General features: G+C 38.2%; 1 protein-coding gene and 1 long non-coding RNA gene across 4 annotated transcripts in view; one reads left to right on the forward strand and one right to left on the reverse strand.

Moving 5' to 3' along the window:
* Positions 1 to 22,152, reverse strand: part of enox2 (ecto-NOX disulfide-thiol exchanger 2) — a 191,027-nt gene extending 168,875 nt beyond the window's left edge. Inside the window, exons 1-3 of one of the 2 annotated variants that reach the window (XM_084951687.1) lie at positions 21,989 to 22,152; positions 17,296 to 17,392; positions 5,092 to 5,186 (exon numbers count right to left, since the gene is read on the reverse strand). The gene's annotated coding sequence lies outside the window, so the exon portion shown is untranslated. The remainder of the gene's footprint in view (positions 1 to 5,091; positions 5,187 to 17,295; positions 17,393 to 21,988) is intronic. The other variant, XM_084951705.1, reaches the window with a different exon arrangement.
* Positions 22,153 to 42,091: 19,939 nt separating this feature from the next.
* On the forward strand, positions 42,092 to 109,805 carry LOC146392663 (uncharacterized). Of its 2 annotated transcripts, XR_014802287.1 has the most exons (4): positions 42,092 to 42,342; positions 54,627 to 54,687; positions 77,815 to 82,842; positions 109,259 to 109,805. It is a non-coding gene; the product is annotated as an uncharacterized LOC146392663 (long non-coding RNA). The 2 variants fall into 2 exon arrangements; XR_014802286.1 differs by lacking the exon at positions 109,259 to 109,805 and having other exon boundaries at positions 77,815 to 88,625.
* Positions 109,806 to 144,179: the final 34,374 nt, after the last annotated feature.

Raw genomic sequence — 144,179 nt, forward strand, 5'->3', positions numbered from 1 at the left:
AGTTTTTGTGTTGGATGTAAAAAGCAGGCTAGGATAGAATCAGGTGTGGGATTTCTCTCGTGGAAATGTGCACATTATTTTTTCCTTTCTATTGGTAGGTGGCACAGTGCACTTGTGGCAAGTAAGCAAGCTAGAAGACTGGCAGTCTTGCTGGGTATCCAGTTACGGAAGCAACACATTAACAAGAGAATTCTGAGTAAAACCAAAGTTACTTTCCCTAGTAACTAGTTACTCTGAAAGTAACGAGTAACTTGAAGTAACTGAGTTACTTTTGATAGAAGTAACTAGTAATGTAACTAAGTTACTAATTTAAAGTAACTTACTCAACACTGATGGTCAACATACTATAGATGTTGTACCACAGAGCGCTAGTTAACAGAGCTATCGCAGTCTTACGCCTCAGTTTACTTATTTAGAGGTTCCCATCACAGAGATGGGAGTAAAAGGTCTGCTGGGCCTGTGTCAGTGCTGGGTGGCAATAAATCAGTTAGAGGTCAACTTTTACAAAAATCTTCTAAATGCGATAATTTGAGAACAATGTGATGTAGGTGGTGTTTTGAAATTGATACCATAGATTTATCTGCTAAGAGGGTGATGGGTACCACTCACCACAGACAGTATTTTATAAGTTGCTATTGGTGCATAAAGGTTAAAGAGGGGTCATTTTAGCCCATTTGGTGCATGACTGCCAGGCAACATGATGATCTCATGATATCTGAAAAAACTCCAGGGGCCTAAGATGTGCAGAGATGTGCCAAGTTTTTCTTTTGCTGAACTCCTGATTGTAGAGGAGGAATTTGTGGACAAACAGATAGAGATTAGGTGTATTTTAGTAAGATAAGATTAATATCTGCAGCAACATTTCAAAGTCACTTGACTAGTAGCACATATGCCTTTTTGTCAAGCTACAAATTGTGACCACCATTAAGGTGTGTGAGCAGTATGATACATGTAAAAACAGATGTTCTTAGTGTTAAAATAAACATAAATGGGAATGTTTTGCTTTGTTAGTGAAATCATTACAAAAGAAAAGCAACCTGTATTGTTCTCCCCCACTGTTGCAAGTCCCAGATAACAGCATAAAGAAATCATAGGGGATTTATCGGTCGCTTTTATTTAAAAGGAAGTGTTATTGTGTCACATATTTATGGATTGACACAGCAGTAATCCTCAGGATGTTACATTACAAATTTCCAGTAATTTGGCCTGGTCTATAAAATTTCTGCACTAGTAACTCAATACCAGGTAATATCCTCTCCATTTCAAACACACAGCAGCATCTGGGATGCTCTCTATGTCAAATAGCTGTTTAGAGTAATCACCGGCAAGAGGCTGACGAACATTCCTAGGCAAGCATCACTGGCACTGAGTGTATGCGGTCATGTGGAGGCTACTCTCAGCAAAAAAATTTGGGACAACAGTTTCAGTATATTGGAGATGACTCAGATGAAAAAGCTCTTACCGCATCTTACAGCTGGCTCAAGTGGGAGTTTTTAGAGACAAGATGACCAGAAATCCAAAAATATCTTGCAGTGACAAAATGATCCCTGGTATGATGCAAAACTACCAAGAAGCAGCATGAAGAAAGTGCTGCTCTCATAGAATCTTTCACCTTGAAAGTTTTTCCCAAAGGCCGGAGTGACGGACATTCCTCTGTGCCCAGTTAAAAACAGGAGCTTTGACCCATTTGCTTCCACTTTGGGTATTAAAGTAGGACACTATATTGCCTACTGAGTATCCCATGAAAATATAGTATGTGTAAAATTAGAATGAGGGCTTAAACAGCATCTAGCTAATAATGGAGTTCAGGATCCAATTGCCTTTCTTGGGGGAATGAATAATTCTGAAGCTCTGGTAGAGGCAGCTCTGTGGGAGATAATGGCAATGTTTGGCTTGGTTGAAAACTCTCTGAAAACTCTTATGTCTCTCTGGACTCAGAAGGCATTACTGATCCACAGATCAAGAGAGAGAGGTACTGTATGGGCTCAAAATGTGGTCATAAATATTTTGTACTTGTAAAAAAGATTTGTATGTGTAAAAAAGATTTGTGTGTGCGTAAAAAAGATTTGTATGTGTAAAAAAGATTTGTGTGTGCGTAAAAAAGATTTGTATGTGTAAAAAAGATTTGTATGTGTAAAAAAGATTTGTGTGTGTAAAAAAGATTTGTGTGTGTAAAAAAGATTTGTGTGTGCGTAAAAACGATTTGTGTGTGGACTTAGAAAAAAAACCCCTGCAAGTTACAAGTACGAATTTTGACCCTATTTTTCTTCCTTTCATCTGATTGGTCAATGTCATGTCAATCACAAATGTAACAATCCAATCAGAGAACAGATGGGTTTGGCTGTCGGAGGGGCGCTTTTTTGAACTGCAGGTCCTTGAAGGGAATAAATGCCCTTTTACATGTAATACAGTTTGAAGCTGGAGGATCTCTATATAAATATCCGATAGCAGCTAGGTCCCCTAACTTTCAGCAGCTGTTGAAAGGAAAAAGTTGTGGTATATCAGTGGTTAGAAATACCATTATTACTTTAGGATTAGTTTAACACAAAGTCAGGGCTGACCCAGGACCATTGCTGTGAGTCACAGTGCGCAGCATAAAAGTCCTTTCACATCAGACGCAGGATGTGCTGCTAATGCTAACTGCTAACTAAAAGCAAAGGATCCAGAATTTGTTGCGCTGGCTGCTGGGCTCTGTGGGTTTTTGCAGCAGCTCTACCTGTACTAGATGCACCTGCTCCTTGTCTTTTCTATCTCTGACTTTATGTCCTCTACAAGAGTTTCTGGTTTTTTTTGCTGGTTCTTCAAATGTTCAATAAAAACATGTATGCTAATTCATAACGAAGAAAGCTTTGTAATGAAGACTGTCATTTCCAAAACACTGCCCGCCCCCACCCCGCGGTCCGCAGCGCTGTTGAAAAGGCTGTGGAAGTCCCTGTATTAAACACGTAGACCTGTGACACAAAAATCCCCAAACTCGGACGACCACAGACTGTTTTCCTTCGTGGTGATGAAGGAAAACGCTGGGTTGGCATGTAAAAGGGCATTTATTCCCTTCAAAGACCTGCAGTTCAAAAAAGCGCCCCTCCAACAGCCAAACCCATCTGTTCTCTGATTGGATTGTTACATTTGTGATTGACATGACATTGACCAATCAGATGAAAGGAAGAAAAATAGGGTCAAAATTCGTACTTGTAACTTGCAGGGTTTTTTTTTCTAAGTCCACACACAAATCTTTTTTACGCACACACAAATCTTTTTTACAAGTACAAAATATTTATGACCACATTTTGAGCCCATAGTACTGGACCTTATTCTGGTTGCTAACTTATTCAGTTTGTAGGGAAATACTGCAACTAATAAATCAATACTTTTTGAACATACATTATTTAATTACGATAACCTATAAGCAGCCAACACAAACTATAACAAAATGCAATTGTCGCTCCTCCTTTTAGCATCTAGTGGCACTCAGCATAATTATTAATGACAGTAACAGATCATGTTAATGAGTCATGCTTGAAACAGGTAGCTACAAGCATTGTTCAATCCTCTGCAAATGAGTTTGATTGTGTGTGTGCTGGATGAGAATTGGCATCCGATGCATGGTCATTAACTGCGCAGTAGTGCAACGATCTTTAATTTCCTTCAAATCTCTTGTGAGTTTGGTGATTTCATTGCCAGAGACAAGACTTTTTGAACATTACAGGCAATGTTTGTGCAATTTTCAAATATATAGATAAACTATTATGATTTAAATTTTTTGGAACTGAATGGAAAGGAGCCAAAGACCACAACAAAACAATCAACAGAAACCAGAGAAAGTTTCACATTTTACACAATCAACTTAACTGGAGCCCCTGTTGCATATTTTATGTAGTCCAAATACATACACCCAACCTAACAACATGCTTTTCAACTGCAACGCAAACGACGCTGACTGGTTGAAATAAAGCTCAGATGTATTTCAAACTGCACTGATGACTATACAAGAAAGCAGAATATAATCGAGGTTAGATAATTATTCCATGGCCAGAAAAGAAAAAAAATACACTGCAGTATATTCAAATGAGTGAGGCTCTAATTGCATGTGCCCAAATGCACACACAGAATCTAGTTCGGGAAAACTGTTTTACATTCAGCCCACATCTTCAGTAGTTAGGAGTTCTTAGGCAACAGGCAATTAGAGGAGATACCACTGCTCTTATCTGCTGCTGAATCTGAAGGCAGATTCCAGTAGTAATAGCCTGAGAGACAAGCAGCACCTGAGCCTCTGAGAAAGCAATGAACAGTATACATCCTGCAAGCAAAAAAACGCCAATACCTTTTTAACCGCCAACACCTCATTACAACTAAATTACTAAAAACTAATTTACTGCTTCATATCTACTATGAAACATAAAGGAAGCCAATACATAAGTACACAACAGGTGTTTGTGTAGGCAGGCTTGGCCAACATCCGTTTACAGTTGCCATGATGTTGAAACTACACCACAAAAAAGTTAACCAAACTGAAATAAAAACAGGATGATTTTATGAGAATTTAAGATAGAGACATAACTGTTTGTCCAATCCATCCACAACTGGTTTAAGGTGTTAGTTATAAAGTTTAACACTATTTCTAGACACTAGAAATTAGAGAAGTTAGAGAAAAATAAGATGAGAGGAAGAATTCAAGAGCTTTTTCCCCCCAAATGTTAAACTGTTAAATTGTATTGAATTAAATATTTTAAACTGACTGATTTACAGGAACATCTACAAGAGAAACATAATGATAAAATTCAAGGCTAGTTCACATTAACAGTTCTTTTAATAATTTGGTTCATTTCAAAAGTGAAGATGATAAATTAAGAAGTCGAAATAGAAAAAAGAAGAAAAAAACTTTGCATCTAGGGCTAAGTATTGAAGTGGAAGTCAGAGGTTGCGGGCTCTGTGGACTAAACAAAACTAAGTGCTCAGCTATAGTGGGAAAAAATCCATGTTAATATATTTCACATATTACCAGACAGGGCTTATAACATAAGTACACCAGTGGTGAATTGCTTTCTTAGTCAGTTTGATTGGCATGAGCTCTGCATGCCATGGAGAAAATACCTGCATGCTGCAGCCATTGAACAGCTTCTCTCAAGCACCAGGCTACTTTACCCTGGCCATTAGAATGCTGGAGCAGTTTGGATTCATCTTGTAGTCTGCAAACGATAGAAAAAAACAGTATTAGGCTTACACTGCTAAAATACTTGTATTATCATCTTACTACATGGCTCTAAATCAGTTTTAGAGCTAGGAAACTAAAACAGAAACCACACAGTCCATTCTGATTTAGAGCATTTTACTTTTAGAGTCTAACCTGCAGCCTAAGGCACCTTTCACTGTAATGATGCTGCATAAAAGCCCAAGCTCATTTCAGTGAGCCACTAGGCCAAAACACAGCAATGTGAAGTCATCTACTTTTCCAGAATGCAGTGTCAAATGTGCGCAAACACATATCACGTAGAATAAGTTGAAGCATGGACCTTGAAGCACTGTACTAATTTGCTGTCTACCTGGTGAGCACCAACAAAGAAGAGAAAGCTATTTCTTTGATTAACTTTCCAGAGGTGTACATTCAGACCTCAAAGGAGTACGAGGACATAAACCACTGTCTTCGCATTTTAAGCCTTCACCCTGGGCTTGTTTATTTGTATTTCATATTTTTTACCTGCACCCTGTGGCAAAATACCTGCACTTACAAAACCCCTTTTATTGTTTTTCCATAGTGCTATTGTCAGTGTCAAGGCCTCCAGTGGAGCACTAAACACTAAATGATTAGCAGACAATGTTGCTGCAATCCCTGAACTTTGGAGTGAGAAAAAAACACCTCACAAAGAATATAGTACTGTGAAAAAGTATTTGTCCTTTCCTGATTTATTTTCTGCATATTTGTCACACTTATATGCTTCAGATCATCAAACAGCGCCCAAGGATACCACAAGCAGTAGAGTAGCCAGGGATGGTTCTCCTGAACCATAGCCTCCTGACTAAGAGGTGAACTTCCTGGTGTGTTTCTGATCACTGTCCTGCTGCATAATCCAAACAAACTTGAGAATCAGGGCACAAATTGATGGCCAAACATTCGACTTCAGAATTTTGTGTTAGAGAGCAGAAATCATGGATCCATCAATTATGGCAAGTTGTTGTAGGTCATGAAGCAGCACCAGTAGTCCCAATACCACCACTATGTTGACTCTTGGTAAGACATTCTTTTTAAGAAATGTTGTGTTAGTTTCACACCAAATATAACACAATGTAAACTTTCCAAAAAGTTCAACTTTTTGGCTCGTCAGCCAACAAAACATTTTCTCAAAAGTCTTGGAGCTCATCAAGATGTGTATTGGCAAATGTGAAACAAACTTTTGAGTTCTTTTTGGTCAAGGGTACTTCAGCTTCAGGGTTCTGGGTGTTATAGATGTCACTGACTTTGTTTCTCTTGAGGTTCTATAGATCATGGCATTAGCCATAGTATTTTATATTTTTAGCCTATTCCACTTTGTTAGACAGGTTCTATATAACTGATTTTTTTGATTCAACAGGTATGGTAGTAATCAAACCTGGGTGTGGCTAATGAAATTGAACCCAGCGTCAAACACGTGTGATTAATTACAGTTAATTTGTGATTTTACAAAGGGAAACAAGTACTTTTTGACATAGGGCCAGACAGATTTGGGTAATTTATCCATTAACAAAAATATCCTCATATAAAAATACTGGGGGCTGCCAGTGCTACCCTTCAGTCACCTAGTAACTGCACCCATGATATAAATTTGAAAATCCTTGGTGACTTCCTTCATGAGTTATCGCATTTCCGAGGTTTTCAGAAAATTTGACCTCTGAACTCCACTCTCAGTTCAAGGTCACCAAGATTCAGAACTCATTCAAGATTTTTAGCAATACAAAAACTTTCAGTAGATGCGCCTGTGGTATGAATGTGAAAGTCATAGGTGACTTCCGTCTTGAATTGTTGCATTCACAAGGTTTTCAGAAAACTCGACCTCTGAACTTGACCTCTAAGTCAAAGTCACTGAGATTTAAACTTGTCCGAGATTTTTAGTAGCCGTCTCATCTATGGTATCGATTTTAAACTCCTATGTTGCCTAGTTCTCAAGTTTTTGCCCAGTTGGGTAAAAGCAATACCCAAGTTAAAAAAGGGAAATAAGGAGGGGGGAAATACTTTTCACTGCACTGTAGATTTCTTAAGATAAATAAGAATCTGATCAAATCAAGGTTGTTTAAAAATATAGGCAAATAATTACTACAATGTATACAGCAGCTCTGCAGGTCACTGAAATATATAGGTATTTCCAGTAGTTTGAAAGTAGGAAAATAAAAGCACCACATACTATTTTGACATGTCTTTTTCATGTCCCCAACTTGCAGTCTCATTACAGTCATGACATCTCCAGACTAAACTACTGAGTTGATGTATAACCACAAATGCTAAGCAGCTCCTACAGTAGACTGAATCAAACTAGGGTGTCTTTTGGCTGTTTTGTACGTAAACACAACAAATGTGTGGATGCTGGTGTGTCTGTTCTGCTGAGAGAAACCGCATTTGGATTTTGTTTTGACCAATTACATCAGTAGGCTGGTTTAAGAGTAAATCTATGACCCTGTTAGCATTTACACTGCAACAGGAAAACAGTGCCACCATGACCATGAATGTGACAGCAGAAGGCAAAGATTTGGACAGCAGCTCACACGTGTTGAATAAAGGTGAATATAATCGTAAAAATGTTTTTTTTGACCATGAATCGCCTGTACTTCCAGCGAAGCTTAGGAGCTAATCATGACTTAACTCATTGTATTACAAGGAGCCAACACACTTTCTCAGTACTGCTATAATATGATGACTCTGGCCCTTACCAAATCTTCAACTACACCCAAGTCCACCCACACCCTCTCAACATCCGACTCACACTAGCAAAGAAACCATTAACAGTAATGAGAATCAATGGGGGTGTTAAAAGTATTGGCAGGCTACCCTAGGAGCTGCTCTCTGTGCCATCTTTATTAGTCTGAAAAGAGACCCAGCCTCTAGCCTGCCAGTTCTAAATAGGAGTGCATTGATCAGAAGGTCAGGCCAGGCTGAATCCAACCCTTTAATTGTCTGCGCCACTCCTCATTCTCATTCCAACAGCTGTCAGTCGACTCCCAGGTAAACCAAGGCCAGCATCACACGTGGTAGTTCTTACAGAAGTCGGCCTTTAAGGCTCAGACAGAATGTAAGCCATAGGTAACAGGAAGAAGAAATGAAAAGTTATTTCTCATGACATATTCATCTTAATCAGGTGAGAGAAGAGAAAACCACCACTGATCCCACAACATACACAAACATACACAGTATTACACTTACTCTCAGCAGATGAAAGCTACCTTTTAATTCACTTACTTAATGCATTTCTCAAATTCAGCTCAAGAAAGGCTTCCCATCACGCTGTACTTTCCTTTAACACCTTTTTACAAGACATATTATGTTCTTCTTCAAGTGATATAATCTCCTTTACGGACACCGTAACATTAAACCACTTTGTAAGACTGCTATGCCAGGCCCCCACCTCTACATAAACCACACTACAAGTTGCAAATATAGCTTACAACAGGCTTATAAGGTCATAACCTCCGAGGGATGACGATCTAGTATTAAAGAATCTATGCTATATTCTTTGAATTAACTGTTAGCTAGTTAAAGGAACACTTGACACATCTTCCAAAATACAAAACAAATACAAGCACCCAGTCAGTGCCGAAAAAGAGATTCTGTGTCTCTCTATGCATTTACATATTTGTGAAGCAGATAAAGTCACTTCCTCATTAAGTTTAATTACCGTTTTAAAATATGGATATGGACTCATCAGCTCCTCCCTGCTAACCTCTATTTATATATTTTTAGATGAAATATATATACAAGTCTGACTCAGAAAATTCCTTTTAAGTTTTAAATATATTTTCATATATTTATAAGATGGATAAAGAAAATGAAAACATGACCACAAACTATCTCCCAAGAAAAAGTTAAAACGCTAACATTAGAAAGTTTATATATCAGATTCTAGCACTTGCTCCGACTGAAAAAAAAGCTAGTCAAATCCTTTTGCACCTTAATCCAGATGTCTGGCTGCTTCAGACAGCGCTTTGTCAGAATTGTTTCCTGGCTTTAGAGCTGGAGTCATTTCAGATGTCTTGGCGACTAATCAGATGCCATCACTCATCAAAAAGTTGCAGTGACAGGGCCAAGCCTGTCTTTACAAAATCTAGCAGGGTAAGATTGCATTGCAGTTGTACAATGATTTGAAGCTCTAGTGTGTGTTGAATATGTCTGGCTGTCAGCCTCCTACATATATTTTATTACAGGATGGTAGCAGAGGTAAATAAATAGGTTTATTTAATATGTTGCACTCCATAAATCCCACAAAAAAGCTCAGATAAAACTGAAAACATTAAGACAAAACCAAGAACACAGGCAAGGCAAGGGCTTGGAAATCTAGTTTTCATAGCGTGAAATATGTAGACGTCATTCATACTGCACGGCAGCCCAGATAAAGTATGCAATGATGTTGTGACCACTTTTTTGCTATAATCAAAGTCCTCACAGCTCATCACTACAACTGAAAATTTAGTGCAATCAGTAAGATTATTGCCTATCATCAGCAGTGGCTGATTAAAAGTGTGGCTTTCATCTTTATGAAAAACATGGCATTTGTGCAAGTAATTGGTCTGCCCAGAAGGATGGCCCACTCTGAGGTCATACATGATCAGGTAATCGGTGCAAAACAAAAAGTGTTCAGCTCATAAATTACAAAAGTAATGCACGTCTGATATCTGAAAATATATAAACTATATGGAGATATAATAAACACATGACTATTTCCTGTGCTGGATTAACTGTGAAGTACATCCAGCACCTCTCTACTTGTCAATGTCATTGCAGCTTCCAGACTTACTCGGGTATGAAATTAATTTACTTCACACCTTTTGGAGACTTCACATAAGATCAGTATCCATTGAGATGTGATGAGAAGATTTAGCCTAAAGCCGGAATCCATATAGCCTAAATGACTAACCACGGGGAGTGATAAAGTGCATTGTCCTGAGATGGTTAGACCAATTTCAACAGCAATGCAGTGTGCCGGAGGAAAGAGGTATTGGCTGTGTACAGCAGGTCTGTGAACTCAGTGGAACCAGTTATCAAGCCATAAGCAATGCAGTGAAAGTAATACCAAAGCATACATTTAACCTGTGCCTGCATTGTATTCCCATTGCTAAATTTGCATTTATCTCCTATGCTACATACCTGTGTAGACCTACAGCATATCCCAGGTGGCAGATGGAGTATGGCTAAGGTCACTGCTCTATTTTCAAATCCTCCTGGGAAGCTTACAGCATATGCTCCCATACTGTCATTTAAGCTAGTTTATTTTAGCAGTGAAAAAGTAGGTGATGTTTGAAGTTAAGAAACAGATTTATTTTTAACAGCAATTTGAATGAAGTAGAGCAGACAGCAACACAAGATTGCTACAAGGGAGGTGACTATAATTAAAGTTACTATGCCAACTAAATGTCTTCATCTTTGCCCTCATCATATCCCTGCAGTGCACACAAACTTAAAATCAGAAACAGAACGTCAGTGACGTAGTAGTTCATCCACCTCAATTCAAATGTTTTGTAAAGGTTTTTTAACCTGTCCCATCCTCACAATGCTTTCACAACTGCTAATGATCTTCTTGTGTATCTGATGTTTTCTCATTTTAATTGTTTATTCATTACTTGGGTGTCAAATGCTTCCGTGCTGTCACAGCGTCTGGCACCTTGTAGATAAGTCGATATACATATATGTATATATCAGGGGTGCAACGATACATAAAATTCACGGTTCGGTTTACATATATACATACAGACAGACAGAAAGACAGACATATTATATATAAGATAATATGTTAATTATGACCACAGGACCATTTTGCAGTTTGCCTTAGCCCATCTGGTTTTTAACATTACACAAAGTGTTCTTTGCACATAAGTTAAAATTAAAAAAACAAACAAACTTTGCTCTCTGCATTAAAATATAGGGTTTCAAGGATTTGTCAGCAACTCCATTTCATTTCAGTTTAGAAGACAAAAAGAGTCTTTATTTTAGATAACTAGCATGTGCTACATATTAAAAATGCACATGGCTAAAGTACATAAATATTTAAATGTGAACTCTGCAGTTCTGTTACATAAGAAAACACAAATAAGTATTTCCCAAGTTCCGTTAAACAGAGCAATAAATTTTTTAGCACCTCTTTTCTAAATGTCTTAACTTTATTTCTGATGCTTGACATTATTTTACTTTGCATACAGAAAAAACAATTATTTCACAAAAAACAAACAAAAAAACCCCCATGATTCTAACAGTCAATTGTGTATCCTTTTTGCTGGATAACAGCCCGCAGTCATTTGTTGTAGTTTTCAACAATTCTTGCACACATCTCCTGATCAATCCCAGCCCAAATCTCTCAACCTCCTATAGATTTAAAAGTCTTCTGGTATAGACTTTGGTCTTGAGTTAACCCCACAAATTTTAAACAAGATTCACATCAGGGTGTCGTATGTTTTGGGTCGTTGTCATGCTGGAAGACAAAGTGACGACTCACATCCAGTTTTGCTGTTTACAGAGATGGGCAGTAACGTGTTACTTGTAACGCGTTATTGTAATCCGATTACTTTTTCAAGTAACGAGTAAAGTAAGGGATTACTATTGCAAAAACGGTAATTAGATTACTGTTACTTTCCCGTAGGAACGCTGCGTTACTGCGTTACTAAAACCGTAAGTTTTTTGCGAGAACGTCTCATGACAGTGACGTAAGCGAGTGCGACGTTCGTGACAACAGCTGTGTGCAGATCAATATATCATCATCATCATAATATATCGAGTGCGGGACAGAGTATGAGCGTGCAGCGTTTAAAGCGTGGAAGTACTGACCTTACTTTGAGTTTGATTCCATAAAAAGTGACAAAAACATTAGTGTCCGTTGCGCGTGGGAAGAAAACTTCTTTTTATAGCGAAAAAACCTCCCTAAACTTCCAAGCAAGCACCGAGTGCGCTACCACGGAATGGGAAATTCACAGAGAAACTCACGGATTCTTCCACTGACCGCTGCGGCACACCTGCACCAGGGTAAACCTCCGCCTACCTCACTCCTGCTTTACAGGTGAAAATAGAGCAACAGGACCGCTAGTCTTTGACTTTATTTTTTTTCTGCTGTGTTTTACTTGCATCTATTTGAAAGACTGAGTGTAAACACAAAAAAATATTTTATTTTATGTGCTGGAATGTGCAGAAAATAGGTTTAAATATTAAACAAATTTCTTCTAGTCAGTGAATGTTGCATATAATTAAATTTTTGCTTGATGCATAAAGTTAAAAGATTAAAACTAATAAAACAAGTTTTAAAAAGAGACTTTGCCATTTGATTACATTTTGTATGATGGATTATGTAGAAAAAGTAGAATTGGGCTGAAAGATCTATCGCCTTATCACCTATTCAGGTTGTAAATCGTTTTTTTAAAAAGTAACTAAGTAACTAATTACTTCTGAAAATAAGTAATCAGTAAAGTAACGGGATTACTTTTTGGGGGAAGTAATGAGTAATTAGTTACTGATTACTTTTTTCAAGTAACTTGACCAACACTGGCTGTTTACTTCTTGAAAAATCTTCACATATTCTTCTTTCGTCGTGTTTTTTTCCCTTCATCCCCTCAGCATAATACTCCTACCACCGTGTTTCACTATGGGGACAATCAGTTGTTTGCCTCTGCCTGCTTTCTCCAAACATCCACTGCCAAAAGTATTCACTCACCCATTCAATTCATCCAGATTTCAATTACTTCCATGGCCACAGGTTTATAAAATAAAGAAAGTAGCTATGCAAACTGCTTCTACAAAAAAAACAAAACATGGAGCTTCATGGAATGGGTTTCCATAACCAAGCAGCTACATTCAAGCCTTGCATCACCAAGCGCAATACAAAGTCAGATGGTGCTGGTAAAGCACACTGCTAATGGACTCCAACACAGTCGAGACATGTTCTCTTGATTGATGAATAATGCTTCTCTGTCCGTTTTTGGCAGTTGCCAGGAGAAGATTAGTTGTCTGACAAGTAGTGTAAACTTTGGAAGAGGGGAGGATTTGGTGTGGGGCTGTTTTTCAGAAGTTGGCTTCTGATCCTTCGTTTGAGTAAAAGGAACTTGTAATGGTTCAGCATACCAAGCCATTTTGGACAATTTCATGCTCCCAACTTTGTGGGAACATTTTGGGGATGGCGCCTTCCTGTTCCAACATAACTGCACACCAGTGGACAAAGCAAGATCCATAAAGAATGGCTAACTGAGTGTGATGAGGAAGAACCTGACTGGCCTGCACAGATTCTTGACCCGACCGAATACCTCTGGGATGAATAGGAGCGAGGACTGAGAGCCAGGCTTTCTTGTCCAATGCGTCTGACCTCACAAGACGATACTGTGAGGAAGGACCGTTTATTTCCCATAAACACACTCTTAAACCTTAAGCCTTTCCAGCAGAGTTAACGTTGAGAACATTTTGATAAAAACTTCAAATTTTATTTGGAGGCAATTAATTTTGTCCTCATCTGTAAATCTCATTCAAGCTTGACAAGAGAAAGACATACACTACCTATACTATGCAAGATATGTACATAGTTAAATTAAACAGTAGTTTAATTTATTATCGTGCTCTTCTATTACCAGTTTTCACTATTTACTCACTTTAGGTATTTCACAACAGACTAGTACTTTATGCACAGACCCAAAACGCACACAGGTTTATTGATTCGCTGAGATGACGCCTCGTCATCGCCTGCCTCTTCTTATCCAGCTGCCAAATTCCCTTGAGGCTAAATTAAAGATCTCATAATGAGAAATGTCACCTTTTCTCACCCCAAGTGGGACAAAAACAATTTGCTTCAAAACATGGAAAATATTCTCAACATGGTGAGCTAAGTTTAGTATTATGGCTTTGGGCAGAAAAGACTAGTCAGACAGATTTTGCAGATGGAATCAAAATAGTGCTGGGGCACATGGGAGGCTATAAAACAGTGAGGGCACAGTCTTAAATTCTAATAAATAACTAATACCAAATGAAGGCATGCAACACTAGTAAGCATCATTTAAGTAACGTAAGCAGCATTTATGACACCTCTAAGGATATAACGGGAAGATCTGCTGATGTTAGTCAGATGCACAATAGCAAAAATGTTAGCTCATGAGGTAAGCAAAAGTATTACATAAGTATTATATATAAGTATTGCATGGATATGCAAATAAACTCTTAAACAGTGAATTAATTTACTGGATGTGTAAAAACAAGTGAATCAAAGATATTCATGGTTAAAAGCAGTACACAGCATTTTGCTTCATTGGATATCTAGTCTGCATACAGTTAGAGTCACTGTTAGTTTTTTTTTTTTAAACAGATGACCAAAGATGCTATTAAATAATGTTTAAATGAATTAACATGGTTGTTTCCCTATGAGTAAGGTTAAAACCTTTTTGCTGGGTGCCACAGTGGTTGTTTCTATGCAAAAAAAAAAAAAAAAAGGTGTTTGTGTTAGTCTGGAATTGCAGAGATGTTTGGACAGAATTTCTGACAGCCTCTTTTCTCAGCTTGAACAAAATACTGAAGCTCATTTTCATGTTTTACAACAGCAGAGCTGTGGTGCACTTGTACTGTCTGGTTAGTTTGTGACTGACAGTTGGCTACAAAGCACTCAGACATTTTTTTTTCTACAGTTTTACATTTAATCAAATCGCCTGAGGCCATCTAAACCTGTATACCTCATTAATATTCCTAAACAAGCTTTCAGCGACAACGCCGCACACTGATAATCAAGGACATGACACACAGCTCATACGTGGGCTCTGAAAACAGAGGGACTGCCCACCACTCACAGTAATTTCAAGTAATGAAAATATTGACCATATGGTGGAAAGTGGGTGCGCTGTTATGGTAACGTATTTTAATAAAATGAATTAGTGCTGTGGACGGAAATTGCAGACATGTTTTTTTCCATGTGTTCGAAAAGATGGGACATGTAAAACAAGGGTTATTTTCTTAACCTTCTTGCTATAGGCTGCGGTGTCAAAAAAAAAAAAAAGAGGAAATAAACATCAATATTTTATCCAAGCAAAGTAGAGAGGCTGTCAGAAATCCTGCCTAAATCTCTCTGCTACAGCAGTTTTAGACAAACACTCCTGTCTTCACAGATATTATACAAGATATGTTTTTATTTTATTTTTTATATAAGATATCTAATGTTAGACACTGGATGTCATGTAGACATGGTTTTAACTTGTGTGCCAGTTAAATAACCCCACTGTTTAACCTTTATCAGCACAAACACAAATGTGCACTGTCTAGAACAATATAAATGAAATAGTGCCTGGCAAGAATATAGATATCAACACATTGAATACTACTGAATTTTATTATTAGATATTTCCCTAAATTGAATGAATGGATGCAAAGTTATGACTCTTTTTAAAAAGAGGTAGCTCTAAATCCAAAAGCGGCTCCTGAAAAAAGACCTGGTTTCTGTGCTTCTGTGTGGCCTACCTAAACAGAGCACAAAACACAACACAAAGCACCATTTTTAATCTCTTTTGAAAGTACAAGATCATATTATGAACTGGCAAAGCTTAATCCGCAACTGGAAAACTAACCTACATTTGCATGCAGAACAGACTCCTGACTTCAAAAGTAAGGTTACAGCATTTTTATTCAAGCTTGCCTCTGTTCCAAGCAGCCAGGGTCACCTTACCTAACATCCAAACATCCAACTTTAACTGAGCTGACAGATCTGAAATGTAGTGCAGACAAAAGCACATTCAGTAAAAAAAGATGACTGTTAGCTTTTTACTTCATTTGTATATATAAAGAAAAAGACCTCGCAAAAACACAGTCAAATGAAATGCTCCTAGAATATACAGTCACTAAATACATACATCTTGAAATACTGTCTGTATCTGAGACCTTATAATACGAGCTAAAGCAGTGAGTGGCAGGATTTGTTAGATAAGTGTAAGGGAGTTGTAGATGTAATGTTATTATTAGCAAATCTTGCCCTACGTTTTAAAAACACTGATGTTTCAGTTTAGGTTAAGACCAAAACTTCACCTGCCTCTCCACAACCCTTCCCCAAACTTTTGTGTCTGTTTCACTTGCACATAAACAAAAAATGGTGAAGCAGAGAGCAGAGGGGAAACAAAAAAATAACATTTTTGCAATCACAATTATGTATAATTTAAAACTAACTTACATCCTGTTTTAGCCAGTATCCAGCAATCAGTCATTGCAAATTGTGTACTAAGTTTGTCACAATACTACAATGTAAAACTCAATCCTGACATCATTTTTTGAACCACAGGGAAGATTTTGACACCCTCCTGCAAACAACGGCAAAGAAGTCATATTTCAAAAAAGTTAACTTGTTCATTTTCAACAAATTTTCCTACTTATAGGTTATGTTTACCAAAATAATTATTTAAGCTTAAGTGTAGTGGTTTTATTTGTTTTAGAAATTATTTAGATAATTTCATTACAGATTGTGAAGGTAAAATATATTTTGCTGCCTACTAATAATAGAGATTACAACAATAAATGTTTAATAAACTCCATTTTTTAGACAGCTTTTTTGTTGACAGTGCGGTTAAGATAACAGAAATCGGAAATACTGGAAAATCCAGTGGGCTCAGCTGTTTTTGTGTGTAGCTGGGATTCTGAGCCTGCATCTTTCGCTGGCTTTTCTAATGCTGCATCACATATATCAATGGGAAAGTATGGCACAGTGCAGCGACACCACACTGTTTATACTATCTTCATAATAGACAGCATAAAATTGGAATTCAGTGAATGAATCTAAATCATGAGCTTAAATGCAAACTCATCTCTGCTACACTTGATGTAACCCAAATCTGACCATGGGTACCACAGCACAGTACCCTGCGCACCAGTCCAACACAGTGGTTTACTGTGAATTCACCACAAACTAACCTGATTATCCTGCACGTAACTGCCCAGTATTTTCATGCAGCATGTGAATAAAACTAGTTTGTATTTATTTATTTGTTTTGCAGGAAGTTTCACAAAATGAAAATACATAATTTATCAAAACACATGATATACAGATCAAATATGTGATTAAAATGATGACATTGCATGTGATCTTTAAATTTGCAGTTTATCAAGCATCACTGAGCGATCCTTACCTTTAAATATAACCCCTCTTCTTCCTCTTTTGTCCTGTCTGTCTTCCTACACCATGCTCCATCTCTGAGTGAAGTTAACTCTCATTCTTTTCCCTCCCTGGGAAATAGAGCAGCTCGACTTTAGCTAGAAACACACTGTGTGACAATCTGCACATAAACACATTTGTTGATGTTTGTTGAGCTGATAGAAATGTTGAATTTGAAATTACCTCACACTAAAATAAATAAATAAATAATGCCCCCTTAATGCTTCCTCCTGTTCTGTAGCGGTAGATAGATTCTGAAGTGCTGCGAACAAAGCATATGGACACCTGCACTCGCTCCAGCCAACTTTAACACCTGAATATAAACGGTATAAATGATACTGTTTAGCCTAAAGTAATGAGCCTGTTTTGAAAATGTAAGAAGTCGAAAGTACAGATATTGGTTCAAAAATGTAGAGAGCAAAAGTAAAATGTTTTCAGAAAAATAAATGTTCAAGTACAGATACCTGAAAATTCTACTTAAGTACAGTAACAAAGTATGTGTATGTTGTGACTTCTCTACTAAGAGAAGCCCACCTGGAACATCTAAAATATTTTTAAAGCAAAAATAATTTAGCATGCTGTATGAGTCCAGTCTGGCTAACACTTAATTCCATTCATTGAGTCACAGCACTTATATCGATCCACCAAATCAACTGTGTATCTCCAAGGAATGAGTTAGGAAGGGATTAGCTCCTGGCCCTTGATTAGCATTTTTGCTTACACAGCATGACACCATCCATCTCATAGCAGCTGCATTTATACCTATTTAACCTCTAAGAGATGTCTCCTACGACCAACCCCCTTGACCTCATCTAAGGTCAAATTTCTCCACAGTCCCCAAGTATTTTCTCAGTTCTTCAACCTTCATTAGTTCGAACAAGTCTATTAGGTCCATCCTGCTGCTACAGTCATATGATATCATGAAATGTAACAAAAGGCCTCCTCCTCAGCTTGGAGAGTTCCCATCACTCTCGTGGACTTGGTGTCCACATAAGTCTCTGTCCTGTTCTTTCAATAACTCACGCAGAAGCCTATCAGCAGAGCGGTAGATCAGGTAACACCAGCGAGGGTGCAGTTCTTATTTGTGCAAACCAAGGTCACTGAACCACATGGATGCTGGATCAATCAGACAGATTAATGAAGCACAACTTGCTGACATGACGAATATTGACACCCTTATTACATCTTGGTCCTGCAGTCCACAACAGTGCTTATATAAATCTGGCCCAAGTAGAAGGAGATGGGTAAACTCCTGAACCTAATCCTTCACATGGTAAACACACTACAAGAAGAGCTTAAATAAGGAAATGTGTCTCTCCCTGTAATTTACTAAATCCAAAAATGTCACAGAATTAAAGCTCATGGTGTAAACAGAGGTTGCAAGCAGTTTGAGCTACAGTATCCTCAAAAACTGATCAATATTTATAAGATGATAAAACAAAAGTGGATTATCAGGAGCAAGGCCTAAACATTTAAATACCTAATGACTTTATTTATTGATTATTCAGTCATACTGAACCTAGTTTTTTGGTTATTCCTCAGTCACACCAGACTTGGGAATAACCAGTCAGCTACACACCCTTGCAACCACCAAATTTCCATAAAAACACTCCTAAACCTTGTGGAAAGCCTTTCCAGATGAACTGAAGCTGTCATACTTGCAAAGGGTGGATCGACATCATATTAAATCCTATGGATTAAGAATGGGATGTCAAGCTCACGTGCGTCTGAAGGCAGACAAACAAATACCTTTGGCAATATTGTGACAAAAAATCCAGTAAAACTTGTTTGTAGAAAACACAAAATCACAAAGGTCATTTTTCACTGTTTTCCAGTATTTAATACTTCAAATAGATAACTAAAAAAAACACCTGAAATAATAAGCTAAAAATAAACAGTAGTTATAACCCTGCAGCATTTTCAGCACATCAGATTGTGTTTTTGTTTAAACGTGTGCTATCACTCTTGATTACTAATTTTCCTTTTCATGAAAGAATTACCTAGTTAGTTACTAACTAGTCACTTGGTTTAAGGAATCACCCATTTTCATTTGAAAAGTCCACACAGTATAACAGGAAGTGCATAACGTTCAAAAACAGAATTAAACCTCTGCAGTAGGTCTAAATCCCATGTCACCTTGCTTTTACCTAAATTAACTGGTTTTCTTAAATGCTTAAAGCACCTCAAACGTCACATCTCTTGCCCAGATTCTGGTTGTATTTCTGACAACGGGGCCAGAACAAATGGCATCCTCCACTTTTAATCAAAGGGAGGATTAACCTTTTCTATCAGCGGTGCCTCTCTTAGCAAAATAGGGAGTCGAGATTTAGGATTATACCTGTGAAGCCATACTTTAGCTCATTATTGGACTTGGATGTTCAGACCTGTATGACACCCCTTATATCACTGGCATTAGGTTACCATTAATGACTCAGTAATCCTTCAAATCTCTCTAAAGAAATGCACCTCAACATGAACCTCTGGAAATTAATGTATTTGTAGAGCCTTCTCAGGTAATGATCCTCCATATTTTTAGAGATAACCTCAACACTTACGAGCAATACCTGTATTTGTAGAGCCTTCTCAGGTAATGATCCTCCATATTTTTAGAGATAACCTCAACACTTACGAGCAATACCTGGCCACTTAAGATAAATACCACAACGTTGATTCTGATTTTCCATTTCAATCACACAGCAGACATAAAGCTGTTTTGCTGCATAGTGCCCATACTAGTTTCCTTAATTTCTACTAACAAAGAGCAGCTGTTTGCTTTCCACCCATTTTCTATAAGTTCCCTTATAGATCAGTTGCCAAGTTAAACTGTTATTATCCCAAGGCTTTACAGCACAGAGCAACAGCAAAGGAATATAAGGAAATAATACAAAATTTAAAGAGACCATAAGGACTAGTTATGGTCAGAATATAGCCTTTTATAGAAATTTGGCTGCATCACAATTACTGATTATGGATAACCATGGCAATAACACATCTGTAATTCTTCTTTCTGTACAGTTTCATTGGTACAGTTATGGCTACACTCTTTTACCACCTGCTTGCAATGAATGTATTCAATGTATTGCAGAGAGAATACTAACTAGGACTGAAAAGAGAGACCATATATTTCCCATATTAGCTTCTCTTCATTGGCTCTCTGTTAAATCCAGAACTGAATTTAAAATCTTTCTCCTCACATTCAAAATCTTGATTAATCAGGCCCTACCATACCTCAAAGACTTCACAGTACCTTATTATTCTAAGAGAGCACTTCACTTTCAGACTGCAGGCTTACTTTTGGTTCATAGTTTTTAAAGGTAGAACGAGAAACAGAGCAGTCAGCCACCCGGCCCCTCTCATGTAAAACCCAGTTTGAATTCAGGAGACAAACACTTTCCTTTATGATAAATCTTATAGCCAGGGCTGGATCAGTTGACCCTGAACCCTCCCTGAGTTATGCTGCATTAGAGTGCTGGAGTGCCTCCCATAATGTATTGAACATTTCTTTAGTCTTCTTTTTTGTTTCACATTTCACTTTCTATGTGTTTATACATCACTGCTGCATTTAATCATTGCTAATTACTAACCTCTGGCCCTCTCTTTGTTTTTTGTCCTGTCTTTCTCTGCTCTCTCATCTTTCTCCTCAACCCCAAAACACCCAAAGCAAAATGGCTGCCTCACCCTCTGTCTGGTTCTGCTGAAGGTTTCTTCCTGTTAAAAGGACCCAACTTTAACTGTTCTTCATTTTTTTTCCCTTCTCACTGTCACCAAGTGTGTGCTCATAGGGGGGCGTCTGATTAGGGTTTCTTACACATATTTACCCTACAATATAAAGCACCTTGAGTGACTGTTCAGAACTGGTGCTATAGAAATAACACGTAATTGAAACGAATAAAGAACCAAGCAACGTTGGTTCATTTTAGGGCCAAACAAGGATCAGACAAATCTTAATGAAACCTTACTCAAGCAACATGCCAATCAAACTTCCCATGTTTTTCCAAAATTAAAGTTGCTTTAGCAATGGTGGCATTTAACACAAAAACACTTCAATCTAAGTACTTACTATCGTAATGAAGTATGCCCAGTATTTTATTGTGGGACAGTTTTGCTTTAATTTACGGAGACAAAAGATGAGGTGGAAAACCAGTTTATTGCAGCACTGGCTGCTGCAATAAACTGTTCTCTGCACCCAAAATAACTTCCTGAGCACCGCTGCAAATCACAGTAAATGGTTTTGACTATTACAAGACTATTATTCGCTCCGCTTCTAGCGTTTATTTGGCGAGGAGAGGAACATTTTTACGGCACACGCTTTGCGTTCAGAACTCAGCAGCTGTATGACTGACTCGTATTTCACCGTGAAACAGACTTAGCGGTTGGACTTCCCGTGCTGATGCTCCAAAGACGCTTTAAAACATTACGCTTCCACACAGCTCGAATAAATACCAAGTCAACCCAGTTCATAAGTGGCAAAGTCAGCCAACTTAACGAGTTTACTCTACCAGTTTGAAACAAAAGCGTGGCTTCAGATAATAAAGTGCTCTGTGCGTTTCAAAACACATTATGTGCTTCGCTGTGAACTTCCAAAACAGAAGCTAACACGAACTACTGATGTCGGAAGTTAGCACCGGTGGAGTGAAAGAGAAAATGAGGGAGAAAGTATAAAGTACCTGTCTAAGGCGTTTGTCCTCTTCCATGCTTTCTGTGTTGTCGAAAAGCTTTCTATAAAGCCATGGAAGGCTTGTAAGTTTCTTTCTTTTGGTGTTGTTGAGTTGGTAACCAGGAAAGCCTCTGGTTAGCAACGAGACCTGTCAAACAATGGCGGAGCCAAGTACGGCAAGCGGGAGGTCGACACGTGCTTTTCGTTGACGTTTAGTGTTTTGGAAGGTTTCGTTTTGCAGCTGAGCGTCAGGGGAGAGTGTCCCGTCAAAATAAGAGCACACCAAAGACTTTAAACTGTTAAAAGGTACCTGCATTGTTATATAATGTTCTTTTGGCGAGTTAAGCTTTCCTTCAAAACTGTTTTTAAAAGTAAAGACGTATTTAGCCTAGATTGTCCTGCAACTGAAGGACAATTTAGGTTTAAAACAAACAAACAAACAAACAAACAAACAAACAAACAAACAAACAAATCAATCAATAAATACTTTTTTTAATCCTTTAAAAATCAGAATTGAGCTTAATAAGTTCCTGACCATTAAGTTAATGATAATCACTCTCATTCTAAATAGTTATATTAATTTAAACAACTTTGGAAATCTACTTATATCAACTTTCAGTAGTCATACGTATTTTTAATTTCAGTATTTATTGTCAGATGTTTACTCAGATACAATATTCATATGAAAATTTTAAAATAATACCAATAACATTATAGGGCTGCACAAGGCTATGACATAAATGTGTAATATATAATAATATAATAAGATTAATAATATTCCATATGTTCTCAACATGTGTTTGTAATTATTGCTTACTCCATATACATACATACATAATAACAAAACCAACCAAAACGTAGATTCATAACGTATTTTAATTTGAAATGCATTTACTCAAGAATTTGGAACAAGAGAAAAACTGCACTTTTTTTTCTTTTTTAAAAAATGTATTTATTTGAAATGATATTTTGTAACCACGTTTTCAGCAACTAGGTTTCCATCTTGTTCCATCTTGTCCTATGATAAGTGCAATTTATCTTAGTATTTTGTGCACAGATTACTTTTCAGATTTATGGGGGGGGAGACGACGACGCCGACAGAAAATGTACTGAAGCTGTAGAATGGGCCTTAGATTTTCACTAACATGGCCTGCATTTTCTAATTATATTTGCTTGGGAGTTTAACCACGCGAAGAGGAGTTCACATAAACGGAATTAGAATGCAATCATATGGCTTTGAATATACATTTATAAAAGCATTAATTGTTGTCTAACAGAATTACACCTGGCAGATTAGAAAATGCTTTAAAGCAACATTTTGACAACAATAGGACAATCGTTTGTCGTTGCAGACTTTTTTGTTCTTGACTTAATTGTTAAATATGCAAATGAATTATGTAAAAGTACTCATCAAGTGGATTATAATCTTGTTTGTTATTAGATGACAATTCTATTTGTGCTTTAGTTATGTTTTTTGTATTTGTTCAGTAATAGGGGATAAGAATATGCAAATAGCTGGATTCTTATCAATAGGTTATGCCTATTGCATATTGTGCTGTGATCCAGGATGCATTGACATGCGTGCTATAAATTATTTCAAGGCAGAATTTCAAGAATCCCATACAGCTTTTTCTTTGTTATATAGAGCTTCAAGCTATCAAAGTCTATATTTATTATATATTTATTATTCAGGCAGTGTTCCCAGAACCTCCAGAAAAGGATTGATGGACTGAATTTTTGTCTTCGTTTTATGTCTTGGATGGATTTTCTTTTAATTAGGCAAAAATATGTATAATTCTAAGCTCCTAAAGTTGGGTCCACAAATCTTTTTTATCTTTTCCTTTTTATTTTAAAGACAGATCTGTCCATCTGGTGCATTTATCAGAAGTCGTTATCATCTCCTTAAGCTGCTGTTATTCATTTGTGGCTACTTAATAGATCCACTTTAAATTCCAATTCAAATTAATACCCAACCATTATGCAGATGGGTTTGATGAAATTTAAAGTTGAATGAGTTATCCTTGCAGAGGCCAGTTATTCTCTGGAATTAGAATGAATATGTGTAGCCACCTCTGCCACATTTACTTATTCAAAAAATCCTGAAGCATACATAAAAGTCTGTTTTTGCAAAAACAAAAACTGGAAGTGAAGTGGTCAAAAGCAAGCACATTTACTGAGTTATGTGGTACATTAGTTGAGTAACTGCATTTTATTTTTTTCTATTCTACTTTTATAATCAAGCATTTTTAATACAATAAACAAACTTTAGTAATTTGAGTTATACCCGTGCTTCACAGTTTCTAAGGGTTGTCGGGGACTCCTTGTGATGTTTAGGATGTCTTTATGTTTTCATGATTTCTTCCATGTGATTTCACCTTTAAAATTTCTATTGTGCAAAGAGGTAACACTGTAAATAAATAAATAACTCATTAGTCCACACACAGAATACAAATGGTGTTTAGCAGAACTTTATTGTAATCAGTTATATCATCTTATGACCCTTTAGAGAAACTAAACCCTTTGGCTGTGCCACTGGATTAAACTGGACCCAATACAGGTGTACATTGTTTTTCACAGGACTGCAAGAGGTCATGAAAACATTTTTTTTTTCATATGACAGCAGTATGCGTCTCAAACTGAACACTTTGATGTTAAATAGAGTATTTCTACATAGATGTATTGGCCCTTTTAAGTAAGTCACATCACTATTTTCTCCACCAAATCAAAACTTTCCTCTCTAAGCTACTGTGAATGACAAGCTGGACTCTAAGCATTCTGGTTTGTCACAGGTTTATTTGCTGTCATCATTCATCATTTTGTCCTTGTGGTATCTGAGCCTGGGATTTGCAAGGCTTACTTTGTCTTCATCCTAATCTTTAACAACAAAAAAGCTCAAACCTGATTCTTGTCACTTGCACACCACTTAAAGTGCACCCTCATTGAAAGATGACAGAATTATCTGCTAAATGTCTCGATTTTATCTTCAGAAAGCAGAGAAATGGACGAGTCACTTTAAAGTCTGTAATACCACCTTTCTTTTGATTAAGCAAATAATTTCATTTTGTGTGCAATTTCACTTTGCTCTGAGCTGTATTTCATGCCATCTCCTACTCCACAGCTTATTGTTACTATTCTAGTGGCTAAGCTCTTTCAGAGATGCTGGGGCATGAACAAAGCCAATGATATCTAGTGAATTCTCATTACAAGGGGATTATTATATGTGCCAGCATGCATTTCACTCCCACATCATTACGTGTTTTGGACAATTTAATGCCAATTACTCCATTGCTAATGCTTTTTTGCACCCACCCTTTCCCCTTAGGCTCATGGTGAAATTTGACATGTTTTGACAACTTAGTATGAATTTATCTTGCTTGGTTTCTTTGCATGAGATTGCACTACCTGGTAATCACTATTTGCTCTCCATCTGATGTCTGTTGCTCCAGTGTGATGTGGCATGAATACTTATCATAGCTCTCTATGTCACATATGCGCCAGTTAAAGGGGGGAGTACAGCAAAGTGCAAATACTGATCTGAGGGACCTATTAATGTTTAATGATCCATTAATATTCCCAAATGAGGAATACTCCCTGTTAACATGTCACTCCCAGCTGGAGAGAGGGGCTGTTACCTGGTTCCCAGTAGGTTGGTTCAATTAGACACTACAGCACAGCGTCAGCTGCACAACATAAGGCTGTACTTCCTGTGCATTACACATATAGCTTAGTTTGTTTTCACTGTACTTTGTGCAGTCACTATTGTAAGTTTGTTGTCTTATTCGTAGACATTTGGGGAATTGTCCCAAGAGTTTCTTCAGATTTTGTTATATATATATATATATATATATATAAAAAAAACACCCATCTCGCCCCTGCAGGCGGTTTATCCTTCAAGCTCGGGTCCTCTACCAGAGGCCTGGGAGCTTGAGGGTCCTGCGCAGTATCTTAGCTGTTCCTAGGACTGCGCTCTTCTGGACAGAGATCTCCGATGTTGTTCCCGGGATCTGCTGGAGCCACTCGCCTAGCTTGGGAGTCACCGCACCTAGTGCTCCGATTACCACGGGGACCACCGTCACCTTCACCCTCCACATCCTCTCGAGCTCTTCTCTGAGCCCTTGGTATTTCTCCAGCTTCTCGTGTTCCTTCTTCCTGATATTGCTGTCATTCGGAACCGCTACATTGATCACTACGGCCGTCTTCTTCTGTTTGTCTACCACCACTATGTCCGGTTGGTTAGCCACCACCATTTTGTCCGTCTGTATCTGGAAGTCCCACAGGATCTTAGCTCTGTCATTCTCCACCACCCTTGGGGGCATCTCCCATTTTGACCTCGGGACTTCCAGGTTATACTCGGCACAGATGTTCCTGTACACTATGCCGGCCACTTGGTTCCATGTATGCCCTGCCTGCTAGCATCTTGCACCCTGCTGTTATGTGCTGGATTGTCTCTGGAGCATCTTTACACAGCCTGCACCTGGGGTCTTGCCTGGTGTGATAGACCAAAGCCTCTATGGATCTTGTACTCAGAGCTTGTTCTTGTGCTGCCATGATTAGTGTGTGTATGTATATATATATATATATACATACATATATATATATATATATACACATACATATATATATATATATACATACATATATATATATATACATATATATAGTCAAGGATGCCTTACATGAGTTTTTTCTCCTTTTGTTTAGTATTTATTTGACCACATTCATTCATCAGGTCTTGGTGGATTTCAGATTTTGTTAAAAGGTTATAATGCTTTTTGCAGCTTAAGCTACTGAATTTTCATCATTAATCAATATTTTTTTCCTTACACGACAGAAAAAAATGACTCGGTACACAAATTGGCTTTGCTGCTGTCGATTTCAACATGATACACATGGAAATACATTCTCCTTAACACTTTCAGAGGTGAAAGTGGAGGGAGGAAAATGAGTTTATCGTAAATGCTGGAATATTCAGGATCCTGTGAATATTCTAAGCTTCACATCAGCCGTGCTACAGCTCTGTGATGGTAAAACATCCCGGCACAAACATGAAAAAAGAGATTACCTCCACAATATAAGCTGCTGTTGACCAAAGAAAACATGTCTTTCTCATCAACAGTATATGTGAGAACTTTCAGTATCAGCCCTCCTGCAGGCATCCAATCTCCTTCCAAGCTGCTGTCTGTCGTCCTTCCGCTAGTCTCTTCAGCTTTTCTCATTAGATTTCCTGCTCTTATGCATTCCAAGTATTTTTGAAGTGCATAGTGTGTGGAATGATGCAATGAATTCAAGTGGCAAGCCTGCACAAATCTCATCATGTCCAGGGTAATTCACATATGGAAAATTTGGTATCCTAGCAACAGCCAATAAAGTCGGGCTTTGATTGGCTATTGCGTATGGCCGTCAAAACTTAAGAGTCAACGGGGCAGTCTTTTTATGAACTGATGAGAATTTGTTTACAAGAAATCAGAGGTTGTTTTGCTCATTCACACCTGCTTGTCGTAAACCAAAGAAATAATGGGTTTCTTGAATGAGAGCTGAAGTGCATGAAATCTGCTGTACAGAACTGAAAGTTTTTACAGGAGTGAAGACAAAATGGATCTAATCAGTTATTTGGGCTGGGTGGTGATTGCTGAATTAAACCATCTGACTGTCTTTCATACTGGAGGGTCACATTCATGGATAGGTTTCATCATGTGCCACTGCAGCTGATTGAGACTTGATTGCCAGTGTTCAGTGTGAGAATGATTTCATGGCAAATGTGAGCCCTCTGTGGATTTATCACACTCTCCACACCGAGACAGTGAAATCTTTCAGCTTGGAATATCGAGAGAACTAAATTCATATCGCACCACTCCAGTTTTCATCTGTATCATGTTTACACATGACAGGATATGATGAGGCTGTAACGTTTGCAGGTAAAAGCCATAAGGAAGATTCTTCTAGCAGCAGTTCTGGCAGAGAGAGAGAGAGAGAGAGAGAAAGTAAGCATTATTTTTTGTACAGTCAGTTCAGGCTCTGAAGCGTCTGCTGCTTTCTACCTCAAAGGTACTAAAATACATTCCTTATTTTCCATATAAAATTAAACTTGTCTTCTCCGTGTGCTCCTATAGCATCATTGCCAGAGAGAAGAGTGTCCCATGAAGTTTAACTCAAAGTCCCAAGGCCAAGCTTACCATGTTTGCTCAAATTAAGCTCTGTTGTTAGAGTCATACGAGAACTCACAAATTTAAAAAGTTTAATTCCAGCCCACTCCTACAGAAGAGCAACTGAGCAACCATGAAAAAGTTTGACTTGCCAATTAAAGCTTTTCCAGCTCCTATCCCCGTGGTATCCTCTGGTAAAAAGCAATCGCAGACCGGCTGGGCTGGTAAACATGTGCTTTGTGGATTTCACACTGAACTGAATTTCAGCTTTTTTAGAGTTAGCTCTCACTGTCTGCTGGAGCTGCCACTATGCAATATTGCTCCAGTGAGCCAAGATATTTTTTTCAAATTGACTGCATTTCATATAGCAGTCCAAATACCATACTTTCACTATGCACCATCACTTATTTTTATGTAAAGTGTTAAGGAAAATAGGAAATGTCTTTGACAGACTTTTTTGAAATGTTATTGTTTTAATTTGGTGCAACTTAACCTAACATCAGTTTTCACAACAGAGCTAAAACTTGCAATTCACAAATGTTCCTACTAACCTTAAATTTCTTATTTTTTGCCATTATGTCACTTTACAAGAAAATATGTACACATCACCACTGTCCAGTATAAGAGTGTGGTCAAATATACGTAATTAAACAAACACCTTAACGACATTTTTAGTAACTTGCTGGTGGTTTAATCACTTTTCACATTTGCATAGCAATTTTACAGTAAATATTTAAATGAGGTTTTAACAGCTGACTACGAAAAACACCAACAGATGTAGTTTGCTTTCATTTTGCAATAAAAGGAAGGGTTTTTTTTAAATTTTAGTTTCACCATTATTTCCCTACTGTAAAAACATCCTCTCTGATAAGCCCCATGCTCTCTCCCATTCCTGATCTAAACCACTGAGAAGGGAATCCCTGGCAATGCATTTCTCAGACAGCTTAGCCAACAAACCTTTGTAAAGCATGTGCAGAAGGACCGGCATGGCACAGTGCACATTAATGAGTTGCTATTGCTACGTATTAACACATTATCAAAGAAGCTGTTGCACTTTGTTTTAGAAATAATTGGCGTAACACAATTGGTTCAAAACACCATCAAATATTCTATAAAAAGTTATAAACGCCTATATTGTAAAGTAACAGGTAAAGGTAAGTACAAGCATCAAATTTTTACTCACTTCCCATCATTTACTTGTTTGAAGGTCAATAACAGCTGGAAAGAAAACTGTAAAGTCAATGATGAAATTCTTAGAATAACATATTACAATATTTAGCAACCACCTTATTTTCTTACAGTTTAAATTTGAATCAGTACTTTGAAGAACAAACAAAACACAACGCTATGTAAAGAGCTAACTCAGTTTGTTCTGTTTTGTGTTCATGAAAGAGAATTATTTAAGAGTATAACATGAAAGTTCACAGCAGCCTCTATTAAGGTCTCTCAGAGATTCAACTCTCAGCAGACTGCGTGCTCTACTTTGCTCTACAGACTCGACATATTAGAAGAATGCCTGTTCCGGTGAAATTTATGAACCAGATCAGTAATCTGCCACCATGAATAGAATGACCCATCGCATAATTACATCATTTGCAATTGGGCAAAATGAATTAATTACACAATGTATCAGGACAAACAAACATTTCTCTGTGCATTTGTTAGGCATAATGTGTGTTTAATTTGAACAAACTAATCATATAAATGGATATGAAAAAAGATCTGTTAGTGTGTCAGATAAAATATTTAATTTTAGAACATAAGAGAATAAACATTTAATGCAAATCAGCACTTGATTTAGCTTATATCTGAAACTCATTCTTGGCCATGCTGATTTTATCATCAACTGATTGGAAATGGTGCAACTGCAGTTCAAAGCTTACACAACTGAATTTAAATAAACTGATAAAAATCAATAGCAGATTTTGTAGTGTATGTATTATTTTGCGGCATGTTCGAAGCAGTGAGTATTTACCATGACAGATTAGATAGTAGCTTGGCAGATATAGTGATACTGTTAAATATGTGATACGAAAAAAATTATAGAGGACTGAATTGTAGAATCAATTTAACTCCTTAAGCAGTGTGGCAAACTGTGAATAATGCGCTGATTCTGAGTGAGGGGCTGTAAGTTTCTGAGAATAAAAAAGCTTTTCAAGATGGAACTTCCCCCAATGCCTGAAAGACAAGGCTTTGATGAGGACACCAAGTTGAGAGCTCCTACCTTGACAAAAACATGAGAGATCATTATTTTAATTCAATTATCTGCAAGTGGGCTCTCGTTCCACCTACGCTTTGAAAAGACTTGAGGTTTTACTGGTTTATTAAAACTTAAGCCGGTGAAATAATAAATGGCACGCAGATGTGTAACAATCCAGTGCAGTAATATAATATGTTTTCTCAGGTTAAAATGTACATCGCAACAGTCATTATCATTGTTAAGGAATATGACGAGATTAAGCTGGAACAGCTGCTGCTGTGAAAAGTACGGAAGCAACCAAAATAAGATTCAGATACGTAAAAATCAGAAATAATTCTTTGACAGAGCAGCTTGAAGATGTTTCAGTTGGTTTTAGCATGACGGAAAAGGAGGGATTTTATTGTAATTTCTGAATTTGAACAAACTATTTAACAATTTTAAAGGGATGTACTATCAGCCAAAGCTTTTTGTAAATGTGAATCAAAAATAATTTACTGTAAGTGAAAAAAATTAGGTAAGAGATTTAATTTTAAACATATAAAAACCTACTTCTTTGCAGTGGTGGTGGGGATTATTGACATCAAAATTGTACCCAAATTTGGGGTCATAGGGTAGATGGGTGGGAGAGCTAATGCATACAATAACCTAAAAAATAGCAAAGGCAGTTAATTTGTTTGATGATCAAGTTTAAAATGTGAACATTTTCACCATTGATTCCCTGATATTCACTCCCAGACATGTTTTTTTGAATCACCCATTTTTTCAAGTAACTTCAAGTACTGGAAAAAAAATGTTTTCAACTAAATTAAAGTTAATTCCTTTGTTGAGCTGGCTATGTTTTTTGGATCATTGTCTTTCTGCAGAATTAAGTTCTTCCGAATGAGTTTGGATGCATTTCTACATAAACTGGCAGTCAGTATGTTTTCGTAAATGTATGTGTTCATTATGCTACCACCACTGTGAATTACATCTCAATAAAAATGAATTGAACCTGTTCCACAAGCAGCCACGGAGCCCAGTCTATGACAGCTCATCCAACATGCTTCAAAGATGTTTAGAATCACAAGCAGATTCCTTCTTTCTCTAATTTTTTTGTCTTAGAGCTTAATCACTCTGAAAAACTATTGTGAGTCAAGTTTGTACTTTTGCTTTTCAGATTCAAGATTCTTGATTTCTGATATTTACTGCTGATGAGTGATTTGCATCTTGCACCATGGGCTCTATATCATTGTTCTCTAAATCTCCTTCAAACATTGCATTGTGATATTTCTTTGGACTCTGTGATATGTCATAGACTGTTATTTCACGATTTTTCTTTTTCTTGTTGGATAACTAGTTAGATACTTATTGCTTTACCTGACATTCCAAATTTTGGTACTGGCTGTGTAAAATGTTTCTGAAACACCTCTGATGGATTTTTCCTGAATGGCATGGTTTTCTACAATAACCAGCTCTCTGGTTTTCATGTTTGTCCACCCTTCTTAACTTCAAATGAGTCTTCACAGGTGAAAACCAAGGCTTAAACTGAGTCTAGACATGGCTAAGCAATAACCCTCTCTGGTCAAACCAGCATTACTCGCTATCCAAGATGTGCACGTTAACATCACTGAAAGAGTGGTCACTGGCCTATAGGGGTAAATATACTTTGGGGTCCTGCTCTGATGAGGCAGCTCATCTGTGTTGTGCCATCCACTACTTAGCCAGTGGTCAGTCAGCTGAGACCGAAGAAGTCGCTTAGATGAGTCTTGAAATGTTTCTCCAACTGAAAATGCTACATCCAGATGAACAGAATCAACTTTCTGGAATCAATCTTGTATCCTCCTGAGACCCAGCCTATTCATTTATGTCCTCTGTAGTGGACAAACAAATCACCAATAAAGTTAAACTGAGAGATACTTTTTCCCCCTTGGTTCTCAGAAGGATTTGGCACACCTGGGTGAGAAGAACATCTGTCGGTCAACATGTTCCAATTCTTTGGCTCACTAAAAAAGAAAGGGGTCCTTTGATACAAAATACAATATTTGCTAAGTTGTTTAATATACCTAGGTGCAAATACTGGGGAATAAAAGTAAAACACTGATCTTTCTTCTCATGTTCATCTTTTGGTCTCATGCTAAAATGTGTTCAGTGCAAAACACAAACAAATTAATTGCTGTTGCCTTGCTGCTCCAATGCTTTTGGAGAACATTCACACTTACACTTATCAACTAACATGCATGTTAAGTGATTAAGAAGTCAGCGTACCTGGAGAGAACCGACAAAGGCACGAAGAGGTCCAGCTCCACACAGAGTTTAGAGTGAGGAGTTTGAACCCATGACATTCTTGCTGTGAGGCAACGGGTGTTATCCCCAGCACATTGGGCTGCAACAATGAAGAATATAGTATTGTATATTAATTAAATAAAAAATGAAACAAAATGAAAAAAGGTTATACTCTATAATGACAATTACCAGAATAAGATGGGTCATTTTTTAGCACTTCAAGGGCTGTTTTCCTTTTTTTTGCAGCAGCAGCAGCAGCATGGTTAAAATAAATATGTCACACTACCTCTTTTTCATGTTTAATTGCAATGATCAGTAATTACTCTGGTATTTTTAATGTAATATTTCTATTTTCTCATGACGAAACATCCTACCTTATTCAGGCTGTATGTATTTAGTATCTTCTTTATATTTTTTATGAAATTAAGCTGGAAAGATGACTTGTATAATAGATATAGAAAAAAATAATTTTCCACTCTCTCTAGAGGGAGAAGTCTTTGTTTTTTTCCATTCTTAGTAATCTTCATTGTATGTGTGATGCTCTGTTGCACCAGCTCACAACTTTATTTGCACACACAGCAAAGGTGTTAATTTAGTCTCTAAGTGTAAAATTCAACACTATTTTGCCAAAGACTCCATAATTCCTCACCCATCACAATTTATTCCTACCACTTTCACGTGGTTTTGGATTACTACCCCAGGGCCACATAAGCTCTGTGAGTGAACAAACACGTCAACAACAAATAATCTGCCACTGGGAGATTTGCCATACAGGAAGATGCCGCAATCGAGTATTTCAACTCGCACATCAGTTTGAAAAATGTGTTCATTTCTGACAGACAGAGTAAATCCGATTATAGTTTGCTGTATCATACTCTCTATATCTGTGTAGAACAAAAGACATTGGTCAACTTATTTTCTGGGGCTATACTCATTTTATTCAATGGGACCCTCAGTGCATTTTCATCTTTTATATTACAGTTTTCTTTCTCTTAGAAATTTTTCAGAATGCTTTGCACTCTGTTTAGAGAAAATGTAATACTGACTGAGGTCATTTTTTATCCGTACACTGAGGAAACATTTCAATTAAATTATCTGGAAACTTTGTGAGACCTCTACATTATGTTTTGTTGAGGAACATGACATAAAACTTTATTAATTTACAAAAACACACAGCTTTTGGCTTATGAATACATTTTTGGCCTGGTTTAAGAAAGTCAGCAGTGGCTTACCAATAGTATAAAAAGTATAGAAGCACAGACAGGGAACAGAGTGCAGATCAAATCCCTTACCCACCATACATGAATCCCTTAACAACTTTCTACATCCTGTACAAAAGTAAATGGAAATGTCTTTTCCCTAATTGTAATTCAAGCAGCCTGTAACTGAACTGATAAAACAGATTTGTAATATCTATATAAACATAATTTCGAGGATACATTGCTTGTTATTCAACCACTTAAAAAAATCACAAAGGTTTTTTAAGAGTTCAGGGACAGCTCAAAGCTAGATATGTAATCTTTTTTTAACAGACTTTGAAAAGTGATAAACCAGAGTTTCTTTTCACTTCCTGAAGCAGTATAGCAAAATTATATTGCCAATGACCGGATTTGTTTCATAGGTGATTGCAGCACAGTGACCACAAGATGTTTGAATCTGTCTTGTCAGCAGGCTTTGCTTCATTAATCTGCCTGATTGATTCGGCATAGCTCTGTGACCTTGCTTTGCACTGTGTGACCTACATGCCATTTTCACCTGATCTCCCATTGTAATTGTTAACAAACAAAAGAGACATAGAGTGAAGCGAAGGTTAAATTTCAACTCAAACTGTTAATTATAACCAGGAACTACACTCATCTAAATTAATGAATCTGTTTTAATTTCTATGTGATTGCATTTGCTCAACTTGGTTAATATTTTACATTTATTGTGTTCAGTAATATTATTAAGACTTGATTTGTCCCCTATTTTGTAGCTATTTCCCACCCAAGTTCCTTTTAAAACAACTACCAAAATAAAGTTCACTGCTGAACCAGAAAATAAACCAACATTGTAAGACTGAATAAACATCTAATCTCATAATCACCTCCTCTGGATTACAGATAAGCCCCTCTCTCTTTTATTAGGCCCTCAGATTATATCGTGATACTACATAGTAAGAAAATGAGGAACAAGTTAATTAATTTAATATTCAACATGACACCTTGATTATTTGGGCTTACTAAGCCCCAAGTTCCCCTTTTAGACATGAGTGTAGAGTATAAGGAGAATGTGATACAGCAGAAACCTGAAACATAAACATGATATACTGTCAGCATGAGTGATTTGATCTAAATGTAAAGTAAACGTAAATGTGCTTTACATTTCTCTGTAGGCTGCCCGCGGTGCAGCTCATGAGAGAAATCAATGTCAGCTGCTAACGTGTGATCGAGAAGCTTTTAGTGATGCAGAAAGCATGCACAGCACAACTGCTTCTGTAGAGGTGATGCATTATATTCTGAATCTTCGCTCTAAAATGCATTATGCGCAATATGAGTAGATATACAGTGCTTAACAAATTAATTAGCCCAGATTTGGCTTAAACCAACCCAATGGTAGGTTTATGCCACAGGTGCCCTAAATGAAAAGTATTGGTAATTATTGCAATCATTTTTATGTTACTGTAATGGTTGATCTACCAGTATGTGCAAACTATTTAACTGAAACAATATATTTATTACTGAAATACAATTACTGTTTTTATCTGTGAATTTTCTTAGCTAAAAATATAATAAAGCACATAATTATTTTTTTGATTAAGATACCAAATTATAGTTATTTGCCTGCATTCTTGACTTCTCAGTGAAGTCCAGTGTGCCCTATCAATTTCAAGTATAAAACATTAATTCACACACACTTTTAGTTAGTTTAGTTAAAGCAAATACAGCTTTAATGTGACGTACACCCAGAAATTTGTTTTAAAAAATCTGTCACTTTTATACTCTCTCGCTTTATTTTTACAGTATCTGTTAGGTTTGTATTGTTGATTGTCATTTATGCTTAGAAATATATACTCATATATGCTTAGAGTTTTATAATCGATTGCATATTGATAGGATGTCTGATCCTTAGCAGTCTGCAAAGACTCTGTGTGCCTCCCAGAGCACTCTGGCATACACACACATCTTAAGGTCATGAGAGAGGTCATACCTTCTCTTACTGGTTTATGGTATAGGAGGACACCTACTCTGTATCTGTTTAAGTATAAGAGCCCTTTGTTTAGGTGGACCACTGGACTCCTGGCACCAGTTTTGGGGAGTCGTTCACAGGGTCACATCTTCACACACACACACACACACACACACACACACACAAGGTACTCTTTGTTCACATGTATGCCTGTGTAAGACGTCATATGTTAATGAACTTATGCATAGTCATGTAACCACAATAAAGTGTTACGGGGAAGCTGGCTGAGAGCGACTGGGGTTCGAGCGGAAGGAACGGTGCTCGTCACAGTTCTCTCCCTCGTGCACGAGATCAAACAAAGAGCTCTGCTTGGTGTCCAATGCTTTTTGCTGTTGTAGTAGAATTATCTCGTTCCAACGGTGGGTCTGTGCCAAACAGAGCCAACAGTATCTATGTGGAGCAGAAGCATTTTTGAGCTGCATGCACACTTAACAACAACTGGATCTGAGGCACTTGAGACACCAACAGTTGGGTTGACCCCTGAGCCCTATCCTTTGGATGCATTTCAAGCACAAATTAATGGGAGAAGACCAGCCAGGTAGGAGACAAGGGGCAGACCAAGACATGCTGCAGGGGTTACATCTCCATTTGAGGCCGCCTAGGGAGACGTGAAGGCAGCTTGGTGGGGGCGGTCTGAACTGCTTTGCTTGCACTGCTGCAGCAGCAATCCTGACAAAGATAATAAGTAGGCCTACCCAGAAGATGGTTGGAAAAAAAGCTCTCTGTTTTTATTTTTCAGCAGTCCTTTTGCTTTGTAATTGGTTTCTTTTCAACGTAGCTACTTTCAAAGTCTGAAAGGACTGCATGTGGTAAACATTTATATCACAGGCAGAATAGATAGGCAGACTCTAAATAAAACCCATCACCACAAACTATATTCTGAAAAACAAGCAAAGAGTTGAGTTAACAGTTTATGAGACGATCTCAACAAACAGCGAGAACTATCTCTGTCTCCAGCCCCTGAACTGAGTGTCACAAGACCCAAGGCCATTCATTTTTATTAAAAATATAAATCTTTAAAAATGGGTCATGAATCATTTTTAAAGGGTGCGTAATCTCCTAAAACAGCTGGGCATTGAGCACTCTAGATTTTACGAGTGGCTTCTACAGAATCAGGTCAGTATGTCTGCTAAGTCGTCCCACCAAGTATGTGGGACAGATTCACAGACTCATGAGTATAGCTGTTTATCAGCTTCATTCATACTTTTTCTGTATTAAAATCTATAAATCAGTGTCAAGCTTACTGGCTTTGTTGTGATGTTTACTAATTGATATCTGATAATAAATCAAATTGTAAAGGTTCTTATTTGTTATTTTTGAAGGTGAGTGTTTTGTGTGAGACTGTGTCTTAGTCAATGTTATTGATATAGTTATTCTCATAGTGCCTATTTCTATATTTGCTACCCGCTGTTCCATTTTTCCTCGAAGTTTATAGCAGGCAGGGTTCAGAGATTTGTCAGAGCTGACCTCAGAACATAACATTTCCACTGCCTTAGGCTGTACACACAAATCGCAGCCCTGCAGACAGCATGTGAACGGCAAAGACATTAGTCCCATTTATTACCCATCCTGGCCAAAATAGTTTTTGTTCTTCACAACAAGAGTTTGGCAGGCATTTCCAATTACCAAAGATAGTGTGTTGACCCTCAAGGGCATTTGGAAAGATGAAAAAAATGTAGATTTGAGGAGGTTCAATTCTATTCAATCAATATGCTTTTTATAGGCTGTGCAGATCTGTCAGAGGAACAGCGGTATCTTTACCCTCTGCAAAACATCTCTGACACAGGCTGAATCATGGCATGATGTATGAGGATCAGAGCACATAGTGCAGGTTTCCATTTCTGTAACTTCAAAACCCTGTTTGATTTTCTAACCTCTGACCTGCTTCAGTTTCAAGGTATGATATATTGGTCTGCGACAGCCACTCAGCTCTGACTGTTAACGAAAATCTGCCCAGAAGGGTAAAACCTGGCGTTGGAGATATGTGCATGTCACTCTAATTAGTATCCCACTGGTTATTAAGGAGGCCTTTTGATTGGATGATGGGGCGTTGACTGACTAATTGCCTGGAAGGGAAAGCTCTGATCCTTGCAAGCCAGACAAAAAACTCAAGTGAGTCCAGGTGAATGATAAAGATTTGTAGAAGCAGACGTCATCAAACTGTCACAGAAAGACTGTTTCACTAAGATAAGAGTGAATGGGAAAAGAAGTAAAATGGAAAAATTTCCTCTCACAATAGCATTGTATTTAGCATTATGGGCACTCCTTCAGCAAATATCAAATTGGTATTCAAATTTATCACAGTCAAATATTTTGCTGTACTGCAGGCACAGTCTGCGTAAGAATGACCCAAGAAGATGTAGACCACAGAGTCTAATGTTCATAAACTGGCTTGATATACGCAGCTGCATCATGGTTTGGGTTTTTTCTATTTGTTGTTGTAGGTTTGGCTCCCATTTTTCTCACAACTTTATGTTTCTCAGTGTTTACTGTGTCTCCTATTATCCTTCTTTAGACTGGATACAAAGGTTATCCTCTTTAGACTGCATATGAACAATAGTAGTGTGTTGTCACCCAGACTCATACAGTGGAAACAATGAATCCATACCCTAAAGCAGCGGTCCCCAACCTTTTTTGCGCCACGGACCGGTTTATGCCCGACAATATTTTCACAGATCGGCCTTTAAGGTGTCGCGGAAAAATACAACAAAATAAAACTAGTACTGGTACCGAAAAAAAGAAGATTTATTCATAACACATGTGAAAAGACCCAGGAAAACCGAGTTAACGATAAAAACGATAATAAAATAATGCTGAAAACCGATAAAAACCCTGAAAACCATACATTTCACACTTGAGCCTCAACTCTCGCGGCCTGGTACCAAACGATTCACGGACCGGTACCGGTCCGAGGCCCGGGGGTTGGGGACCGCTGCCCTAAAGCATATGCTGCTTTAATGTAATTTTTACTTCAAATCAAACTATAATCTACTAAATGAATGCAATGTTCAATTTTTTTTAAACACTTTTGTTTACTGAAGTAAATAAGTTAAATGAGCAGAACTTTAGATTCATCAGCTCAGGTCCATCCAGCCAAAGGAGTTACATCCTATTGGCCATTAGAAATAATGCAGTTAACTATCTTCTATCTGTTTCTGTGTATTTCCCCTTTTGCGTGCCATGCTTCCTGTTTTTTCACTTTGTTCTCTATATATTTATAGCCTTGTATATCTCTCCCTTACTTTGTTCTGTGCTTGTTTTCTTCGTGCCATTTCTTTAGCCTAGTTTGTTAGCCTTCATCTGCTTCCCTGCTTCTGCTTAATTTGCTAACCTCGGGTTGCACCAGCTTAAGTTAAAGCCTGCTTTTTGTTTTTTAAACCTGCCTTCTTTGTCATATACTTTTTAATGCATTTACTTTAACAGTGTGTTGCCCTACAATAATCTTGTAGTGTTAGCTATATACAACTTTTAAGTAATTCTGTGATTTTTCAAATACATTTCTAATACTGTACATAGTCCAATGAAAGCTTAAACAACTCAACTATAACCGAGCAGCTGTTTAACTGAATAACAAGACACTTTCTTGCTTTACACCATAGTTTGATGAACAGAATTTGGAGCAGGGTGTTTTGCCAATGTAGTGGCTCCTAGCAAAAAAACACACTGGGCAGTCCACCATAAAAGCCAATCCAGTATGTAGAATTTCTGCTAATGAGCTTATGGTGATTGGCAGTAAAGTTTTAAATTAAATATGCCACAAATTTTAAAACTAGTTATCTGTTAATACAACTTGACTTCCTGGATCATATACATATACACAGTAATAGCGTACTGTTGTTTTCAGTCTGATTCTCTATACTTTTTTGAGTTGTATTTGTGGCAATTCTTCATATAAATTACTACAAATAATAAAAAAACAGCATCAAGATGATCAACTAGTGTTCAACCTAAAGTTAGTCAAAAATTCTTATAAGAAAGGGTTTCAAATCACCTGATGACTTACTGTAAGTAAATAAATAATGAAATAAGTAAGGTTCATTTATATAGTTATTTTCAAGACAAAGATCACTCATAAAAAGCTAGTAGTAAGGTAAAATAAGAATGAAAAGATTTTAAACTGAAGTCTAAAGCTGACAGGAGCTGTTGCAAAACCGTGGTGATATGTTAAGATTTATGAGAGTGAACCTTACAGCAGCACTTTAGACAGATTGGAGGCAGTTAATAGATTCTTTACTCAGACAAGAAAACACGCATTATAATAATCTAAATCAGAGGAGATGAAGGCATGGAGAAGCATCTTCATTGCTTTTTGTGCTTTTGTGACACCAATAATTCTTAAATGAAAAACAAGAGTGGTTCAGAGACTTGATGTAAGCATCAAATTTCAAAGACTGATCAAAAATGTCCCCAAGTTTCTCAGTGTTAGCTTTTATGTTGGATGAGAAAGAACCCAGTCACTGTCTGACCCAGGCAATAATCCTCTCAGGAGCAATAATTAGATGCCCTGCCTTGTCCGTGTTAAGCTGCAAAAGGTTATTTGCCATCCAAACTTTGATTGCATTCAGAGAGTCATTTAAAATGGATAACTTACCCAGTTTCTGAGGTTTAAAAGAGAGGTATAGCTGAATGAAAAGATGATAAGAAATTATTTTAAAACTGATCATAATGTGACCTAACGGGAAGCTTTACAATGAAAATAGCTGAGGACTTAACCCAGATCCTTGAGGAATGCCGCACAATGGAGCAGCAACACATGACTAAAAATTTACCACCAAAATCAAAAGCAAGGTATGAAGTGAAGCTAACCAATACAGGGCCAGAAATCCCAGCCATGGACCGATATGTTAAGATCTGAAGGTCAGAGGTTTCAAAGGCTGAGCTGAGGTAAGATTGAACAGTCACCCTCATGTGCAGGCATCAAATGATCATTTGAAACTTTAAGGACAGCTGATACAGTCGAATGTCATTTTCTGAAACCAGACTGGAACTGATCAAAAAGATTCGTTTTTTGTTAATTGCATCCCAAAAACCTTTGCTAATAATTAGCAATAAAAAAGAAACTTTATTATTTACTGGTGGGTAATAATGGGTCTTAGTTTGTTTTTAAAAATTAACAGGGATTGGACAATAGTAGCTTGGGACACAATGAGCAGTCAAAGAGATTAATAGGGTCAAAAACTTTGAGAAACAAAGTTGTGAGTAAAATGAAACCCTTAGCCTCCATTGCAAAACTTCTGATCATCACTAGTCACCACATGAATAACATTTGCAGTAGAAAAAAGAAATGACTACACACAGTCTTACTAGGCATCAACAGTTAACATGACTCTTAACTTTGCATTAAAAACAGTATCATCAATCCAAAATTCAAGAGATAAAAACTCCAGCAAAACCAGTAAATAACACCTTTGGTTGAAGGGGAAATAGCTTTTAGACATTACGACGAATTAGTGAACGCATTGCAAAGGCTTCATATAAACAGTTCAGTGTTATTAAATTGTTTCAGTTTAAGAGTCATAAAACTAAACCACGCTGAGTCTATTTTTTTTTTATAACCAGGCTATTGACATAAATTTAATGATGCTCAAAAGTAAAGACATTTAAAAATGTAATGAAGTGAGGCTAGGGACATCATCAGCAAAGTAAACAGCATAATATTTTAATAAATACACTGTAATGCACTTAAAAAATAAACTAAAATGCAGATGGTGGCAATTACATTTCAAACTACATAAAGCAATTGACTTTCTTTTCAGGTTTTATTTTTCAGCAGGTATTACAAGTTTGACATTTATCTACTTATACCTCTTGTATAGTAACACTGATGTAACATGGCCAATCTAAGTTCTTTTTAAACTGATTATAAGATTGAATGCTTGAATCACGATCACAAAGTAATAAGAAGCTTCTATATCATCGAGTAGCAAGAGGCATGTTGCTTGTGTTTGTGCTGATCACCATGGTGATCAAAATTACTAATATATAGTGTTGGGGAGTAACGGAATACATGTACCGCCGTTACATATTTAAAATACAAAATATGAGTAACTGTATTCCGTTACAGTTACCGTTTAAAAAAGTGGTATTTAGAATACAGTTACTTTGTTGAAATAAATGGATTACACGGCGGTATTTCCCTGTTTCATATTGTCGCGGGTCAGGACTGTTTTGGTTTTGTTTCACAGCTATGTTCTGTTGTTCCAGGCCGCAGCGTTATGGTTGCCATGGTTACAGGGTGACGCTCTCTCTGCGACTGTGAGTTTCCTGGGTGAGAGAGCCCTTTTTGTTGTTGTTGTGCTAAGCTAATGGGCAGAATGCTACAGGCATAGCCCTAAAGAATGTAGCCTCATGGGCAGTGTAGTCCGTGCTGCAGGGAGAATGGACTGCCATACCCGTTATGTGTCTGTGAGCGCGAGGGAGAAAAAGGAGAGTGGAAAACTACCAGCTGTCATCGAGCAGAAACGGGAGCTGGAAGCATGTAAATATAATAATAACCACTGCAGCCAAGAAGAGTGCCTGACAAGCCCAGTTGTAAGTAAGCTATTAAGACTCGACTGTACACCGTGTTCGTGTTTTCCTCCGAAACAATAAGTTCCGTTGGAGTATCCTTTCAACGCCTCTCTCTGTCTCTCTGTCTCAAACTCGACCCAGACAACAAAGTAAAGCTATTTTTCGGCTACGAGCCACGGAACCCGGCGTATTAGCCAGAGCAAGGGTGTAGATTTGGTTTTGGCATTGGTGGGGACGGATGATTCAACCACCGAACTCTGCCCTGTTTCTTTCTTTTTTTCCTTTTTGTCTTTGCTTCTTGATAAAAAAAAAAAAAAAAAGGAGAAATGTACTTGCCTACATATGCTATTCTACATTTTTTTTAACCATTTAAAATTACAATTCATAGTTTTATATGTGAATTACATAATGCTAAATTACTATTAAACAAATGACTGACTAAGTATTTTAGGTTTAGTTTACTTCAGCCATATTCCATATAAATCAGGTATCATACAAAAATAAAAATAGTTTAAAATACAGTCATGACAATAAAAGAATATGACTTTAACAACATTAGTTCAGTTATAGTACACCAACATCTGTTATACTTTGGCACTAAGGGAACACTGAATGACCTGCTGGTTTATGTCCATAAAAGTACTCATCTAAGATGACCACAAAGTAAAAGATCTCTCAGCAAAATTATGCAACATTGCACTGTTGCCCCGATCAAGTCAGTGAGCTGAGATTTTTTTATTCTAAACATAAACTACTGTTACAGCAACAGACATGGACTACTGGTGTCCCACACAACAACTCAATGTCCACTATGGGAAGTCTCTCCTGGTGGACATGGCACACAGCAGCATTGTTTAATCTCATTTGAGTCATTGTTAACCTTAGCCATGTTTTTAGTCTTCTGAGAGCACTGAAGCTTCTTTCAGCCTCAGTACCTGCATTTTATCCTCAGATTAAAATTATTATTACAATGTGCTTGATGTGCCTCACCTTTGGCCCTGGCTCCTCCCCTCTGACTGCACTGGGACATATTGCCACCTGATAAAATAACACATTGTTTCGTGCCATAAAAAATGAGACGTCAATTCAGATTCTTTGTCAAATATACACTAATGAATCAATTTCATATATCAGCAGCCTAACAATTGTCATGATAATAAATACTAGTTAATCTATAGCACCAAATCATCAGTCAGTCACCTGTGACCTCGCCTCTTCACCTCTGTCCGAGTTACAACATGGCAGAGCTGCCTCTGTCAGTTGATAAATAACAGTGAGACATTCCAAATACATGCAGTCACACATGTGCTTTAAATACAGTAATGAACCACCAAGTCATCATCAATTTCACCTGTGATCTTGTATCACCATTACTCTCTGAGCTTTGTGTTGGATCTTCTGTCACCTGACAAATAGAACATACATGACAATAAGAATAAAATGTGTAGCTGCTTCAGTGTTTCTGTCAATTTGTGCAGATCTTGACTCATCAGTAATGTTTGTAGGGTGAGAGCATTTTTAAAACAATTTGTGCAAACTGCACTACAAGGTGGAATATTTGCAAAATCATGACTACCTCATGATATTTGTCTCAAAAATGAACCCTATGAATATGTCAGTGCCATTAGGAAGAAATTATTGTGTCACCAACATTTTACCGTTAGACAGAATTTTAACAGCCTCTGTAAACTAATATCCTGGCTTACTCGAGGCTGCCGTTTTCTCTGACAGTTTCAATCAAGATTAGAAATGCTGCTCGGAGACTGAGAGAACTAATAGTGCTGCATGTTGTGCAGTTAGTTTCCAAAACACGTTATTCATGGTTACATACAAGTTTAGACTGATGTGGGCCAAAGCGTAGCATAGCCTGTAACGTTATTATGACGGACACCTTTTATGAGTTAACTTGGCTTTAAGTGACTTACAGGTTTCTTAGAAAAATACTTTCTTATATCCAGTTTCTTCCTTTTTGCTGCCATCCTCCTCTCCTCCTCGCAGTGCAGGCTTGCCGCTGCTAAAACTAAACAGAGCTCCCTGAATGGCACAGCCAATCACATTGGCCATATTTGTCACATGACGTAGGACTTCAGTAGAGAAAAGCAGATCGTTTTTTTCTTTCTATCGGGTTTGTTTTTCTTTACTCGAAGAGATCAAATTATTGGTGGGGACAATTCAACAATCGCTGGATATTGTTGGGGACATGTCCCTTCCGTCCATGCCAAATCTACGCCCTTGAGCCAGAGGTCCCTTTACCTTCAGTAATAGTAATAAATCACATTCATGTAGTTGTAAACAGCATGATAATATATTAAGTAATCCAAAGTATTCAGAATACGTTACTCTCATTGAGTAACGTAACGGAATACGTTACAAAATACATTTTGGGGCATGTATTCTGTAATCTGTTGTGGAATACATTTTAAATGTAACCTTCCCAACACTGCTAATATATAACAAGCATGCATACAAAATAATCAGTTTTCTGGAAAGATGGAAACATTTACAGATTGAAAAATGTTTACAATGAAAAAAGAAAAAGAAAAGGCTGTTTAGCATGTAATATTTTAAATGTAACCTTTAACTTTAATTTGCACTTCTTATCCACATAGGTTAGAATTAGCTATCCCATTTTCTTAGCGATCAGCATTTAGCAAAATAACTGCGGTGCATTTCCCTATAAAAAGAAATGCCAAACTTGCATCTTGACACTCACTGACTCCCTTTGACATTGTCACCATCTGTAATTTAAATGCAAACAATGTTAACCAATTTTTAAAGCAGGTCTCTCTTTGTAATGATTGCATTTTGGTTCCTCTCCAGGCCTATTGTACTCAACTGTTGCCCACAACAGCTTATCTGTTTACATCTTGGTTGAGAGGAATCTTTAGAGAGCCATAAATCCTTTATAATTCTTATCAGTCTGCTTGTCTAGATAAAAGCAAACCTAAACCTTATGACATTGAACATTTTTTTTTTTTACAGAAACAGGAAAAACACTTTCATTAAGAACCAGAACAACAGCATGTACAGATCATTATTCAAATGAATAAACACATCATGACACACTTTTCTATGCTAATTAACAGGAATAGAATGTGAATATGTGCCTGAAAGCCAGATTTTTTGATGTTTGTCTTTCTGTTACTGCTACACATACAGATGCATACCAGCAATATTATGCCTCCCTGTTCCAAAGATGACACAATAGACACATCTGATCTTACTAACTGTACAATATTTCTGCCAATATTCCTTTCTCCAGTGAAAAGTTGAGTTTGCTGCAGGCAGCCACATGACTTAAGCCCCCCCCATCAGAGCTGAATGGCCACTGATTTAAGATTAAGTCTGAGAAGAGGTGTGGAGCAAAGGAATTTCATACACCAGTAGGCCTGAAAACTCGGTTCTGACTGAGCAGTCAATCTGATTGAGGTTGACATGTGGTTAACTGTGCTATGCTAATCATGCACAGCAAAAAGGTGTATTGCTGCGTTACCGTATGTACACCTGTTTGAATTCACTGAACATGGATGTCCACGAACAGAGACACTCTGTGCTGTTCTTTTCTCTTGACAAATTTTCTGTACTTGACCTAAAAGCTGTGAGCAATTTAGCTCACTTTCTTTTCACCATAACCATGGAACTTACTGGCCTCTCTCTGTCTCATAAACACTATATTTTTCAAGCAGACAGCTGGTCAATGTTGGCTCTGATTGTATTTTTGCTGCTGGAATTGAGCCATCAGTGGCAGCGGTGATGAAGCATGAGCTGTTTGACATAAACTAGTAAAAGTGACAAGAAGATCATTACTGTGTCTTACCTTGGTCACTTGCTGGTCGTAAATAAGCTGAAGGGCATTCTTTCAGCTCAGGCTAATGTCTGCCACACAGGAGGGGATCTGTCACAATCTTTTAACATGATCACAGTCTCACTTGTGCCACAGTAAAGTGAATCCTTTGATGCTTACACTGTCTCATGCTGGCATTACTATTTTTTTTTTTTGTATTATCACAGGCGGACTAACCTGTGGTTCTCATGGGCTTGTGTCACTCCCCTTGGGGGTGGTACAGATGGTGCTTATCCACCCCCACCAGTCCGAAACCTGGTTTTCTCAGCTAGTTTTTGATTACAAATTAATCTAAATCATCTGCAAAAATCCACCCTTACCCCTACCAACCCACTCATCCACCAACACAGTGGTTTGAAAAACACAATCCAGGAGCTCTGTAACATATTTTAACTGGTGTTTACAACGTGCATTTCACACTGTTATGTATTCAGAATATGAGTTACATCCACAGTGTCATCCATAAATGTAGAAGTAGCTGTAGTCTGTTTTACATTATTCAAATTTCTTTTTAAAAACAGACATTTTTCTCATTATCACCCATTACTACATTTGTATGCACTTACTGCCACTTTAATAGGTACATCATGCTCTGTTTCCCTCAGAACTGCCTTCATTCTAAATGGCAAGGTAATTTAATCAATCCTCAGAGATTTTAGTCCGTATTAACTACACCGTTGCTATAGATTTGTTGATTGCATCATGTGAATCATTTTACTACATCCCAATGGTGGATTAAGATCTGGTGACTGTGTGTGTCATTTGACTATAGTGACCTCATCACCATGTTCGGGAACCAGTTTTAGATTATATTTGATTATATTGGAGCCCCCAAGAATTGCTGCTTACTGACTATTCTTTCCTTTTTGGACTGTTTTCTGTAAAACCAGGAAAATCCCTGTAGATCATCAGTTTCTGAAATACCCAGGCCAAGCCATCTGGCATCAACAGCATGTTTAAAGACACTTAAATCACATTTTTTTCTATTCTGATGCTGGCCACCTTGTCCATGTCTACATGGCTTTATTCTGTGAATTGGTGTCATGTAGTTGGCTGATCAGAGATTTGCGTTAACAAGCAATTGAACTGAAGTTTTTCATTTTTCCAAATGTAGGAGTGGATCGTTCCTAACAATGCTCCAGTTTAAGGATCATGGGTGATGTTATGTTAAAAATCATGTACTGGATTTAAAGATTATATACAAATGTTTCTATACCATCACTTGTAACACTTCCCTGTAGGACAAAAAACCTGCTGCAATGTTTCATTTCCATTTTGATCAAATGTCACTTTAAACATGAGCAATGAAGATTACATTTATAAAACTCTGAAATGTCGAAACTCTTATATTTACTTTGCTCAACAAATATAGTCTTAAAAACTCTTGTTTTGAAAACCATGCTCTTAATATCTCCAGCTACAGGGGATTAACTGATATGCAGCAGTAACTTATACATTCCTTTATATGACTCACAGAGGATTTGTTGCTGTGAATGACCAACCCCAAGGTTTATTTTCCATCTAAATAAGTCAAACACTCCACTACAGCTTGTTCTTAACCTACAAAATTGCACATCTCCTAACAGACCTTACATCATATTTGCAGTTTATTTAATCTGTCTTTAACCGTTTACCGCAAATACTATCTGCTAGTACCATCTTCAAAATATCAATGTTAAATTAGGCAGAACTCATGTTAGCTAATGTGTTGGGTTATACTCCTCATTTGTTCATCATTGACACACTGTCTGAGCATTCAAAGACAATCAGGACAGAAAAATTATCCTCCTTGTATCAAGAGACAGAGTTAGCGCTGATCATCCAATGTGCCATCTGAATTCCATAAAGCTCCAATCCTCATTTCAGTCAGCATGACTCAGATAAGCAAAGACACAGAGGGGGGCTTGAGAAATGTCAGAGAATGACAATGAGGCTTTTGAAATTGCAGCCAGCCATCTGGATTAATGTGCAGAAGGGTTCGACCTGTTTTCCTCGCTCTTTGAGAGAGGGATGTAGAGGCTATAGCTGAGAGATTGACAAATCACTGACTGTCATCTGTCTCTCATCCACTGTGAAAAGGACGAACATGCGAAACTGTCATGACCAACAGGAAACTCTCAATGTTCACCTTTCTCTGTGTAAACACTTGGAGCACATTAGACACAGCTGAATGTCCCTGAGCCCTCAGGCTCAGCATGCCGACAGGCCCCCTGCAGAGGAGGAAAAACATGAGACGGGAGCATTGCAAAGCGAGCATATGATCAATGGAACAAATTTTGTGTAGGTTATGTATGCACAGTGTTTATCAAGCTAACATCTTGGCTGCTATGTCTAGATGATTCTCTGTGAGCAATATGGGTTAAGCAAAATTATGTTGCTTTGTGATGCTGATCCTTGAATTAAGGAAGCTTCTTCAAGTGGCACAACTAAATTTTGGGTTATAATTTTAAAATTTCCACCTAATAACTTGTATTTTCGATGGTGGCGTGAACAACCTTCCATATGGAATTCATCCTTCACTTATCTCTGTTGCTTCTGCTGGATCTGTCAACCAGTGCAGATAAAAGTGTTCTTCTTTATGCTACCACTAGAATCAGTTTACTCTGCTAAATATAATTAACAATAGAAACCAGTGAAACAACTATTAGCTTTATTAGTTTGTTGAAAATATTTGAATTATTCCAGCTGATTCATTTTAAATCCAAATCTTATCAAATATTTCCTTTGTGCGTACACAGCACATGATATTTGTTTAGTATTGAGGGTCAAGGCCTGCTTCAGGCAGGCTTCCAAAGATGCATGAATAAATGTACAATTGCCTAGCAGACTGATACAATATATGCAGAATTTGATTTACATTTATCACATATTTGTGACACAGGAGAGTAAAATATATGCAACATCACCTCAGAATAATGAAAACAGCATTCTTTTAAGCAAAATTAGCTTATATCTGATATTTATTGAACAACTTTGAATACGGCCCATAGTTCTCCATATTTTATCAGGCAATATCTTTTCTTTTCTTTTTCCTCCGGGCTTGATAACAAACCGTCTCCTCACAGAAACTCGGATGTCTTCAAGTAGCTGAAAAAATATATAAGAGTGGAAAACACCGTCCGCAACAGGCTTTAAATATGGCTGCATGCAATTCAACAATTTAAAATGCACACACAAATAAATGAGGTGAATGTTGTGGTGTGTTTTGTATTGCTTGGACTAAACGTGATTGCATATGTGTGTGCAAATCAACAGTCATGATTAGTTCTTTTCTTTAGTTGTGTGCTGTTTTCCATGTTTGGTGTTGTATTTAATGATGTGGATGGCTCCTGCATGTGAGTATGAATAATTAATCTTATCTTTTTACAGTTTCTTCTTTTTCTTTCCACAGATATATGTGTGCAAGCTTAAGTTGGTCTTCTGGACACGGATTGTTGTTGTTACTGTTTAATTGTTAACTAGATGCGTCAATCTTCTAGTTAATTAAAAAAAAAGTCAGTGTCCTCATCAGCTGAAAATACATGGAAATAACAAAAAATGGATGTTTTTTGTATAGCTGTCTACAGAAGTATTTAGTTTGTTTTTGTTCTTAACTTTACAGGAGAAATCATCTCAGAAAAGACAAATACTCAGGGAGAAATACACAATGGATGCAAAAATCATTCTTAAATGGGCTTCTTTTAATATAAAGAACACAAACTAAAGATTTGAAAATGCCAAGCAGACTAATACCTGTTGTTTGCACAGGTATGGCAAAAAACAGTTTACTTGAAATGCTCATCTTATGACCAATGATTACAATTAATAGGACTGCAGAGTTTGTGCTGGAGGTGATCAAATGTTTAGCTGTTTTAAGGCTGTTTTTGACTTCCTAAAAAGCTGTTTTCTATTTTTTACCAATCTGGATAGGCACTATTTTCCTTTGTGCACCGTCCCTTAAACACTAGTACTAAATTGCCATGATTGCACCTGAATTCTGTTACCAGTAGAATAATTTACAGCTGTTGAAGTGAGAACGTGGAGTGGCACAGTAAATTAGACAGCTGAATCCAATTGGAGCTGGTAGACTGAAAACCTGTGCTTTATTTTCAGGGTTGCAGAGGGCACACAGTGTGTTGCTTCTGGGCTGAGCTATCAATAGCTTTTACACCCACACCAATTTTCTTTCACTGCTGGCGGTGGCGAGTATTTAGTTTAACTTCCTCTTTTGGTTTAGGACGGGCTGGCAAACTTGAATTTAGTTGTGAATTGCACTGGACATCTGCTGTTAAAACAGGGTGTTTCTTTGCTTTAGCTTCTGAATACTTAGCTCCTGGATAGCAACATACAAAATAGGGCTTCAAACAAGAGGCCGAGTTTGTGACAGTGGTTATTACGTCATAGTGATTAGGACACAGCCTGGATTTGCACATATGTAGTAATATCCAAACAAATCCCTTATCTCCCTTGGCATAGATGTTGCCAATATCAGTTGATTTCTAAAAGGAAGATAAATTAAGGAGCACCCTCTTTAAATCCACTGCAATTATTCTTCCCTACTTGTAATATGCTGTAGCTCTCCTTCCTTAATGTAATAAATAGCTCTATGTAATTCACTGAGCTTTGGAGCTGCATGTTTCATTCCCCCCTTTGGCTGTAATTAGTGACTAGTTAAAAGAGTGGAACATTGTTACGTTGGGGCGATGTCGTACTTCTATCTTGAGTTTATGGTGGATAATACACAGTTGCTTGTATGATCGCTGAGTCCTGGGATTACAGCATCATCTCCTATTCATGGTCAAGGCTGACGTGCTGTTTAGTGTGGACACAGCTGGGCCATACTGATGAGTGACGTGTTTGCTGAAGGGATCTGGTTGATTGATGGTTGTCGAGCTGTTCTTTGTTTTGTAATGGGATCATGACGTTATTGGCAGATCCCTCTGTTCTAATACATGCTGCCTAACTTCCATCCAAATTGTCTGGATGTGTGCCTGTAGGCTGATCTTTGACAGTTTGGATTTGATTAGATTAGCCTTTATTGTCTTGGAATAATTTCTCATAAGGGATCAAAGACTGCAGGCCTATCTCCTTAGCTTAACACTTGCAGTACATAATACTAATTTGAAACAGCAGCAATGTTTTAAAAAAACAAAACAAATCCAAGTAAACAAGTAACACGGGACAAAGTATATTGTGTGCCATGCTAAGATGATCACAGATATGACTTTCCATTGTTTGAGATTTGTCTCATCTTAAGCATGATTTCTTTATATTTTGGTTGGTTTGCAGCGATTTATTAAAACATGTGCAAGCACACATGGAAACACAGTTTATAAGGCAAAAAAACTTAGTTTGCAACTGTAAATGAGTCTCAAAGTCAATATTTGGTTTGACCAAATTGTTATTTCTTCAACACGGCCTGAACTCTCTTAGACAAGCTTTCTTGTAAAAAGTAGTTTTCAGGAAGACCGGCTTCTTAAAGGACATTCAAAACTCTTCTTTGGATGTTGGCTGCCTTTTGTTTAGTCCTCTGTCAAAATTCAACATGTTCCCACACAGCTTCAATAATGTTGAGGCCCAGGTTCAATCCATGATTGACAGTCTTCAAATGTGTGTTTTCTGTCAGGTAGACTTTTACCACATTTTGCCCACAGGTTTGGGATCACTGTCATGCTGAAAAATGACCTCTGTCCTCTTCCATACATACATGGGGATTCGTCACTCCATAAGACCTGTTGCCACTGATTTTCAGTTCAGGTTTTGTGTATTTGGCTTACCTCATCCTTTCCCCCTGTTTCCCTTTCTTAAGAATAGGTTCTTCACAGCCACCCTTCCACTGATATTTTCCTGATTCTTAAGGACACAACTTTCAGATACTCATCATTTGTTGTATACACTTGTCCTTTTTACTTGCAATTTTTAAGGACACATTTTACACCATGCCAGGATATACCAACTTTTTGGCATAACGTTATGGAGCTTATCTTGTTGTTAATTTAAAAATACAATTTTATGCCTGTCAAATTTAGTTACATTTCATGGATTCAATTAAAGAACTTGAAACAAATTATGTTCCAATCATAAAACAGGTGACTAGCAACAAAGTTCCTTAAGACACAATTTAAAATCGATTCTTTGCTAAGTTGTTTGTTATTCCTTGAGTTAGGTGCCTTTTTTTGTAGTTGAATCATTATAATCATTACAAGATCTTCAGAAAGCCTGAAGAACTCAAGGACATTTTGGAAAAAAGGACAAAAGGATTGTTAGTGTGTTTAAAATGACACATTTTTTTTGATCACTCCACAGTACATGTACCCAAAGTTTTACATCTGTTGACAACACTAAGACTACTACTGGTGCCCTCCTCACAGGATATCATCAAGTACATGAGTCATTACTATTGCCTCTGAGGCTAACATAACAGGAATGCATTTTCAGTGAGATTCAGCTGAAACTCTGGCTAAACTATCTCCATTAATTTCCCCTGTCTTTGAACCACACTACGGATGATGCCAACCATGCTAAACAGTATCCTTAAACTCTACGTTACCTTTCATCACTTTCATCACCAAAACAATATATATGTCTTTTGGATGTTAATAGATTTTATGCTAACTGTAATTCTTACTGCAATTTCGATTTTCATCACCTCAAAGTAATTTTTTTTATTAATTCCATTTTTGATTCCCATCCTATTCTTGCGCACTGTTATTAGCTGGAGATTTTGGGCCCCTCATAGTGACATGTGTTTATTATTCTAACACTGTCAGCAAGATGTAATTTACCTTGTGTCCTAAAGCATATAATCACCTTTGTACTGATGTGACACCCACATGAGCATCATATTTAGTCTCACCATTGTCTTAAGAAAACTCTTGATAATGTCACCTGACCTTGTACTTTATAGTTTCTAAAGTGGTCACTGTAACTTTCAAATTTTACATAGAAAATATCAGCTCTAACATGTGTGTCAATTTTTTGGAGCCACTAGTGCAAATTAACTTTGTTAACCTTCTAAATTATAAAAAAAAAAATCAATTTGCATAAATAAGTTCTGATTTGTATAATTTTTCTAAACATTTGGTTTATGTTGAACAAACAAAAACATATAAGGGGCTTCGGGTTGGGGTTAAAAAAAATCACACTGATGTTGTGGACGTTTCAAAATCGCATGTATTACATATAAATATGGCATTCAAGAGTACCAGTAAAAACAGAAAAAAAGAAAAGCCATTAATTTGAGTAAAAACAACTAATAAAATGAGCTTCCAAAAATCAAAAGTGACAACATCCAAAAAGCGAGGCCATCACAAGCTGAACTCCTAAAAATAGATAAAGAGGGAATTATCACTTTACTCTATTTAAAGATCGACAAACACGGTAAAGCTACATTATTAAAATGAAACTGCATTGAAACAACAGCAGCCGGTGTTTGTACTGGGCTGTAAAATGAATTTGCAATATGGGAACATTTCATAGCATGCACCACTTGACTAAATTACTTTTTCCCTCCAGGTTTTCATTCTGCAATAAACGTTTAGGCAGACTCACTTCATTATTGTAAAAGTACCTGGAGGTGTTTGTATCTCTTTATTACCCTAACACAATATTAAATGTTATTAAAAAATAATAATTAAAAAATACTACAAATGTTAAAGAACATTGGTTGAAAGGTTCGGTTTACCAGAGCTGTGGATATAAAGAGGACTAAACATCAGTGTGGATACAACAAACAAACTAGATAGAGTGTGAAGACTGCTGGCCACAAGCTCCACTGGTTACACTGTACTCTATTCTGTGGACTTCAAAAATGGAGAAAACCAACACAGGTATAGGAATAACAGTGCTAACTGCTTTCTTGATGAATCCTCAATCAGCATAAAAATACCATAAGTTTCATTCTTTTAGCTGGAAATTTGATGACTTGATCTAAAGTGATCCAAAGTTGTATTTTAGATCAAGTAGTGTTGGTCAAATCAAGGAAAATGGTTCTTTAGAGGAAATTGTGTGTACAAATATATAACTGAGCTCCTAACTCCATATGTTCCCTCGCTAAGGTTCATGCACCACCTGCTTCTGGCAGTCCAAACCTGGATGAAAACCAGGGGCGACCCAGCCTTTTCTGAATCGCGGAATTATCTCACTGCCCATGTTAGGATGGCCCCCTCATTGCCTGTTTTAAAAACAACATATTGAAACTAATTTTTAATGTTTGCCTTTTAACATTGAATGAGAGTAGTGTGTTCTTACCTTCTATTCATTATTACTATTATTATTATTACTGTAATTCTTGCTGATTTTTTGTGTGGTGTTTTGCTGCCTCGTATAGCACTTTGTCAAACTTGTGTTTTTAAAAGGACCTTATAAATATTTTGGATTGGATACATTTTACACATCTGTGTTTATTTTTATGGGACACTGATGACAAAGTTACAGTTCAACATTAATACTGTAATGAAAACTGTCTACATTCTTACCACAGGTGTCCTGCAGAGACAAGCACCTGCTGGACTTTGAAAGCTCTCTGTGCTTCTGGATGTGAGGTAAATAAAGTGCTTGAAGTGTATAGTTGAAGTGTAGTTCTATATGAATGTATGAATGTGTATATGTAAATGTGACTTGTTTTTAGAAGCTTGTTTGTGTGGTCAGCAGTGTTGGTCAAGTTACTTGAAAAAAGTAATCAGTAACTAATTACTGATTACTTCCCCAAAAAAGTAATCCCGTTGCTTATTTTCAAAAGTAATTAATTACTTAGTTACTACTACTACTACTACTACTACTAAAAACACGATTTACACCCTGAATAGGTGATAAAGCGATAGATCTTTCAGCCAAATTCTACTTTTTCTGCATAATCCCTAATTTCCTTCGGGATTAATAAAGTATTCTGATTCTGATTCTGATAATCCATCATACAAAATGTAATCAAATGGAAAAGTCTCTTTTTAAAACTTGTTTTATTAGTTTTAATATTTTAACTTTATGCATCAAGCAAAAATTTAATTATATGCAACATTCTCTGACTGGAAGAAATTTGTTTAACATTTAAACCTATTTTCTGCACATTCCAGCACATAAAATAAAATATTTTTTTGTGTTTACACTCAGTCTTTCAAATAGATGCAAGTAAAACACAGCAGAAAATAAATAAAATCAGAGACTAGCGGTCCTGTTGCTCTATTTTCACCTGTAAAGCAGGAGTGGGGTAGGCGGAGGTTTGCCCTGGTGCAGGTGTGCCGCAGCGGTCAGTGGAAGAATCCGCGAGTTTCTCTGTGAATTTCCCATTACGTCATAGCGCACTCGGTGCTTGCTTGGAAGTTTAGTGTTTTTTTCGCTGTAAAAAGAAGTTTTCTTCCCACGCACAACGGACGCTAATGTTTTTGTCACTTTTTATGGAATCAAACTCAAAGTAAGGTCAGTACTTCCACGCTTTAACGCTGCACGCTCATACTCTCTCCGCACTCGGTATATTATCCATTGTTGATCTGCACACAGCTGTTGTCACGAATGTCGCACTCGCTTACGTCACTGTCATGAGACGTTCTCGCAAAAAAATCACGGTTTTAGTAACACAGTGTTCCTACGGGAAAGTAATGGTAATCTAATTACCGTTTTTGCAATAGTAATCCCTTACTTTACTCGTTACTTGAAAAAAAGAATCGGATTACAGTAACGCGTTACTGGCCATCTCTGGTGGTCAGTAAGAGTGGAAAAGTGCTGTATGCTTTTTAATGCTATATATATATATATATATATATATATATATATATATATATATATGTATATATGTATATATGTATATATATGTATATATGTATATGTATATATATATATATATATATATATATATATATGTATATATATATATATATGTGTGTGTGTATATGTGTATATGTATGTATATATACATGTGTATATGTATGTATGAACAAACAAAAAACATCAAAATAGAATTGATTTATTCAGAGCTAACTGAGATTAAAACTGAGTTTAAAGGAGGGGTTGGGGAGGTCATAGGATTATTTCAGACATTGCAGAGAGTGTGGTAAAATGTGCAAAACTCACACATGCAAAGTTTCCTACCACGACTTTAAATGCATAAACTAGTTTGTAACAAGAAAGCTTCATTTTGTTATTATTGATGGTTATAAATGTAGCTATCAGGATATGGGAAACAAAGACAAAGTGATTAATGGTTTTACATCGTTAAATCCAAACAGTTCCAGAATGTTTTTGCCATTTTTGCTTTCAATAAAATATTATTAAATTATTGTAGCTGTTATTTTGTATAAGAAGACACGACACTGTATGACAGTAAATGGTATTTCCCTAAAAACGAGTCCTAGAACAGATAAAACAACAAAAACAAAAATACAGTTTCCTGTCTCTCTGAAACATTAATTAAGGATTACTCGTCCATCCATTAAAGCCAGCTTGTTATACACTTTATATTGATGTTAAGTTCATAGTTTGCTTTAGACAGTTATAATGAGGAAATTCCTGCCTTGTTATTATGGAGAATATGAATATGAATATGCAAGGGTTAAAAGAACGTCTAGAGTATATAAAGGATTAATGTTGACCATACTGCTTTAGAGCCTGGTTTCTGGGTTCCTCCCATACTTCTTACTGGCTCTTGAGGTCACTGGCTGAGGTCTGAGTCCTGCAGCCTGTGGATGCCCTCCAGGGCCTGTATAAGTTGGTCGAAGCTGCACTTTGGTTCGTTAGAGAACCATGTGTTTTGAGAGCATTCTGTTGGTCTTTATGTTTGTTACGTTAGGTTTCTTATGGTCCTTGTTAGCTTGTTTGTCCTTGTTACACTTGATTTATTCTTTGTTGTACTGTTTTGTGTTACATTGCCAGTGTAAGCCTGTTTTTTCCTTGTTTTTTTCTCCTGTTTTTCCTTGACGTGTTAAAAAGTTGAGATAAAGGCTTGTAACTTTTCTTTTGACTAAGTTAATTGATGCAATTTCATTTTCGGTTAGGACGGTTTTATTTGTTATGCTGGCCTTGGCTCTCCCTGAAGTAAATCTATGCTTTCTTTTTAACATCCAGACAAACAAAGCTTTATAAACGAATCCAAACAGTGTTTCTCCAGCTCATTTTATGCCCCTCCCCTTACTCCTAGACCAACCTGGGGACATGACAATGACTTTAAAGGATAGTCAGAGTAGTTTTGTGAGGTCTAAATCAGCCGTTAGGATGATTGGATTGTTGTTGTCTTTGTGGTGGTGTTTCTGAAAACCCTCTGCTGCCTTCTCATCCACTTATCTTACATCCTGTCTCAGTGACACTGCTGCTAAGATGACAGAGACGAGCAGGCCTCTCCATGATGAAAGGGGTGCAGAAAGGGTGGTTTCAACCCCAGCAGGGTGGAGAAAGTGTATGATGTGTTGTCATTACTGCTGCGGGATTTCTGGTGGACATGGTGCGATCATTTGGAAGTCAATCCCTGAGCAGCCGGCAGGGCTGAGTTGTTTCTCTGCAGTTGGCCCAAATGGCTTGTCACTCACAACAAACTAATGTAGAGTTGACAAGTTGCTCTAATGTCAGCTGGCCATAACCAGAAAATTAAAAGTGACACGAAATCCTAAAAAAACATGACTGATCAGACTAAAACAATTAAAAATCGTCATTTAGCAAATTAAATAGTTGAGCAAAAAGAAATTATAGAACTTTAAGCTTCTTTATTTTTCATTCAATTAAGCCAGAGGTGATGTGTTTTCACTGAAATTATATATATTTTAATGTAAATTGTTAAAAAAAAAAGGCATTGGCGTGATGATAAATGATAATTATTGTTTATGTATTTTTAAGAAAAGCAAGTTGAAGGAATGGGTGCCCCTTGATGAAGCCAATCAAATCATCAAAAGCTCCCTCAATAACACATTACAGCTTGCTTTTACTTGCAACCAATTTTTTGTGGGTTAAATCAAAAAGATACCATATGTCAGTCTTCCAAACTAATTGTCAACATTAAATATAAGCATATTATGCAAAATGGTGAACTTTATCTTCAACAAGAAAACTGACTGAAGGTTAAATTGAGTGCTTTTTTGCAAGATGACTGCTTGGCTTTCCTTGTAAGTCACTTCTTGAATCTTTGAGCGGCCAGTCATCTGGCCGCTCTAGAGCCCGTTCTGCAGACTAATAGTAACACTCAAAACATATCACTGCTCTCATGTGCATAAGCATACTTCTTGTTTTAACCTTGTAGTGTGTCAGTTAAGAAATGAGACATTAACTGAGCATGGTGGTGAAACTATGTTTCTTTGATGGTGGCTGAATGAAATTGAAATGGCTATGAAATTCAGTGAATTATCAGCTAGAAGTATAGCTTCGCTTCTCTATTACAGCAGTTTTGATCGATACTAATTGTCTTACATGAGATGAGCAAGGTTTCAGCTGCACTATTGGCCTGATGGACACAAAATAGCATGAAAAATAAAGCAGATATAGATTCAAAATGGATGACACATGCGTTCATTGCTTGTACTTTCTAGTAATACCCTACACTTGAGTGAAAGCTATCATCTCTGTGTTTCTCCATGGATAAACACTGACCTGTGTCTCCAGTGACAGTAGAATGGCTAGAGCTTCTTGATGAGTCACAGAGGCTGCAGTTTAAGAAACAGAGTGGGCGTCTTTGCTTGACTGATTACAAAATGGAAAGTCCAATTGAAATGATTCCCAGAGGCAGATTGTTTTATATTGCTGCGTGATCTCTGCTGAACGGTAAACAAGGATTTTTGTTTTTGAATTAGTTTTGGCATGAGCTTCCTTTGTGTGATTAGCGTAAAGGATCCAATTGCTGAGAGCTGTTGTGGTTTTATGAGTGCTTCGGTACCCTTGGGTGATAGCTCAACCACAACATGCAAACTGTACAACAAATTAATAGGAAATGGCTGATTTAAAGCCTGAAAACTGGCAAACTTGTTCATATGAGTGAATGTCATTCAGGCGCATCCAGTAGTTCGAGACATGGATTTCACATTACAGCTGCAGAGCAAGGAAACAGGATTAAGGAAAGGAAAAAAAAAACATTTTAGATTAAAAACAGTAAAGTACAAATCAAGATTTACACAGTAATGAAAAACAGGATTATGGATTTGTCACACAAGAAAGCGGTACAGTCTGTATCTAGTGGAACACTGTTCAAATACTTACGGTGTGTTATCAGTTTATGTTGTATAATAAGTGCATGTTTGTAGCTCTTTTTCCCTTCTGCTCTTGGTTGTAAACAATGCTTTTGACAGAAAGCTTTTCCCACATGGCAGCCGATTCCCAGAGCCAGCCAACCAGGATGTATTACAATTATGATTATGTTTATTTAAATGACAAACAACCAAACTTGTTCCTCTTTGTCCTGTAGAACAAAACACAGCACTTTTTAAAACAGAGGATAACGTTGTTTGTGCCTTTTCCGTTTCATATTGCAGGCAATTTCATATTCACAGGAGAACTTCATTAAAATTAACCATATGTTTATGAAGGAATATCTACAAAATGATTTACAGAAACCAGCTCAATATTGCAGTAAATAGAAAATGAGCTTCATATGTCAGACTTCTTGTGTGAACACATTTATGTCCTCTTCTTTTGCCGGGCAAAAGAATGATAGAGGGAAAAACAGGCTATAAATGTTACTTAACATTTACAAAGTTGCAACAACAACACAATGTGACATGATTAATGTATAGTTTAGACAAAGTGCTGAAGCATTTTTGATAAGAGATTTTTTAGTTTTGTGATTATTGTTTAGTTGTAGCTTCATTTAAGATAGGAGAGCTTGTGAGTTGGAACCACCACAGGAAAGGAAAGTGGAACCAGATGTGTAGAGGAATGCGGTGACATACATACTACATCCTGAGTTAACGGTCACCCCCCTCTCTCACTCTCCTTTTAAGGAAATGTTTAAGTTTCTATACATACCAAGCTATCTCCTATTTCAACAGACAAGCTAAAGGTTTCTCCTATTATGGAAACGTTTTTGTATACTGAACATACCACTCCCACTTCCTTGAAAGCTCACTTGGAGTATAAATAAAGAATGCGCTGAGAGCCCTGGGCGGTTTTTCTGTCACATCTGTTGTGCGCACTTTGACAGCAGAGCAGATCGGACTGACCGCCCATGCGCATGTAAAAATTAGATATCTGAGTGTGACTTCATTTGCCTTTCTAATAACTTTTCTCTTCACATTTTCTTGGTCCTCCGAGCCGGATAGGAAGCATCGGCCGCTGTGTCCTGCCGTCGTGGAAAGCTGCACTGAAATCTGTCCTCTAGGTAGGAGTGAAAAAGTCCAGGGACGCTAAAATTCGATTCCTGGCCAGTGTTTTATCAAGTGGTCCACGACGCTGGGATCCAGTGGCTGACTTTCAACATAGCCAGAGAATCTTGGGAAGGTAAAGGAAGTCACTCATTTACACTCGCGTAAAACGAACTTTGGTCTCACCCGCCGAAAGGGTGTAATTAGTCTAATCCACTGCACGGATTTGTAAAAGCGCTGGGGTGATCCACCGAACGGATTTGTAAAAGCGCTGGGGTGATCCACCGAACGGATTTGTAAAAGCGCTGGGGTGATCCACCGAACGGATTTTCAAAATAAAAGCGCTGGGGTGATCCACCGAACGGATTTTCAAAATAAACGCGTTGGGCTGATCCGCCGAAAGGATTTTCAAAATAAAAGCGTTGGGCTGATCCACCGAACGGATTTTCAAAATAAAAGCGTTGGACTGATCCGCCGAAAGGATTTTCAAAATAAAAGCTTTAGGACTGGCCTTCCGAAAAGGCCTGCGCGATTGTGTGAAATGTCTGTTTAAATGTTTGTGTTTTCTGTGTGTTGAGAGTGAATTGATTTAAACAGCACAAATACGCTGCTGAATCACTCTCATTGTTATTGTCATTTTATTTCCTGTCAGTAGCTGAAGTACTGGTGACAAAAGAGAACGGTTGAGTTCCGCCTCATAAAACTGACACCGCTCCACTAATTAGAGTGGAGTAGAAGGGCGTAGTCAGTAACCACTCTTTCAGTCTAATACCAGAGAAGGCTCTGCAGTTCTGTTTTAATGGGTAATCAGCCCACTAAGTTTACTGTTGACGAACAGTGGTTAGGAAAAAAGTGTCCAGGCGCCGGACAAATTAGTGTGCAAAGATGGAGAAATTCTAAAAAGACTAAATGAGAATGTAGCCCATCTGCATTAATACAACTTAAAGAAGCATTACTGAAAGAAATAGGAGAGACAAAATAAAGAAAGAAGGAAAACGCACGTAAGAATTAGAATATTTCCAAGCATGGAAGAGAGAGGCAGATAGACGATGTGAGAATAAACAAAAGAAACACGAAAAGAAGAAAGAAAAGGCAGAGGTATTAGACCCCCCACCATATGCTCCACTCGCTGCTGCGAGGCCGACCCCCACTTTTGCTGCTGTGAAACCAGCCCCCACTTCCGCTGCTGCGACCCCCCTTAAACAATCCTGTGATCCGTTCAGACCTCAACCTGGTCCTTATGCAGAGGCACAAAACATGTTAGATAAAATAGCACTAGGTGAAAATCCACAGAAAAAAAAAAAAAAAAAAAAAAAAAAAAAAAAATAGGAAAAGATCGCTACGGACGAGATATGGGAGGTGATGTTGATCCACCTGGTCCTCCCGGCATTTTTCCTATGATAGCAGTACTAAACCCCAGATACGGCCAACCCGCAGGGGAAGGTGGAGAAGGTGGAGAGGTAACAGACAGGGACAGAGGAGGATTTAAAGGAAAGGGCCAGAGATATGTAGGACAGACAGACTTACGCGAAAGAAGTGAAGAAAGAGATAATACGTGTTGGAATTGTGGCAAGGAAGGGCATTTCGCCAGAGATTGCAGACATAAAACAGACAAACGGCAATATTCAAATGAATGACTAAATGAGAAAAAGCCAAATGAAAATGATAAAAGTGACGCAGAAGTATTTACTGTCTATCAATTAGTGTCTGAAGTAAAAGGCAAACCTACACTGACAGTATATGTTAATAGCAAACCAGTGCAGATGTTATGTGATACAGGAGTATGTAAAACCGTTTTGAACAGAAGACCACAGGAAGTACAATTCTCAGAAGATACTCTAATAGTAAAATCAGCATCAGGTCACACTACAGTGCAGTGACTAATAAAACCCTTATTAAGTGAAAACTAGAGATCAAAATAGTTTAAAGTAGTTTAAAAAGGTTGGAAACAGACCCCACCGAATAGATATAAATATAAGAAGTACAAAAATAAAATAAATAAAGACAAAATTATATTAGAACTTATTTTTACCGTATTGAAACTAATAATAGGAAAGATAACAACCTGTAAGCTGATATTAACAATGAAACATAGTTGGCATGACAATCATGCCCAGAATGTATAAAATCAATGAAAGGAAATAATTCACACGAAAACTTTTTAAATAAAATAGAGAGATGCATAAGGTACATTAGGGCTGTGTCATTGTTCAGCCAAGGAAAGTGTGTGAAAAGGTAAATGTCTCCAGCTTGGGAAAGGGTGAAACTGCAGATCACCCGAAGCCCTTGATGGATACAAAATAAAATATAAAATATATAATAATAAATTGCTTGGTTCGTCACGCAACAGAGAGAATGAATGTGACTGAAGGTTGGATCTGAGATGAGACAAACAGAAGACCAGTCTAAAAAGTAGGCACAAACCTGTTCAGAGAAAAGCAAATTTGTACAGATTGGATGAATTCTAAATTATCTGTTTGCTGAGTAAGATGATCCTAACTGTTAAATCGGCTCAGTAGTAGTATAGTGGTATACACTAATAAAATATTGTAATATACTATTGTCATAATATAGAAAGACAAAGATGATAATATTAATAATGACATAATATTAATAATGAGAAGCAACCTAGTCAGTTATGATGTGAGGTGGATGATTGTTATGAAGTAGTCTGCATCAAGCTTAAGGTTTGCTCAAACTCAGTATAATGACATATGAGATGAAGAAAATAAAGAAACTATCTAAACTAATTACGTGCATAGAGGCACTTGACCTGCTTAAACATCTGTCATTTATCCTGGATAAAACATTACTGAGATATAGAGCACACCTATAATAACAACTAATAAGCCAAACCCTGTAGACAACAGCTAAAGCTACAGGATTGAGAAGCTGAATTAAATATGTGGACACCGCTAAGTTGATGAGCATGTTACACATTTTCTTTTATTTTTATTTATTTGTTTTTAGAGCAGAAGCTGCATTAAAAGCCAACACACGCAGCTGTCTGTGAGCTCAGTTTTTCCCTCACACTTCTGCTCTGTTTCAGTAGCAGCATTTTTCTTTTGCGTCCTGACTCATGTATGTTTTTTGTTTTTGTTTGATTATTTTATTTTGTTGGTTTGGAAGCGAATTTGTGACCATACTTGTGGATCACAGTGACACATAGTGATTAGGCATATGATTTACAAATGCCTAGTTTTAGAACTGTGAGCAATTCAAAGTTTAAAATATATATATATAAAAACCCTAACTTCAAAGTTTGAAATGTGTGAGATGGGTGAGATGGGTGGATTCTTTGAAAAACTAGAAATTATCTAAAAATGCATTAAGTGAAGATGTAATGTTGCATCTATAGAGAAGAAAGACGAAGCATTCAGTTATTTAAAAATAGGCATTACAGACAGATACAGTTTTAGCACTGCCTGACTATGATAAGCCTTTCTACTTACGTGTAGATAGAGGAGCAGGTTATATGGAAGCTGTGATAACACAGGCATTTGGAGAAAAACAACGCTCGTTAACATTCCTGGTGAAATTTAGACTCGTGTAAATTAGACTCTGTAGCGTCAGGCCTGCCTGCATATGTAAGCCTATGCAGCCGCAGCAGAGGCAGTAAAAGAGTCGGCTGCACGTATGCAGTCATATGTGCATATGAATTGCACGCAGGCCAAAATATAAATATATACACTGACAGCCAGTTTGTTTTTTCAGCAGTGCACCACTTTGCCAAAATTTGGCATAACAGAGGTATGGTCACCTCTACGGATAACCCCGTGCAACACGGCAGCTTATTAAAAATCTTATTGGAAGTGATTAGCTTGCCAAAACAATTGGCACTTTGTAAATGTGCAGCACATCAAAAAGACAATTTTATTGTCACAAAAGGAAATAATTTTGCAGATCAAACAGCAAAGCAGGCTGCACAACAAACGATAACGCTTCTAACATCCGAACATTGTACACAAATACCACTTGATGTACAAAAAAAACCGAACAAAAAGCTGCAACAATCACTGAACAGAACAAGTGGCTGAAATGTGGAGCACAACTGAAAGCTGACTTAATGGTCTGTGATGGAAAACCAATATTACCAGAGTCGTTACACAGGACAGTGGCTGTAGTGACACATGAAGTAATACATGTGTCAACAGGAGGGAAATATAGTATAGATAAATAATACTTTTACACTATAAATTTTGAAACTTCAGCGAAAAATTTGTAAGAACATGCCTATTCTGTCAAAAACACAACTCACAAGGAAACTTAAGACCTAAGAGAGGCCAGTTCTCCACACCATCCACATGGATTTTATTGAATTGAATGAATGTCAAGGATTAAAATATGCCTTAGTGTTCATAGATGTGTTTTCAAACTGACCAGAGATATATCCAGTAAAAAGCAGAGGCAATCTCCATTGCAAAATGTTTATGTAATCATTTTATTCCAACATATGATATCCCTTCTCTGATAAGATCAGACAATGGGATACATTTTGTCAATGATGTGATCAGTAAGGTCTCTGAAGCACTAGGATTCAGCATAAGAAATCACTGTGCTTATCATCTATGGAGTGCAGGGTTAGTAGAGAGAACTAACAGCACCATAAAACAGAGACTCAGAAAATGCCTGAAATAGATAAAAATGCAAAGGGTTTAGTTTATTTAAAAGGCAGTGTGTGTGAGAGGATTATGAAATTATTGTGTGAATGACGTTACATTTTAGATTAGAAGTTAGTAGAATTACAGAGGGTTTGTAGATTGTAAATACAAAATGAGTTTGATTAGCCTGTAGAAACACAAAAGAGAGTAACAGGAAGTGTGTGTGTGACAGGAACTTTGCATGCCCATATAAGGAGTGAGCACCCAGAGAGAAAAACAGAAGAGACAGACTCTAGCCAGATGAAGCAAATGGAGGCTTTAAGAAAAGAAATGAAAATGATATTAATGGTATGGTTTAGTGTGTCAATATAGGTCACAAATAAATAAAGGTGGACTTTTCTCAACCTAGAATTTTGAGCATAGCAGCAAAACCATAGATTAACATAATTGGGAGAAAACAAGCCAAAGTTTGGCTTAAAATTTTATAGCTTGACCTCCCACTTGTCCCGATCCTGAAAAGAAGCTCAAAGGACAGTCAATCTCCTGATGAAGACCAACAGAATATCGTGGAATTGAAGAATTAACAGCAGGCTGGTAAGAACAGTGTGACATGACTGTTTAAAGGCACTGAATGTGATATTTTGCCTGGCTGGGACTTAATCTAAAAGGAAGAAACAGAGAAGAAACAGATTGTGTTTGCTGGAGATTTAAGACAACAAAGGACACTTTGAGAAGGGTACAGGGGCCAGTGGGAAGGTGAAGCCCAGAGGAGTATAATTGGGTTGAAATTGAAGTCTGAACTTATGATGGTGTTTAGAGATGTCCACCAGATCACACCAAAGAGGTAAACAAAGGTAGAAAACACACATATATAAAATGTTACATGTGAAATTATTTTTGGAAAGAATTAGAAGTAAGATAGTTTGAATCAGACCTCAGTGAAAAGATGCATGAATTGATGAAAGTGAACCAATAGATAAATCTGTTAGAAAGACAACTTTAGTAGAATGAATGGCAAAACTAGTAGAAAATAGGGATATTGTTTTGAACTGCCATGCGACGCTTCTCAAGTCTCTTGCAGATTAAAACCAGGCGATTGGGTCCTTATACGAGTACTCCAGAGAAAGAATTGGAACCCATCCCGGTGGGAAGGTCCATACCAAGTACTCCTAACGACGCCAACAGCTTGCAAAATCGCTGAGAGGCCCTCTTGGATCCACCAGAGCCATTGCAAAAATGGAAGTGAGTGACAGCACAACCTAAAGACACCACCACCCCGACTCTTTGGTGATCTACAGGTGAAGGGAGGGCTGATTGGGTATATCCCGCCTTCTACTTCTCGCCTGTAGTCTACTCACCAGAGTAAATCGGTGTGTCTGGTCATCATGAAGATTATTCTGCTTACCACCTTGGCCCTGCTGCTTACAGCATGGACCCTGATGCACTTAAAGGATCAAGAAGCCAACATGCATAGAAGAGCATGGACATATGACAACTCACACCTGACTGAAGTGACACAGGACCACATCCATCCCTGGATGAACAACGCCTGGTATAGATACATATATAATCGCAAAGAAGACAAAGATTGTTATATATGCTCACACATGCCTGCTACAACACAGCATGCTACATTATATGGCAGACTTATGAACATGATTCAAGTGACATGCGCAGCAAGCTTTGCCAGTCTAGGTTATCAATATTCAGGAATTGTCCTAAACCACAGCGACCTCCTGACTATTGGACTATAGTTTTGGACTGTTTTTAAATGCATCGACCAGCATCAACAAAGAGCAAAATCAGGAAATTGATGCCATAAGAATAACTGTTATGCAACACAGAGTTGCCCTGGATATGATCTTGGCAGAAAAGCGCGGACTGTGTTTTGTTTAATATAACTTGTTGTACATATATTCCAGACAATGTGCATTCTGACAATATGACAAATGCTCTACAATTACTTAGAAACGTTCAACAGGCACAGGTAACCGATTGGGCAAATTCACAAAGTAATTGGTGGAATTGGTTTATGAGCGGCTCATGGAAAACATTGATGTTTAAGGTTTTAATGTTTATTGGCCTAATACTTATTATGTTTTGTATCTTTACTACATGCATTATCCCCTGTGTAAGAGGAATGGTATCAAGAATGATATCTCAATCTCTTGTTGCATATGTCACTGTGCCAGACGAGGAAGAAGGAGAAGACGATGAGTATGAAACTAATGTGATGAATGATTATGTTTGAATGATACACATTTTATGACGACCAGACCGAAAGCACTCACAATGTAGGGTCTGTGTCTGAAACACATTGATGTATTTGCTTAAAATCGCTACAAACAGGAGGGAATGATAAGAGATTTTTTAGTTTTGTGATTATTGTTTAGTTGTAGCTTCATTTAAGATAGGAGAGCTTGTGAGTTGGAACCACCACAGGAAAGGAAAGTGGAACCAGATGTGTAGAGGAATGCGGTGACATACATACTACATCCTGAGTTAACGGTCACCCCCCTCTCTCACTCTCCTTTTAAGGAAATGTTTAAGTTTCTATACATACCAAGCTATCTCCTATTTCAACAGACAAGCTAAAGGTTTCTCCTATTATGGAAACGTTTTTGTATACTGAACATACCACTCCCACTTCCTTGAAAGCTCACTTGGAGTATAAATAAAGAATGCGCTGAGAGCCCTGGGCGGTTTTTCTGTCACATCTGTTGTGCGCACTTTGACAGCAGAGCAGATCGGACTGACCGCCCATGCGCATGTAAAAATTAGATATCTGAGTGTGACTTCATTTGCCTTTCTAATAACTTTTCTCTTCACATTTTCTGTAACACTTTAATTGAACTATATTTACCTACAAATACTTAAAGATAGGTAAGCCAGTTTTTTACAGGAACCAAAGAAACAATTATAGTGTATGTACATTTAAGTATTATGTAAGTAAATTTAAGTAAAGTGGAATTTCATTGTAATTTTGCAGAAAAACAAATAATATATCCCTGTATTGCATTATAAATGGATTAATCTGGCCTTTTTTACATCTTTTACATCAAGACAAGCAAAAAAAAAATCATTATTGACATTAATTTTGTGACAAATACTCATCGTACCAAATGCCCTTTTTAAAATTAATAAATACAAACTTTTATTGCACTGCTCTTGTTCCTCTTGTCTGTCACTCTTCCTTCACCAAAAACTACTATTCAAGAGGCATTGTGGGATACTTTGAGTGCCCTAGATAGGGTATTGGAATTCTTACTATGCACTTAGATCAGACTAACAAAAGGTGAATACACTCATCGACTATTTTGTTAGATACATCTGTTTAAATTTTATTTACACAAATCTTTAATCAATCACATGCTAGCAACTCATTGTTTTTGTAGAACTGGTCAAAACAAGCTGCTGAATCTTAAACCCAGCACTGGAATGTGGAAGAAAGGGGATTTCAGTGACTTTAAAGGTGGCATGGTTGTTTGTATTTCAGAAACTGCTGATCTGATGAGATTTTTCCACACACCCATCTCCAGAGTTTACAGAAAAAAGGTCTGAAAACGCTTAAATATTCAGTGAGCAGCAGTTCTCTAGGTGAAAAGGCCGTGTTGATGTCAGAGGTTAGAGGAGAATGCTCCACACTGCTTCAAGCTGATAGGAAGGCAACAGTAACTCAAATAACCACTTGTTAGAACCAAGGTATACAGAAGAACATCTCTGAATACACAACACATTGAATCTGTAAGTACTGGGCTACAACAGTGCAGGACCACACCAAGAACATGAAACTGAGGCTACAATTGACATGGACTCACCTAAATTGGATAGGACAACAATAATAACAATATTAAAGCACAAATCTATCGTACGTTGGATCAACAGTTCAGACTGCTGGTGTTGGTGTAGCACTGTGGGGCATATTTCACACTCCTGGCACCACTGGACTTCATTTAAATGAAACAGCCTACCTGAATATTCTTGATGAATCATCTCAAACTTTCTTGAACATGAGAATGAGCTCATGTGGAGGCTGGAGACTGCCCTCCACAGTCTCCAGAGCTCAGTTAAGTGACTCAGTATCAATTGAGCAAGGAGACTTGCATCATGAATGTGCAGCCAACAAATCAGTCAATATGGAATCATATTAATATGGACCAAAGAATGACATTTCCAGAACCTTGTTGAATTAATGACGCAAAGAATTAAAGTAGTTCTGAAGCCAAAAGGGCATTCAGCCCAATGCTAGCAAGGCATAATAAAGTGTCTGGTGAGAGTATATCATATTATAGTATATGCTCAGCACTGAAAGATTTCTGATACAGCTAGATCAACTCACACTGTTAAATCAATTTTTATATTGTCTCTCTTTGGCAGATCAGATATTTAGTTTTCCTAAAAAGCAGACACTTCTTTTTAGTGAATCTAATATAACAGGTGAAAACATATAATAAATATTTTTGATAAAAAGGTTCTATCACATCCCCATTAGCATTTAAAAAGAATTGGAATAAAAGGAATAACGTATCAGAAGAATCATTTGAATCAGTTCCACTATGGGAAGTTTTGGCAGTGAGTGAATGAAGCGTAACACACAAAAACACAGAAAAGACAGAAAGAAAAGCAAATTAAAGTTAAGTGCTTGAAATAATGGTGATGTTAGAACACAGCAATAGACCATAATACCATATGAGATATGCTGAGAACCGAAGTGCAGACTTGAAGTGCTTATTTAAAGTACGAGTCTGGAGCAGAGTGCGATCACTACAGGTCCAACGGTTCCAGGGTCACTATCAGTAGTTGAAGAGAGATAGAGGAGAGCTCATCATTCAAAACCCAGTCATCCATCTCTTCCTACTGCAATCCCTCTATCAGAATCTATCCATACCTGCTTCTCTCCCCCTCTCTTTCTCTTTCTGTGGCATTGCCAGGTCCTGCTGAGGCAAGAGACAGCGTTGTGTATTTGGGGGCTTCGAGCCAAGAGGCCTCCTAGGGAAATTACCTAGAGCTTGCTGGGCATTTAATGAGGTTCACAATGATTTATGGTGCCTTATGTACCGAAAACAGAATCAGGGACCTGCATATTGGCTTGTTACTGATTAATTTCACACTCTAATTTTACCCTGGATACATTTCAATATCATATTGACATCACTGTGATGTCTTCTACTCATTGCTTTACAAGAAGGGAAATTAAAGTTCTATTAAATTAAACTCATGGATGCCTGTTTGAATGTTTTGCCGTTGTTTATTTTGTTTATGTTTTGTTATATTGAACATAGAGGTGAAAAGATTTGGGATCAGATAAACACCAATCCTATATCTGCCATGCTCAGCTTTATTCTGCCTCCCTTTACATTGTTTTTTTTTCTCTTATGTATCATCATAAGTCAATATAGTCCAGCAAGGCTTACTGACCACTAAGCTCTCACATACACGAGTAAATAATTCAAAAGAATAATTCATATTGACACAACTCTGCCCTTACTCTCAAGTAACAGTATTTCCTAAAAGTATGTTTACATGCATTCAGCCATCAACAACTTCTCAAGAAACCACTGTTTCTTTTGTCCTTGTTTCTTCACCATGAAACCAAGACAAATTGTTTGTCCAAGTTTGCTTGTTTGTGTACAAACTTGGCAACAAACTTAATTCTTAATTCAACATGCAACATTACCATAACGATTATGGTCATTATGGTAATGTTGCATGTTGTGGCATTGAATTGTCAGTTGTTTGCATAGATAGCTCAGTAGGTAGAGTGGTGACCCCATGATCGGGTAGGTCAGGAGTTTGAATCCACTGAACTCCTGACCTTCCGGTGGTTTGAGTCCACTGAACGGCTACCCTGAGGTACCCCTGAGCAAGGTACCATTCCTACACACTGCTCCCCGGGCACTAGATTGGTGGCTGCCCACTGCTTCACTGAGTGAATAGGTTAAATGCAGAGAGGAATTTCCCCACAAGGATCAGTAAAGTATACATTATTATTATTAAATACTCCTCAGCCTATAGTGGTTAATTGTTTGATGTCATTTGCACATTGCTTGAGAGTTGTCCCCTATTTGGACATGATAAAAGCATTGGTTTTGAAGGAAAAATATGTATTTCCAAAATGGTTGGTGAGTGGTTCCTAGAAGTTGCAAACTATCTCCAGTTGAAATTGGTCACAAAGAGGATGCTGGACCAAAAACTGCATTGCCACTGTCGTCTGTAGTTCGCATAGATGATGCCGATGCTAACTATTAGCCAAGCAATAGTAAAACTTAAAAAAGTGCAAACTGGTAGCTGAGAGCTTTAGCTTACAACCAACATAAATACATACTCTACTACTCTACTTTGTGCTCTCTTTCCATTTTGTGCAAATTTTTCAGTTTCCCTACCATTCAGAGAGAAGATGTTGAATATTTGTAGATAGGTCAATGAGTTCTATGCAAACTACAGATGACCGCAGCAATCTGCTGGCAACCAAAGCAACTGAAAGGAGATTTTTGCCAGAAGGAGTGGGGGTGGACGCATTTTTCCCTTGCAACTGTTTGCTGCCTGTGTGACTGGAGCTTTAGCAACCAGTTTCCCAGCAAACACCAGCAGTCACTTGATCGAGGGTAGTGCATTTTCACTAACCAGTCTCTAGGACTGTGTGACTGGGGCCTCATTCACTTGCCCTTACACTGTCACCATGATTGTCACATGCCCAAATGGCAGATAAGATAACATCTATGAGGTTAACGGTGACGCGCCTGCAAAACTTCAATAGCCAGTCAAATTGTTTCATATCTAGCTAGTTTGTGGTTGTCACTGCAGCTTTGTATTCTACATCACAATGGATGAGAAGTTGATTAATGCAATGAGTACCAACCTTGCTTCACATCAACAAAGTAACAGGTAGCTAGCTAAGCACATTGCAACTGCTAATGGAAGCTCTGGTAGATTACCTTGTGAGTGAAAGCACCAGCAGATAACTCCTGCAAATGATAGGTGGGCTAAACATCAAATGTAACAAAACACATTGTGTGTATCTCTGCTTTAGAACGCTATATAACTTGCTGTCCATTTTTATTCTGTTAAGGTTGTCAAGTAATTAGTGTATGTTCTTTGAGAAGGAGCATTTTTCAAGTTTTATCTCCAGCTGCTATGTGATTCCGACCGATGACACAAGGGCCACTGGCTATATTCGAGCTGCAAATGAAACCAGGCAGTCAGTCTTGTGTCCAGGGGGAACAATGGATTATCTAACATCAGGTCTGCTCCTTTCCCTCTCAATCTAAACACTAACAAGTCTATCTTCAGATCAGTTAATAACAAAGCACTTCTCCGTTGGCCAGATCTTTTGGTCTCTTTCAATTAGAGTTCCTCTTATTGACCCCAGATTTGAAAGGGAGTCTCCCTTGTGGTAAATCCAAGCCAGCAAGTCTTTCATAGCAGGCGACGGTTTGTTGACTAAGATTATCAGTAATGTCTGCTGTGTGGCAGACTGGAGGGAAAAAAGCATCATGTTAAGAGTTGAGGAATTTAAAGATGAGAAGTAATTTTAAGTCAAAATTATAGCACTGACTCAAAAGATGTAAGAGTGGCTCTCTGAGTAAAGAAAATAATCATTTCATCAGGATCTTGTGCCTGTTGCCATATCCTTTCCTCTAATTCTCCTTTCCAAAAAACAAGCAGACAGATCTCAGTATGGCTTGTGCAAATATTCTCACAAGCTGTTGTCAATAAATGTTTGTGGATAGTTCTTTTTTTGTTCACAAAATCATAAAACTAACAAGGGGGGGGGGAAGCAAAAACAGATTTGTATGAACAGCCATAACATTAAAACCAGTGACAGATGAAGGGAATAATATTATCCAGCGTTCTACTGGGAAGCTGTGAGTCTTTCTCATGAAGAATATTTCTGAAAATGTCAAACTCTTCCTTTAAGGATTTATGTTCTGATTTATAGTTTAGGGCCATAGGTATCTTGATTTGCAGGGTGAAAATCATTAAACTACCACAATGAAAATCCTTTGGGTGGCCCATGAACACACTTGTGCTATAAATACTAGCTGTCAAAGGACCTGCCACAAGTATATCTCTAAATCTTACTTTTCAGCCATCCTGGATCCTCTGCTATGCTTTCCTGTGATCGCTGTCCAGCACTGAGCCAGAGGGAAAACAGAGACTGTACAAGTGTCCAAGTTTCAGGCATTAGTCTTGTGCATTCTGCCAACACGGCATATCTCTCTCCTTTGCACTTGTGCACCTCTGGGACCCGTAAACAAATACATCAGCATGCACAAACACACGAGCTGGGTGCATAAACATGTGCACATGCACAAATGCATGCAAGCCTCCCACCTGTTCTGACTGCTCAACAACGCTGAGCTCCTGTTTACTGCTCTGCATAACAGACGTGACTGCCAAAATGTTCTCATAACCACACTGCTGCTTCACTCTGTCCAATATTGCAGGTATTTAGATTCACTTAGCTCACATATGCTGCTCTTTACTGGATCATATTTATAAGACTTTTGAGTCTTGTGAGCTTTTATTTGACAGGGGTGACAACTTTTTTTTGTGTTATTTCTGTTTCGGCGAAAAAAAAACCTTTTACACAAGAAGAAAACTATCGATTTATTAGCATTAAGGTATATTCTGTGTTTTCATTGATCTAAAGGTTAAGCTCCGTCTTCCACATTTGAACTTGAGAATGTTGCTGATGGACAGCCAAAGCCAGACAGCCTGACACTATCTAAAACTGCCATGGGTGTCTCGAGAGGTGACAGAAAGTAAATAGACTCATGTCGTCCACCCAATAAAATCTCATGTAGCACCGACACTGCCCACTGCAGCAGGCACCCAACTCACTCAATAACTAATTACACTGTCTTTAGCCTGTTTTCCCTTCTTGCTACCTCCAGCCTTTCGTCTTTTCAAAGGAGAGCCAAGGAACAGGATGTCTATTAATTAAAAAGTCTGAGTAATGGTGGCTCCAGCAAATACACTTTATTTCACTCTGGGGCTGTGGTTAAGGATTTTAAATGAACTTGTGTACACCACATGGGTTCAATTTATTTCACTGAAACACATACAAATGATTCCCATATTCAATTCAAGTCTAATTTAAAATCTTTTATTATGACTTTTATTTATTAATATGCTAATAACTTACATAACATGACACGCAGATTTAAAGTGGACGTTTTAATGCTTTGACTTATTTTCTGGGCTAGTAAAGTAAGGGTGGATGGCCCAATGGGATTTTCTTCTATTAATTCAGCACATGGAGAAAAAATAAAACCCACTGAGTTAGATTTATTGTCAGTAGGTCGCTATGTTGCTTTGGAGCTATCGTATTAGTCATAATAAAGTCTCTAGACCATAAAAATTATGGTTTCACTGTATAATGTGTTATACTGAGGACATTTGTTTTTAATAATATATCTACAAACTAATACTGTTATTCATTTATCTTAAGTTCCAAATTTGGATTTGGAAATGCTTTCACAGGCCTTACATTACTGATAAGTAAGGAAATTTTTAATCAACAGTGTTGTATTAGGGCTAATGTAGCTAACATTTCATATCAAAAGAAACAAATAAGCATTCATTATGACATGTTTCATAAACCCACTTTTTTCCACTTATCTGGGGCTGGGCCGTGGGGTCAACAGCCTATGCTGAGGTGGCCGGGGAAATGGAGGTCTGGGCTGGTCTGCATAGGCTGCTGTCCCCAGGACCCAGCCCCTAATCAGCTTGTCTGGGGGAACACCAAGGCATTCCCAGGCTAGCCGAGCAATATAATATCTCCAGTATGTCCTGGGTGTTTCCCGGGGGCTCCTCCAGTGGGACATGCCGGGAACACCTCATCCTTGAGGCGCCCAGGAAGCATCCTTGCCCGAACCACTTACACTGGCTGCTTTCGACGTGGAGGAGAGGCGGCTCTCCTCGGAGCCCCTCCCGGATGGCAGAACTCCTCACCCTATCTCTAAAGGAGAGGCCAGCCACCCTTCGGAGAAAGGTGATCTTGTTCTGTTCATTACTACCCAAAGGCTGTGACCATAAGTGAGCATCCACTGGATTCACCAGTAAATCAAGAGCGTCGCTTTTACGTTCCGCTCTCTTTTCACCACAACGGACTGGTACAGCATCCGCATCACTGCAGCTGCAGCACCAATTTGTCTATCGCTGTCCCACTCCGCTCTCCCCTCACTTTTGAGCAAGTAAGGGGAGCGCGAGATAACCCCCGAGATACCCGCTGAGATACTTAAACTCCTCCACTTGGGGCAGTTACTCACTCCAGTGTGCTGTAGACCGTCAACTGGATGAAGCCAACAGAACCACATCATCTGTGAAAAACAGAGACGAGATTCCACCCAAGTGGAAGCCTTCTCACTTGGTCATGCCTAGAAATTCTGTCCATAACAATTCTGAACAGAATCAGTGACAAAGGGCAGCACTGGTGGAGTCCGACACCCAGAGGAAACGAGTCCGACTTATTGCCGACTATGTGGACTAAGCTTTTGCAACAGTTGTATAAGGGTCGAATGGCTTGTAGCAACGGGCCAGGCACCCCATACTCCCGAAGCACCTCGAACAGAATGCTCTGAGGGACACGGTCGAATGCCTTCTCCAAGTCAAAAAAGCACACGTAAACTGGCTGGACAAACTCCCATGCACCCTCGCGTATCTTCGAGAGGGTAAAGAGCTGGTCCAGAGTTCCACTACCAGGAAGAAAACTGCATTGTTCCTCCTGGATCTGAGGTTTGACTTTGAGGGTGCTCCCAGGTGGAGCACCCTTAAGCACCCCACCCAGGGACTCCAAGAAGGCCGGGTACTCTAAACTGTCATTTGGCAAACCGACAACAGTCAGGACCTGTTCCCCGTCCAGAAGGTGCAGGGAAAAAAAATCGACTAGATCTAGCCAGTACCTCTCAACCTCACACACTAGCTCAGGCTCCTTACCCACTAGAGAGGTGATGTTCCATGTCCCAGTTGCTAGTCTCTGTAGCCATGGATTAGTTCGCCAGGGTCTCTGCCCCTGGCTGCCGCCCAGCAGACACTGCACCGACCCCTATGCCGCCTTGTGAGGTTGGTGGGCCGACAGGAGGGCGGGTCCGTGTCCCCTCTTTGGGCTGTACCCCTGTGACCCCATGGACTGAGGCCCGGCTACCAAGCGCTCACCCTCAGGGACCCTCCCCGTGCCTGGCTCCAGGGCTGGGCCCCAGTAACCCTATCTCAGGGTCCACTGTTCACACTCATAAGGGTTTTTGAATTGGTCTTTGTCTGGTCCCTCGGGATCAATTTGCAATGGGTGACCCTACCAGGGTGCAAACCTAAATAACAAATGTAAAATAAATTGTCAACCAAAGATTTTGTTATGATCACACTAGATTTGTCATCTTATAGCTGGCTATAGGCATTGATATGGGGGAATACTTGATTTATGTGCTTTTGGACAATAGGAACCTTTTCACAAATCTTTCAGGAACATGGAACTATCATCTTTTTGGGGGAAATTTCTAAGCTCTTGGACTAGGGACACAAGAAAACCTTTTAAGTGACATAAATGTATAGTAATTGGTGAATATGTAAGATGTTGCTCTGGCACTGGCAACTGAATTAAAAATAATTAAATCGATGTAACTGTAATTTATTAAATCAACATTAAGCTCTGAAAATGGAACATAACATTGAGAAATGGACTGATACTGTGACGACCCACTGCAACCTGCCTTCGTTTTGCCTACTTGGGTCTTGTTTGCAGGCACTGGAGAGGCGGAGTTCCTGTTCACAATTAGTGACACTGGCAACACCTGGGCCCAGTGTGCCAGGGTTCCATAAAAAGCGTTTAGAGCCTAATTGTGCCACTAGCTCAGGGGTGTCGAACTCCAGGCCTCGAGAGCCGGTGTCCTGCAGGTTTTAGATCTCACCCTGGGTCAACACACCTGAATCAAATGATTACTTCATTACCAGGCTTCTGGATAACTTCAAGACATGTTGAGGAGGTAATTTAGCAATTTGAATCAGCTGTGTTGGATCAAAAACACATCTAAAACCTGTAGGACACCGGCCCTCGAGGCCTGGAGTTTGACACCTGTGCACTAGCTCATCCCCCTGTGACACCCTGTTGGACTCTGGTGCTGTTGGTTTGGTTCTTGCATTTAACAACATTACATACCCCATTTTCCCACCCTTTACACCACTGATGGTACTGACTACACACACCATAGTTTGTGACAACATGTTTCTTTTTTCTGTTTTATTTACTTAAAATAAAATAGTTTGAAAGACATTCCTATGCATCTCTGGGTTTTTGTCATGGCTGTGTGGCCTGATTAGTGACAATACTGAGGTCTGGGCTTATCAGAATTTATATTAGACAAAGGAAGTAACCACACAGTTATGACTAGATGAAGTGAAACTGAAAAAACAATGAAAATGAAAATACATGAAGGTAAAAGACCATATCTAATGTGTTTGTGAAGAGCTGCACTAATACAACACAGGTGTTCCATCTATGAAATGCGCATTTGAGGTACAATGGTACACAGCTCATCAAGCTGCCATCAACTTTTAAACAGGCTTTTGATAAGAAGCCTGAAATAAAGTCTTTGGTTAACACAACTGTTGTACATCCTCAGATTGTTATAAAACAACATACATAAGTAAAAACCCCACTTGTCTCCACGAGAAGAGGTTTGCAACAAGTGGCATGATAAGACCAAATCCAATGTCAACACATTGGATTTCAGCTTCAGAAACTATTTTGTGAAGATCACCTTGCTGAGCAAACTATGTAATGTTATCCATCCATTCATTTCAGGGTTGTGTGGGGGGCTGGAGTCTATCCTGGCTGTCATAAAGGGGACGTCGGGTACATCCTGGACAGGCTGCCACTGTGCCAGAAGGGGTAACAGAACAAACAGCTATTTCATTCACAGTGTTGGAGGTTGCACAAGAAGAAGACGCAAACTCCACACAGAAAGGGCCCACCTGGCTGGTGGTTTCAAACTCTGCACCCTCTTTCTGTGCTTGAAAAGATCATCCTGTTCTCTCCTGCTTTAGGATTATTTTTAAGGAAAGTGAGGAGTTACTGACTTCTGGACTGACCTAAAGAAATGTTACCCCTGTTCTCAGCTGCATTAGTGAAGGGATAATTTAAGTTTTTAATTTTGGGTCCTAATTACAACAGATTAGACTGTTACATGGTACATTATAAATAGTAGTGTATTTTACCCAAGAAGATGCATATCCTATAATAATAAATTCCAACGCATCTTTTCTTTCAAGCCAAATGTGAGCAAAGTTTTAGCCAGCACTTCTGCCCAGAGTGCAGTTCACGTCATTAATGTTTCCCCTCTTGTAGATGTGGTGACAGCAGGCAGAGAAGAAAATGCTGTCACTGCTTTTCTCCTCTGGGAAAGCCTGGCAGGGAAAAGATGGCAGAAGGTTATCAGAATCCACATTAGATTGCTTTTTCCTTCACCATAGTAACCTCATACAGAGTCCCCCCCTCCCGGATCTCCTTGTCAGTGATGTTGAGGAGTTCTGGTGCAAATTATTGTCTTGGGTATAAATAGGCTGACAGTCTGGCAGGGCCAGGTGGTCTGACCAGTTCAGTGTCCTCCTCACTGCCTGGCACAGCACTGTGACTCTGAAGTGGATGTTTACCCCACATTCACAGTGACCTCAGTTTGTCCGCAAATGGCACAGTTCCTTGGCAAGCTACAATGATGCAGGTCTTTTGATGAATAAATGACTCCAGTGTGTCCGAATATGCATTCCTTCTCAGAATAATTTAGTTTTGTGACATAGAAAAATAACTATAAGTGTAAAGTAGGTAAACTTTCTAACCTATGTTTGAAGGGCTTTAAAAAATGTAAATAAATTAGTTTTACAATTTTTCTAAGAAAAAAAGCACCTTATGATTAGCAACAGTAATTTAGTGTAATTTTAATCTTGTTTATGTCAAAGATTGTTGTTTAGCCTGACCTTTTTTGATTACCCTCATGATTGCACAAATAATCTAAAAAGGTCATATTTTGATGAAGAGAGACTGTCTGTTTTTAAAATTCCCTTTCAGGATGACAAAAAGGTGCAGCTAGTTTCCTGTTTATTAATAGAATTAACACTTGTCTGGTGCCCATGTGTTTGTCTGCATGATTCTTACTTTTGGATTTGTGGTTTAGAGTCATGCTTAAGTACACTCAGCAAGTGGACAAAAACAGCAGGAAACAGAAGCCAATGAATAATGAAAAACTGCCCTCTGGTGAATGTGGATCAGTGTGTTGTTGCAAGGAAGATAAAATTACAAAGTCTTATGAAATTGATTAGGGTTTCCTGTCTGGTCCTTCTTCTCTGTTCTGTCCTGTTTCCTAAACTCTGGTTGTGGCTTCAGTCGTCCTTCTTTATTGTTTGTCTCACCTCAGTTTGTCTTTCATCATTTCATTACACAGTGTATCTGCTATAACTTTGTGTAATCTTAAAATACTGTTTCCTACATAACTCAGTTCTGTCATCTGAATGGGAAAAATACAATTATAGTCCAGCTATTATTTCCACATGGGGACATTTTCAAAGCTGAGATAATTCACTTCCAACCAGCAGTAGTTGACTGCAGATCCACAGTTCTAGAGAAAAGATTCAGAGCTACAAGTGGAGCACTGAAAGCATTTCAATGAGGGGAGATGATTTGGAAGAACTGAACATGATTTCTTGAGATAGAGAGATTTAATATATTTGGTGATTAGACTACGATGACCCATCATGGCAGGATTAAGGACAGGACCCCCCAGAGTCCATATGCTGGTGGCGGTGAAGTTGAAGATTGAGGCTTGAATAGACCTCTGGCTAAGGTGCAGATGAAGAGGAGGTGGGTTGCATGAGGGAGAGTCTGAAAGGGAGAATGATGGAAAACACAGATTTAATCAGAATCAGAATCAGAATACTTTATTAATCCCTAGGGGAAATTATTATTTTTCGTTACAGTGCTCCATTATAAACAAACATTAACAATGACAGACAATACACTAACTGAGAGTAGCACAATATATACAGGCATATATATACATAAAAGTCACTTATTAATAAATAGCTGAAAAAGAACATGTGCAAGAAGGGTGTAGCTGTTGCAGTAAACAGTGTGTTAGGTGGAGGAGTTGTACAGGGAGATGGCCAGGCAGGAATGATTTCCTGTGTCGTTCAGTGGTGCTTTTCGGTAATCTCAGTCTTTCACTGAACGTGCTCCTGTGACTAACCAGCATGTCATGGAGTGGATAGGAGGTATTATCCAACATTGTCTTTATCTTGGACAGCATCCGCCTCTCTGACACCACCTTGAGGGAGTCCAGCTCCATCCCCACAACATTACTGGCCTTACGAATCAGTTTATCGAGTCTGTTGGCATCTGCGACCCTCAGCCTGCTCCCCCAGCATGCAACAGCATAGAGGATCGCACTGGCCACAACAGACTCATAGAAATTCCTGATCATTTTCTGGCAGATGTTGAAGAACCTCAGTCGCCTCAAAAAATAGAGACGACTCTGGCCCTTCCTGTAAAGTGCTGTGGTGTTTTTTGCCCAGTCCAGTTTATTGTCAATGTGTACTCCAAGGTATTTATAGTCCTCCAAAATGTCAACACTGACCCCCTGGATTGAAACAGGGGTCAGTTGTTTCCTGGTCTTCCTGAAGTCCACTATCAATTCCTTGGTCTTTGCCACGTTGAGCTGCAGATGATTCTGCTCACACCACGTGACAAGGGAGTCAACCACAGCCCGGTACTCTGCCTCATCATCCCTGCTGATGCATCCAACCACCGCGGACTCATCAGAAAACGTCTGAAGATGGCAGGTCTCTGTGCAGTGGCTGAAGTCTGTGGTGTAGAGGGTGAAGAGGAAGGGGGAGAGGACAGTCCCTTGTGGTGCCCCTGTGTTGCTGATTACCTTGTCAGACACACACTGTGGGAGACGTACATATTGTGGTCTTCCTGTCAGGTAATCAACAATCCAGGACACCAGAGAAGCATCCACCTGCATCGCTGTTAACTTATCACCCAGGAGGGTCGGCCTGATGGTGTTGAAAGCACTGGAAAAGTCAAAAAACATGACCCTCACAGTGCTCGCCGGCTGGTCCAGATGGGTGTAGACACGATTTAGCAGGTAGATGATGGCGTCCTCTGTTCCGAGACAAGGCTGATAAGCAAATTGAAGGGGATCCAGATGTGGTCTTACTATGGGTCGCAGCTGGTCCAGGATGAGCCTTTCCAGGGTCTTCATGATGTGGGAGGTCAGTGCCACGGGCCTGTAATCCTGGGGGCCACTGGGACGTGGCATCTTTGGTGACGAGGGACGAGGCATGATGTCTCTAAACCACGCAAAGGAGAGGCTGATTGGCTCAAAGAAGGCAAGTGAGAATATGATTGGACTAGTGTAATGATGTCAGTATTGAGATTGACAGCATGGATAAGTAGTAGTCATGTAAACAGAAAAGCAGCCCGACACCAAGGAAAGCAGGCTGATGAGTTATTACAGATCTCGCTTATTTAACTTACGCATAAGCTTTCCTATAATAATGCAACCCCATCAGTGCAATTTGGCCTAGATTCTGCAAGTCTTTGAACCTCCACTGGATGATTTTGCAAAGAGAGACTTTCTTGTTCTAGTTAACTGTGGACACCACTTTTTTGTTGGGATATGATGTGCTGACTCTTTTTTTCCTGTTCAGGGATTCAGTTAGTGTAGCCGGGTCCCCTTATTTTGTCAGTTTCTTCCCAAAATTTGTCACCTTTAAGTGTCAGTCATTTCAAACGGTGCGTAAAGTAGACTTGAATTTCATACAGAATTTCAGCAAGTTAGCAGGTATTTTATGTCCTTTATCTAGACATTTTTGACACTTAGAAGCAGTGGAAGAAACTGCAAACACAAACCAGACATGTCATTACTTTTGAAGATGAAAGGTGAACTGGTTAGAAATGACTTGTCTCATCATATGTTAAGGAGACGCATATATCCACCTGATGAAATTAAGTACATTATTTTTATTTCTTTAGCTTTGTTTTTGTAAGTGTACAAATGTACAAAAAAATGCAACTTTATAGAAGCTTAATAAATTGTGTTTAAGTACTAGTTGTTAGTTTGAAGCAAATGGTCCTTATAGTTATTATAATCTTGAGATTTTTGGCAAGATTTTATAGACGACATTTATTAAAATAAGGAAAGGTTATCCATATTATTTAACTAATGAATGTAACCATGTTGATAACCACCAGAAATGAGAAATGACCAGAAAACTTTAGTTTGAGAAAGGTTTTAGCACAGACCAACAAAATGATTCAGTAGCTGCTGGTCACAACTAATAGGATTTTATGAACTGATACTGAAATAAATTACTTGGTGAAATTCATACTTTGTCATTGTGTCTCCATTCCCTCCTAATTCCTTTGCCCTAGCTTTCCTCCTCTCCACCATCTATGTACCTGTTTACCCGCTACCTTCCATTTCTTCCCCCTCCACGTCCTTTATCTTCCCCAGTCATGGAGGCCAACTTGTCACCAGCAGACGTGTTGATGTCTAATGGCTGTGGGAACAGTTTTTACAATGCCTCCAGCAGGAAGAACAGGGGGAGGGTTTATCTGGGAAGACAGGCCCTCCCTCTATCACCATGCCAAAAGAGACAGCAGCACAGAGCCCAGTGCTCCACAGCCAGATAAGGCCCCCAGACAGAGCAGCACTGCAGCTAGACCCCACTCACTACAATGGATGGGGAAGAGCAGAGACAGTACGTGACCAACAACTCTGGCAATCCTCGACAATCCTCCCCTCTTCTCACCGCCCGTGCTGTCATACAACTCCTGGTAAATCAGTTTTAATTTCCCCAAAGACCTGAGCTATTTCACAAAGTGCTCATTATTATTGGATAATGCACAGGGTTTTTTTTTAAAAAAAGGTATTGCATCATTGATCATAATTCTCACTCTGTGTGGATGAAGATCATAGAACTTACTGACCAACCAAAGCAGTTTAAATGAGTGAGTTTATTAACTTTTTTCCAATCTGGGATCTAGGATATATTTAACAACACTACGGAAAAATGATATTAGAATTGTGTTTCTATGTTTAGCATTATAAATGTGTCAACTGTTGTAAACAAGCTGAAAATGATCTTTACAAAACTGATGCTTTAACATATTTGCAAAACCTGGCTTATTAACACATTCAGCAATCAGTGAGCAAGACTTGTACTGACTTGCTGTGATGTCCTTGTCTAGTTATTTTCTGGCTTTAGTTCTGGTTTGGCATTCCTGGTGAAATACCTTCCTAGTTACTTACTCAACACACTGCTGTGATGAGTAAGTGATGAGTCATGTTACAGTAAACAGTACCAGCAGAATGAGCACATGCCATCTACTGAAAACTGTCTTTGGTGGAGTTCCTGCAAAAGTAGGGGTCTTTATTATATTAGTGTAAAGTCTAACTTACAATATAAAGCGCTTTGAGATGACTGTTGTTGTGATTTGGTGCTGGATAGGCTAAATAAATTGAATTGAATTGCAAGATTTTCTTTAAGTTAGTTGAGAAAACCCTTATGATTATGGTGTTTATCAACATTCTCCTTCATGCTCTGTGTGCACCCACATAAAAGGCAGAGAATCGTCATCCTTCTGAATGCATGAGTTAATATATTTATTTGACTGAATATTCTGTGTAGGGGTGCAGATGTTCGAACCCAGAACCTTCCTGCTGTGAAGTGTTAACTTTCTGCTTGATGGTAGCTTTTCTGAACAGCTGCATCTGTCACTTAAAATTGGCAGATGATGTGTATGTGAGAGTGAATAGTTTGGGGGGTTTTTTTAGACCTTTTTAAGGTGGATGCTGCTTCTTACCCCTGACATCTGTAGAGTCCTTTATGCTAAGTTTGAATGAGGACTAAACATAAATGTACATATAATTGCTTATTTTCTATAAAGTACACTGGATGCATGTTAATTCATACAGCGTGTACAACCCGTGCTACTGTAACTTCACAGCTTTGTTTATTAAAGCTATGCAGGACAAAAGAATCATAGAAAATATCAATAACAAATGGTACCTTTGTGGTTCCTATTATAGATGATTTTAAACTGAAACATACAGGAGCCTGCTCCTGAGAGTGTTACCATGGTGATCTAGCTACGATAAAAGACAGCCACCTTCATGACTTTGAAAACTCTAGCTTCAGGCTCAACAAACCTGGCTAACCTATTAACCTCCCTTCATAGCGCACCCCACAGGACCACAATTTGCCATGGTGACACACAGACACGCTCACAAGGTACAAACTATCCTAACCATGGTGCTGAGGCTGGTGATGGGCTGAATAGTGCTAAAAAATTAGTCACAGAGCTGAGGGCAACTGCAAAGTGAAGTCTTAGTTCAGTAGATTTTTAACTACAATTTCTTCCATACTGTATTGCAATATTCTGCCCTTTCTCAATATTTTTTTTCCAATAAATTGGATTATTGCAGTTTTAAAGTTACACACATTTTGTGGCTTAGGTTTAAAGTGGAAACTCAAGGTAATTATTCCACTACTTAATCCTAATCATGGTGTTTCAATTAAATCAATGAAAACTAGACAACTAAATTAAATCACAATAATTTTACCCTATTTTGGTTCTTCCTTTCTTGTAAGGAAACAAATTAAATATATTGAACATTTATCCTTCACTATCAGATTTCCAGTTTTAGTATTTCCTCTTTGTTTTAAAAATACCAACCTGACACAGAAGATGTCCAGCCACCCCGGACCACCAAGGGAGTGGGTCAACGACCATGCCAGAACATCCGCCCTGGAACCAACAAGCAGCATTTATAGATATTTCTAAGGGTCCCTCTTTTTTGCTCTAATCTGTTTCTGTTTCCTAAACTCTGGAATTTCTATCTTTTGTCCTCTGTAATTCTTTGGCTCACCTCAATTTGTCTTTCCTCATTACATTACACAGTGTGTTGGCCATAACATGCTGTTTCTTGCATAACTCAATTCTGTCATTTGAATGGGAAAATTACAATTATAGTCCAACTATTATTTCCAGTTGAGGACATTTTGAAAGCTGAGATAATGCACTTCCAAACAGCAGTCTGTCTGACTGCAGCTCCACAATTGAAGTGAAAAGCTCCACAAGTGGAGCACTGAAAGCAAATTATTGATTCAGGATCACTTTTAAGAAGAAGAATCATTAGTGTTGGCATTTGCAGGTCTGAAAAGCATACGATACCTCACAAAACATGTGCTTTTAAGGCATGTTTATAGAGTTATCAAGTATTCTGATTCACTGTGAGACTGATTACACCCACAGATGGGTCACAATGTGTTAGATGCAACCCCATCAGTGTTATTTGACCTAGATTCTGCAAGTCTTTGAACCTCCACTGGATGATTTTGCAAAGAGAAACTTTCTTGTTCTAGTTCACGGTGGACACCATTTGTTTGTTGGAATATGGTGTTGATTTTGAGTTTTTTTCTTTTCAGTGATTCAGTTAATGTTGCTGTGTTCTCCTAAAGTAGAGTACTGAAAGCAATTTATTGATTTAGTATCATATTTAAGAAGATGAATCATTGGTGTTAGCATTGTATGTGTATGTGACACAACTTGCACTTTTATGTCTGAATAACCTTGCCTATGATTTTAAGAACTGGTATATAAATTCACCTATGAATCACTAATCCACTTTCAGAAAACAGACAGCAATTCCTTTAATGTTTAACTTAACTTCGTCAGGTTTTTCCTTTGTGTTTCAGATCACACGCTGCACAAATTAAACAATTTTGTTAAGTTAGAAGGTGGTTTAGTGTTTTCATTAAGACATTTTTGTCCGCTTGCAATGGAAAGATCTACAAACACAAGCCTCACATATTATCAGCTTATAATTATATTATACATGCTTCCCTTAGACAATATTGTTGGAAAATACTGAATATATTTTCATTGCTATGCAGATGACACCAACTTCAATGCAGTCACATAAGACAAGTCAGTTAGTTAAACTACAGGCCTGGAAGACCTCTAATTTCCCACTTCTAAATTAAAAACAAAAACAAAAACAAAAAAAGAGGTTACTGTACTTTGCTTTAAAAATGTATTTGGCTTCCACTAACACTGTGAGGAATTTGAGAATAAGTTTTGATCATATATGTCCTTCACCATGCATGACTATGTTCTTTCATCTGCACAATATTACCAAAGTTGATTTCTGTTTCAGAGTAATGCTGAAACAGAAAAACTAGTCCATACATATGTAACTTCAAGGCTGGACCATGGCAAATTCTTATTATCAGGCTATTTGAAAATTCTCCCCGAAAATCCTTTAGTTGATCCAAAACGCTACAGTGAGAGTACTGACAGGGAATCAAAAAGACAGAGCATATTTCCTCTATATTCCACTCTGTTCATTGGCTCCCTGTTAAATCTAGAATTCATTAAAAAATATGCTCCTCACATACAAAGAGTTGAATAATCAGGCCTTGTCATGTCTTAAATATCATTGTACCGTATTATCTCAACAGAACACCTTGCTGTCAGACTGAAGGCTTGTGGTTACTAGAATTTTCAGAACAAGAGCCTCAACTTTCAGGCCCCTCTACTATGGAAGGAGCTTCCAATCTGGATTCAGGAAATGGAAACCCTCTCTACTTTTAAGATTATGCTTAAAAAATTTCTTTTAACAAAGCTTAAAGCTAGAACTGGATCAGGTGACCCTGAACAGGGGTCAGCCTGGAAAGGAGATAATAGAATGGTTAATTCCATATTCTTGGCCGATATTACCATAAAAGAAATAGTAGCAATTGTAGAAAATTTTAAAAAAAATTTATTTTTCTACTGACTGTGATGGTATAGACATGGTTATAATTAAAAAGACTTTAGATTGTATAAGTATTCCTCTTTGCTATATTTTTAATCTTTCGCTACAATCAGGAGTATTTCCTGATTGAATGAAAGTGGCAAAAGTGATACCCTTATATAAATCAGGAGATAAGCATAGTTTTAACAATTATAGGCCAGTGTCTCTTTTGTCACAGTTTTCAAAAGTGCTTGAAAAACTCTTTGCGCAAAGACTTGATAGTTTCATTGAAAAATATCAACTAATAAATGAAAATCAATTTGGATTTCGTAAAAATAGATCAACGGCATTAGCATTGTTGACTTTCATTGACGATATTTCATCTGCAACCCATAATAATAAATATACAGTGGGGGTATTTGTTGATTTAAAAAAAGCTTTTGATACGTTACAACATTCTATTTTGATTTCTAAATTGTATAACTATGGTGTGAGAGGAGTGGCATTGAATTGGTTAAGGAGTTATTTAGAAAATAGGTTGCAATATGTACATTATCTCGGCAATACCTCTGAAAGATTGAAGATTGTATGTGGCGTTCCTCAAGGTTCTATTTTGGGACCTAAACTTTTTAATTTATATATTAATGATATCTGTGATGTATCAAAAAGGTTAAATTCTATTTTATTTGCAGATGACACAAATTTTTATTGCTCTGGAGAGAATTTGAAAGATTTGGTTGAAATTATGACATCTGAGATGTTAAGATTAAAAAAATGGTTTAATGTAAATAAATTATCTTTGAATCTGACAAAAACGAAATTCATGATATTTGGCAATCGTCTAAAGGAGGATGAAGTCATTATGTCCATTGATGGAGAATTGATTGAAAGAGTTACTGATTTTCCATTTTTGGGTGTAATAGTAGATGAAAATTTGACGTGGAAATCTCATATTGAGTATATTAGAAAGAAGATGGTTAAAAGCATTTATATTTTGGGAAATGTAAGAGATTTATTAGATTATAAAACAATGCGCATTTTATATTTTTCATTGTTTTTCTCATATTTTAGTTACTGTGTTGAAGTTTGGGGGAATACATATGAGAATACTATAAAACCTCTAAACTTATTACAGAAGAAAGTGATACGAATGATTCATAATGTTAAATATAGAGAACATACAAATAAATTATTTATAAAATCAAAATTATTAAAATTAGGAGATTTAGTGAAATTACGGACACTATTAATTATGTTTAAGGCTAAAAATAATATTTTTAGAGTTAAGAGTATTTTTAATGTGTTCAGGGGGAGAAGATAGCAGAAGGAAATTTTATTTTAAGCATCAGTTAGCTAGGACTACACAAAGATTAATGAGTACAACGGTTAGGGGTATACGACTGTGGAACTCTCTTCATTATAATTTAAAGAATTGTATAAGTTTACATTGTTTTAAAAAGTGTTACATGCTTAAAACGATAACTCAATATGAAGAATGCGAATGAAATTGGAGTTCATTGAAAAAGGATCCATTATAATTTTTTGTTTTATTTATTTTAATTTTATTTTTCTCCTTGTTACTATGTGGAGTGGTATATTCTGATTGTAAATTTGTTGTTTGGTTTGGGTTAGGACCGGAGAGAAATGTTAATATTAGTTTGTTCCCTGATTTTTGGTGCCCACTTGTAATATAAGTTGGATTGTAGATAGGGGGCAGGGTTTAATAAGAATATTTTCTTCTTCCTGCTCCTTTTCACACATGGTTGTAGTGCTTTATTAATAGAAAGTGTGGTTGGTTTGTTTGATCTGTTGTACCAAGTGTGAAATAAATAAATAAATGAAATGAAATGAAACACCTCCTTAGTTCTGCTGCTATAGTCTCAAGCTGCTCAGGGGCTTCCTGTTATATACAACAGATTTCTTCTCCACACTACGGAAGAGGATTAGAGCCACTGGAAAAAACAGTGGGCACATCTTTTTTTTCTTCTTTTCCAGAATTCTGAGAAAAGAGTCAGAATTCTGACTTTTTTCTCTCAGAATTCTGACTTTTTTCTCAGAATTCTGGGAAAAGAAGAAAAAAAAAAGAAGTCCTCTTCCATACGACACCCATCTTTTCATTCCCCATGTCTTTATAGACCTCTGTTTCATGTTATTAAGCAATATTCAAAATCAGTTGCTATTCTGGAAAAAGTGAAAAAAGTGATGCTGTGATAAATGTAAATACAAACAAATACAATGATTTGCAAATCTCATAAACCCACATTTTATTCAGAAAAGAACATGGAAAACATTTCAAATTATTAAACTGACACATTTTACTATCTCATGAAAAACACATTTTGAATTTGATGGGAGCAACACTTCTAAAAAAAAGTTGGGCTATGATTAACTAACACATTAACTAACAAAGATGCTGAGTGTTACCACAGTGTACCATCCACTCTTTGTTTAACAATAGTCCTTAAATGTCTGAGTAGAATGGCTGCTAGACTTTTACAGTAAGAAACATTGTCCCTTGGACCCATTCTTGTCGAATATAGCAGCTGCGCAACAGTAATGAGTCCTCTTTGTTGTATTTTATCTTGATTTTTCAAAAATATTTAAAAATGATTTTTTTTTTAAAATCAGCTGAGTTAAAAAGCTTGAGCAGTGTGTGACATGGTTAACAATATCCAGAGGGGGAGATTAAAATATGAATAAAAAATGAAGGTGGAATGTTGGCAAAACTGCTGGATAAGCTTATTACATTCAGTCATTCTCATAGATGCTAATGTAAAAGTGCTGCTGAGCCTGCAACTGCTCAACTTACCAGTTTTATTAGACTGGACATGGTCAGAGTTGCTGTCCTCTTTCCATCATGGTTACAGGTTTCCTTGCTTTTCCTTGCTTATTAACAAGCTTTTCCACCATCCATCCTCTCTACATCACACATAGTGGTCAAGCTGATTACCAAGAGGAAACTCTTTTGTTACCATGCTAATTTAGCGAACCTCATTTGCTTCCTAGTGCTAGCTGTGTTTCCATATGAAGCGTGGGTTATAACTGATCTCGGAGCAGTGAAAGCAGACCAGCAGCAGCTTGCCTTGCTCTCTGATCTCCCTCAGTTTACTGTCTAGAGGTTCATCCACAATTCGCAGACCACCAGAAACAAGCGGCTGGCCTCTCAGCTTGCCCAGCTCCAGTCATTACTAATGGGAGATGGACATGTCCTCAGAGGCTTTTCTTTGCTATGAGATAAAGTAAGCACAACAATGAATAACCTGGACATAACATAAGGTGCAACAACCCCACACTAACCACACCCAAAGAAATGGTCAGCAACACAGGAACTGAAAGTGCTACATAGCAGCTTATTAGCTTCGGTAGTGAGCAATGCTAAAACAACAAACAAAAGTCTCTATTGTTCCCTACTTCCCTATCCAAAAAATAAAGAATAAATAAAAAGCAAACAAAAGACAACTTTCTAACCTAAGCTCCTAACCAATAAACAAGAGAAGGGACTCAAAAAAGGCTTCTCACTCCTATTACTGCAGCAGTGCTCAATTTATACAGTGTAATATTCACAACAACAAACTGGTGGCCTGCAGTAATACAAAGCACACAACTTAGTCCGTGTTACTCACTCGCAGTCTTTCTGATCACAGATACAAACAGAACGACTAACAAAGACGCTGAGTGTTTCTTGGCTTTGGAGGAAGGAGAGGGCCAAGCTGGCTGTCAGGTGGTGGTTATGAGGCTGCTGTCCATCTAATCATCCAATCCAGATGCAGGAAACCCATTCAAATCAACCACTCAGCAATCAACTGTCTCAGCCAACACACACCTTGGAGGGAGGAGAGAGAAAAGCACACATGGACACAAACTCTGATGGGAGTAGCCAAACACAAAAACAACAGACATGATTCTGGTTTATAACAAGGAGCATTTTTCTGACATTGTTTCACAATTTGTGGATGTCGTGTTTTGGTTGGTAAACCAATTAGTAAACTTCTGCACATCTTTACTTTTGAGACATTTTGGTTCTCTAAGATGCCGTTTTCATAAACATGTGACTGACATGTTGCCAATTAACTAAATGAGTTGCAGAATATTCCTGCAGCTGTTTATTTTTAGTTCCACTTGTCTTTCCAGAGTTTTGTTGCAACCTTCTTTGATTTTTGCTTAAATAGTACAGACTTATTTAAAACATTTGGTATGTTTTCTATATCCTATTGAGAACAAAATATGTCTTTATTAGATTTGCAAATCATTGTATGGTTTTCTTTTATTGCCTCTTTCTTTTCTTCTTATTTCACTCATTGCAAACTCCTGTTGCTAGATATAGTGTATTTCAAGTTGTTTTCTCAGTTTTTCCTATGTCTTATTACTTTTGAAGTAGGCCCCTTGACTGTGGACAAGGTCTTATGGGAAATATCTCTATTCAGTGTTGGTAAATTCAGTTCTGTGTTTGCCCAACCATGTCAGGGACTTAAAACACAAAGGGCCTGAATTCCTTTGGGGCCATTCCCACCTGTCACTATAAATACATAAATATAAAGACAGACTTTATCTCCTACATCCTACTATGACCATGAATAATGTAGAAGCAGGTAGAGCAAGTACTGATGAAGGATCAGAGCAGTGTTACATTTTCCATGTGCCTTTGATATTGAGCCAATGGCACGATGCCACAGAATCATCAAATCTGATTTACTGCTATCATCTCGAAGTCGGAAGAGAATACAGTAATCCAAAAGTCTGCAAAAAAACCCAGCATGAGCTTACAGATTTCAAACATGATAGAGTAGGCCTGTAGCAGATTCATAATAAAAGAAACGGTTACAGCAGCAGCAGAAGAAGATGACAAAAAGCTCCTCTGAGTGGAATTCATTCAGTTTTGGTCACTTCTTCCATCTGAATTCTGTGCTGATAATGAGGGGGAACAAAAGACGTTGTTAGGAATGGGATTCGTTGTATTTCTTCCTTGTTATTTGTTATGTGTGTCAGCATATACGTGTTTGTGCTTGTCTGGCAAGAAATTAACTTAGTCACAGAGGTCTGAGACAATAGCAGGCAGGAATTGCTGAGCCAATTGCAGCACCTCAGCAACGGTAAAGCCATTTCGCTCCAGCAGACCACTTAATAGCTTTGGCTGATGCAGAGTTTGGAAATCCATCAGTCAACTGGGCCAGACGGAGATGAGCAGCATGCTCAGCTACACAACTAGTAGGAAAGGAAACAATAGCCCAGTACTCATCGTGAGTGCAGGTCTCTCAGTGTCAAGACCTCTCACACAAATTTTGAGATCTCAGATTGCAGCAGGGAGACAGATTTCTGCAGAATCTCTGCATATATGAGCACCAACTCTGAAATTCATTCAAGAGGAGGAAATGAAAAAGCATTTTACCTTCTCTGAATGTATAAAATGTAAGTTCTTTTTCTATCAAACTACTGCACTGTACTTGAGATGACTGAGCACTATACCTGCTGACTTTTGAAACATAGTTGATGCATGAGACTCTAAAGTCATTCTCGTTTTGTGAAGTTTGGAAGTTAACATTAAAGTGAATATAATATGATTTTCCTGAACTCTGATACAGTATTGGTAATACAATTTTAAAAGTTCACACTAAACTAAATAAATCAAATGAGCTAAAAGTACTATATTTATTTCAGTTTCTTAATTACCTGAGGTCATCTTGGAAAAACATTTCTTTACAAGGTTATCTGCTCCAGGCAGCGCATGCACATGAATACAGTTTCCTCAGTAAATGTATCTACATATTCTTAAAATAAGTTCTACTTTATTTTATAGGCATTTAATGTATTCCAGGAAATAAACCAACAGTGCAGGCAGATGGAGTTTAGCAATGGCAGAAATTGGCACTTGAAAGCATTTCCCACATTAAAAGAGTCATAAAGAAAAATACTGCACATGCATTAAAGGAAGTAAGTGCAAATGGGGTCATAGACATAACTGCCAATAGTTAAATCTTCATAGCTCTTTATCGCAAAAACAAACAAACAAACAAAAAAAACATATTTAAATGAATATTTTAGGAGGTTTTGCTACTTATATTTATGGTGTAACAATATGATGCAAATGCTTTAGTAGGTGGTTCTTACCCTACGGTGGCCCCTAGAGACAAAGCACGTACAAACTCCAAAACACTTGCAAACTCCAAAACACGTACAAACTCCAAAACACTTGCAAACTCCAAAACACGTGCAAACTCCAAAACACGTGCAAACTCCAAAACACATGCAAACTCCAAAACACAACGGAAGTGCTCCAGGACGCTAGGGGCAGTGTTGAGCTCGATTTGCAAAATAAACGGCAAGTTTGTCTGTATGGGACGGTCTAGTCTCCGTCTCGCTTCCAGGTTGCCTAGCAACCATGATACTAACCGCTGGAAACGTGTCATACAACTTTGTTTGACAGAAATGAAGGAGAACATATTTTGTTAATTTGTTTGTTTGTTTCTACAAGAGCTTTGTGTGATTTGAGAAGTATCTGAGGCTGAGACCACAGGACAGTAAAACATGATTTTTGGGCTTCATTTCTGTACTGAACAGTCATTTAAGATTAGTTAGTAAATAACAATTAGCTAATGTTGTTCATGAGACTAAAGTCATATCACTTTGGTAATGTAAATATAATATGGCCAATATTATAGTCATTATATTAATCATTATTAGCTATTACAGCAGTGAACATGAACTCTGTGTCAAATACTGAGCCTCAGTACAGATTCAAGTTGCAGTTATTTATATGTCTTATCACCTTAAATCTTCACTCAAAGACAAGTGTCTTTGACAGTGTATATATAGGTGTATCATATATAAGAGACAAATGTTGTTCCTTCAGTATGTTGGCATTACTAAATTTGGCTCATTGCTTACATATATTTATAAAAAGAAAATGTACAAGCTGTGATAACTGTTTCTGATAAAATGAAGAGTAGACTGATATATTGAATATTCCTTTATTGGGTGAGAAAATCAGACCATGTCATAACTGCTTTAAGTCATACAGAATAGATATCAGAGCCTTAAACAGGCTGACTTCTGCTAAATGGGTCAAACTGGGCAGAAAGTAAACAAACACATAACATCCTTATAGAATATGATGTAACACTATAGATCAACTTACCTCAGAATATATAAAGCATATAAAAAAATTACAGCAATATGATGCAACAAACACAGCAGTGCTACTAATCCAAAATACTCAAAGCTTCATAGAACTGAAACAAACATTTATTTTTAGCTCCATTCTTCTGCTGATACATACTTTAGGTTTCTGAATGTTAAACTTGTTGCTGCCTTTCATAGTGTGTAACCTGAAGGCCCTGAGTACTTTCTCCCACACTGAAAACACTGGGAGGATAAAATTATTTGAACATTACCTAATAAGACTGATTCAGGACAGACAATTAGTGATTCTAAACTTTTCTAGCAGTCCTTCACAAACAGGGAACAGTCTGTCTATTCTCTCCATCTGTCAGCTGCTGCTGGCTCTTCCTCCTCCTCTTCCTCACACACTGCTGAGTTTGAATTACGAAACAAAAAGAGTTCCAAGATGGTACAGTGGACACATGTGTGACTCCTGTGATTAAAGCATCTTTCTTTCAGCTTAACGAGTGAACCGTCAGCTCGTTCAAACACACGTTAAAGTCCGTTTGGCTCGACACCACCGAACAGAGGCAGCAATATAACATAGCTAACATTAACAGTGCAGTGAATCCTGCTTGTGCCGTGATATTCAGGACTGCAAACCGAGCAGCATCACTGACTTTCAGCTTGTTGTGTTTGTGGATATATGACTGACTTTAATTATCCATAAAATCATCAGATTCTCTGTAAGATTAAAGTCAACTATTGAACGGCGTATATTTTGAAGTAAAGGCTTTAAAACCAAGTTAGTACAAACATCGCTAATGTCACATAACTTTCCCGACATGTGGCCAACAGTAATGTTTTAATGTTCTTCATTATAAAAACATTTGCGCATAAATAAGTGACATAATATTCAGTACTTACTTCTGAAAGTTTACTCTATAGCGGCTCCGCTTCCACCGTTTTTTTTGGGAAAATTATCCACACCACCGCCACGCTATGAAATCTGGGATATGTTGGGCCCATCCTTAAAATTCAGGGAAATTAAGGACGCATTTGAGGGCCGCATTTCGAGCAGCCTTTGAATTGGGACAGCCTTCGTTGTGTCGCTGTGACGTAATCGGCCTTAAAATGCGGCCTTTAAATTAATTAATTAATGCAGACCCTGAATTGGGATACAGCCCAAATCCGGTCATTGGTACTTCCTGGCTTGTGTAGTTACTAGGTAACAAAAGCTCAACACTGCCCCTTGCGTCCTGGAGCACTTCCGTTGTGTTTTGGAATTTGCATGTGTTTTGGAGTTTGCAAGTGTTTTGGAGTTTGCAAGTGTTTTGGAGTTTGTACGTGCTTTGTCTCTAGGGGCCACCGTACTTACCCAGTAAATGATCACATGCCTTATGGCAGACCTTCCCAAAGTGTGGGGCCCGCCCCCTAGGGGGGGGCGCGGGGGGGGGGGGGGGGGGGGCGGTATGAAAAGGGGAAAAAACAAAAAACAAAAAAACAACGCTTGGACACTGCTAGCACGGGGCACCCACACAAACGCAAAGCAGGAGATGAAACATCGCTGAATATGTTTTCAAACCAACTTCATTCTAAGCCAAAGACTAGAAAATATGGTGAAGCATATCTTCCCTTTGGTTTCACCTGCACAAGTACCAAGGTAGGTCTCCCCTGCAGAATTGGTTTTCCCTTCGTCGGGAGCACGCGCTGGGCTCTTCAAATCACGGACAAACAGTATCCCACATTCTTGATTTTTACTTTACAAACACTTGTTGTAATGACTAACTACTCCTGACATTTTGGAGATGTTAGCTCTTTATACAGTAAGGTTACAGTGGGATACAAATAATATATATTAGAACATTTTTCTTGTAAAACAAAGGGGGGCCTAGCAAAAAAAGTTTGGGTACCACTGCCTTATGGGAACACTTGTTTAATGGCTACATTGTTTTATTAAATAGGAATTATATAATTCGAAAACAAATTTGATTTTGAGTTAAGATGTCTTCATGCATGCTCAATCATCCAGTCAAGTAAATCCCAAAAGGTTGATTCTGTTCAAATGTTTTGACAGTCATCCAAGTATTTTCTTCAGACTTCTTCCCCAAACTTATAAACAGTACATTGCAAAATATTACTGTGTAGGTGTAGTTTTAAGAATTTTTTTTGGTAGACATATATATGTATATACAGAGAGGTCTTAATTAATGGCCTTTGATCTCCTGTAAAAACAAGTGCTGGGACACTTGTTGTCCCTTTTGCTGACAGAGCTAATGCCTGAGGTGGAGTATATATGTGTGTCTTTGCTTCTGTTTGAGCTATTTGTGCTGATACAGGAAGAAATGCATATTGCACAAGGGAGAGCCAGATCTGTGTTATTGTATCCTGCTGGTATTGAGTAATGTCTGAGTAGTCTGTCATGTCAACATGCTGAAAAAATAGGTTATCATCTTGTCATTGTATAGACATAAAGACATGTAGGACTAGAAAAGGAAAACAAAAGGCTTTGGGTATAAAAAGCATCATAACACTGGGTAGATTTATCTGCATCTAAATGGCAAATGGCGTGACAATTGACTTTCTTTTCTTCCATTTACAACTCATTGAGAGTGCAGATTTTGGTGCACAACTTAAAGTGGTCATTAATCTGACAGAAGTGTTGCTTTGAAATACGGAGTCTTCTTCTTTCAGTTTGGAGAGGCTCTATTTGTTATGTGTCTATAGTCCCATAAAGCAAGAAGTCAAAATAATAAGTAGAAAGTTGCATGCACGTTGAAAAACAAAAAAACAGTTAATAAAGAAACTCTATTGTATATTTAGACTTAGAGGCATATTTCATTTTCATCTCTGGTACAATTTGCTGTCCAAACCACACTTCTCACAGAGTAAACAAAACATAACAAAATAAGTTTCAGATGTGTAGTATGTGACATACAGCTTTGCTTCCTTCAAATGGCAGGAATCAGTTATTACTCATGCTTTGTCTAGTAAACTAGCAAATTACTTTGAGGCTTTTTGAAAGTTTTCCAATTGACTTTGAGATCACTGGAGAGGAAACTCACAGTCTGTGAGAATAAAAGACTGTATATGCCATTCTTTGTATTCTTTGTCTATGTATTACTTTCTTCCTTGGCCCAGTCTTCAATTAAATCTTGAAAACAATTTGAAAATGTCACTGTTACTTTTAATAGTTGTCATACTTTCTGTAGTTTGAATTTCTAAGTCGACGTGGCCATTCAGCAAAATGTTATATTTTGCTTTGTATAAACGGAGTGATGGTACAGTTCGTGTGCAGGTTTCAGTTGTTGTTATATGAAGCAGATTAAAAGTTATCTGAGTGTCAAATGTCAACGGAGGTCAGATAGATGCTGACCAAGTGAAGATGATATGTTCTTTCGATGGTAAGCAGACTGGAAAGTGTCAAAAGGTAATGTAAAACCACCTGCAAGCATTGCAAAAACACTTAAAAAATAAATTTATTGATTTCTGACTCATACATCATTATACTGCTCCAATGACTCAGCTCTGTATCCTCAAACTTCCCAGCTAACATTGAAAAGTGCAGGTCAAATACATTAACCTCTTCTGTAGATATGACTAGGAAAGAATGATAAAACAATGATTAACAACTTGCATAAAGACTGAAGGTAATTATTTGAAGAATTAGGCTGTGCAAGTTATGTGTGAACAGTTCTGAAGCAATTTAAAAGTGGGAGACTTTCTTCATATGCCACCCCATGCTCTAGAAAAAGAAGAAAGTTCAGAGAAATAAAAGTTGTTTTGGTGGAAAAAAAGAGTTTAAAAATTTTAAAAATATGCATATTGTTGCAAAAAGTGGCACTACATGATAGATTTTTCCTTATAAACGCTCTAATTGAATCAGTGCAACACAAAAACCGAAATGATTAGCCAAACATCCAACAGGCCAAAAGCCAGCTAAACAGCATAACAAACATCATAACTTACACTGGCTATAGCTCAGAGAAACACAAAATAAAAGATGACAATAAGCAGGACTCCCTTGTTTAGGAGAAGTATAAATAAAAAGCCAGTATCGATGTGCAACGCCAGTACCAAACAAAGCTGCTATACACAATCACTCAAATGAGAAAAAAGTTCATGGCCTCAGCATCAGTTCAAAATCAGGATAGATGTTCATTAGTACAGCTCCACTCAGCTGTTGTCATAGTTGCCCTGAGACATGTGCTCACACATCATAAACAGCTGTAGTGTTGCTCAGTGCTAGCAGAAGATATTAGCATCTTTAGTAAAAGATCAGATGTCACAAATGGCAGCACCTATAGTTTTAGTTCCTCATCATAATGATAGTGGCACTAACTTTTGCAGACCTTTAACAGATTCTTCTTTGGTTAGAACAAAAATATTCTATATAAAGAAAGATTATGTTTTCTGATTTCAGTTTAACATAACACTAGAGACAGGTCAGTGACCCTGTGACAACCTCTAGAGACAAATGTGTAGTCCTGGACTAGTTGCTGGCAGTCACTAAGTGACATTCGTCTACAGTTTAAAAACAGGGCGCTGCACCAAAAAACCTTTTACTAGCAGATTGCCATGGTCATCCATATTAAATGAAAGATACTCACTTTTCTACATATGTTCTCCGTTTGCTCTCCAAGCTGCTGTGAAACTTGAAAAAGTTTGAGGCAAACAGAGTAAAGGCAGGGTTTACTCCTGCAATCAACACACCTCATCAGACCGTAACCTGCACTAACAGGTCTCTAAGCCTGTGTGAATGGGGCTTTAGTGTCACAGCAACTGCCAGCAACCTGTAAACGCCCCTTGCCGCACAAACACACTGGTGGTTCCCAGTTCGACTGAGGCCTTAAATATTGTGGTACATGATCTTACTTAATCAATATAAAAAGATAAATAAAAAATTACAATTTGCACTAAATCAGTCACTGTCATGGTTTACCCAGGCGTTTGGGTTTTGGATCTTTTTGAATCTGCTTTTCCTGGTTTGTTTTCAGTTTATATTGTATATCTTGAGTTTCTACATATTCCTATATCCTTTCTGTTTGGCTTGTCTCTCTGTGTCCTGTCCCCGTGGTTGTCTGGTTTTCCCATTTAGTTGTGTCTAGTTACTCTTGTCTCCGTATTTGTTTATCTTTCTGTTTGTCTCAGTGTTTGTTACTTCTTGTCTTATTTTGATAGTCCCTAATCTCGTATGTATTATGTTCTGTTCAGCTGTGTTCACCAGGTGTGTCCAGTCTGCCCTAATCTCCTTTTGTGTGTCTAAACCATAGGTGGGCATCTCCAGGCCTCAAGGGACAGTGTCCTGCAAGTTTTAAATATCACCCTGGGTCAACACACCTGAATCAGATTAGTTCATTATCAGCCTCTGGAGAACTTCAAGACATGTTGAGGAGGTAATTTAGCCATTTAAATTAGCTGTGTTAGATCAAGGACCCATCTAAAACCTGCAGGACACTGGCCCTCGAAGGCTAGAGTTGGACAGTCCTGGTCTAAACCCTTGGCTTGCTTCTGTTCTTTGTTGCATTGGGGTCCTCTTCCTGCCTGCCACAAAACGGTTGCATGACATTCCCAGTGATAAACATCTTTGAGTTTACACTGGTAACCAGCAACTGAACATAGTGAAATACTAAGCACCTTCAAAGCCAGACACTTACTACAAATGGTATTAAATGCTATTTCAGAAACCCAATCAGAGTTTGAAAGAGAGAATATTTGACTTATTTTCTTCAGTTGATCTGAAACAGGGCTCTAAGTTACTGCTTATATTGCTGTATGTCAGCTCAATTGGTAATTGGTAATTATAGTAATCACATCCATTGTGTCAACTTTGTGAGGTGAGGACATAAGACATAAGAAGGCTTGTTCTTTCCATTTACGGGTTTGTTCCCAGGAATGAATTTTAATTAGAGTTATTTGTTACAATAATTTATTTGGGTATAATCTACATTTGTTCCTCTATCCACTCGGTGAACTTGTAAATTCACAGACAAAACACACAACCACATAATTTCCTTAGGGATTAATAAAGTATTCTGATTCTGATTCTGAAAGTGGGCTGGGGAATTATGAATCTCTACAAATCCAGCAGCCAATTTGAACTGTGTCCATGCATGTCAAGTTGCCCTGGGGGTCCATTATGCGGCTTGCTGGTATTCAAACCAACAGTCTGCAATTACATTTAACAATACCATCTCATGGCCCAGCTTCTGTGACTGCCCTCATAAAATGCCAATTCTATCTAGTGACAGATCTCAAATTCACTTCTAGCAGAGACTCGAGAGTTTAAAATATATAACCATCAGCATATATTGCACCAACTTGTTTGACTTTACCATGATAAAGAAATCTGTTTTAACACATTGTGTTCATTTACTTTAAATGCAGTGTTTTTTTCTCTTTCCTTTTTTTGACGAACGCTTGTGTCAGCAGTTCAAACTGACTGCTTAGTATTGCAGACATATTGCTACCAATAACACTGATGACCTCAGGTTGAGCAATCAGCCTTGATGATAGTGCAGGGCAATATGAAAGAATTGGTATTCATTGTGTCCATTTCAATGAATTATTTATGGTTTGCTTGAAGCTACCGCTGGTGTGGAGAGGAATGACTGCAGCAGGTTGAGAGGAAAACACAAGAATGTTAAAGGGAATCCTTAACTTCTTGCCTCTCATTCTCATGTTAGGCTCGTTGGGTAAATATTGAAGCAATGTGACTGCACTGGGTTATCTCAATTACTGTTCTGACTAACTGATAATGACCAGACAAGTTTTAAGCCAATAACAGAGCATATGGTGTGATGTGTAGTTTCTTAAAAGTGAACTGCATAAATTAGAAAATGTTTTAAGCCCAATTTAATATTAATTGAGATTTAAACAGTGTACATTACTCAGTAGATGACACAGATGCACTTTAATATGCATTTAAGCTCAAAATAATGATTATGCTACAAGAAGGCTTACAGTCATTAAAAAAAACATGCTTACGTTATAATACCCGTGAATTTAATAGTGCAAAAAGTCTGAAGGAATCTAATCATTATCGTCATGCAGCTTGCACCAGAGGTTAGAAGACATGGCATTTGATTTAGATTCACACAGACAACACAGGGACACAGTTGTGACTATATTTACAGCGATTATTAGTATGATACCTCTTCTGATCTGATTTAACCAAAATCTTCATATTCTAATAATCTTTATTATAGGTATAGTTAACCCTACGAATGTGTAATAACGACACCTTAACTGACAACAGCATACATTGTCTTCTTTTATCTGAATTGGCTGCCCCTCATAAACAGAAGGTTTCAATAGCAGAGAGGTGGGGCTTCCTTGCTCTCCTCTTACTGACATCATGTAGAGTTAAAATATTAGAATAGTCTATAGATGTAGCTTTGGTTCACAGGGGTTACTTGAAAACATGTCATGTGAAAAAATAAAACTTTCACAGGACTCTATGCAGCTAATGAAAGCACAGTAAGTAAAACTTCCACAGGAATAAAGAGAGTAAGTAATCAAATGCACTTGATCAACTGATCATTAGCAAGTGTAAATAACTCTATAAGCGCAGATGTTTTGGCATATCTAGAGCTTTCAGGTGTATGCTGACACCCCCATATACACAACCAGATACTCGGCACTCACCCAACGTGTAGACAGACAACTTAGGTTGTCTTAAAGAGACACCACACAATTGTGACTGTTACAGTATCTTGAAGTCACTGAATGTATCAGGAAGTCCTCTGTATATTAAAGTATTCTGGAGTCAAATGTGAGCTGTCCAACAGCTAAAGCTTTTCCAAATTGTGTCATGCAACAGGACAATGATTCCCCTCAGGCAGCTCTACAACAGAATGGCTGAAAAACAAAAGAATCAGTGCGTTGCATTGGCCCAGTCAAAGTCCAGACATCAACCTGATTGTAATGCTTGCTAGGAGCTTAGGAGAGTCATGTATAGATGAATGCATGCAAACCTCAATTATCTGAGGCAACAGTGGTAAAGAGTAGGGGACCAAAACGTATTGCTGCTAAAGGTGGTTCTACAAACTGCTGAATTAAGGGTTGCACTCAGTATCTGTATGTACTATAAATGAAAAAGAATAAGGAAAAGTTCAATTTGAAGAACATTTTCTATTCATTTAGTTTTCACCTGTCTAACAGCTATTTATAAATGGTTACAATTATAAACGGTTACATTTAGGGACTTTAGTACTGACGTCACAGTAGAAATGTCCATTTTAAATACACAGTTTATAGTTTTAACCAGTGTTAATCTACAACATTATCTATTTATATTACATAACTCTGAAAGAATTTCATGCAGCACCATATTACTTACTATAACATTAGTTGTATAATCAGACTCCTGATTGTTTTTGAGTGGAAACTGTCACAACTTGTGAAAATAGCAAGCTCAGAGAGAGAGAGAATTTTGGTCCCTGGTCTCACAGGATATTGTGATCAAGAACTTGGCGGGAGAGTGCATGACTAAAATATACAAAGATGAATGTCATCTAAATTCAAGATTTATTTGAAAGAATTTGTTTAACTCGATGAAAGCTTCAAGGAGGAAAATGAACTCGTGACTTCAGCAAATTTATCTGAGGTAACATCAACAGCCGCACTCAGAGCAAAAAAGATATTAAACATGGTACAGAGACTATTCTGTAGATGCAAAATTTCATTATCCTCTCAGCTGCCACCTCACTGTCTCGCTCGTGCAAGTAATAGCACAGGTTTAACTTAAATGTAAAAGTAGGTCTGGTTGTTCTCATTAACATCTGGTTCTGGAAAGTGTTTTATACACTATTTTAGTACATTTAGTCCTGAACATTTTATATTTAATAGGTTTCTGAATTTAAATATTTTCTGATAGCTCTGAGTTAACCCAGAAATTTGTTGAAATTGTTTTAACAAACAGGTCAAGAGCAGAGTATCAGGTTCCAGAGTTAAGGCATTTTAATTAATTCAATGTGAATTTGCTTTTGAGATTCTTCTTGGTAAAGATATGTTTGCTTCTTAGATGGTTTATCTCTTTATTTTTGTTCAACAAAACGCCCACGATTAGCCTCAAAAGAAGCCTTATGCTTCTTATTCAGAGCAAGTAAAAGTAAATTCTTTTACATTTATTGAATTCAGGGTAGATATAATTTTTTTTCTGCGTTACACCTAATATCACTTACATTATGCACTGCTATGAATAAATTAATGAATGAATAAAGGAATGAAAAAATAAATTAAAGCAAGAAATGCAATCTAAAACCCACCTGTAAAGTAAATAGAGTCCCCCGGAGCTTTCTCTCCCCAGCCAGCACCTCTAGCTCTTTTGAGGGTTTTGAAGAGGAGAGAGGGAACTCAGACAATCCCAAGCTAGTTGAGAAACACTCATCTCCAGTCTGTCTTGGGTCTGCCCCAGGTCTCCTCCCACTTGGACATGCTGAAGAACATTAATTAAGAGGCATCCAGGAGGCATCGTAACCTAATGCCTAAACCACCTCAACTGGCTCCTTGCGATGCAGAAGGGCAGAGGATCCACTCTCCCCCCTACTAAATGACTGAGCTCCTCACCTTATCTCTCATCTCTCAGAGAGAGCCCGGACACCCCTTGGAGGATGCTCATTATCTTATCCTTTCTGTCAATACCCACATCACCTATTCAGAGATGATTGTAGGGATATAACAGTCTTGCTTTTAGGTGGCTTGGGTGGCTGTAGCTCAGGAAGTAGAGCAGGTCATCTACTAATCGGAGAGTTGGAGGCTCGATCCCTGACTGCTTCACTCTGCATGCCAAGATATTAACCCCAAGTTGCTCTCTGTTGCATCCACTGGAGTATGAATGTTAGACAGAAAACACTTGTGGAGAAAAAGCAAAGAAAAAAGTGCTTGTGTGAATGGGTGAACAAGGCAAGTTATATGAAGCTACTCAGGTAGAGTAGAAAAGTGCTACATAGGAACCAGTCTGTTTGCCATTTAAGACATAAAGCCTTTTTGATTTTGATTTGAGAATAATATTGTATTTGCTAAATGATTATTGAAAATGTTTTCCCCTTTTTTGCATTGAGTACAGCACTCGCTACGACCATGTGATGTGTATGGTAATTCCTTAAAAGTTGTCAAATCTTTCCTATAACGTACTTGTCACTTCAGAGACACAACCCAATTCCCTTCCACCTTCTAAAATGTCCTTAGGTCCACTGGTCTGTGGCTGCCGGTGAGTGTATGCATTAAAAAGAACACAGTGAAGCACTGTGTAGAACTTCTAAGGTAAATAGGTTCTGTAAGTGCAAACTATTTGGGAAGATTCAAAATGTTTAGCAGCTCTGGATTTAAGCACTCGAATCAAATAAAGAAAATGCATGATGTGAGTGCTTTAACACTCATTCATGGAGACATTTTACTTTTCTAAAACCAAGATATATTTTCTTATCTCAACAAATCTTACCAAATGAAATTGTAGGAGATTAGAGAACTAATAAAGAGAAATAAAAACCATATGAGGATAAAAATGAAAATTATTTGCCAGTTATATAACATCGTTTCTCTCTCATTTTGCCTCTCTTTTGGTTTTGCACAGTGTTTAGTCACTGCAAGCTATCTAAAGTAATTGGCAGGCACAGGTGTGAGCTAGATTCAGCACAAGCCTGCTTGCAACTCCACTGTCCAGAACAGCAACTATTGTGTTGATACTGGTGTAAGCAATCACTCACATAGTAATGTTAAAGTAGTAGCGGCCCTTTAAGCACCTCCTTTCAACAATATCACTGGCTTACAGCTGCAGTTATATGGAAAGGAGGTTTCAGAATTTAATGAAAAGAAGTAATGATTCATTGTCCAGAACAGTCAATGTCAGAGAAGGCTAATTGCTTCTCAAGTTAATGGCAGCTTTCAGGTGAGGGCCCCTAAATGAAAAAACTGGTTAAAAGCACACTCCACCATGGATATGAGGCCAATTTCCTCTTGACTCTGATGTCAGGACAGGACGGTCCTTCATTTTCTTGCAAATGAAGTTGGAAGCCAACCAGCTTTACTGCATATGAAAGATTAAAAGTTTACTTGATTTTCTTTCCCTCTAAGCAATCACGCTGCAATGCTGCACCAATACTTCTGAAACCAAAGCTGTCAAGCAGTGCTTCATTTTTCCTTTCATTTACTCCTCTCTCTTCATTTCTTGTTACTTTAACATTGTTGTCAGGAATGACTTAAACTTTTTCACCCATTTCCCTTTCTTCTTAAGTTGGTGACAATTATTTATTTTCTACTCTTTTCTACTCTGTTACCGCGGGGAATTCAGGCAGGTGCTGCCACACTGCATACTTTTCTGAGATGCTGTGTAATGTATGTTTATATGCCTGTGTGAAAATGAGAAAAGCCTTGGAATGATTTCCCCATCTTACTGCCTGGAAATAGATGCAAACAGAACACATGGCTATAGGCTGTTAAACAAGGTGAATTGGCTTTGCAGCATTCTCATAAATAATGGGAGAGAAGTGCTTTTCTTGACTGCAGGGGAGCTGTTTGGTCCTGGATGTTGAGATTTGCATCCTTAGCAGCGACTCCCAGCTGTGGTGTTGACATCAGACTTTGTACAAGGCTTACATCTGACAATTTTAAATCATTGTTCTGACTAGTCTTCAATATCTGTAAAGGAAAGATGGAATTTTTTAACATTTAATCTGAGAATGCCACAACTTTAAATTCAATATTACAATAATTGGTTAATAAGCACTGACTCAAATGATCAAACAAGACTTTTTCAGGCCATCACATGTAAAACAATAACGGTTTGCAAAATGTTGCATCCACTGGTTCTGTTCTTTAAATAGAAATACAGAAAATACATTTGTTTGTTAGTATAATTATGGTGTGGTATTTGTATTTTCTTTTCTTACAATCTTGCTCCCAAACATGGTTTACAATTCATTTTGGTCAGCAATCAATTTTTGTTGATTATTGTTGCAATCTGAGCCAACTCTCCTCTTTCTCCTTTATATCATTTAGCATATAAACAAGAAGTGAGTTTACACTTTGGAATGGGTTTCCTGGTCACAAAGACTGAGCTTTCTACCCATTAAATACTGAAATTGCTTGAGTTGCCATCAAACTCTAATTTTATTCCTCAAACAATTTCAGCCTTTGTTATTCTGTTTTTGATGGAATCCATTTGTTATGTCTGGGCATCTGCTTTGCAGCATGGAATCTTTGCCAGCTTTCAGACAGACGTCTGCTTCTGGCACCGGGCTGTTGGTTCCTTGTGTGTATGAAAGCATGACAGTGCCTGTCATGTCTTAACTGTGTCAACGGGGACTCATTAACTAAACAAATCTGTGCCATCGCCCTGCAGTCCAGCAAGAGTTCCAGTCTCAGTGAATGAAAGGAACTGTAAACAAAGTACCAACTGGTGTCATTAAGTACTCTTTACTAACAAAAGATTAAATATTGCCTTTGACTTCTCTTGGCCAATTGTCAATGGATCAAATGCTTATTAATCAGAGCATAGGTATAATGTGATGGTGCACAGAGACCTATGATTGAAAAAAATATTCAGCTCTTTTTGTACAGTAAATAGTCAAATTGCATTTGTCCACTTCTGGTAATCAGTCAGTATCCCCACAACTTAATGTGGGAGCGTATTCCTGTTTAAAAGTGCATAATAGTGGAAAAGGAATGGCAATTTACACAAATTGACACTGCACAGAAGAAAGGGACAGAGCATCCTGAGTTGGAAAAACTAATACCAAAATACGAAAAAAAAAACCCTAATCCTTACTTCTTCCATAAGAATTAAGAAGATACATTGCAGCCAAGTGCAAGTGAATATTAGCAAGTGTACCTACTTCTATAAAAAGCAATACAATCCAGAGGAGGAAAGACATCAGCAATTACATTAGAAAGCAACTGTTGCTGCTCACCAAAATGGGAAGGGTTATAAGCTAATTTCCAAACAATCTGAAGTCAATCATTTTACAGTGAGAAAGATGTGAGAAAGGTCAGTGTATTCAATTTTCAGAGAAATTTCAAAAAAAACAAAGAGATACATCTCAGACTCTGAAGGCCTCAGTTGGGATGTTAAATGTTAAAGTTCATGACAGCCCAATTAGACAAAGACTGAGCAAGTATAGCTGGTTTGGAAAGGTTTCCAGCCTTTTCTTACTAAAGAAACATGGCAGCACAGCATAGTTTTGCAAAATTGCATCTGAAGAGCAATGGGACAATTAGGTGAAAACCAACATAACATATTAGCACAAACACCTCATACCAAAGGTCAAGGATTGATTTGGGCATCTTCTGCAACCACTGAACGTGTGCACTCTGCAGTCTCTGAGCCAATCACAAAGTTGTCTGTACAAGTGTACCCACATGGCAGACAGGTCTGGTGTCAAGCCGGCACTGCTGGTTGACTTCTGGCATGGTAAGTGGTATGTCATCTCGATTTGGGCCAGGCCTGGTGTAGATAGCACTGTTTATGTGATGGCATGCCACATCTGGCACATTGTGGTTTGGTTTATGTGGTCCAGGCTCATAGAAAACAAGTCTGGCCCGGATCCTGACTGGTGTCATGGTAGGGTATATGTCAGCCAGATGTGGGCCAGGTCTGGCTATGATGGCACTATTTATGTTCCTATTTTCCTATTTTAGTTAGAAGACCCAAATGCCATGTTGCAATACTATACTGCTAAGGTAGCCAACCTTTCAAATGCAGGTTTCACAGGTTTGTGAGTGTACACTTTATCCAAAACCTGGTGAGGGCTTACTCATGTTCACCACTGGGAGGCTGTAACTCAGGAGGTAGAGCAGGTCACCTACTGATTGGAAGGTTAGTGGTTCGATCCCTGGCTCCTCCAGTTTGCATGTCAAGAGTGTGAATGTGTATGAATGTAGTTAAGAAGCACTCAGTTTAGAGAAAGTGTGTGGTTGGGTGAATGTGACATGTTGTATAGAGTGCTTTGAGTAATCCAGGAGAGTAGAAAAGCGCTCTATAAGAATCAGTCCATTCACTGTCTGAACAAAGTTCCGGCAGGTTACTTTTGCACTATTATTTTCGGGCACATGTTGTTATTACATGGCTTGATTAAGGTACACATTAGGCTGACATCTGGGGCCAGAGCTGAAACTGTTCTGGGCCAGCACAGGACCAGCAGTGTGTCTGCAACTGGCCCGTGGTTGCACACAACTTACACATGGCCCACATACCGCAAAGAATGACGGCCCTTTGGTGGCCCAGATCAGGTTTGCCGGAGGTAATCCACACATGGGCCAGCACAGGGCCACCAGTGTGTCTGCAACTGGCAAGGTACTTGTACAAAGAATAACAGAACTGGTAGGTCCACTACTGTTGCCCTGTACTTTTATCATATAAGAGCAGGTTAAAATCCTTGGACCCATTGTCACTGGTGCAGTGGGTCCTGGGTTCTTCCTTGTGTATGACAACACCTGACCTCATGTGATGAAAGTATGAAAGTAGTTCCTGGAGGATGAAGGACTTGATACCACTGACTGGCCCATCTAAATCCAACAGAACACCTCTGTACCTCAGAATGCCCAGGAGCTCAGAGATGCCCTGGTCCAATTCTGGGAGGAGATCCCCCAGGATACCATCCGTTGTCTCATCAGGGACATGCCCTGATACAGTCAGGCATGCATAAAGCACGTGGGGTGCATACAAACTCAAACTACTGAGTACCATTTCGGGCTGATGAAGTTGATTTTGCCAAAAGTCATATTTTTTATCACTTTGATTGTTTATGGTGTATTTGAATTTAGCCCTCCATAGGTTAATCATTTGCCATTTCCACATCAAATGATGTGGCATCCTTTCATCCATAACATATTGCTCAGTACATATCGCTATAGATTTCCAGTGTAGTTTTCCCAGTGAGGTCTGATGCTTTTTCAAAGTGTTAATGTTAAGGTGGAGCAGTATATAATAATAGCAGAGCTTTACAGATAGATGCAGGTCCAGTATACTGCAACTTTATTCAAGTTGCTAATAACTGTGATCGTTTTTAACATATGGCATTCATATTCTTTAACTTATTGCTGAAATGCATATGTTGATTTTTATCAAAATTCATTGATATCAAAGCCGAAATAAGTAATGGCTAGTGTCTGCTTTTCACTTTAAGCAAATAAGATTAAATGCAGGCTCATTTTCTTTGTAGTCAGTACAAAGAAAATGAGTTTGAGTCAGTTTGTACAGTAAACACCTCCCAAAACTCCAAAGCCATTTGCAACAGGCGAATATCCCTCCAAGGAGGACTTTTTAGCTTGCTGTTCACTAGGCAGAAAGCAAGCTCATGTGGTAAGGTTAAAAAATGCTCAATCACCTTATTGTGTTTTTTCTGATGTTATTGTTAGTCATTGCCTCCATCGCACCTGCACTCAGTCTACAGCAGACGGTGCTGGACCAAGGCCAGGAAGATCGTGAAGGACCTCAGCCATCCCAACAACAGACTGTTCTCTCTGTTGAGGTCAGGAAAGCGATTCCGCTCCCTGAAGACCAACACAGAGAGACTGAGGAGGAGCTTCTTCCCGCAGGCGATACGGTCTCTCAATTACACCACCACATAGTACTGACCCACACATATGGTTCTTACACACACACTGAACATTCTGGACATTGTTTTCACTTCATCACTTAAATCACTTTAAGCATATTTGCACTGCACAAGACACTTACAAATGTGGATTGCACAACATGGACATTATATTTCTTCATTTCCATTTAATACTTGTACAGCTGCTGTTATTGTGTATAAATATATTTATATTTCTTCATACATTCTTATATATTTCTATACTGTGTATTGTGTATTTTGTTGTACAGTTATTTTATTTTCAACTTTAATTTATATATTTTATCTTATTCTTTCCCAGTTAAATTTACCCTTCATTCTAATTTGTGTTGTACAGTTATTTCATTTTTAACTTTAATTTTTATATTTTATTTAATTTTATTCCTTCCCAGTTAAATTTACCCTTTTTAATTGTCATATTTATTTCCTATCTTATTCATAGCCTTTTCATTTTTCTTTAGGTCACGAGCAGTTGTGTAAGCATTTCACTGCATATCGTACTGTGTATGACTGTGTATGTGACAAATAAAATTTGAATTTGAATTTGAATTTGTTCCCCCGAATATTCAGCCAATGTCTACCCAGCGGGAATTCTTATAAAAACGTTGTTTCGCTTAATAACCATTACTTTGGTGAGAACAGAAGATGATCAGAGTTGAACATTTTGCCCAAGTATGCCTTTCCTTTGCTCTCAGTAGGAAGTAAATAAGAATTTTCATCTTGCTTCCCAGTGAAAGGGATGAGGTACTACATCACAAAGATACCCCAAGAATACAGACTGCGGCATTGCTATAGGATAAGAAAGCAGTGTGTTGCTTGTGAGGTATGGATTAGTTCTGGTAAAGTTATTATGATTAATCCAATGCTGGGGAGCTGATGCAAAGCTGGTGTGAAGTTGCTCTGTGCTTCACTGGGCTGCTGTTTCTGTGCAATGGAGCAAGAGGAATGGACTCAGAGTTGTGGTGTTTTGTCACCCTCCTCCATTACAGCACTCATGGTGATTTTCTGTAGTAATTTTGTGTTCATCGAGGTGGGTCTTCATATCAGTGCTTGAAAGGATTTCTGGCCTTTGCGCTTGATATTTAGGACTCATCTATGATTCATCTGTTTGATTACATGAAAGGTCTCAAGAGCCACTCCAAAAGGTTTCGTGTAAATACTCTAAGATTGAGAAAAACTTGCATTTATCATGGCTTTTCATCACATTCTCTGCTTTGTGCATGATTTACCTGGAATAAAATTATATAAACTGTCAGAATATGCTTTAATCTTTAACACATTTCAGTATGACCCACTTCCTGCCGTGCAAATTTCCTGTGAAATGAACAGATCATATAATCTCTTGATGTTGCGTTATACTAGAGAACAAAATCCTAAGAACATATATGTTACTCATTTGCATCCCTCTTTTCTGTTATGTTCGTTTTCAAAGCACAGTAAATGCAAAATCTTTGCCTTTCAAGAAAAAAGTCAAATCCTCTTCTTATATTTATGGAATATCCTCTTAGAAAGAGTGCTGCATGTTTCCTATTTGAGCTACCACTTCCATGTATAGGCTTAAATCTGAGGCAGCTATAGTCATAGATAAGAGAAGCACATAGTCATTCTGGAATTTTCTTTTCATAGACCCCAAGGCATTAATAACCATTACACATTCGTTACTTCAAGCTTGTTAGGTGTTGTTTAAAGGAACATTTGGATGTAAGACGCAATGGGATATCTCAGTTGTACATACATAAATGTATGTTTCAGCTGTGATGAGTGGATGCTGCAGATGTGGTGTTTATGTGGGCTTCCATCAACGCGCTCTGCTTTTAGCGAAGTGCCTTTTACATCTGCCAGAACAGCTGATTTTTAGATAATGTATGCGTGTGTGTGTTTATCATATGGATCAACATTGTATTAACTTCCATTATGTAGTGTGAACAAACTCCACTATTAAAGACCACCTTGTCTTTAATAGTGCAGGGAGACAATGATAACATACCCACACAATTGTGGTGATATGGCGACTGAGAGCTTGGAAGCTTCAAGTGTAAAGAGGAAAGACCAGCAATACCACCCTAGGAGTACTTATGTCAAAACTAGAGCAATCCCCAGGAAGGCATTCAGATCTGTTATACGCCAAACAGAGCCGTGATTAAAATGATCAAGAATTTGTTTTATTGGCAATTATTAAAAACAAGACATTAAATATAAGAGCCATTAATCTAATCACACATACTGTTACCATTAACTCAGAGCTGCACTTATCACTACGCAAATGAACTGGCAGATTTAGCGAAGAAACACCAGTTCACATGTGCTTCTTAACCTCTGCACACACCGAGCTTAAACTGGAAGTGCATAAATAACCACAGCACATGGAAGATGATCCCACCACCACATCAAATGGTAAATGCGCTTTACTTAGTCCGTATGGACCCCAAAGCGCTTTACACTACATTCAGTCATTCGTGTGTGGCAAGCTACATTGTAGCCACAGCTGTCCTGGGGCGCACTGACAGAGGCGAGGCTGCCAGACACTGGCGCCACCGGGCCCTCTGACCACCACCAGTAGGCAATAGGTGAAGTGTCTTGCCCAAGGACACAACAATTGAGACTGTCGGAGCCAGGGCTCGAACTGGCAACCTTCCAATTACAAGACGAACTGCCAACTCTTGAGCCACAATCGCCCAGCAAAACAGAAAGGAAGGAGGTTTAGAGCTATGATTAAAATAATATTTACAGCCTTTCATAAACCTCACATTCAAAACAGTCATACAATTTTAAAGTAGGCTGAAGACCTGACAGATTACATAAAGTATAAGAAAACTTTCTGGATCACCACAGAACATCCAAGTTAGTTCTGGTTGAAACAAAGCAGACTAAGTTGTTAACTAGTGCCCAACCAGTTATTAAAATGGACACAATTCTTTTTCAGACATGACCCAGAAAGTAACAGGGAAACATCAAAAACAACATCAAAAGAAAGCAAAGCAAAAAGGCAAGGCAGCAGCACTTCTGTAGCCTAGGACAAAGTAGCAGTGATGCCCCACTGTAAGTCTACTGGCCACTCACCAAGGCCCAAACATACTGTGATGCACAGTAAAAGTAGTGTTAAGATTAAAGATGATGATAACAGGAATAAACCCAAGGTTGTTATCAGCTAGAGTAACATACTGATCAAATGTTAGGTACAAGCAGCCAATACAGGGCTCCCCCAGCTATGACCTATAATCAAAACACCTGCTTATCACCAAGTGAAATAATTACACTTACACCTCAAAAGAATAAATCATATACCAGCAATAATCTGTAAAAGGAAGGCTTTCAGTAAAATAGGAATCCACAGGCAATTTCTAGAAAAATGCATGATCAGCAACAATGTAACCCATTCAAACCAAGGCAGCAGCTGCATAAATGACACTACCTGCGACAGCTATAGGTGGCATCAGGTGAGTGAAAACCCGGATGCGTACAGTAACAGCAGAGCAAGAGAAAGAGAAGTTCAGATAGCGGCTATTATTTATAACATGACCACATAATGCAATTGGCCAGCAAACAAGCAATTAAGCAGTGCAACACTGAACAAAATATTCATTCAGAATGCTGAATTTAACTGAACTGATTTGAATATCTTGTTATTATCTCCTCCACTGTCCTCCAGTCAACAATGAAATAATGTTTCTCCTAAATATGTATATAAATAATTATCCCATCACCAGAGGAGACACTCTACCATGTCATCCAACTTACTTCAGAATTCCTCTCCATTCCTCTCAGAATTCCTTCTAACAGACCTGTTGTGGTCAGCTAGAAATGAAACAGCCACACATCTCGCTGAAGGATAATCTAAATTTATTTTGTATAAGGTAAGCAGTCAAGCGAAGATTGTGCTGCTGGTGGTGTACGTGTGTGGAAGAAGGTTCAGCAAAGGAGGACATTCACTGCAGTGCAATTCAATTCAGATCTATTTATATAGCACCAAATCACAACAACGGTTGCCCCAATGTGCTTTATATTGTAAGGTAAAGACCCTAAAATAATACATAGAACCCACCCCCATATCAGATGAACCCCTATTAGCAAGACAGTGGAGACAGTGGGAAGGAAAAACTCCCTTTTAACAAGAAGAAACCTCCAGGAGAACCAGGCTCAGGGAGGGGCGGCCATCTGCAGGGACCAGTTTGGAGGGGGTGAGGGGAAGAAGACAGTACCAATACATAATGTAAGAGAGCAAGAGATTAATAATAACCAATTATCAAATGCCGAGTGGAGTATAAACATTGACATCGACATGCAAAAAGTTGGCGTGACAGAGGAGGATGCTAGGCATAGGATGTGTTGTGGAAGTTTTCCATTTAAATAAAGCCTGCAGACGAGCGGTGAGCGGTAGCTAACATTCTTTAATCCAAACACACAAAGAACATACAAACAACCAAGCTTGATGGAGCCCCTGCATGTCCGCGGGACAGACGGTCAGCAGAGTTCTTTGAGCCTAGCATGGCTCTCAGTTAAATACCTTCTCCAGGAACAATAGGCAGTACACTTGAAGTGCTTGAAAAACAAAAAATCTCAGTGCACTGTTAAAAATCAAAAAATATGAAGGCCTCTTCTTGGAAGTTGTCTAAGCGTACTCTCTTAGAATGATAGATCAAAAAAACTAATTGGCAGGTTCAAAGTGGTACCAAAGGAAAATGCATCAGCCAAGTAAATCCCCAAAACTTTCATCCACCAGTCACACACCTCACACAACAACAATATTCTATTAGATAATGAGTTTTGTGTTCCCCCATGTACCCAGATGTGTGTCATGATAAAACCTCCCTCACACATCAGAAACAAGAAACTCAATAATCTATTAGTCTCCACTCATCTGCCCCCCCTGCAGCATTCTGTTCACCCCTGCTATGATTCAATCATCCTTCCCCAGAATAACACTAGTTCACTAGTCTATGTATCACTTCTTAACCTACTAAGTGAACCGGACAAGATGATGGTAACAGAAATGCATGCTTAATACTATTTTATCTTCATTGCATGTGTGTTTCTGTTAGTAGGATTAATGCATTTTTCTGTTTGTGTAATTTTTGTGTACCTCTCCTCTATGCGGTGCTCCAGACACTTTTCAATTCTCCATGCAAGGCAGTCGTTTTTTCTTCCCAGTTTCCTAAACCCAAATTTCATTCCCACACTAAAACAGCCTTCCTCCACGTTCTCCCCTGCTCCTTCCACTGTGGTCTCATCTCTCCCCCTTGCAGCAGTCCAGTGAGAGTCAGTTGTCTTTCAGCTTTGTCCTGTGTTTTCCACTGTCTCATTTTGCCATTTTTGCGCCGAAAGTGGCAAATGTCCAACTCAGGCAGTCTTTTCAAAAGTCCATTCACACACGGTGAAGGTGCAGCTCGTTGGAAATGCACATCCATCCATCCAGTCATGATGATGCCATTTTTCTCCTTGCTGTCGCTGTCTTGCACAGCTGCTGCTGCTGGACCTTTTCTTCCCTGCTCAGGATACTGCTGTGAGCTCTTAAGATCCATCTCGTTGTTCTGGAACTGCATTTTTTGTCTTCAGGGAGAGATTTTGGAGCTTGTGTTCTCAGGGTGACAAACACATGGAAGTTAAGCTGTAAAACAACTCAGCCAAAACTTGGCTTGAGTGTTTCTAATGATGTTAACCTATAATTTTCTTCCGACTGCTGCACGTGGAAAATTGATCCGGGTCTGCTCTTCACCTGCAAGTGACACACTGAGACATTTTGATCATTAAACAGAAAACCCTTTCCCTAATTTTATTGCTTATTTTCATCAACAATTCTGCTAGTTTTGTGTGTGTCCACCCTAGGGGAGCTGGTGGCCTGCAGTACCACCCTCTCCCGCTAGTTGGAAACAACTTTTACACACATTTCTATACTCCTCTCTATTTTTTTTTCCTTGTTTTTGTTCCCCATTTTCAACATTTTGTAACCCCATTTCTCACTGTTTTTACACACACATCAACCTTTCTCACACAACCATTCTCTGCAATCTTACACACCACACATTTACTCAGTTCTTACCATACAGTCACGTATTGAGTTTTGTCTCTGGCCGCCTGGTGGAAGGCCTGCCGCTTTACTGGATCCAGCTTCCCATTACTACACGAGGCGTCCCCCATGAGGTTCCTTGCCTTCTACGGACCAAGGAACGAACACCGCCACTCTGCGCACTGTAGTACGCAGAAATGGACTCCGACAGTGTACCCGAACCGCTGTCCCTGTGATGTACTTGGACCGAACACAGGTCTGGGCCGGCTTCTCTCCAACAACGTGCGCGAGCCACTGTCCTTGTGATGGACCGTACCCAACACAAGCCTGGGGCCTCAAACCGCCAGGATTTTCCCTCCGGAGACTCGAACTCCGGAGTCGGCCAGCGTTCTCCCCTCGGCCAGACAAAAAACTCTCCATGACGGTATACAAGTTAGCTACAACTCACCCATCTGCAGAACTCCCCTCAAAATCGGTCTCGGTGGTGACTGAAACACACGGCTCCGTGACTCCTCCATTTCCTTCGCTTCAACAGCTGGTAGGACAAAGGTACCTTTTTCCTCAGGGGTGATCAGCCCGTCCACGGAACCGTTGTTCAGCGACCACACGGACCATCCCATCCTCGTCGCCATTTTGTTGTGGAAGTTTTCCACTTAAATAAAGCCTGCAGACGAGCAGTGAGCGGTAGCTAACATTCTTTAATCCAAACACACAAAGAACATACAAACAACCAAGCTTGATGGAGCCCCTGCATGTCCGCGGGACAGACGGTCAGCAGAGTTCTCTGAGCCTAGCATGGCTCTCGGTTAAATACCTTCTCCAGGAACAAAAGGCAGTACACAGCTGTTTCACACCTTAAGGTTCACACTCCCTTGCTACTTCCCAGAGTCCTCGAAGAGACAAAAGACTGGTCCTGTGGAGTTCCTGTTTCCCCCAACATCCTTACTACACCCCCTACCATTTGTCTTAAGTATGAGTGTCAGACATGTTAAAATCCAGTGGCACCAAGGCATTACAATAACGTGATTAATACATAAGTGAAAGAAATTCCTATACAGATGAAATGGAAGCAGATGATTCTGTGTTGACCCAGTAAAGACAGCAACCAAAACCACAACCAAGCTAATGGTTTAGAAGCTGACAACAACAGTGTTTATAATTAATGTGGTAATAAAGTTAAATGGCTATGTTATGGATGTGCAGGTTGCAGACCCAAATGTATACAGACTTCTTCAACAATTAAACGAAAATAATTTAACTCAATTACAAATAGCAACAACAAAACTAAGCACTAGAGATAAATACTGAGAAAATACACAAAGATAAAAAAAATTCTAATCAACAAGCATACAAGAAATCCAACAGATTATTTTCTATAATAAGTTTAATAACTCAGCAACCCTGTGTCTAAGACCCATGACAGCTATTGAAATGTGAAATTGCAGAACAGATCAGACTCTGAACAAAAATCCCAAAACAGAACGTCATTTTTATAAAGCACCAAAGAATTCTAAAGCTGCCTACAAATTCACTACTGTAAAAGTAATAATTTACTATGCCTTTATATCTTTTCTTCTAATAACAGAAGCAGTTTACATTTTTTCTGGCGTAATTAAAGGCTCAAGTGTTCTTCTCTTAATCAAGGAGAGGAAAGCTTTAAAGTGCTGTTTTCACATGATTTTTTTTTTTGGTTTTCCCTCAATAAATTAAATAAACTATTTTTTTAAGAACCGCAGTCACTGTTAAAAGCAACAACACTGAAACTTTTCCACATAAATGCCACACCATAAAAAAATCATGGCTGGGACACTGTCACTCACACATGTCTGAGCAGTAACTCACATAAAGGAAAGTTGTTTAGTGTCAGGACTTGACAAGACTGCTTATGCTCCTCTCCCGTTGGTCATTATTCACTCTGACAAGTAAGCTACGTGTAATGAACAACTTTGGTCCGGTGTTGGAGCTGAAGCTAAGCCTGTCCTAATTTAAGATAAAGACAGGTTATTGATCAATGGTCTTAAACAATTAGTTCTCTGTCTGGAATTCTGGTATGCAACAAATACATTAGGCAGTATGCTGAGGCTGCAAGAAGAAAGGCAGAGGCAAGGTGTAGATAAAGTGGACAGGTCGGCTGCTCAGCAGAAACAAATAGCTGGGCAATTTTTGCACACTTACACTTTATGTAGTCCTGTGTTGATTGTCTGTTATACGTTATATGTAGCACCATCTTGGAGGAACGTCTTGCTTTACTGCACATGGTTGAAATGACAATCACACCACTTGACTTTACTTATTTTTTTGTTTTTGAGCAAAAGGGCCTGCTGGCCTTTATAAAGAATGTAGGTTGGCTTTACTCTTCTGTCCATTTTAAATCCTAATAATTGTTAATTTGCTTTGAACAAGCAGTATAGCTCGAAGGTTTCAGGTATTTGTATGTTTAAAAGCTCAGTAAGAGGAACCAAATAATGTACAAAATACTTAGCATAACAAAAACACTATGAAAATAGTTGCAATATCTTCAGTGTCTGGATGAAGCAAATGTTAGTGCTTTGATAAGTGGAAACTATATAATTCACATAATCTTCTCAATAATCTCTATGGATATTTAAATCTGGACCAACGTGCTGAACCAACATTTTTATCCGTGAGTCTCACTCACTACTTGAATAATCACAAACAACAGTCATACAACAAACTTGATATTCTTTAAACCTTAATACACATACATCTTTATCAAAAATCAAGAAAAGACTAATTGAAATCTGCCACAGAAAAAAACAAGCAACAATAAACCCCTAAAAAAGCAAATGTCACTCATAAATCCCGTTACATTATTTTCTCACAGTGAGGCCACATGATTGATGGGCAACATCTCTGCAAAGACAACTAAACTCCTTTTTCTGAAAACGCACTTGTGATGAGATGTCGCAATCTTTTTTTTGGCTGTTGAACTTTCATTGACAGCTTTCATTCATGCAAGAAAAAAAACCCTCTCTGCTGTTTCTGTGATTTTAAAAGAAAACACGATTTCTCTGCTGATGAAAACAAGCAGGCTTAAAATGGTGTGAGACTCTCCTTTGGGTGCTGCAGTATGTTAGCAGTGAGTGAATGATGCAGATTATAATAACATGAGATATCTAATAATTCTCATCACTAAAAGACCTTCAGGACTGTTCTTGCACTGCTCTTTCAGTCTGCCTCTGGTAGCGTACATCTGGTAATTTCTTTTAGTTTAAGTGTGAATATTAAAGACTCATTGCCCCCTTTGAGCTTTGAAACTGTCTCTGGTCCAAGAAAACTTTCACCAGACTAAGGACTAAGGTTGTACTTACCGTTGTAGCAGATGAAACACTTAAAAAAAATCTTTTGTTTTTCTTTTCTTTGTGGTTAAGAATAAAACAGCGACCCTTATTAACCACTTGTCTCAAAATCCTTGAACTTGTGGCGGTGTAGATAAATGGGACCTCTGGGGTCCATATGTTGTGTAGATGGGTTTAAGAGAGAAGTGGACAGAGAGAGAAGAGCAGTGTGTGCTTTTGTATATACCCTATGTAGCATTTGTACTTAACGCCTTGAAACGCTGGGATCCACCACACCAGTGGCAAGTTCCTCAGTGACAAGAGGGTTGTCCAGATTTTAAAACACAAAGAGGATTTTTGCTGGCAACAGCTCTACTTCACACCTGATAACGGTGTCATTGTCCCCTGCGAAGAGGTCTTTCCTCACATATGAGAAGAGCTTCCTCTAATCTGAGTAAACCCCAGGAGTTCCAACTTTCAACCATTTTTTTCTGCACTACCCTGGAAGACTTTAATCAGTAGTCCTGTTCAGACATTAAGGAGTAGCTGCTTCACTTGGTTGTTTTTGGCTGTCAGTCTAATATGAGCTGCGGTCTTATCAAAGTATAACAGCATGTAGCACCAGATAATTAACTATAAAAGAAGTATACACACACCTTTCCTCTGTGGCTCATATCACACAAAAATGAAAGTCCTTTTCATTTTGGTAAAGATAGCTATGCAAATAAATGCAGTCTGGTGTTTTGTTTGAAGGCCAGCAGTCCAGAGATCAAAATGTGAGAGCACAAGCTGAGCATGCCTTTATTTCATTCCTCCAAAACTACAGGTTTACAAAAGTGAGTGGAAAATTACAGGTTGTTAAGAACGTTAACATTTCGCTTAGGGTGAATCTGTGTATGACATTCACCAGAACAATAACAGGCTCGGGATGCGTGGGCACGGCAGAGATTAAGGGAGACTGCGAGAGAGGGGGAAAAAAATGGAGGCATAGAGGAGACGGTTGGTGAGAGACGGGGTTGCAATAAAGATCAAACATGTAATGATAAAGGGGGGCTGATAAAGAGGGAATCAAATTTCTTGAGAGAAATTCTTGAGAGTGATTAGGGCACATACAAATTCATGAGTATCCATATTTTTAGCTGCATTTAACCTCATAGCTCTCATCACGTTTTCATCAGCATATTCCCTCCCATCCTTCACCCCTCTTTCCCCACCATAGACTTTTTTGTTCACTACTAACAGCTGAAGTGCCCACGTGGCTCTCTCTGATGGATTCTGGCATGTGTGCGCATGATGTCATTCATCGCCCTCTGTCTCTGTCGACTAATTGGACCCTGTCCTCTTTGTGGCCTTTAGAGACTCAGACATAATTAAAGCAGAGAGACGGGAAGTGTCAAGTTCAGGGCTGCTAACCACACCCTCCTAATTGGTGAGAGTGAGAGGTGGAGGTCAGGGCACTGAGTTGTAGGAATGGTTGGATTTGGATGCCTCTGTGGTTTTCTCTATCAGTTGTGACTGGCACTTAAATGTTACGGGAAGAGAATAGTGATGGTAATGAACCTGGAGTGTGTCTGATGCATAATTATCAAAGATTGAACATGCACAGTCATAAGCAATGAGATGATGTGGGTTTAAATGAGCTCATGTTCACAATAGTTACGCTTTTGTATTACTCGGGTCTTATTTTCTATAGCTCTGGGTGTCATTTTTATCACCACTGATAACATTGCGTATTCCAAAAAATCTCCGTTAGGTTTTAAACATGCTTGGTGTGGCTTCATTTGAATAATTCCTCCAATATCATGAGAGCTGTTGTATTTTTTTATGCCCTCATAAAATGGCACTGTTAAGTTAACATCATGAGATGTGTTACAAAGTACTCTCCCATTCCTATTTATATGTTTCGAGATCTTCCAGCCTTCTGCATGCAGTCACTTACCTAGTGATGCCAATCAAGTCTTTGCGGGTTTAGTGCTTAGGCCTAAGGGTGAAAACTGGGATCCAGCAAACATAAAAAGACACAAAGACAGAAAAACAAGAAAAACATAGAGCAGAAAATCAGCAGAAACACATTGGAAAGGCAGGAAGCTATGACACAAAGCCTCCTGAATCTGTACAGCATATTAAGTCATCTATCTGTAGACGGTCTTTAATCCCCCCCAGAGAGAAACATCTTTCAGTTAGCCTGATTATGCCCATGCTTGGTAACATTGCACATTGTTTCCTTTTTATGTAGTGTGCTTAGGAAATGATGGGAAAGGAGGGTCCCAAGCCCCGACAATTAAGCTTTGCAGTCTTACATCTCAGCCCTTCATATGGTGTTGTACTTAGACTGTCACCATCTCTGCTCACTCCTTTACTGCGTAGCTGCAACCGCATTTGCAGCAGGAACACCTTTTGCCATCATGAGAAACAGTTGCTGTACCCATACCATTTCAAACGCCCCTTTTTAGAGAAGGAAAGTGGAAAGCTTGGTCCTCACCTTTAAAGTAAGCTGCTCTGTAGCCAGATCTCAGCAAGTGACCTGTTACTGCCGAATTGGCGAATCGACACCATGAGCTGTAATGAACCAGAATTACTCTTTAAACACAATCATCCTCTCCTGATTTTAATGCTATGTTTTCTCACTCTCAGCCCCATCCTTGGTGTCAGTAAACACCGGATCTGTCAGCCTTGCTTTAATGTTGTGTATGAGCCAATGCATGTGATGCTTATCTGCACAGATGGCACATTTGGTGCCAGATATCATGACCAGCTAGCTGCATAACACAGCTGCCAAAGTGTATTACAATGCCCACTCACTGTCATGGACATGTTGTGTTGCAGAACAGGGTCCTTGTCGCATTTTAATGGGAACTGGGACTCCCTTGAGATGAAAACAAATAATTTAGCCTGCCCTCATTCGTCTATTGATCTTGTTTATGTTTAAGCAAGCTCAGGTGATGGGCTGAGGCCCTTGCTGTTGACAGGGATTCAGAGATAAAGAGAGGTTAAGAGCTTTTATTTTGCACTCTGCATGGTATTCAGGCTGGGGAGAAACCCTCTTGAGACCGCCTGGCCTCCATGTGGATTTAATCCAATTTACAGAATGCTGCCACTGACTAAGCACCAATTTCTTTCCTTTCACTCTTACAAAATAAGCGACCTCAAAACAAGGTTCCTGGAACATAAAACACCTAGGCGCCGTGTCTTTTGCTTTCACCAGTGCATTACATCACTCGGACTGGTAAATGCCTGGATTTTTACTGGAAGCTCGTTTAATGAAGTGTAGCTTTGATGGGCTAGAGAATTACTTCAATCTCCAAGGTTTAAATGACCACCTACTAATCACTATTGAACGAGAAGGTATGGAGAGGAGTCATAGAACAGATGATGGGAAATAATGAGAATTAATGATGATAATTCATGAAGGATGAAGACATAGAATTGAGAGTGGGAAAGGGCGAACAAGAGGGCCACGCTGAAACTGAAAGGGAGTAAAAGGAAAAAGGAAGAAAAGATAAGTGGCATAAACTTAAAAAAGAATGATTTGCCTTGTGATCTTTATCCAACAGAGGTGAATTTAATGAAAAAATGTTAGCCTTTAGATATGGCACTTTTGGGCCCTGTCAACACCATTCAGAAACAAAGATACAGAGCAGAAGTAGTTAAAAGGCACTTTATTAAATTAAAAAAAACTACTTAAAATAAAATAAGTTTTAAGAAAAATGAGAAATTTAAAAAAAACCTCAAGGCCACTGTCTGCCTGAGAGAGGCTCAACTGAAGAGCCCAGATACCACCTTTAGTAATAAGTCAAGAGTTGTTAACCATTAGCAGGGTCTCAAGTAGCAGTCGCGCTTGTAGGGAGTTAGTAGATTTTAGAGGAGTCAGGCTGAAGTCAGACTCTGTAATGCTTTGAAAAACAAGAAGAATTATTCTAAATCTCACAGGAGGCCAAAGAAGGTGTAATGCGGTCTCCTCTCTTACTATTAGTACAAAGTCTGGCAGCAGAATTCTGAGTTAAATACCGCCTATGTACATGCTTTGCCTGCTAATACCAGAGTTAGATCAGATGATTTATGGCTTTACTGTATGCACATCATATATGAATTTACAGAAAGTAGTCAGTTTGCTTAGCATAAAAACATGAAGAAATGGTGAGTAATTCAAAATAGGCCATAATTGGCCATTTTACCATGTCTGGTTTCAGATGTATGAAATAAATTAGTTTTTCTGCTGCTGCAGGCACAAGCGTTAATCTTGTCATCTAAGATATATAGCTAATAAGCACCACAAGGACCTATAAGCACAAAAGACAATACTAGAAAGCAAATATCAGGCTTCACAGACCTGTCAACCTGGCAGGCAAACAAAAACAAGAAGCAACTGGGAGAAGCAGAATCTATGTATCAGGTGAGGTTTAAAAAAAAGGCAAGATAGAAACAGATTGCTGGAGAACATGGAATAAACACAGGTGAGCTTAGCATACTGACCCTGAGAACACAGTTGGCGTCTGATGGGGCTGTGGAGTTAATCGCATCCACTCAAGATGAGCTTTTCCACCAGATGCTGGCTAGCTACCCAACAACCCCACAGACACATGTTGAGTGTGTATGTGTGTGTGTGTTTTAAAGAAAGCCCTTGAAAAGATAAGAAGAGCAGGAAATTGAGCATAAAGTATCTGATACATTTTCAAAATAAAATACAACCTGTTCAGGCTTCATTGTCAGCTTGTGAAACGCTACTTTCAGCTGCTCCCTTAGTGCATGCCACAGCATGTTTGGAAGATTTTTCCACCAACCCCAAAGAGATTCCTGGAATCAAACCAGGAATCTTTCACTTCTTAGGCAGTTACTGACTGTAATTAGTATAATGGTTGGAGGTGAGTGGCACTGGTAGGTGGAGCAAGGTTTGGATGCTAAAGTGTCCAATAGCTTTATTTAAGAAGACAACTCTTCCTGAAGAGTTTTTCTTTGCCTTCAAAATGCCAGAGTATTGAACCCTACGTATTAGCCTGGAGAGTGCAATGGACTACACTGTTTACTTTGCAAAGCACTTTGGGCATGTGGGGCAACACACATTTCCTCCTAAATACAGAAGCACAGCAGAAGACAAATCCCGAGTGTGTGTTGTGCTGAGAGAGGGAAGGTGAAACTGTGATTTAAAGCTCTGTGAAACTATAGCAAGAACTTTATTTCATGTGGACAACATTCATGGAAAACATCTAAAACTACGTTATCTTTTATGAATAAATGGTCATAACGATAGCGCCTCCGAAGGGTGTTAGGATCATCATTATCAAGATATGGGTGGAATCTCAGTGACATTTGAAAATTTTCCTTAACTTAATTATTAGTTAGATGGGTTTTCGGAAATGATCAGCTGATGAGTAAATTTTGCCTTAGGTTTGAGTGTGCTGGGTCAAATTTGTGCCTCTTGACTGAGAAAATGGTTATTCTGATGTTCTTTGAGATGGTAAAGATTTTTCCTCATTTCTGAGGGAAGTGGAAATGTTCTGGCAGGAATTACTTTGATTTATTACAGCCCCACTTTCGATCCATTCAGTTCAATCTGCTGAGGAGGACTGTTGTGCTTTTAACTAACAGTGCTATCTATAAAAGCCACAGAAGGTCTCCTACATCTGTTAGGTATTATGTCAAATTAGCATTTGATTAAATGAATTTTCTGACTAAGAAAGTCACAGAGAGAAAACCATTGTCTGAAAATTGAAGAAATGTAAACGTCATCCCTCAGGGACATGCAAATAGAATAAGAGCACATACTGGCTTTTATTCATTTCTATTGGGTGACAGAGGTAATTGAATTTGGGCTGGAAACCATTAAGATTATTTATGACTGCCTTTCTTTAGAGAAAACACGAACATTGAAAGAGAGCCCCATTTGGCTGTATATTTCTGCACGACCAGTAAAGGCCATGACGCATATTCTGCTCACCCAGTGGGTGATTTTAAATCTCTTTTCCTGCTCATTTTGTGTAAAAATAGAGAGTCTTAGGTTTTAAAACATACAGAAAAATAGGTCTGATCTACTTAGCGTTTGAATTCAGTTACATGTCCCTGTCAAGCCAGCCAAATCCCACCTGGCCTTCAGCATCAAATGATCAATACAGGAGTTTAAATTTAGCTCATTCAACACTTTCACGGTAACTTCATTAAGCTCTCACATACACAGCACACTGAATTTCTGGCCTCATAGGTGCTGTACTGCACCACACAGGTAATTTGAGGTAATTGTACTTTTATTAAGTTCTTCCATTATATACACTTTACTGTTCAAGGCCTCTGTATTTATACAGGAAATATTGTTCCACCATATCCACCAGATCTATCGCAGGAGTGTATTTTTAAATCATTTTTCAAATTAAGATTTTATATTTTGTGAAAAAAACAACAACAGATAAAACAGATGACCCAAACTATAAATTATGTCTTTACCCATTCTCAACTTCATGAAATGCCACTTATTTTTCTCTCAGTTTCCTGACTACAACAGTTTCACACTAACTAGGGGCCATTTTTCTTCATTAAATCCTCTTCTAATTTTTGGATAGTGTTAGTACTCATATGCTATTTTCAGATATCAACTGAAACCCTGAACGTGTCTTTACTTTAGCCTACAGAATGTCTGATGCAGTCCTATCAGACCTGCCAGCTCTGTATCATGCTGTATAGCACCCATATATGAATACTGCAGGTAGCAAGTGTGTGGGTGGCATTGTGGTGCAGTTGTTAGCACTGTTGCCTCACAGCAAGAGACTACAAATCTTCTGGTTTCTGGGGCCTTTCTGTGTGGGGTTTGACTGTGTGGGCTATGTGGCTTCCTCCCACATTCCACAGACATGCATGTCAGGTTAATTGGTGATTTTAAATTGGCCAGGGATATGAGGTAGATAAAGCACTATGTAAATGTGTGGCTTAATGTGGCTCTAAAGCCCTTTGAGTTCTAAGTAAGATCAGAAAAGCTCTATATAACACACTATCCTGGCAGCTTGCTCACCTAAACCAAACGTATTATGTCCTGCTCTGTGCTACATGTGAAAGCTTATTCCCAGGAAAATGGCTATAGTGTCAAGATATTTTTAAGAACTTACCTGAAAAGTTTGCCGCTCCTTCAACCGTGTAGGTGGATAGACCTGAAACAGACAGGTAATGTTTGGTGCAAATCTAGGTAAAAATATAATACTTATCAGAAACATTTACTAAAACTGCAGGAAATAGTTTTCTGCAGGAACTGCAGGAAATTCTGCAAGTACACATTTTTATTTATCAGAAAATTCAGAGTCAAATTTACTCAAGTAACACCTGTCATACGAATAGCAGCTGTGGCTGTGTGTGTCAGCATCTAGCTATATGCCAAAGCTGCCATGCACTTTATCAACATGACTTTAATACAAAATAAATGGCTGAGTTATAAATTCTCTCCTTGCACATTTGTCTTTAGGAGTAAAGGCTGTAACCATGCTGTAAAGCTGAGCAGTTTAAATTCACAGGAGGAGACACAAATCCCTTTGGGACTGCATCAGGAAGGGCTTCTGGTTTAAAAATCTACCAAATAAAACATGCAGCACTATCTGCTGTGGCAACCTCTTGTGAATAAGGGCACAGCCAAAACTTGCAGTTATTTAAACATGGGGGTCACAGAGGAATGGTGAAGGGTTTCCTCAAGTAACCCAGAAGGTTAGGAGGAACTGCGTCATAATTAGCAGATAAAAGTATGTCAAGTAACATTTTCGCCTCAGGACTTTTACTTGTAAGGTTCTGTATTTCTGTGATATTGATATGGCGAGCACTTCTTACATCACTGAATAATTGATGCTTGGACAGACAGACGAGTCATTTCAGAATATAGAGACTGTTTAATTTCTGTCTCTCTTCAGGGAATCCTTTGTTGTAAGTACTAAGCAGTGTTTGTAGTTAAAAAAAAAAAAAAAACCTACATAGTGGATCAGCTCTAATTTAATTGGCAAATAAAGTAATTTAGCTAGTTGTGGATGTATTCCTTTATCCGTGATGTGCACAACTCTATTTGAAGCCACAGGAGATTCTCTCATTCTATTTTGCCTCCTATGAAACTGGCAGCACATACTCGAAGGCAAACTCTAGCTTAAGCTACATCATTCTGGGGCAGTTAATACATGACTTTCCCTGTTTCTCTAATAAACTAAATTAAAGACTTAATTAATTCGTACACCAGGTTCTTTTACTTTAATCCATTTCATATGCAGTGTTGCTCTGACATATGTATAAATGCCACAGAGACCAGCTGGAAATATGCAATTTCCATTTCTGGAAAATGGCTGTGCAGACTGAGAAATCAACATCATCCTTCCTTCAAAAGCTGATGCCTCATTTATTTCTGTAATTACATCAATGGTGTTTAAGAATCAGTGCTGGAAACACGTTCCAGTATGACGGATATGCCATTTACCTACTTCTTGTTCTCTTGTGGGAATGTCTGACATGTTTATCTCTGACCTCTTTCTAGTTCTAGGGTGAAGGGACAGTAATTCAAAAACATTTTTCAAGGAGACATTGGTGCCTCCTGATAAATACAGAATGTCACTTTGAACCAAAAGCACAATTTCAGACAGGGAAAATCATGGCCATCTGTTGCCCAAGCATTTTTCTAACTATTCACTTTGAAAGGCTTTTTATATCATTTCACCTACCTGCCATTGTTTGTAAATGGTCTGTAATTTGCCAAAGTACAATATAAACCGACACAACCACTCCACTGCCTTCAAATATTACAGCAATCACCATTGCTGAAACATCTGTCACAGGAGAATAGTACCTGCCACAAAGGATTGCTAGTCCCTTTCTAGATGTTTTCTTTTCTTTACGTCTTTATGGTAAATATGAAATATGCTACAATAACGCAATTGATAGCATCAGAGCATAACTTTGGCAGATTTTTGGAAAGCATCACATTTTCAAGAACAATCTGGATCCCTTTTTATCTCTCTTGACAGTACTCATGCTGCAGATTAGCTACATATAAATATACATGATACAAATGACACAAGGGGCAAATGATTTTCAACTAATTTGAAAGGAGATTAAAAAAAATGGATAACATGTGTTGCTCAGGTGCTGGGCAAACTGTTTCCCTGCTTAGAAGACGTTGCAGTGATATTAGGCAAAGCGCCAACCAGATGTTGAGAGTGGAGCACAGGGACAGCTTGGGTTCAGGAGGAGTGCTTCCTCCAGCCAGGATTCAGAGTATGAAACTATGCAGCTACTCAGTGAACATAAAAGAAAATGCTGTCTTGATTTTGCTCTGTCTTTGAAAAATCCTTGAGCACATCCCACATACATTTCTCTCCAATTTACCAACAGACGAGAAGTCATCTCAATACAAAGATGACACGCAATACGTGTACTCATCAAGTGAAAACACAACATTAGATGCTACTATTTTCTTTGTACTGTCACACCAAAAAGTTCCCTTCAACTCTTTTGGTCTTGGTTTGATCTATAGGCATAATAATGAAGACGGAAGAAACAACCAGGTTACCCACAGCAGCATATTTTATTGAATCTTGACACACATAGTATGCTGTTGTATTATCGTTCGTTCAATTGTACTGAGCAGTATTTAAAGTATAGTAATTTAATAGTATTGACTATTTACTTATTTATTTAACTCGGCATGATTTATTTTTAGATAAATCTGAGCAACTGGCCATCCACTGTGGAACATTGGAACTTGTACAAAAAAACAAGCAGTTTTGCATTAACTCATTAATTCTTTCAATTCTTCAATTTATCATTTTAATGGTAAAGTTTATTTAATCGGTCACTACAGCCATACCATAATACTTTCTTCAGGAATTTCATTTCTTAGGAGCTTGGAAAGAAAAGCGTCTGGACTTCTTTAAGTTGCTTGAAGATGTTTCACCTCTCATCAAAGAAGCTTCTTCAGTTCTAGAGTCAAATGGTGGAGAGTCCCAAATTTTAGATTGTGAAACCTCGCCCTACCCGAAATTCGAAATTCGAAATCTTCCTTCATGTGATTTCCTGAGGTCAAATGGCCCAGGATGCAGGATCTGAGTGGGCATTAAGGCATCTAGGAAGGGATCTCAGAACTGGATTATAGATGGCAGACAGTTGGTGTCGTAAGCCCACGCCTCTGTTCAAAGATGGTCGTTCACAGGGGGCATAGATGGCTTCTTTCACTCCTCTTTCAAACCATCTGTCTTCTCTGTCCAAAATGTGAACATTGGCATCCTCTAAAGAGTGACCTTTGCCCTTTAAAAGCAGATGGACTGCCGAGTCTTGTCCCATGGAGGTGGCCCTTTTATGTTGTGCCATACATTTATGAAGTGGCTGTTTGGGATCTCCAATGTAGAGGTCTGGGCATTCCTCGCTAGACTGACTGAGAACCTTCCCAGACATTTGCTTTTCTTCTTCTTCTTCTTCTTCTTCTTCTTCTTCTTCAAAAAAAAAAAAAAAATATATATATATATATATATATATATTTATGAGTTATATAAAAAACAAACATATTTGGGTCAGACAAGGTCAAAAAAGCTATTCAGAAGTACAGAGGTTTCCTTTCTCCAAAGCAGTAGCACTTATTATGATATGATTCTTACAAATCAAATCTAGTTTGTTGCAATGTGATAAAACAGAGTACATTAATGTCACCAGAGGCTTTAATGTAGAAGTCATAACAGGACATTTGTTTAAATTTTGTTACCAACTTTTATTAAGGTGGGACTGTTTAATCTCAAAACACAAGACAAAGGACAGAGTTTCTCCATACATGACATCACAGCATCACCTGACAGTTTGGGTTTGGGGCTCCATTTTGCCTTCAGAACTCAAGGGTTATTTGTGGCACAGATTCAACAAGGTGCTAGACCAAAAGATTTGGTCCATATTTATCACACAGCAGATTTGTTAGCCGTGCATGCACGATGGAAATCTGCTGTTCTATTTCTTTCCCAAGGTGTCATTGTCCTTGGATCTTTGACCCTAGGTTTTTGCATTTTTTGTCAGTTCTTGATTCCTTCTGGTTTTGACCATGATCCTTAGTCTTTGGGTTGAGTTAGTTCTTAGTTTTCTATTTGTAAAGTTGTTGCTTTAGGTTAGTTACTTGTTTATTTTATGATGCTCTTCATGGTTTTCTAATTAGGCTTATTGTGTTCCTCTTCATGTTGTTTAGTTTGTTCCTTTTGTGTTTTCATTCTCTTCCTTCTATCTTCTCTCTGGGTTGTATTTTGTCTTCCTACGTTCCCCGTGTCAGGTTATCTAATTCCAGATTATTTGTATCTTACTTTTAATTTGTCAGAGGTTTATTTCCTCTCGTCTCATGATGTTGTCTTCAGCTGTGTTCCCCACCCATTTCCACATCTCTTATTATCTCCTGTATATATTATCTCTGCCTTGCTTTGTCCCTTGTTGTGTTGTCCATGAAGCTGTACGTCACATTTGTGTCTTCCTTCACCTTTTTCTTTATTTGGTTTATTTTCTGGACTATTGGTATTGAAAACCTGCTTTCCATTTGGATATACTGAATTCAGTCATTGTCATTTTCAAGAAATACTATGTTAAAAGGTGCCTTTTCCTGTTGGATTCGGGCATCAGACAATGGGTACACTGTGGTCATAAAGCAATAGACATGGTTAGAAACAATACTCAGGGAACAATGTTCAGTTCGTACCAAGGGGCTCGCACCAAAACAAGAAAATATCCCCCTCACCCTTACACCACCACCAACAACAGTCTGAACTGTCTATTCAAGGCAGGATGAATCCATGCTTTCATCTTGTTTATGGCAAATTTTTTACCCTACCATCTGAATGTTGAAGCAGAAATCAAGATTCATCAAATCAGGCAAGGCTTTTCAAATCATCTATTGTCCATTTTTGGTGAGCACATGCAAATTGTAGCCTCTGAAGTCAAAATTTTCACCCAGAGAAATACCACTAACTGGATGTTTTAGTGTAAAACCTTGAGATAGCTGTGTGGGAACAGCTGAGTAGACCAGGTCGTCTGAAACAAAGAACCGTGCTATGTTTAAAGTCACTTAAAATCACATTTCTTCCACATTCTGATGCTCAGGTTGAACTTTTGCAGGTTGAACTGAACATATCTACTTACCTACATGCTTTGGGTTGGTGCCCTGTGATTGGCTGATTAGATATTTGCTTAACGAGCAGTTGAATAGGTAATGCTAAAAAAGTGGCAGGTGAGTGTATGGTTCTGCGAAAAAGTTTTTGCCCCTTTCCTAATTTCTTAGTTCTTTAAGTATTTGTCATACTCACATATTTCAGACCATCAAATACATTTTAATATTTGACAAAGACTAGCTGAGTAAATGCAAAATTCTGTTTTTAAATGATGATTTTATTTATCAAGGGAAAAAGCCCTCTAAAGCCACACAGCCTTGTATGAAAGTGTAACTGCCCTGCTAACCCTAATAACTGGTTGTGGCACACTTAGCAGCAAAAGCTGCAATTAAGCATTTGTGATAACTGCCAGTGAGTCGTTTACATTGCTGTGGAGGAATTATGGCCCACTCTTCTCTTCAGAATCCTTTAAAGTCACCATTCCAAGCAGTTTTCAAGCATGAGTGGCCTTATTAAGTCTTTTTGGGTTTTTTTGTTGAGCAACTGGGAGTTGTATAGTGTATTTCTGATTATTGTCCTGCTGCGTTACCTTTAAGCCAGATGTAATGGGAAAGAATTTTCCAAAAAGTTCTGGCGACTATTAGACAAGCCTTGAAACTCTTCCATGGATGCCGTTTTTGCCCAGTCTATTTCTTACTGCTTAACTATGAACGCAGATCCTAAGCGAGGCGAATAAGGCCTGCAGTTCTTTAGATGTTGTTCTGGGTTCTTTTGTGACAGGGTGCATGTGGTGTTGATGTGCTCTTGGAATCATTTTGGTAGGACAGCCTGGGTGGAAGGCCTGGGAAGGTTCACCACTGTTCACCACAATTACTAAACCATTATTTAAAACAGCATAGTGTATTTACTGAGGTTATTTTGGTCTGACATTAAAACTTTATTTTCCATTTTTCGTGGCAGTGTATATTTTTGATATGGAGAATGCATTTAAAGTGTGTTAGTATCAAGTAAGTCATTTGTGTAGGTTCTCAGTCATCCAGCTCAAATCAAAGGAACTTGGTAAGGAAGTCCAGTCACTGTCTTTCCAAGCTCCTTTAACTTTCATTTAAGTTAGTTCTTAAAGACACGTTTTGTGGTGTTCTTAAGTTAATCATGCTGGTGTGGTCCTCATTGTTTGATATGTCTACAATATGCATACATTTATATAAGTAACATTTCCTCTGCTCGAAATGGATAGTAATACATCTTCCTATAGGAAAAGTTATGTTTATAGTTGTTCCATACTGCATGAAAGTTTCTGTCCCCCACAAACTTCATTACAGGATTAGTTTACTTCATTTTGTAATGAAATGCAGCGTTCTCATTTGACTTTCTAATGTTGTTTATCCCTTGTTTTTTCATTTCCTGTTTTTTTTTTTATCCTGTCAGCAATAGGGAAGCGTGAACCAAGTGTTGAAAAATCATTTGATTTGGCTTGGATAGGGATAAACAACTTTATCATACTCTCCAGCCACAGATCTGATATGCATGCATGGCTGGAGGATCTCAAATCCTTCCCTCTTTGTGGGTTACTCAGTCAACTTTCATAATAATCTATGTAAAGAATATCCAGTATACTGCAAGATAGCATCAGACTGGCCAACTCTTATTCATCACAGAGAAATGTAAATAAATCTGCTATCTTTGTGCTTTTACTCATTAACCTCTTGGGATTATCAATGAAAAGATAAAGAATAGTAAATCAAATTGATGCATTTTTTATTTCTTGTTGTTCTGGGATGAAGATTCTTGGACTTCACTCAGCTAAATGAGCTAAGCCTATATCAGTTGAATTAAGGTAAAAAAATAATAATAAATCTGAATACATGTCAAGTGTATTCTTGTCAATAAGCATTTGAGGTTTCATTCAGCCCCGTCAGATCTTACTTCATCTCTCTCTCACTGCCAGTACTCGATCAGTGCTCTTAATTTGATTGGTTCCCCCAGTACCCGAATGTGGAGCCAGCCAAATGCTGAGATTATGCAAGTGAGGGGAGGATCTCTGTGCACACAGCTGTGCAGTTTGGTCAGCCATGCTGCTTACATGCTGTAAACTGTTAGTTGACTTAATACTGACAGATGTTGCATTATGACATAAAAATCACAATAAAACTTAGTAACAGTGAAACACAGCAAACATGCCTCCATAGGGGCTATGTGAGGACACTGTGCGCAGATCCACATGGCCTACATTAGGTTACCCACACCTGACCCACATGTACCCTTTACTGACACCAGTTTGGAGTTTGGACCAGAATGTTGCTCAAAAAAAGAGGAAAAAAAGAAGCTATTTTTAGCTAATGCCTGATTCACAAAATGTTACCACATAATTGGTTTTTGCATGAGATGCCCTCCGTGACACAACCCTTGAATCATTTTTGTTTCCTGCATAGTTCAAACCATTTTCTCAGGGCAAGCCAACTGTGGTTTCCCCACAGAAAACCCTCACAGGGACCCAGAAGGGCAACGTTTTTATGGGTCCCACATCGACTAGCCAACATGTGTCACAGTCTTTGAAACGGTGTTATTTAACATTTTCTGTTTGACTCTTAGTTAGTTTATTGTTTATGGCATTTTGACCTTTGTAGTCTTCATATCTCCTGGTTAGTTTGCTTATGTTATATTCTCGGGCCGCCTTAGTTTTAGTTTTGCTTTGTTTTTGCTTTGCTTCTTTTCAGTTGATCCCTGCCGTCCCGTGTTCCACGTTAAGTCTGTCTGTGTTAGATGTTCATTTGTTATGTTGAGTGAGTTACTTCCTGTTTTGATAGGCTTTTGGATCTTGTACTTTGTATTTAGCTTTACATCCCTCTGTCATCTCACCGATTAGTTTCACCTACCTCAACTTCAGTTTGGCTTAGTTCCTTATTGCACCACTTATTTAGTGTTTTATGTCCACACAGACATATTTGCTGGGAGCATCCTCATCAATGGATGCTACAAACAAGAATTTTAATGATCAATTAATGTTTTTATCATATTTTTGGAAATATGTGGTCTGCTCTCAATGTCTTAGCAACAATTCATCACTGTTTGTTTTTTTCACTTTGTAGTTCAAGCTGAGTAAATTCATTCTAATTCAAATGTAAATTGAAATAATAAGATTTGTTCCCTTGTATTAATATTATTCTTTTATTATATTAATATAGCAAGTGGAGATTCAGTTTGGTTTGTACAGAAATTGCTGGTAGAAATGTCCTCCAAACAGCTACTTTTTCACACTGTTCACACTTATTATGTACTGTAATAAATGAATAATGGCTTTCTGGAGTTGTACATTGCCACAGTTGCAGTGCTTTTGCATTTATGTGTCACATGCAAGTCTTTGGAAACCTGTGTTTGCTTGCTTCCTGAAATGTCCTGAAATTAGTCAGGAAAGTAATAAATAATTTGACCATACTGACATTGGTAGCAATAAAATGTCTGGTCTTTTGCAAGTGCCACAACTTTTTGGACATATAATACTGAAGTAGATTAGAGAAGTGTGTGTGTGTGTGTGTGTGTGTGTGTGTGTGTGTGTGTGTGTGTGTGTGTGTGTGTGTGTGTGTTTGTGTCTGTTCAGCTGTTCAAAGCCTCATGACATACAGTTGATTTAGAAAGAAGCACATCACATTTTCAAATTTTAAAATCTGGAACCAGTGATGTACTTTGAATATTTGCTTGAAAAATTGCTTAAATGATGAATCACTTGGCAAATTTATTCTCTACTCATTTTCTGCACATCACTGAAAACAGAATTTGAACTAAAGGTTGACTTTAAACCCGTGTTATGTTTAATTTGACCGTGTCATCAGTTCACGTCTGTAAAAAGAAAATGAATTGATTTCTAAAACTGATGTTTTATGTTAATGTTTCTTCACTCCTCCAGCAATGAAGCAAACTATTCCCCTCTCTCAAGAATGTGATGGGCCACATCCTTGCATCCATCACCATAAGTGGAGCCTGAGTGGCCTCAGGAGCAACCATGGTTGAGTTAAGGTCTATCATTCCTTGTGACAGCCATTTACCTCCACACTGCACCGACTCTCTCTCTGATCAATGAGCAAGACATTGTTGGATAGCCTATAGGAGGGAGGGGCTGTCAGAATAGGATGTCAGAAATACAGAGAGATTTGGGGACTGAGAGAACGAGAGAGAAACTGCTGGATATCTGCTTTGTTTTGAGTTTTCAGTGGCCCCAGGATAATGGTGCTGCTAAAGCTAAATTAAAGCAAAACTGAATTCAAAGTGAGATATCGCAGTGTGAAGAGATTTGTCAGCTTTGGAAAAATTTCCCTTTTAAATGAGGAAACGTAAGCTCAGTTTTGCTAACAGTTCTGCAGTAAGTGTGCGTCTTGTAACAATGGCTATGGGGAAAAGAGGCAGCATAATAAAATGTGAAAATAAGAGTTGGAGATAAAGGGCTCTTGCTCTGTTAGTACCACTGGCAATATCACTGTTTGGGAATGCAGGGTTTGCAGCTGAAAAGCTGAGATTCCCTGCTCCTGGTGGTAACCTGGTTATGGATCATTCTGCAGGGCCCCGAAGGCCTGGGAAGACATAGCGTCCCCAGGCTTTGTAAGTCTTTTTTTCATTTTGTTGTTGTTATGATTTCTTCTTTGTTTTGCTGTGGTCCAAATAGTTTCACTGGGGCTGTTATCAGGAACCAAAGGGTGAGGCTAAATAAACAGTCGTGGCAAATTGTGTGCTTTGGCTCTTTTTTGTTTACTCTTCACTGACTTTCTCTAAGGTACAGCTATGTGTATTGTGAATTATGATCCACTAGATCAAGTTCTAGGCTAAGGAAAGGTTATGATTAAGATAAATGAGTTTATTATGGCTTGGTGCATTAATACTTGTGTTTTTATGCCACATAAGCAGTATTAAATTAACTGACAGATGCCTGTCATCATTCATTTATCATACCTGACAGTTTCTCTATTACAAACCTGTGCTTTGAGCCAAACATTTAGTATATCCTTGACACACTAGAGTAAGTAGAGAACATCTTAATATAATCTAATATCACTGTAAGCCCATGCAGAGAGAATTAACAACAAAAACATGTGTAGAGTGCTGCCATTAGGGTTGTTGTGGATTATACGCTAAATCAGGATAGCTGTACTATATTGTGGTTAAAATATATAGGTTAGTCTTATTCCTGTGGGAATATGGTAGATTATATGGTGTTTACACAGGCTCCATCTCACAGGGATTTCACACAAAAGTTGAACTTTGATGCTGCACATAGGAAGGGGGCATTATTTCCAATGGAGTGAGCAGCATGAGCTGCAGTTGTGGGGAACTTCTGATTTTCTCCCTGGTTGTGTGACTAAATTCATTTCATTTAAAGCTGACCTTCACAATCCATCCAGTGGGGTTTGGTTCTCAGTGGAAGCAAGGCTGCTGCAAACAAAAAAGGAAATACATGTACACAGAGCTGGATATTTAAATTGAGATTTACGTTAAAGTTTGATATTCTCTTAGATAACAGACATGCAATTAGTTGGGTTAGGTTAGGTTCTGAATTGCCCATACATGTAGGTATGAATGTTAGTGTGAATGGTTGTCTGTTTCTCTGTCTGATCTGTCCAGGTCTGTGCATCTGTGCACCCCACCTCTCGCCCTATGGTAGCTGGGAAAAGCTCCAGCCCCCCCCCGCGCCCCTTATAAGGATAAGCAGATGAGAATGGATGGATGGATACCATAATGCACTTATGCACTCATTTTGTGTGCATAAGTACACAGCACTGTACTCTTGCCTCTCCATAAAAACTAAAACATCCAAATGTTGGATTATTCAAACACCAGTGTTGAACATGAGCAGGGAGTAGAAGTTCACAAGACATGCTGGTGCTACCCTACTGATGATGTTTTGTTGTAATAGTAATGCAGCTGAGTATGAGAGGAACTAAAGGTTCAGACATTTGATGCAAAAAATCAGGTCTAGATGTGCCAGCACTGTAGTTATTGATGGATATTTGGCATGGGCCATTATGACCATGACAAGGCTAGACTAAATCTAGATGGTCTAATATTGTATGTATGTTGAGAAAAAGGCTCAAACTTTCTGATTACATTTTTTTTTTACATAGTTTTTAAATATATTTTTCATTTAACCAATATTCAGAATTCAAAGGTTCAGTAAATCGTCAAACTAAACAGTGAAAGAAACCCAGACAAATAATATTCTGATCAAATGGAGTCAACTGTAGTCCTTAGGAGTTACTGCTTTTTACTGCCCTTTGATGCATTAATAAGCTGCTTTTGTGACTTTAATGTGAAATCTGTCACTTGCGTTACTTTTTATTATTTTATTATTGGTGTGCACGTAATATCTCTTTAGTAAAAAAGAAGGCTTTTGTAATATGAGAGCTTTTTGGTGGCTTCAGATTTTACATAAGCCTGGAAAGCAGATGAGGATACATCCCGTACAATTTCAGTTCAGTCGCTTCTATGACATTAAACTACATATTTGCACAATTTCTGTATAATTCAAGGCCAGAAGACACACAGAGAATGTAAAATTCAATACAAAAGGGTGGATGACAAGCTATGATTTTGACTCCATTCTAAAACACCCTGTTTACAGCAGATTTCTGATTTTAACTCTACATGTTGATTACGGCTGTCATAACATTACAATATTCCACAACATGTTATTGAGGCCAAAAGCTATACTTAATGATATTATTGTAAATATTTATATAGAAACACGGGGAAAAGAACAATAGCATCAAACTACTTTAAATGTTGTTTACTGTGTGTTTTTTTTGGCTTGTTTTGTTCTTAAGTGAAAAAGGTTCTGATTTTTCTGAATAGACGCACTTTCAGAAACTCACTAGGAGCGCACCAATCATAGCAAATATCAGCTCTCGAGATTGCAATTGGCTTCTCTGGCCACTGACAGCAAAACAAAATGAATAAAGTCTCTGTGCCTAGAGAGACAAAGCTCACACTGCTCACTTCCTACAATGGGAGTGTGTTGATATGTGCTCAGGCTTTCTTGCTGAAATTTTACCTGGTGTGGGGTCAGAATAAAGGTGTTGTTTTTCTGTTAATTTCTTTAACTTGAAGAGAGTGTTACAAAGTGACTCACTTGAACTTTCTTTTCTGCAGCAAGTAACTCTCATCTCAACTCTCAGTTTCACCCTCCAGGCGAAGGGTAATTATTTGAAGCCACATGCGAGCAATATCTTAGAACTCAAAAGACTTAAGAAGAAAGCATAGCCATCTTAAATTTGGTTTTGAGGATTTATTTTTAATGATGCATTTTATCCATTTTGAAGAAGCTTTGAGAAATGGAGTCTAAAGGCTTTTGGATCTCTTTAATGACAGTCGTCAGCTTTTTGTTTTTTTCGGTAGACTTCCTGACAAGCAGCTTAATTGAGTCCCAGAGCAGCTCTTCTGAGATTGTTAAGTCTTAATTTCAGAGTGACCATGACAGAAACATTAGTGTGACATATGTGCAAAGAGTTTATTAGAGTACTCATTCACATGCGCCTTTATGCTAAAACAGGTGAAAGAAAATGTGGCTTTTGGTTTAGACAGTAAGACATACTCATGGCTTGCTTTGCACGAATGGGGTTTGTAATTTTCATTACGCCCCCACTTGTATTTGAGCACCTCACACAAGGCTGATGTATTGTTGTTACAAAAGCAATTGTTTGGAAAATTGTTTTTTTTTCCCTTCCTTTTTTTCAGCTTGAAAGGAAATACGAGAAATGTTTGTGTTTCACTAAGAGACACACTTTTACATCAGAATTTGGTGCATAATGGTCCTTTTCCCCAATTACTACCACTGCAGTGGAAAGCAGCACTGTTGAGTGCTGTCAACATCCGTGTTTGAAGCATTCACACTGATGGCAACTTTGTTGAAGCTTGCTCTTTCCTGGCTGATTGTGGGTGGTGTCAGAGGCTCTGATTCCATCTCCTTAGTGGTCTCATGTAGCTACAAAGTTTTTAACAAATACTCTACCTCTTGTGTCTTTCCTTTAAAAAAAGAAAAAGAAAAACAACTTTCTTTAGTACATTGCAACAGCTTACAGTGATGCTAATTACAATAGATTACTGAACTAAAATGTCCAGTTATTAATGGAGGTAATTTGGCAACCATTCCCCACCTATTGTTTTAACACCTGTAGTCTTTTGAAATCCAAATAACAGGGTAGCAAAAAGCTTTGATAGGCTATAATCAAGTTTTAAAAAAATGGCCACAGAAGCGAGGTGCGCACATCGACTGATTGCTGATTGTAAAAAAGCAACGTATGGACAACTTTTCTGTGCCAACAGTTAAGCCAAGTGCCTGGGCTAAAGACAGGCTAAACGAGACAAAGACAATAATTGTCAGTATTTAGTTCATTATAAGGCATATAATTATAATGGAATATAATAGAGCTTTTCTACTTTGCATGTAAGTAGTTGAGTAGATGAAAGGCTCTTTTACTTTCAGCAACACAGCTTGTCATTTGAAGCAGCTGTTGGCGAAAAAAAAAGGCTTTACACTTCACATATTGTTGTGGTCTCCACGAGGAAAGTAAATGCAAGGCAGTGACGGTACAGTAAATGATGACTATACAATTAGCTGCAGCAATTTTCTGGTGTGAAATGTAATTTTACAATCCTTTGGAGAGTGAACAAATAGGACAGGACCTTTTATTTGCAAAAATTGGCTCACCAGAAATGTGATATATGGGTTATAGATGATGCAAGAACATATGAGTTGTCTAGCAAAGCGATTAAATAAGAACATATGATGAGAGCAATAACGAGCTGTGAAATGTCCACATGAATAGCCCTGAGGGGCCTCAAAGGCAACAACAGTAGTTGCTTTCCCAGCTCATTATTCTTTTTATAATTTGAGGCAACACAATGATGGAGTCATACATTTTTTAAAAACCGTTTTCATTTTTTTTTCTTTTACATTAGTCTGCACTTCCACATAAATCCCAATATAATAAATACTACCTCTGCAAAACACAATTTTTAAATGTTCTCCTTGTTATTTTTGAAAAGTATTAATTACATATCGTGACCATTTTAAGAATGTAGTTCATATGAGGTTCTACCGTGTTGTGTAATAAAAGCAGTTTTATAGATCTGCTTACTTAAAAAAAAAAAAAAATTCCTAAAATGTTTTAGTAGCCACTAGTGACACTTTTGTGTCAAGTGAAAATTATATTGGTTGGATGGCACTATTGTTCAAATGAGGCAAAACAAAACAAAAATAACCCCCTCTTTCCAAGCAGAAATCATCCAGCATGAACATATTACACTAATAAAGTAAAACAAATTAAACAATCAGATAACTGATGGAGTTAATTCTTACTATTGGTTTGACTTTCATTATTCAGCCATGGATCTGGAGAGACTCTCTCTCTCTTCATCTGCCATCTACAATCCCAAATTCAGAAAGAATGGCATGATGTGTAAAATGTAAACAGGATCAGAATTCAATGACCTGCAAAGCACTTAAACCCATATTCATGGCAGCAATATGCCTCACAAATGTTTACCACTGTAGATGCACTCTTCTTTTAACAACAGCCTTAAGGGTCTGAGAACTGAAGGGACTGTTTGTTAGACTTTTAGGAGTTCTGGCCATATTTATAATTCTAGCTGTTCATCAATCCTTGGTCCTCTTTGTCATAGTTTTCATTTCATGATGATTATTTGGATAGTTTCTAGTGGGTAGTCATGCTTGTTGAATATACTGTCATACTTGCTTTTCTCTCCTTCAGGCCTGGTATGCCAAGCAACCATTCTGAAGGCCTGACCACCAGTGCAGGTTAGTGATCCTCTGCCCATCTTTACTTTGGAGAAACTCTGCCTCTCTAAGATCTTTTATAGTCAATCCTGTTATTGGTCTGCTACCAATTAACCTAATTAACTTGAAAAATGTTTGTTTCTTTTTAGCACCACTTACTTTTCCAGCTCTTTGTTTGATGTTTAAACATTTGAACATTTTCTATCTTTTAATATGGATTAAAAAAATCTGTGAGACAGATCATTCTGTGTTTATTTAAAATTTGCACAATATCCCAATTTTCATGGAATCAGGATTAGTCAAACGAAATCAGTACAAGTTTAGTCTATTTTCCAATTAATGGATACAGTTTTAGAGATTTATTTCTCTGATGTGCGTTTTTGAATATCCATTAGGATCTACTTGATTGTTTTTGCTGAAAGTCCTTGTCATGTGGGTGAGGTGAGACATTCCTGGCATTTGTAAATGCCTAGAAATTACTTAACCTCAGCAGATTCAGCAGAGTCCCAGCAGCCTCAAGGTGATCTGCTCTGTTACTCTCTACCACCAGACTGATAGAGGTGTTTATTTCTAATCACTTCAGAGATAAGGTCTCAGGCAATTAACGCTGAACCTGGAACTAAAGACACTAAGACTATAGCTACAGTTTGTGCGGCAACCTAATCTTCAGATTGTGTCTTTGTTTTGAACTCATGCTCTCCATGTGGCTTGCTTTTTGACGGGAACAGCTGTTTAAGCTTGCCAGTAATGTCTGAACTGGCCAGAAACTCCATTTAGGCTGGTGTGATTGTTCAGCTTTGTGATCTTTTGGGAGTTTGCAAAGCTGAGCAATCAGTATTATGAAGTGAATTATCTAAATCAGTCGATAAGTCCATTTGAGTAATGCTGGTATCAATTCACTTCCAGAGTTTGCGTAAAAAGCCTAAATCAATATGTGGAGAGATTGGGCAATGTCATGTATGCAAACAGCAGTTGTTAATTCAAATGGGTCAGACTGAAAACAGTGAAAGATTTAATAGAAAAGGCTAACTTATGATAAGACGAAGGTGGAAATAGAAAAATGAGAAGGTGCCGCAAGTGTAGAAAGAAGAAACTGCTGTAAAGGGAAGTGGTTCATTGTTTACACTGCAGAAGATTTCTTTCCTGTCTATTCTCACATATCACCTAAAAAACCACAGGGACAGACCAAATGTTAGCGGGACTAATAAAGTCCACCTTAAATGTAAGAGTATAATTTTGGCATCCTAGTTAGTAGACTGTGCTATTTAAAAAAAGAAAGTGCCTGAATAAAAATGCAGGCTGTCCCCCTTCCCCCAGTTTCTCTGCATTTCAGAACAGAGGAGGTGCAGGAAAGCCATTGCGGTGGCAACAGAGCAGTGACACTCTAACCATTATTAGTGTGACTATCGCCTTCACTGCACAGTCGCCTCTCTCAAGAGACAAAGTGATGCTGAGATTTTGCTGTGATTCTGGCATTTTTCTCTTTCCTGCAATGCCAGGATAAGCAAGTGGAAATAGCACAACACTGGTTATGATGAATGACTGTAAGGATATAGCACAGTACATCAGAATGTGTCTTCTGCTGCAGCTGCTGCACAGTTAATCAGGACTGCATCATGCACGGGCACAAGGAGCTAGCTTAAACTTTAAACTGTATGCAAACTAACCAGATTAACTTAATATTGTTGAATATTCTGAAGTAATGCTTTTAAAGTTGATACTGCCAGTTATTTATGTTTCAGCAATTTGATATTGCTTTTCTTTTACAAAAACAAAAAAATACATATTTTTTTGGGAAAAAATTGTTGGGATATTTTTTATTGTCTGCTTTAGTGGCAACGTTGTGTATTCTGTATATTTGCTCAGTTATCTCTTTTCTCTCATCACTCTTACTCTAACACGTACTTCAGTCTATTTCTCTCGAGTCTCCAGGAGTTATCCAGTTTCCCTCCATGAAATTGGTGAGCATAGATGTTAAGCGGTGATAGATTGTCTCTTAAACGAACTTCTACTTGATGCAGACTCAACTGGATAATGTTTAACCCCATAAGCCAGAGACTACTTTTTAAAAAATAAAAATCTACAAATTTGTTCTTGTAATGGCTGCGACACTGCAAGGTTAAAACAAAAAGCTGATCACGTGTTCTGTGAGATACTTGAGAGAGAAATTCCAACAAACAACAATTTTACTAAAAATAAGAGTAAATAAAAGCCATTTAGCAATGAGTCAGTGACACTGAAGTTATCCTAAAATTCTCTAGCTAAAATTTGATGCTACATAAATGAAGCACAACAAATTACACACACGTTTTGGTCACAGCAGCAACAGGTGGCCCCTTTGGTGAATGTGCCATGCCTGGCAACCTTTGAAAAACGGCACCAGATGCGTTCTTATAACAAATATGGCCTAGACCCAGATCAGGGTGCTCAATAGAAAAAGAGGTTAAAATCTCAGGGGCCAGTCGGTTCTATGGGGCAATCCACACTGCCAGTATTTTTCTACCTGTTACTGGTGACTTGCCCTTTGAAACCACTTTTCCACTCTCAGCTTTGGAATTGTGGTTTTCCAAAATGGTGTGTGTAAACATCTTATTGTAAAGGGTGTTTTAAATAAGTGCACTTATCTTGAGCTTGAAACCTCCACACCCCAGCTCATTCAATTGTTAACAAAACTCCAGTTAGAAGACAAGTTTATAAGAAGAAGCAGAAAATATACTGATCCCACTAAAATTTGTACCACTACAGAAAATTATACTGAATGTCTTCCATCAATCAGTCATTCTAGGAGCTTGTTTAAATCCTGCCGACAGCATCCTAAAGCTATGCCCCTCCACTCTGTTTAAATGCTATACATTGTTAATGTAAACTCCACTGTTATGGGTCAGTATGCACTCTCCAGCTTATTTAACTGGATTTCCATTAGTCAGATTAATGCACGCCCAGTAGTTATTTAATTAGTAATCAGTGAGCCCCTAAACTGTGATATTAATAGATTTACAGATGATTCTGCTCTCAAAAATCCCAGTTTTTTCAGATGTTTGCTGAGCATTTTCTTCAGTAAAAACAACACTGCAACCTGTGGCCAAAGAAAAAACAGCGTGCTAGTCTGAAAAGCAGCCATGTTTCCAGCATAATGGATCTGGGAAGCTTTGGGGGTGCTAGTGGCAGCTGAAGGATAATAAACGGGGACATGAACACATGCATGACATAAAAAAGCCAAAAAGAAAAAATACACATAAAGCCAAATTGTGAACAAGGGGATGCAGACTTTGGAGCCAAGCACATCATCAATAGAGCAGGTAAAGCTGTCTATAGTGGTTGTTTTTCTCTCCTTGGGGGCAGTCTGGCACTGACTGAAGGACATCCCTGTATACTCGAGTGAACTAGAGGAGTGTTTTTATTTTCTGCTGAAAGGGAAGGGTTGTTTGTGGAATCAGAGCAACTTCATATGTGGCTTTATTTTACTGAAATACAGAGAAGCCTCATGACAGCTTGGTAATTTTCCATTTACCTGAGAAGGCTTTTGGGAATCATATATTGGA

Source organism: Perissodus microlepis, chromosome 2, assembly GCF_051167445.1.
Source record: "Perissodus microlepis isolate ML-2025 ecotype Zambia chromosome 2, ASM5116744v1, whole genome shotgun sequence".
NCBI classification, from domain to species: domain Eukaryota; kingdom Metazoa; phylum Chordata; class Actinopteri; order Cichliformes; family Cichlidae; genus Perissodus; species Perissodus microlepis.